Source organism: Sitophilus oryzae, unplaced genomic scaffold (genome assembly GCF_002938485.1).
Source record: "Sitophilus oryzae breed Bouriz unplaced genomic scaffold, Soryzae_2.0 scaffold_1398_pilon_pilon, whole genome shotgun sequence".
In the NCBI taxonomy this organism is placed as follows: Eukaryota; Metazoa; Arthropoda; class Insecta; order Coleoptera; family Curculionidae; genus Sitophilus; species Sitophilus oryzae.
Genome location: NW_022146057.1, coordinates 511,920 through 656,098, shown reverse-complemented (window position 1 = coordinate 656,098; position 144,179 = coordinate 511,920).

Genomic DNA, 144,179 nt, shown 5'->3' with positions numbered 1-144,179 from the left:
GACGAGCATTTTAGATTAGGATCTGAAGATTTATTTGGGATATTCTACGGAGAAATATGTGAAAATGTGATACATAAACTATACATAATTTTGTTTTATATTGTACCTAACGAAAATTGATTTTAATTAGCATAAAGTCGTATATATTTGATGTCAATTAAACTTTTAGTTACGTAATCGAGGGCGCGATTTTTAAATTCATTGTTGCCAACCATTAACTTATTTGGTGCCTGGCTGAACTGGAATTTAAATTTTGCGCTGGGGTTCAGTTGGTAGTTCTGCTATAAAAAATGTTAAGTTGCCACATTTATTTATTTATTTCCTGACCTTGTCATTCGTTTTGACACTTTAGTATTATGTGTTTTTGGTTTAAATAAATAGTGTTGTGGTACTTTAAGCTTAAAAATGTTTACTAGCAGACCTTGCAGTCGAACATTGTTTTTTTAGAACCTCTTTTAGTGCAAAGTGTACCAGATAGCTTAACAGCCGTAAAAAAACTCATCGCAACTTTATTAGAATATTTTGAACGGGAAAGCGATAGTAATGGTCCTTTATGTCCCTTAAGTGCTGTTAAAAAGGTGAGTTTTGTTGATGTAGGTAACTGTTTATATATTTATAATTAATTTACTTTTGTTTCCTAAAATATTTTGATTAGAAGAAAATATATAAAAGTAGGCAACGCTGTGCCGGTCATGTTTAATCACGTGACTAGAAGTTTATTTGATATGAACTATATAATAATATGAACTATACATACAGGGTGGTCCGAACTGTATACCGGAAACTTCGACAGCATATTCTGCAGATAAAAATATGTAAAAAAGTTCGTATATATGTCCCAATGACTAAAGAATACAAGGACATGTAACGGCAATATACGGACTGCAGCAGAATGTGTGACCTTAGACGCCATTTTTTTGGACATAACGAATGAGTCATCAGCTGGTCATCAGCGACAATTTTAGCGATTTACAATAGTTGGTTGTGTGTAAGGAACTTTGTATAAACTTTATTACAATGGTAATTTGTTCAGCTCACAGGTTTAAAAGGCGCAATGATAAGAAAGAGCGAGGAGTTACGTTTTATAGGGAAATAAACAGTCCACTACACCTTTTTAGCGTTTTTTTATTGAACTCGATAATTATTTTTCTGATACTATATGTACTTGATATGTGCTATACGTCGATACTAGTTTTGTACCTTTTGTTAACATTTTAATACGTTTTTTTCGTAATTAATTAGTATGATACCACATGACACACCATAAGCGTAGTGAAAACATTTACCAAAAATATAAATATCGCTTTAAGCGGCCATGTTAAGAAAAATTATGTGCCACGGCACTGTTTGGAAGAATGGTCACAGTTTGGTCTCGGTTGTTATTTGTCCTTGTATTCTTTAGTCATTGGTATGTCCTAAAATGCTTAGTTCCGTAGATACAGGGTGTAGAAGTTTCATTTTTATTTTGATTTTTTCCAAATAATTTCTGAAGTAACGTCAATATTTGGATGAAAATTGGTGTCTGGGAGTTTTTTGACATAAGAAATTTTGGATTTTGATGTCAATATGGCTCCAATTTGTAGGGGGCTCCACCTACATGTATTTTAACTGTTTTGCGAAGAGTATTAACTTTCCGTTCGTACCTGTATAAAACCACTGAGTGAAAAAATATACATTTCCGTGATGTTTTACGTAAAAAATGTTTCTTAGTAAAAATAGAAAAAAAAAGAATTGAAAAAAAAATTCTTCGAAAAAATGATAATAAAACAGTGTCGATTCAGACACTATACACACTTACGATTTCAGTCTAATAACTATTTAGTCAAAATGTTTAATTTATGTCAATGATGACAGGTATTTATAATTTCGATTCCAAATATCTTGAGAACTATTACTCGTAGCGATTTTTACCTAGAGACTTTTTTTACGCAAAAAACGTCGTAAATGTTTGTTTTTTACTCAGTAGTTTTATACAGGTACGGACGAAAAGTTATTACTCTTCAAACCAGTTAAAAAATATGTAGGTGGTGCCCTCTATAAGTAGGAGTCATATTGACATCAAAATCAAATTTCTTATGTCAAAAAACTCCCAGACACCAATTTTCATCCAAATATTGACGTTACTTCAGAAATTATTTGGAAAAAATCGAAATAAAAATTAAACTTCAACGTATCTCCAAAACAAACCGTTTATACGAACTTTTTTACTTATTTTTATCTGCAGAATATGCTGCCGAAGTTTTCGGAATACAGTTCGGACCACCCTGTACAATAAATTGTGCGGTATAAGTTAATTATACCGGGGTAAGTTGTTGAACTGAGCTGATCAATTCAGTTCAACCCAAAAACGCAAAACCAAAGCTGCGTAGGTTTTCCTACCTGCCCTTACCGTACAACAGGTGACACTATAAAGAGGGGCATTGAAACACATTGTGTTTATCGTTTTTATGATTTTTAGGACGGCAACAGGTTAAGATAAGAATTGTTGACTTGGGGTATTTATTCATAGAGATATCAATGCTATATTGTGGTGTGAACTCTACGAGTTTAGTGTACAACCTTAAATCCTATAAATTTCGGGGATAAAGCTATGCCATAAACCATAACACACAACATTGTTTTTATGAGTAGACAAGCCATTAATATTTTTCTACTATCTCTTTCTAGAACAAGATAAACGTATAACACTATGTTTCTCTTCGTGTGGCGTATAGTCTGTCCAACGACAAGATCCTTGACAGTGATAGATGTGTCTGTCATTTTAATTTCAAAGTAGTTTATTTTATTTTACAAAGAAATAAGTGGGTAGAACTGAAATGCATAGCAGAAAATCTTCAGAAAATAAATATATTTAAAATTTGACTGACAAGCAGGGTTCGGTTTCTACCGACTTATGTATGTAGCTTTCAAATATCAAAGGGTGAGGTTTTTTTAAGTTGATGCTTTAAAAACACATAATGTATTTAAGAAAACAGAAGAAATATGGCTTTAGATATAATATTTACATCATATTATCTGTATTACACCTCATACAAAGGAAAATTATTCATAATATCAATACATAGTTTATTAACGTAGTTTTCATGTAGATAATGAACGGGAAAAGACGTAGTTTTTGAAGAAAAACTGCATGTAGTTAATCAGGTAAATTACGTCTTAATTAACTACTTCCAAACCCTGCTGACAAGTGATTACTTCAAAATATTGTGAAAAAACTGTATAAAACTGAAAAGATGTAATCGAGTTATTTTATTTAACAAAAAACGGTATGTAATAATACAAAACAAACAAGAACAAGATACCACATACCAAAAAAAATATAAAAAGAAGTATTTCTTACTTTCAAGCTTCATGAAACTTCCCGCATTTATGATTATATTTATCAATATAACTTATGTACATATACAAATTTGTAATATTCGACAGGAATAAATAAAACAACATAAATAAAACAAACTATTGTATTAATAATAACACTTACCAAATTTTATACCTTAAAGATTGATTAATTAACTTTAATCTTAATTTTTAAACCAGTACCCTTTGACATTACTTTTCTGCAGTACTAAAATCCATTATTTACCTATCGTGTGATGTCGATATTTTACAGCTGCTCCAGTTTTTAGTATGATCAGGTATGATCCTTCTACCATATACGAGATGCACTTTTCTACGACGAGATGGTATACAAACTTTATCCATGGTAACTTCATTGGTGTATTAGACTTTCTGCCTGGGCAGCGAGTATTAACCATAAACTGTGCTCTGGGTCTACAGTTAATTTTCACTCGATTTTTCCTCCACTTGACTTCAAAAGACACAATATACACGTAATAATACGAATCAAAATGCCTCATCTTCCAAAACGCAGGGCATTTGACAAAAGTTGACACAAAATTATAACCTTTAATTTGGCAAGACTTTGACAAGCGTCAAAAAATGACAAAAATCTAAAGGCGAGTTCATACGCATCGGCGTCCGTTTGTCGTTCATCGTTCCGTGAAACCAATAAAACTGAAATACGATCTGTTATTTTTTAAATAAACCAATAAAACTGGTTAAAAACAACAAGACACGACGCATGACGGATTTATATTTAAACCCATCCATAGTTAACTTAAAAATTATTAGAAACTTTTTTTAGTTAAATAAATAGATTGGTATGGGACGTCATCTGCTTTTTTTCTGTCATCGTCTGTCGAAATCTTACCTGAGAAAAAAAAACAGAGTATATTTGAGATTGGATATTAAACATGAGGGCAGTTATAAGGGTTTTTTGCTGCGTTGTGAGACTTAGGGCCAGCGTCAACAGTGCCATATTGTGACAAAAGTTGCAGATTGGTTCAGTTTGCAACTACTTTGCAACCTCGGTAACGTATAGTATATCGATATAGTGTGAAGCCGCACACGAATCGATTTGAATGGAACTAGTTTGCAATCAGTCACAAATCTGTTGCTCGCGACCTTTTCCGCGGTCGCAGTTGCGTTGCAATTTTGAAGTTGCTCGTATTCAACTGATTTCCATGCGGGGAGAGGGGGGGGTTAACACTGCGACCTTAAAGATCTATTGTGCTCTTCCATGTGGTTATTTTATATATTTCTATTATAAAAAAACAGCAGGTTTAGTCGTGACTGACTAAGTTAAGAAAAAAACTCAAAATTTAATTGAGGGTGCAGTCAATAATCACCACACAGGCTAATAAAACTACTTTTTCAAATTTGCCAAGCTGTCGAGAATTTTATTACCATCATCAGGACAGTTTTAATAATAATAATAGCTTCCGTATATAGCGTTTAACGCCTTGGGAGTAGCAAGGTACAGCTTGCCATACTAGAGCCGTTCGGTATACAAGGAATAAGGTAATGTGGCTAGCACTACGCTTCAACCGCCTATTATTACCTCAGGATTGTGAATCCCAAGTACTCATTTAAGGCTGAGTCGACCTAGGTACCCAAACTAGAGAGGTTGAGAAATACGAAGAACTCTATAATTTTAAACTTTCTGGGGTACTCCAAGAAAGACGTGATAGAGAAAGCATATGTATGGATGGACCCAGTACTCTCTATGAGTCCTGCTTCCAAAATTGTGACTCTAAATTGCTGTCTTTTTTAGACAGATATGTCACTTGGCTTGTCATTATTCAATTCATTATTCGAATTCTCAGGATGTTGTTGACAAAAGTTTCTTCTTAAAATATAATTTTAATAAATCACAATTGTTTATCGCCATCCTTTACCGGATTAATAATACAGAAATTACAGCTCAATTACAAACAATTCATTATTTATAGTGATTTACAGTAATTTTATTAAATTATACGAATATTCTCGTTGATTATTGGTTTGAAATAAATATGACATGTGTCCTCCAATGAAAATGCGAGTTACTAACTCTAAATTCTAATTCTTAGCTGGCAAATGAGCTAGAACCTTTACCTAGACCGTTATTCAGAAGCTACAAACCTATCAATGAAAATATGCATGAAATCACGGTTGGTACAGTTTGTTTCAAGTTTATTATAGTTTCTTAGCCGCGTATGGTACAGATCGTTACCCAGTGTTGGCACAAGCTTATTTTTCATCGAGGTAGATTATCAGGAGATAACGGGGTTAAATTGTTTTACAAAAGAGTAAATCTTCCCCGAGTGGGGTAGCTGTGGCAACACTGCCGCTATCACCTTCCCTCTCACGCGTCACGGCCGTCACGCGGGTGTCACGGCCTTGAATTTTTAGTCCCAACGTGCGTAAAAGAGTTTCACTTCAATATTCAATAAGTCCGATACTGGAACTACTACAGGGTCCGGCAATAGTGCGTCGGGCATCTATAGCTCCTAGAATAAAAAACTTGAGAATTTTGTTTAAGTGCAAACCTAAAGTATGTACCAGGATGTATTTCAGGAAAATATTTTAACTTCTATAGGGTGGCTCAAAAAAGTGTGATTGGACCTGAATTATTTTTTTTAAATGGAACACCCTGTATATTATTGTATTTTTGGCTTCCTTTCAGATCACTTTACATAACCCTAAGATATGAATAAATATATTTCGATAGTTTCAGAGATATTAAAAAATAAATCAAAAATATATATTTTTCAGCCCTTCTTAAAAAAATTATTAAAAATACAGGAACTGTTCTGAAATCAAAACTATATTAGGTATTTACTTTAGATAGTCTGCACTTACTTTGCTACAAATATGAAAATCGTAAATTATACAGGATGTTCAAAATTCTACACCAAACTTTCTAAAATATAAAACAATTTTTCTTCGTTTTTTTTCATTGGAACACCCTGTATATTATTTTATCAGTAGACGGAGAATTAAAAAATGAACATTTTTTGTATTTCAAAATTTTTAACGGTTTCGCAGATATTTGCAGTTTTATATTTCATATGGCATTTTCCACTGTAAATTTTTATCAAAGCCACCCAATGATTTTTCTCTCGTATTTTACCATTGAAAGCGCCATATGAAATAGTACTGCGTGTATCTGCGAAACCATTAAAAATTTTGAAATACTCTAAATACAAAAAATGTTAATTTTTTAATTCTCCGTCTAATAAAAAAATAATATACAGGGTGTTCCATTTAAAAAAAACAAAGAAAAAATATTTTATATTTTAGAAAGTTTGGCGTAGAATATTGAACATCCTGTATGATTTACGATTACCATATTTATAGCAAAGTAAGAACAGACCATCTAAAGTAAATACCTAATATAGTTTTGATTTCAAAACAGTTCTTGAATTTTTAAGAAGGGCTGAAAAATATACATTTTTGATTTATTTTTTAACATCTCTGATACTATCGAAATATATTTATTCATATCTTAGGGTTATGTAAACTGATCTGAAAGGAAGCCAAAAATGCAATAATATACAGGGTGTTCCATTTAAAAAAAATCATCGAGGTCCACTCACACTTTTTTGAGCCACCCTATAGAAGTTAAAATATTTTCCTGAAATACATCCTGGTACATACTTTAGGTTTGCACTTAAACAAAATTCTCAAGTTTTTTATTCTAGGAGCTACAGATGCCCGACGCACTATAGCCGGACCCTGTATAAAAAACTAATTGTCTATACTGTATAGTCACAGAATATCTAGCTACGTATAGTTCATATTTTGTGTCCTCGAAGAAAAATTCTACTTCTACAATCAGGGGCAGTACAAAAATTTGAAGAAGTATTTAAAGCTAGTTATTTTGATGGATCCGAGAATAATCTAAAAAATCCAACCAATACTACCAGGAACAACACCGAGTCTTGAAAAAGATGATAATAACGAATTCGATAATAGAATTATATTTAAGATAAACTAAAAATGATAATTCTAGCAAAGCCTATTTAAAATATTTAATTTTTACATCTATACTAATATGTAAAATCCTTAAGTGACTGACTGACTGATTAATCACGATGCTGCTCAAAACACTCAGCGTAAGAAGCTCAATTTTGGCATACAGGTTGATTCTAGGGTGTGGAGGTTCGATAAGAAGGGATTTTTCGAAATTCCAGTTCCAATATTACAATATTTTTTATTTAAAAAACGGTCAAGTTTCCGAAAAAAACGCTTAAATACGTATATTTTATTTTGGTTTTTTACATATTTTAAGATTTTTTAAAGATGTATACAGGGGGTTTCGAAAAGTCTGGTCATTGATTAATCACGATCTTGCTTTAAGCGCTTGACTTAAAAAGCTGATTTTTGGAAAACGGATTGACTTTAGGGTGTAGAGGTTCGATAAGGGGGGATTTTTCGAATCTCGAATTCTAAGGGGGTGAAACCACCCCTCAAATATTAGAATATTTTTTATTTAAAAGCCGGTGAGTTTTTCGGAAACACTCTTAAACACATATATTTTATTTTGTTGTGTTACATATTTCAAGATTTTTAAAAAATTTATACAGGGTGTTTTATAAAACATGACCATTGAGTAATCAAGATCCTGCTTAAATTGCTTGACGTTTAAAGCTGATTTTTGGCAAACGGATTCACTGTGAGGTGTAGAGGTTTGATAAGGAGGGGTTTCTCGAATCTCAAATTCCAAGAGGGTGAAAACGCCCCTCAAATATTACAATATTTGTTATTTAAAAACGGTTAGTCTTTTGAGAAAACGCTTGGACACGCATAATTTATTTTGTTTTTTACATATTTTGAAATTTTTAAAAAAATCATACAGGGTGTTCCAAAAAGTTGGGTAATTGATTAACCACGATTCTGCTTGAACTGCTTGACGTAAAAAGCTTATTTTTGGCAAACGGATTTTTCGAAAGTCAAGTTTCAACGAGATGAAACTACCCCTCAAATATTACCAAGTTATATAATAATATCGCCAAATTGTTTTTTGTCCTGCTGACATAAATGTGAGAAAATTTTATCCAGTTTGTATGTTAATGGAAATTCTTTCTTTGCTTTATCATCGCCATTACAATACAAATGATTAATTCGACGCGAACGAAGTCGCGGGTACACGCTAGTATTTTTATATTATTATAGATTTTTCTGTTTTACTTTAAATTACAAGTATTACGTAACAAAACTTGGTATTGACTTAAAATGTCTTGTCTTGAAATTTAAAATTATTTCTTGTGTTTACCTTCTCTTAAAATCAAGACAAGATCTTGAAATTTTCAAGAATCTGGCAAAGCCTACTCAAAATAGTCGCACCGTGGTCGCTTGGCCTTAGCGTTTTTTTTTATAATTTATATTTTGTTAGGATGGTTATTTTTACTCAATTAATAATTTCTCACTCGATATGATATTTCATTTGTCAGTCGTATTTTTCATTTCAAGTCAAAGATTCTTTTAATCTTGCTGCCTGCCCCCTGCCAAACATATTTCAGTAATTCGAAACTGGTGCGCGATGCTTACTCAATAATTTATACGAAGCAAACGTTCTTTATAAATTTTCCCTCTTCCTTTTTATCTCATTTTTAAATACTCATAAGACGACCAGCTGTTGTTGGACCAACGAATGAGCCGATTTGATGCATTTCCTCTAGCGTGCGGTAGAGCTGTGTAGTTCACTACCGAACTAGTTCAAAAGACTGAAGATCGTGTGGGAACTAAACGATTCGAAATCTGGAAATGCTTATGACTACTGCAGCATCTGTTTTATTTACCTTAAATCTTCTATATTTAAGATTCGTTCTTCCATACGGTTTTGCCAATTTATTATTTAGTATTAGTTCTTAGAAGGCATAAACAAGGGAATATGCAGGGTGCTACAAATTTGAGGTACGAACATTGGTATCTCGGTAAACGTAATAGATACGAATATAGTTAAATTAAGTTCACCAAGATGCCATCAAAAACGTTTTAAAAACTTCAAGGATTGCTGAGTTTTTTTGGAAAAAACGGATTTTTTAAATCAATTTTATTTTTTCCTGTCGTTACTTTTTCGAAAATCAAAAAACTAATTGCGCATTCTCATAGCCAATTTATTAGGGCGATTTGATAGTATTTTTAGATTTTCAAACTAGGTGATAATTTTGTGAGATAGAGAGACAACCGAGGAGACAACTTACTTTTTTTAAATACGGACCTGCATTTCTTTTTTTAGGTTTTGAAAGAACTCGGTCTCTTGAGTACAATGATATGTCACACTTAATTTTTTTTTTGTTTCGGACATTTTTCAAGTCCGGCTCTGTTTTTTTAAAATATTTAATCTATTTATCTTTACAATATAAATTTAAATAATAATTAAAGAATTTTGTTGTTGTTAAGGTACCCAAAACAAAAAAAAAGTAGTAAAGGGTGGCATATCATTGTACTCAGGAGATCGAGTTTCTTACAAAACCTTATATGCATGGCGGTATTTGAAAAAATTCTCCTCTGTATCTCAGAAATTAACAGTTAATTTGAAAATCTAAAAATATTATCAGATAGCCCTAATAAATTGACTATGAGAATGTGTAATTATTTTTTTGATTTTCGAAAAAGTAACGACAGGAAAAAATAAAATCGATTTTCAAAAAAATCCGTTTTTTCCAAAAAACTCAACAATCCTTGAAATTTTTAATACTTTTTTGAAGGCATTTTGGTGAACATCCCAAAGCGCAACTTTGTCCTAATTTAACTCTGTTCGTATCTATTACGGTTACCGAGATACCAACGCTCGTAGGTACCCCGAATTTGGAGCACCTTGTATATAGTTCTTACCAATTAAATTTTAAGTCACGTGATTAAGCTTGACCGGCACAATGTTGCCCACTTTCATATATTTTCTTTTAATTAAAATATTTAGGAAGAATGCAAAAAAAACGCAACGAAGAAATTTTTGATCAAATTGTTTTTACCTCAACTTAAAAACACCCTGTGCAATAATTTGGTGTGTAAATTTTCGTAAACTATAATTTTATGGTCAGAACCATGTTTCCTGAGCATTTTGTTTTTTGGATCATGTCAATACATATACATATATAAATTCGGGTCAGAACGTCCTACGACGTTGTCCGATGCCTAACTTCCACCCTGTGCGATTTTCCCATTGATCTTCGGTCAGATTTTTCTCGCTCATCGACCTTCTTATTCCTTCCATCCATGTTTTCTTGAGACGTCCTCTCTTTCGTTTATCAGGTGGTATCCAATGAATGCCTTGTTTTGGAATTCTTTCATTGTGCATTCTCTGAACGTGGTCGTACCATATTAATTGTTTTTGTTCTATATCATTTACTATTGTTCCCTCTATTCCCATCTGTTGTCTAATGTCTTCATTTCTGATCTTATCCCTCCGTGAAATTCTCATTGCTCTTCTAATCGAGTCCATTTCTGTTGTCTCTAATTTAATTTATTATTAAACATATAATTTTTTATTAAACTCTTTATTCCTTTCGGTGAGTCGCCATGTTTCACATCCATAGAGTAATATGCTTTTAACTAGTGTCTCGTATATATTATATTTCCTGTTTTTTGTAATTTCAGTGCTCCATAGAATGCCATTTATGCATCTGATAACTCTTCGTGCCTGTATTACTCTGTTGTTTATTTCTCTATCGTCCGTTCCATCTCCTGTAAATATCGATCCCAGGTACCTGTAATCTTCACATGCCCAAATTTCCATATTATTGTCTAAAATAAGATTTTCTGTATTAGCTCCAATTGGAAGGTATTTTGTTTTTTCTGTATTTACTGTGAGACCCCATTTAGCATATTCTTCAATTATTTTCCGCACCATATATTCCATGTCATCTTTGTCGTTTGCAATTATGGCCTGGTCATCTGCAAATTGCAAGGTGTATAGGCATATGTCATTTAGTTCTATACCCATTCCGTTACATTTTCTTTTCCATAGATGTAAGGCCTTGGCAATATAAATTTTAAATAGTGTTAGGGATATACAGCAACCCTGTCGGAGCCCTTTAGTGATAGAAATTTCCTCTGAGAGACCGTTGACCGTTTTTATTTGTGATTTTCCTCCATGGTAAAGATTTTGTACAGCTTTTATCAGAGCTGCGTTAATTCTTGATTCGTGCAATACTTCCCATAATTTTATTATTGGCACTGTATCATATGCTTTTTGTAGATCGATGAATGTTATATGAACTTCCTGTTTCATTGCAGATTTCTTCTCGATGATCTGTTTCAATGCAAAGATATTATCTGTACATGATCTTCCGCTTCTGAAACCATTCTGCTCTTCTTCTTCGTAGCTGGAGTATTCCTCTTCAATTAAGTTAATCAATATCCTTCCATAGAGGCGACTCATAGTGCTGGTGACCGAAATTCCTCTGTAGTTATTGGGATCCTTCCTTGAGCCCTTTTTATATATAGAGGAGATATATCCTTTTTTTCACTATTCAGGTACTGGATGACCATTTAAGCACTGGTTAACTATGTTTGTTAACATTCTAAACAGTTTTTTGCTTCCAGATTTTATGAGTTCCGCATATACTCCCTCTGGGCCACATGCTCTTCCATTCTTTAAAGACATTATAAGGTCTTTATTTTGTTGGTATCCACGTAGATTTCCTCTCCTTCAATGTTTATTTCTGGCTGTGGCGGTTCTTGATACTCAGGTCTGTTCTCTGACAACAATTTGGAATAATATCATGTCAATACATGCCTTTGTTAATTTTTAAGAGCGAAATAAACTTGCCCCCCACAATTTGCAATTTTTTACTCAGAAGACTTTTTTGGAGAAAAGATATTTTATCTAAAGATTGTTGAATTAAAGGACTATCTTTCAAACTATTTACAGGATGAAATATTTTTTAGTCGTCTGCAAATAATTAAAACTGTTCCTTCCAATACATAAACTTCACTCAAAAACTGCAATTTTGTGAATTAAATGAACTAAACGAACTAATCTTTTGTATGTACATTGTACTATTCAGTTTCATGAACGAGATCGAAAAATGGAAATAAGCGAACTAAACTTCCCAGCTCTAACTGCGTGGCTGGCCGAGCGACGTTTACCTGAATTATAGCCGTGATCCGGAATTCTTGCGAGCAAGAAGGGCCATCGTGAGTTATAGACTCAATGCTGAAGCCAGTTACTTCGTTATTAATAATGTACGAAGCCGCTACTAGGAGGCGCAGTCTCTCCTCAAACAGCACGAAGTAATTTATTTTTAAACCTATCTGGGGAATTTACACCTATATAGAATTATTGTGAAACTATTTCCAAGTTCAATTCCGATATATACGGGTACATATTTTAAAGGTAAACGAATGTAAATTCTGCTTCGATGCAGTGTCGTATTGATTGAATTTTAATAATTAATAATAACGCTGATGTGTTAGGTAGTAATTCGAGTTGTTCAATTTTAGTTCACACCTTAGATCCTATAGATTTCGTGGATAAAACTGTTATGTCTTAATTTATTACACAAAACTTTGGCTGTGTTCCGTTTTTTTTACTTCTTCTTCTTCCTTCTTCATACTAGGCGAATTGCCTGTTTGGTTTCGTCGTCTCTACTGGTTAGACTGACAAGATGTCGCTTCATCGTTTACGTGGACGTCCTAAGCTTCTGCGACCCAGCGGTGATTTGTCGCGTGCAACTCTCACTATCCTTCTGTTGTCCATTCTGCTGATATGCTCGTTCTATTCTTCCTTTCTGCTGAGTACCCACTCATTTACATTTTCTACCTTGGATGCTCTTCTAATGCTTTCATTTCTTTCCCTGTCCAGAAGCGTCTTTCCAGCTATTCTGCGTAGTACTCTCCTTTCGGTTGTCTCTAATATTTGTTTAGTGTTCGCTGTATCAGGTCCAGTTTCTGCAGTGTATGACATTATTTGTCGTACGTTGCCTTGTAATTGAGTGTATTTCGCCATATTCTGTCATCCTGCTATTCTGGTTGTCTTCGTTGTCCGTTCTCGCACCTCCGCCTCTACATCACCATATCCTGAGATTTCTATGCCTAGATACTTGAACTTCATTTCTTGCTGGATAACATTGCCCTCGACTTCCAGTTTACATCTTAGTGATACTTTTGATGTCGTCATGCATTTAGATAGTTTTCTGGGTCGATATTATCATATTAAGTGATTTGGCAGTGCAGTTAGATCGATTTAATAAACGCTGTAGATCGTCCTCATTTGCTGCTACCAATACGGCGTCGTCGGTATAGCACAGAATAGTCGCCCATTCTCTATCCCTTCAGTAAACGTACATTTCCTATTATTTCGTCCATAATTATGTTGAAAAGAAGAGGGCTTAGGGAGTCACCTTGTCGGATACCACGGCCTACATTTATTGGTTCGGTCAGGTCCCCGTTAATTTTGGCTTGAATTTGATTTGATTCATATATGTTTTCTATGGTTTTACCGAGGATGTGTGGGACTTGCCTATTGCAAAGAAGGTGTACAACGTCTCTCAGCTGCACACGGTCGATTGATTTTCTTACCTTGATTATAATTTTCTGTTTCGTTATTGTTTAAACAAAGAGAGATTCGAGTGCGAATACATTTCTCAGAACTTACGACCGAGAAAAATCAAAAAATTTCCTTGATTAAATAAGAACAATCTTCGAATTGTCACGGGATTTTTAACAGGACACTGACTCCTCAATGGAAACTCAGAGTATATTAATGCTAAGGAACAAAACGGCGAATGCAGATTCTGTGGGGAAAATGGGGAAACACCAGAACACCTCATCACTGAGTGCGCCGAGACGATAACATTTCGTGCCATAAACTTTGGTACGACTGGTAGCGAAGACGGAAAACTACCTTCTGTAGTCCCGTCTCAGATAATGGCTTTTGTCAAAACCCTGGGACTGTATGATGAATAGTCCTCAAGAAAGGGGGAAACAATCAAGGGCGGTTTTAGAAAAAAAATCTAAGGGAGGGGTAATTTTAAATAAAAAATAAATAGGAAAATTTGCATGCTAATATAGTATTTCTATCAAGTATAAAACATTAATATAGAAATAATAATATCAATAATAGATGTTTTTTCTTATGCCGGGTCCAGACCAAGGCGACAGAAAGTGAACACGATTTTGAGACAAAAACAAGACAAACCTGCGACAAGAATGAGAAAATTAAACAAGACAAATTTGAGACAAAGTGTCTATACCGCGAGGACAAAAGTACAACAAAGTAATGCATATGCGAATCAGTTTGGTTTGGTTTGGTTTTTATAAAGATGGAGCACTCCACCATATACTAATGTCAGATATTAGCAGTACCAGCACTCCACAGTTCCTACTCTTGGCAACGCACGACATCCACACTGCACCGACAACTTGTAAAATACACGACAAAACAGAGACTCTTTGAACTTTACCGACTCGAGACGGGATATTCGACAGTCTCCGAATTTGGAAACAAAACAAAAATGAGACAAAAATGTCGCAGAAATTTATTGGATTTATAACAACTTTGTCTTAAAACGTGAATATTTCTGTCTTATCACTGTTTTGTCTGCTTGGTCTGGACCCGGCTTTACATTTACTTTTCTTAAACCTGCTGGCCTTAAATCTGACTGAGGGATTCTTAATGGTATGCCATGTTGGTGTAATAAATACTTTTGTATACGGCATGCGGCAGTCAGTTTACTGACTTGAAATATTGGTGATAGAATAGAAATACATCGAGCTGATTGTCGAGGTGTGCATGCCCCTAAATTACAGTTTCCAGAGAGGTACACCGATTTAAAATTTTGAATAATATTTATTAGTTCTAACAAATCGTCCTTATTCTAACAAAAATATAATATATAATAAGACTTTTTATAATAGAAACACCAGAACACTTCATCACTGTGTGCGCCGAAACGACAATAATTCGTGACTGAAATCGGAGATGGAGAACTAACCTTTATACAACCGTCTCAGATATACTGGCTTTTTGTCAAAGCCCTGAGACTGTATGATGAGTTATAACTCAAGAAATGGTGACACAGTAGATTAACCTATACATTCTACGAAAACTACTAAAAAAAATCAACTTAAAATGTTTAGTACCCCGAATCACGCATATACACTCACCGGCACGAAAAATAGGCATCTTAAAATTTTGATTTATTTTATAGTTTTATATATTGTGTTCCAGCGGACCGATTTTGATGATTTCTTAAGTAATTTGTAGCTACATTATTTGACTTTTTAGTATTTCTTTCTAAAATAAAAATGAAAGATGCCATCTGTCAATTATACGAGGGAAAACAAATTGTTGATATTTTGATGAAAATTTGAAACACCCTGTGGAGTACGTTAACAAAGCAAGAAATTTAAAAACTGTTTTATCATCTAGATGTATCTTTTCTCATTTTGTTTTTTGATTCATCTCAATAGCATTATTTTTTTTGGAGATATTAGCTTTTGAAGAAAACTAACATTTTTTTCGTATTTTTCACGTTAAAAGTTAAATGCCTTTGCTTTTGGTTCTCGTTAATAGACCTATAAAATAGTGTTTTTGATTCATGTAATGTCATTGTCTTTGAAAAAACATATTATTATTGTCTGTTAGGCAATTTCTCTACTAGATATAGTTTTAAGTCCAAAAGTTGATTTCTACAATGCTCAATTCAGTGCCTTCTATTAAAAGATCAGCCCATGGGCGAGATTTATGACGTCACGCTAGTTAGATATAACGGATTAATAAATATGTTGTAGAATACATGGAAAACATAATTATTCTTCAGATTTTTGGTTTGTATTTTAAAAATGATATAGTTTACATGAAATATACATACTATACAGTTAATAACTACAACATAATATATACCTATTTATAGTAATAAATACTTTGGCAAATAAACTATGAACCATACAAATGCAGCAAATGTTTTACATGTACAAATAATGTATAGGTACATAAGATAATGGGTAAAATGTAAATATATTTTAAATTTTGGGGTTTGAAAATCGATCTAATTTAACAAAAAACATTCAATATCTACTAATAGTGATGTATTATTATTTGCATTCACAAAATTTATATGTATATTTTGCAAGTATCAATGTTCGAAAAATTATATTTACAAATCATACAATATTATCTAAAAAAAGGCGTCAGCGATGGCTATGAAATGAAGATCGCTTGCAATTTATAATATAAAATTAAATAATTAATAATTAATTATCTTGTTCGATTTTAGAATAATTTTACATATTATGTAAAATTATTCTAAAATTTTTGATTTTCTTGGGACTTTTAGGTTCGGGAAAAACGCTGATTTAAGTTTTCATTTGGGGTTTCATTATTTTTATTTGGTTTAAAAAAACGTTTCGGCTAACTATAGCCTTCATCAGTGTTGTGTCATATAAGAAAATACTGTCGAATATAATCCAAAAAATTACATTTACAATATAATTCACACCTCATAATGTTTACTGCAATTAATAAACTAATATAAACTTATCAAAAGATGACCACATATTTTTTAAAATTATTATTCTTAACACTAAAATTATCTACATTGACTATGGAGTACGCAGTAAACATTATGTGTGTGGTGTGAATATTTTATATGTAATTTTTGGATTATATCGACACTATTTTTTCATATGACACAACACTGATGAAGGCTATAATGTTAGCCGAAACGTTTTTTTTAAACCAAATAAAAATAATGAAAACCCAAATGAAAACTTAATCAGCGTTTTTCCCGAACCTAAATCCCAAGAAAATCAAAAAATTTAGAATATTTAGTAACAAGGTTCAAGAATATCAAATTTTCCAAGATTGTAAAATTCTAGTTAATTATTTTATGTGTACAGTTATTTAGGGAATGTCATCGATGTTCATTTCCAAGCCAACTAGACGCCGATTTTTTCGATGATACGGTATAATTCTTACGTAAAATGTAAATAACATTAGACCAATTAAAACAAAAGAAATATGAATTTCTTAGTATTTTTAGTAACACCTTTATTCTTAAAACTTAATTTTGTATTATGCAAATATACCAATTTTATTGTTATTTTATTCATATTGTATTCAGCCATCACTTAAATATTTGATATTAATTTGGTATTATAAATAATCAACACTATTCATTAAAAATTACTGAACAAATATATGTTATGCTTGACAACTTGACATACATTATATATTATCAAACAAAAACACATTCTTCTTTTAAACTGTATCAGTCTTGTCTCTACAAAAATCTTTTTTAAAATTTGAACTCAAAATAATAATCTTTTTCATGATCTTTAATACACATATTCTTTATTTTTCCCTAGATCATAATACCTACTTACGTGTTTGAATCGATCGAAGCTGAACCAATAACACTTTGAGTGGAGATTCCACAATATGAATAAAATAAACATAATTGTCCAGTTTTCATTAATACCATCATGGGAGAATATTATTTTTAAATTTATTAAAGATATTTTCAATAGAATTCTCTTGATTTATAACTCGTACCCACTTTTTTTGCTCTTCCGGACACTTTAGGCTGCCTAGTATAACTATCCTTTCCACCAGGAACACAATAAAGATGAGGCATAGCACCAAAAACACACTCCACTTAAGCTTTATTGATGAATTGTTATTAGAGTCTTAAAAAACACACACAAAAATCACGATGAGTAAAAAATGTATGGGCACTTTTAGGTAAAACCACTTACACAACGTGTAATTTTTCAATTTTTCTATTTTTTTATGCGAAACCGAGAGTGACCATATATGTGGTAGTAGTTTATGTCACTTAAACACCAAAATAATTAGTTTTTTGTACTACTATAATAAATAATACCAAAAATCATAGAGTTAAAACCAAAAATCAACCGACAAAATATGAAACGGAATCTAACCCAATATCTAAGTATGTACAGCTGATGAAGTAAACAAAAGTCCGCCCCCAGGCTGATCTTTTAAAGAACGGCAGTGCTCAATTAAAGCAGCAATAGCCGATAATTCAGAGCTTAAAACCATCTCTACTAGAGTAAACATCAATAAACAACAGTAATATAAGTTTTTAATAACAGCGACATTACAAAAACAATAAATAGTAAACACTATTTTATAAGTGTGTTGATCAAAATCTTTTTGTTGATCAAAATATTGATCAAAATCAATGCTAAAAAAGCTCTAAATCGTTACCGTCTTATTCAAAAGCGAATATATCCAATAAAAATAAAGCTATTGAATTGAGTGAAAAAAACAAACTTTGGAGAAAAAACGTACCTAGATGATAAAATAATTTTTAAATATCTTGCTTTGTTAATATATTCCACAGAGTGTTTCAAATTTTTACTCAAATATCAACATTTTATTTTCCCTCGTATAATTGACAGATGGAAACTTTTATTTTTAATTTAGAAAGAGACACTAAAAAGTCAAATAATAAAACTACAAATTGCTTAAAAAATCATCCAAATCCGCAGACCCGAACAAAATATATTAAACTTTAAAATACATGAAAATTTTAAGGTGCCAGTTTTTCGTGCCGGTGAGTGTATATTCCAGGCAAAAGAAATTCAAACAGAAACAGAACTCTATAGAATCCTATAACGAGGAAATATCCCTAAGTGTGTATTTTGCATCTTTGATTTGTACAACGATTAAGATAGAAATCTTTCGGTTGAAATCTAAGTACTGCGAATATTTCCATAGTTGATTACCCCGAACGTCCAAACGACCATTATATTGTTGCCAGACACGAAGCAAATAAACTTTCGATATAAACGACATTCCTCTCTGCCTGTAATGACGACTATAGCGCATTGAAGGAAATTTTATACAAATCACCTTGCCAATTGCGTCAATGAAATACCGACCGATGGAACAAATAAAATGACAAGTAATATCTGTATTCGAGCCTTAAAGCTCGGGTTTCGATAAACCCACTACTTTGTTTCGTGATACAGTGTGATTCTTGATGTTTTAGTGTCAAAGTTTCAAAATAAACTAATGGATGTTTACACAAAACCCACCAATACAGAACAGATAATTAAATTTCACATCTAATTACAGTAGAAGTGTAGAAAAGGTGTTATAAAACGTTTATATGATAGGGCAAAAATAATATGTTCAGACGACAATTCACTAAACAGAGATATAAAGCTCATAAAAAATACATTAATAAGAAACGATTATCCACCATCTTTTATTGACAAAACATTAAACGAAATACAAACCCCAAATCATAGACAGAATACACACAATATACAGGGTGGTCCGAACTGTATTCCGGAAACTTCGGCAGCATATTCTGCCGATAAAAATAAGTAAAAAATTTCGTATAAATGTATGTCCTAAAATGTTTAGTTTCGGAGATACAGGGTGTGGAAGTTTTATTTTTATTTCAAATTTTTTCCCAAACATTTCTGAAGTAACGTCAATATTTGGATGAAAATTGGAGTTTTCTGACGTGAGAAATTTGATTTTGATGTCTATATTACTCCTATTTGTAGAGAGCGCCACCTACATGTGTTTTAACTGTTTTGAAGAGTAATAACTTTTCGTCCGTACCTGTATAAAATACTGAGTAAAAAAATATACATTTACGTCGGTTTCTACGTAAAAAAGGTCTCTTGATAAAAATCGCTACGAGTAATGGTTCTCGAGATATTTGGAATCGAAATTATCAGTACCGGTCATCATTGACATGCTTATTTAATATTAAATTAAACATGCTCACTAAATAGTTATTAGACTGAAATCATAAATTTCAAATGTTTTCGTGCCAAAATTTCATTATCATTTTTTCGCAGAAAAATTTATGATTAATTTAAAAAACTTAAAATTTCCCAAATTTATTATTTCAGTCAAATAACTATCTACCCAACGTGCTTATTTTTTGTCAGTAATGACATGTAATGACAATTTCCATTCTAAATATCTTGAAAACGGTTGCTCGTAGCGATTTTTACCAAGAGACATTTTTTACGTAAAAAGTCACGGAAATGTATATTTTTTCAGTCAGTAGTTTTATACAGGTACGGACAAAAAGTGATTACCCTTCAAAACAGTTAAAACACATGTAGGTGGCGCCCCCTACAAACAGGGGTCATATTGATATCAAAATCTAATTTCTCACGTCGAAAAACTACCAGATACCAATTTTCATCCAAATATTGACGTTACTTCAGAAATTATTTGGAAAAAATTGATATAAAAATGAAACTTCCACACCCTGTATCTCCGAAACTAAACATTTTAGGACATACATTTACACGAACTTTTTTACTTATTTTTATCGGCAGAATATCCTGCCGAAGTTTCCGGAATACAGTTCGGACCACCCTGTATACAACTTACAATTTTATACATTCGAGGCGTTTCGGAAAACATAAGGATAGGAAAACAATATAACATACGAATATCCTTCAAAACACAAAATACACTTAGATCCATTTTAACACAGACTAAACCAATGAACACTGGACACCAAACAATATAATATACAAAATACCTTGTGAATAAGATAAATTTTATATTGGTGAAACATCTAGACCCTTAAATGTTCGAATTAAAGAACATAAAGATTATTTAAGAAAGGGCTTTTTTTCTTTTTTTTTAAGAAAAAAACTTTCACAAATCAGATTTGTCAGCATTCATGGGACACAGGGCCCAAAGTAGATTTTAACAATGCAATTATAATGAAAGAAACGATATAGCCTCTAAAAGAAAAACTAAAAGAGTTTTTTTAACACAATCTAATAAAAAATAAAAGTATTGCTCATGCATCTATAGATGTTAGTAATATATGACAATCGCTTGTTTGATTTTAAAGAACATTACATAAATAAACATAACACACTTAAAATTAAAAAAAAAAAATAATCGTACAGAAAGTTTGAAGCTTTTTGGTTTTACCTTATTAACTAATTGTTATCAGGTAGTAAATGTTAATTTTGAAGTTTAACTTGATATAACGTCATTTTAACAGAACGTCAACGGTTTTTGTAGACGTATCTGGTTAAAAAAAAACTAAAGTGTTCTCGAATAGTTGCATTTAGATATTTTAAATAGTTTTTTCTTTGTTCTGTGTGTTTTTTTGCTTTTACAAATTTATTTATTAGTAAGCCACTACTGACAATTAGTCTCCGTTGGATTAAAGCAGCAGTGTTTACAAAAAAAACTAATTTTATTTTGTAGATTTTCTTCCAATAGCGAGATACCCATAGGACTTGTTTTGGATACAGTGTGATTGTATTGCAATTTAATTTTCTAGCAGTATATCGGAAAAGTAAATAGTGAAAAATTGAAATGTCCGTGTTTTTAGGGTTCCGCAGCTCAAAAGGAAAAAAATGGAAATAGTTTATTAGTTCCTTCAAACATTCATCTATCTGCAAGAGTATTATTATGATCTAAAAAACATATATTATATTTAGTCGTAGATTATAGCGGTCAATATTTTATATTAGTATACCCTGGAGTCTGGAGTTCGAAACGCACCTTTAAAATCCCATTAAACTGCGTGTTAATGTTCAATATATATTCACGCATTCATCAGCTATCTGATAAAGCGCTTTTGTCGATTTACTGCCTATTTCTGGAAATATAGGCCATATACTATTAAAATTTAACAACAGGTAAGATATTAAACGATAACGTGTGTATATTTTTATATACCTATAATTTTATATTGTCTATACTACAAATTTTTAAATCAAATGAACTACACTCACCAGCAGGAAAAACAGCATCTTTAAATTTTGATGTATTTTAAAGTTTAATATATTTCATTCTAGTTTACCGATTTTGATTATTTTTAAGCAATTTGTAGTTAAATTATTTGACTTTTTAGTATCTCTTTCTAAATTAAAAATATAAGTTCCCATCTGTCAATTACGACAGAGACAACGAGGAGTAACAAAATGTTGATATTTTGGTGAAAGTTTGAATCTATAATATAGTATTAATCTAACACTTTGTAGAGTACGTTAACAAAGCAAGGAATTTAAAAATCACTCTATCGTCTAGATATATCTTTTTTTGATAGTTTGCTTTTTGATTCATCTCATTAGCTTTATTTTTTTTGGAGATATTCGCTTTTGAAGAAGACACTAACAATTTTTCGTATTTTTTTTACATTAAAACCATATTTGTTTTTGGTCCTAGTCAACATACCTAATAATAGTTTTATGATTTATGTAATGTGATTGTCCTTGAAAAATCATATTATTATTTTCTGTTGGGCTAAATATAATTGTCTGTTGGGTAAAGCAGTTACTCCAGGAGATATGGTTTTAAGTACAAAAGTTAATCTCTACCATGACCAATTAAAGCCACAATAGCCGATACTTCAGAACTTAAAACCATCTGTACTAGAGTAAACCTTGATGAACAATAATAATATGACTTTTCTAGGACAGTGACATTACAAAAACAATAATAGTTATTTATGGTATCTACTAGTGTGTTATCTTACATACAGGTTGTCAACTGGACAGTTACTTATAGGGGAACAGAATGGCAACACAGCCTATTGAGAACGCATGCACTTATAGGGTTTTCTGCCGACTCGTCCCGTCCCGTCGCGTCGCGTCGTCTATCGACGAGCGGGCCGAGGTTGCCATATTTCAACTATGAAGCTCTTGTCGCGAGTAATAAACAAATTAACAACCTGTATAAGTCACGCTGGTAAATGTTTAGCCCTCGAGACCGTAGGTTGAGAGGGCTAATTTTCTCAAGTGAGTTATATGTTAGGTATAACATGGCGAGTGCCATACAAAATTTTATCCAACAGTAGAACTGTTTCATGTCCAATCGCTAAAGAATAATTGATTTAAAAGGATTTACCAGTTCTACTTTCATTGTTGCGTATTAATAAATTATCAGAGTGCGTTTATGTTACTATGCAATATAGATGTGCGTTTTTTGTTTTTTTTTTGTAAATAATAAATAGCACTGACATTAAGATGTCATTTAGATAAATCGCGATTTTTTAACGATAAAATTGTAAATTATCAACCAGCAAGTCAGATTTTAATGAAAAATAATTCAGAAAGATCTTCCGCAAGAAATTATTAACCAGGCAGAGGCGGCTACAGCACAAATACTGCCAGAAAATCATCGTGGCGTATATGATAGGGAATTCAAGGCGTTTGAAGAGTGGATGAAAGTAAAAAATGTCAAAGGTATAAACGAACTTGCTTGCTTACTTCTTTGAACTACAGAAGAAATTTGTTCATCAAAATTGTGAAAATTATCCTTATGGACTATTGTAAGTATTCAATGCTCAACTCAACTCTACAGATTTATAAAAGTATTTATATTTCCGAATTTCCAAAACTTATAAATTTTCTCAAAATCAATGAAAATGATCATAAGCCAAGGAAATAAAAAACCCTGGAACGTAACGATATCAACAACCCCATGGAAGAATCCCCGGACGGTGAGTTTTTGTTTATTAAAACGGCACTTATTATGGGAATTGCGGGAGCATATGAAGGTGTGATGAGTTGACGAATTTTGAATAAAGCTTAATAATTTCTATAAAATGGTGTGGCTTTGAAGTTATAACACTAGTTTGTTATAACTTGAAAAACTCACGCGTGTATTATTATTTATTTTATATGCAGGTATACAGGGTGCTACAAATTCGAGGTGCGAGCATTGGTAACTCAGTAACCCTAATAGATACAAACATGGTTAAATTGGGGTAAAGTTGCGCTTTAGGATGTTCACCAAGATGCCATCAAAATTTTTTTAAAAAATTCAAGGATTGCTGAGTTTTTTGGAAAAAATGGATATTTTTGAAAATCAATTTTATTTTTTCCTGTCTATACTTTTTAGAAAATCAAAAAAATTAATTGCACATTTTCATAGCCACTCTATTAGGACTATCTAATAGTATTTTTAGATTTTCAAATCAGCTGATACATTGTGAGATACAGAGGCCAACTTAATTTTTTTAAATACGGACCTGCATTTTTTATTTCAGATTTTGAAAGAACTCGCTCTCCTGAGTACAATGATATGCCACAGTTAATATATTTTTTTTTGTTTTGGAAATTTGGACATAATTTATTTAAACTAATTTCAAGTCCGGCTCTGTTTTTTTTTAATATTTAATATATTCATCGTTACAATATTGATAAACTTTCAAACTTAACAGTAACGTGGGTTGAATACGGAAAATCAAATGCAATAAAATAATAAAAAATAATATAAATAAAATGTAATATAAACAATCAAATCATTTTCCTGGAAGATGGATTGGAAATGGTAGAGCAGTATAATGGCCAGCGAGCTACCTCTACGTCAAGTAATTCGATAGGTCCAAATTTTACAAATATGTGAAATCAACACATGTCGGCAGTTGAGTACAAAAAGCATTCGAAAGTATAAGAAGATCTATTCAAAAGCTATAAATAAAATTGAAGGAAAAATAAATTTGTGTAATAGGGAGGGTGGTAACCCTTTCAAACATGTAGATTATGTAAAGCATTAGAAATTAGTTTATAGAAGTTAATTTATTCATAATAACTACGATTAATATTACGCAAATTATTTATTAGATCGTACACTGAGAATTTCAAATTCACAATAAGAAAAGTTAAAAATAATATCTTTGAATTGTTGATCTATAGATATTATTTATTTGAATCTTTCAATTGGCTCAATTTTCCTTATTCAATGTTAATTAGCACTGATCAATATTGTTGCGATGAATATAATCAGATTAAATAATTTAAAAAACAGAGTCGTACTTGAAATTTTTTTAAATAATAATTAAATAGTTTTGTTGCTGTTAAGGTACTCAAAACAAAAAAAGTATAAAGTGTGGCATATCATTGTACTCAGGAGATTGACTTCTTTCAAAGTCTGAAAAAAAAATAAGTTGGCCTCTGTATCTCACAAATTATCAGCTAATTTGAAAATCTAAAAATACTACCAGATAGCCCTAATAAAGTAGCTATATGAATGTGCAATTAGTTTTTTGATTTTCTAAAAAGTAACGACAGGAAAAAATAAAATTAGTTTTCAAAAAAATCCGTTTTTTCCAAAAAACTCAGTAATCCTTGAAATTTTTAAAGCTTTTTTGATGGCATCTTGGTGAACAGCCCAAGGCGCAACTTTGCCCCAATTTAACCATCTTTGTATCTATTACGGTTTCCGAGATATCAATGCTCGTACCTCGAATTTGTAGCACCCTGTATACATGTGATTAATGTCTGTATAAGTAGTGGCTGTTGGATAAACACTATTTTATAAATGTCTTGATGAGGATTCAGCTTCTCTAAGCTTTCTTTAACTAACTTCGAATTGATGGTTACTGATCGCTTTTAATGCTACTTGACTTTCGAATAAGATATATCTAAAGAAGAAAACATTCGACCAATTTGTACTACCAGTCATAGCCTATGCATGCTAAACCTGGACACTTAAAACGGACATCATAAAGAAACTGCAGGTCGAACAACGCCCAATGGAACGAAATATGCAGGGAATAACCAAGAGAGACCGTAAAAGAATAGAATTGATACCACAAAAGACCCAGGTAATAGATGTCATCCACAGAGTCAAATCCCTCAAATGGCAATGGACCACAAAAATTACAATCCACGAGGAATTAACCCTCAACTGGCGTGGTGAATTTTTGTAACGCATATGGCGTGCTGGGGTCCGACGGACCCCAATTTTTTTAAAATTTAAAATATATGATGAAGAGATTTTATAAAAAGCTTACTATTTTAACACTGTTTACAATATACTCAAACTGGCAAACAAACAATTTCATTAATTTTCAACAAATTAATAAGAACAGACACAAATAAAGTAAAACGCATTTTTTTAAGAATTTTTGACAACAGAAATACCGTATGATCGAGAAAAAATGGCGTCAGCGTTGGCTATGAAATGAAGATCGCTGTCATTTTATATGTAAATTTATATGGGAAATGTCATCGATCGTCATTTCCCAGCCAACTGGACGCCGTTTTTTTTCGATCATACGGTATAACTTACAAACCCATAAAAATTAAAAACATATATATTTTATGATTTTACCGTATTATTAAAAGTACAAACAACTCAAATGTGAAGCTAAAGTAATAAAAATAAATTATTTTCAACAAAACTGCAAACCTTGAATGTACAGGGTGGGTCAAATTCTACGCTTTTAAATGGAAACACCCTTTTCTATAGGAGATAGACAAAAACTAATATCGGTGTCTGGAGCTTAATTTTTGTCAAAAACATGATGGTGAAAACCGCATATCGATATCTGTTACCGTTTCGGAGTTACGGGGTGTTTTTCAAAAATATGTATTTTTAACAAATCGCTGTAACTTTTTGCTATGGAAAATTTTGTTTTTTTATGAAAACATTTCCAAAGCACCTTTTTACGTAGAATTTAATGGTTTAAGTATAATTTTTTTAAAATTAATAATTTAAGAATTATCAACAGAAAATTTGATTTTTTATACGGGACACCCTGTATATTTTTAATTTATTGAAAATAATTTAAAATTAGCTTTCCAAAAATATAATACACTGCATATTTTGCTCAATTCCTCTTCGAGATATAGAATATATAAAAATTCGCCCTCTTTAAATAAGTAGGCTTTGAACGGCACTGGCTGTAATGCAAAAAAATTCTAGCTGTGAGCACCAATTAAAACGAAAATAATATTTGCTATGAGAGATGCAGAATTTTATAACAATTTAAAATATATTTAATCAACATCAACACATTTAAACTATATCTAATAACAATAAAAATAAATAGCAAACCAAGACATGAGATTTTGCTACAGGTGTTCGACATATCGACCGTCTTCTGTTATGGACAGACGGGTTAGTTTTTGAACATTTTTCGCGGAATTCATTAACTCGGTGGGGGTGAAAGATACCCCCTCATAACTTCTAAGTATTTTTAATTCTTGTATAGATTATATGGAAGAATAAGGAACCTTCATTCTTCCGCAAATATATGCATAGGATTAGATCCATGGGCACTAAGTTAGGCGGCCTCGACGGCCAATGGCTGGGATCTTGATTAGCTATTCAATTATTCTTGAAATTGGCTGCAAAAATTTGCTGATAACTTCAGCGTTCAGAGGCGCTGCGTCGTCTTGCTGGAAATATAATGTTTTCGAGTTCCATTAAGGGTATATCATCAATAAGGGGTCCAAAGCCTACTAGTAAAAATTCTGTATTTTGAAGGGGATTATAACAAAATATCAAGTGTGCTATATTTTTGGAAAGGTAATTTTAAATTCTTTTCAGTTAATTAAAAATATATAGGGTGTCCCAAATAAAAAATCAATTTTTCTGTTGATAACTCTTAAATTATTAATTTTAAAAAAATTATACCTACTTAAACCATTAAATTCTACGTAAAAAGGTGCTTTGGAAATGTTTTCATAGAAATACAAAATTTTTCATAGCAAAAAAGTTACAGCGATTTGTTAAAAATGCACATTCTTGAAAAACACCCCGTAACTCCGAAACGGTAACAGATATCGATGTGCGGCTTTCACCATCATGTTTTTGATGAAAATTAAGCTCCAGACACCGATATTAGTTTTCGTCTATCTCCTATAGAAAAGGGTGTTTCCATTTAAAAGCGTCGAATTTGACCCACCCTGTACATAACTTTTTCAAATACAGTTCATGCTAATATAGGATCTGCATTTGCCGCACATGGATCGTGCACATTTGATTCATGAGATTTTTGTTTTTTGTCATTTCTTCATCGACATATGGGTTGCCATATAACACATCTCTTTCTTTTCTGGTATTGATTATTCAATTTTCTCTCTTCTATAAGTAAGATATTCAGAATCGGAGTTATGGTTACTCTTCGGAGAAAAATCAATGTCTCGATGGTCTTCATCTCACTTAAGCTTCTTTAAATTCATCAAACCACTCAATTAATGCTTCCTCAAAATTGGTGTCCTATAGTGACGCTCACTTTTTAAACTACCCACCATCCTAATAATGAAACATTCTTAGCGTGGTTGTGCCACACAGACCCCAATGAAACTTTAGCCCCCGCTGGTAGAAACAATACTTGATAAAATCAAGTGCGTCTTTAACTGTTGCATATTGGTACTCTAACTTAAAAGTAAATGGCGCGGCGAGGCCTAATTCTTAAATGTAAAGATTTTACAGAGGTTTAAATAGTGCTTGGGGTCCGCTGGACCCCACCGCGACAGTTGAGGGTTAAGAGACCTAGAGGATATTAGGAAATTAGCAGGGATAACTTGGGCCCGCTAGCCAAAAGTAGACAACAATGGACCCAACTACAAAGAGAGTAACTAAATATGTAAGAGAGCCTACACCATAATTGGAAATGGTTGAATAAGCTGAAAATGATGATGATGACGATGACTTGAGATCCGATATCGTTTAGGAAAATTAAACAAGAAAATTAGAATATTGTTGAAACTTGAAATTTAATGAATTATAATTTAAATGAGTTTATTAAGAATCTAATGACTGTGGATTTTAAAATAAAATGCTATGATATTTTAAATATTTAATTGCAAGGGATTTAATAATTGGGAAAATACCATTTTATCCTAAATACGGTTTACCCGTGTCTAACACCTTCCCAACAAACACCGATTAAACAATACATATATCTATTGAATTTTCTAAACAACTGAAATTACCGTTTCCCATTCCATCGATTCCCTATTTCTCTCTAGTCTGGGGTCCCTGGGGGAAGTTCTGCATACTTTTTGATGTCGGCGAGGTGGTGCTCTAATTGTTTGCGGGATAATTACGCATACAAAACTGTTTGGAGTATCCTCAATAAGGAATCAAAAGGCGCGAGTAACAAATTTACACAGGGTTTGGAACGGTAGCTGCGGGGAACAAGGGGTTTACAAATGAATACGCTGGAGGGTTGAGCCTACTATGGCGATAATGGCCGGATGTACAGGGACATAATTTTAACTGACTTACTCAATTTCCAATTTACATATTTTGTATTTGAAAATAGTAAAAGGGTTTTTCAATATCTGTACCCCAGAAGCAAACTACACTCAGATGCAAAAAAACGCAACGGATTAATTTTTGGTCAAATTTAAAGTGTTATATTTTTGTTATTTTTAGCCCTATTTTCATGAATTTTTAAACTTTAATTCGTAAACTCAGTTTTTTATAAACTTTAGTATTTGGCGTATTATACAGGGTTAATCGAGGGGTTGTTTTTTACCCTAACCCTGTGCAATCATTTCGTGTGTAAATTTTCCTAAAATATAATTTTACGGTCAGAACCATGTCTCTATCGCATTTTGATTCTAAGAGCAAAATGAACTTGTCACCAACAATTTGCAATTTTTGCAATAACATTTCTTTTTGAAGTTATTTTTCAAGATGACAAGGCGGCTTTGGTGGTTATGGTGAACAATAACTACTATGAACTGCCCATCATGTTCGACGTTTGGGAAATGCTTGGCAGGAGGAGGGTTAGAGATCGCGAAGCCGTACCAGCTTCATTAAATGAACTTCTCTTGGTCCTTAAAAAAGAATGGGAAAACATAAAGCAATATGCTATATGCAGCTTCAAGTATAAACGCAAATATACAGTCAAGGGAGGCAATACAAAGTATTAAGGTACTTTTACATTTTTTTTTCTGCTTATATACTTGAGTATTATAGATGTTCTCTTTAATATCCTTAGTTCTGTTATTGTTATTAATATTTATTAAAACCCGGGCTGTATATCGTTAGTCTTTAATGTTTTTTTTTTTAATTTAGTATAGATTATCAAATGCAGCGTATTATGACGTTACGACAATAGTCCTCAAAACCATCTTGTTATATTAAAAAATTACATGGAAAAATTTCATATTGATCGTGATCGTGATTTTAAAAATTCACCAAAACATGTATTGATATAAATCAAAAATCGATATGCTGAAGAATTTTCAGTTCATTTCAATTTACAGTTCTAACTGTAAAAATATATTATAGAAAAATTTACCCACAAAATTATTGCACAGGATGTTTTAAAGTTAAGGTAAAAAGAAAATCTCTCGATTAAACCTGTATAATATGCCAAATACTAAAGTTTATAAAAAACTGATTTTATGAATTAAAGTTGATATAATTATGTACAGCTTGCTAAAAAAATCATAAAAATGAAGCTAAAAATAACAAAAATATAACACTTTAAATTTGAGCAAAAATTTCTCTCTTGTGTTTTTTTGCATCTGAGTGTAGGCAGTAGGAAAATATTAATTCTGGAATATTTCATTTTTTATCTCCCTGTAATATCGAACTTTACACATTACATATTATACTATTTTTACACATTTATATTAAATTTTAATAAAACCACTAACGAGAAAGATTATAGAAAACCGCGACTTTAGAGATATTTGTGTCCCCCTTTCTTCAGTTATAACTCATCTTACAGTCTCAGGGGTTTGACAAAAGCCAGTATCTGAGACTGAAAGTTTATGGCATCAGTGATGAGGTGTTCTGGTGTTTCCCCGTTTTTCCCACAGAATCTGCATTAGCCGTTGTTTATTAGCATCCATCTAGCAAGGTGTCCATTGAGGAAACGTTAAAAACCCCGTGACAATCTGTGATTACCCTTAAATCAAATAAAATCTTTTTTTTAGGATTTTTTTCGGTCGTAAGTCTTGAGAAACTCCTTCGTGTGTCTTAGACCGTTGAAGTTGATTCCTATTCTGGTTCTGGCTCAGTTAGTGGAGTGTTAGCTCCTTTTCTAGCTAGATCGTTTGCTCTTTCATTACTTTCTATCAGTCAGAGTAGGAGGATCAGAGGCACCCAGAGAGGACTTTATTTTCTTTGCCTAATTTGTTCAGCTTCTCTAGGCATTTTTTAAATATTCCTTTAGATTTCTATATTATAATGTCTAGTATTTCACTGATTTTGCGGTGGACATAAATTTCAATTACAAATAAAATATAAGCGTGCGTGACATGAGCTGCCAATTGCGGAAGATGACGGAGTTTTAAACGATCATCACCCCATAGTGTGCCATACTCCTTATCTCAAACCCTTATCGACATAGTAGGTCTCTATCTGGCACTGCTCTCAGCAGCCCTGTTTCCCATAATAAGCCTAGAGTTCTCCGGGCTGCACCTTTGACCCCCACGTCAAATTTCCTGGCCTTTGCCAGTGGCCTTTGTAGTCTTGTCCAACGGTTTGGCCCTCGGCGCCCAACCTTCTGATTTTCGGCTAATTATTAACTCTTGGCGCTGCCGGTTTATAGCTTCTCGAACATATTTTTCGACAATGGTTATATCCCATTGTACGTATCGTGTGTGAATATGGAAGTGTATTTTGTTTACTTACACTTTGTAATTGTTTTACACACAAAAATAATATTAACTATCCTGAACTCACCCCTCATACGGTATGTACCGGGTGGCCAACTAGGAATGGACGCCGGCTATATCTCAGAAACTATACTGATAGTGTAACTTGGGAAAAAAATCGGCCAAGAGGAATCAGTACATGTATATTATTTCGTATATTTTTCATTTTATTGGCTTTATGGAAAGCACTGTTCATTAAAATGTTGTATCCTGTGTTATACGGCTTGTTTCTCTCTACAATTTCCTGTCTCACAATGTATCGTTTGTGTCCGGGAAGTGTTCATAGTTTCATAGTTGTCAATTTTCGAAACAAATCAGTACATGTATATTATTTCGTATATTTTTCACTTTATTGATTTTATGGAAAGCACTGTTCATTAAAATGTTGTATCCTATGTTATAGGGCTTGTTTCTCTCTACAATTTCCTGTCTCACAATGTATCGTTTATGTCCGGGAAGGGTTCATAGATTCATAGTTGTCGATTTTCGAAAGAAATCAGTACATGTATATTATTTCGTATATTTTTCATTTTATTGATTTTATGGAAAGCACTGTTCATTATATTAGTTTCAGAAAAGGTCCGCTAGAGTACGCATCTTGATGGCCAATCAGAAAATGGAATATTTCTCTAACATATACAAAAACACGTGAAGATATACAGGGTGGTCTGAACTGTATTCGGAAGTATATTCTGCAGGTAAAAATAAATAAAAAAGTTCTTATAAATGTATGGAGATACAAGTTGTAGAAGTTTTATTTTTATTTCGATTTTTTCCAAATAATTTCTGAAGCAACGTCAATATTCGGATAAAAATTAGTGTCTGGGAGTTTTTTGACATAAGAAATTTGATTTTGATGTCAATATAACTCCTACTTGCAGAGAGCCTACCTACGTATATTTTAACTGTAATAATTTTTCGTCCGTACCTGTATAAAACTAGTGAGTAAAAAATGTCTCTGGGTAAAAATCGCTACGAGTAATGGTTCTCGAGATATTTGGAATCGAAATTATCAATACCTGTCATCATTGACATAAATTAAACATGTTGACTAAATATTTATTAAGGTACATTCAGGCTGAGAGCGTCGCGTTGCGTTTGCTTTGCGTCCGCCCCATTGAACTTGAATCCCGACGCTCAGCGGACGCTAGCTCAACGCCAGACGCGACACTGTCTGCCTGAACGGTCTAATTTAACATTTATTATTTATTATTAAGTGAATTGATTCCATTTCGAAACGCAAACGCAACGCGACGCTCGATACTCTCAGCCTGAATGTACATTTATACTGAAATCATAAATTTGAAATATTTTTGTGCCAAAAGTTCAACAGAAACTGTCTTTGGTTTGTTAGTAATTTAAAAAAATAAAAAGTTAATTTATATTATTTCAGTTAAATAACTATCTACTCAACCATGTTTATTTTTTATAAATAATGAGATATATATTGACTATTTCAATTTTAAATATCTTGAGAACGGTTGCTCGTAGCGATTTTTAACTATAGACATTTTTTACGTAAAAAACCACGGAAATTTATATTTTTCCACCCAGTAGTTTTATACAGGTACAGACGAAAAGTTATTACTTTTCAAAACGGTTAAAATACATGTAGGTGGAGCCCCCTACAAAAAGGAGTCATATTGACATCAAAATCAATTTTTTCATGTCTAAAAACTCGCAGACACCAATTTTCATCCAAATATTGACGTTACTTCAGAAATGATTTGGAAAAAATCGAAATAAAAATGAAACTTTTACATCCTGTGTCTCCGAAACAAAGCATTTATATGAACTTTTTTAATTATTTTTACCTGCAGAATATGCCGCCAGAATTTTCCGGAATACAGTTCGGACCACCCTGTATTTTAAATATATCAATATCATAAAATAAAGTAGCGGGGAAAGGCTAAACTTGCTTTTATTAAAATAAGGATATCTAAGTGTTTTTTTTATTTTGTAGATTTTCTTCCAGTGACAAAAATCCTAGAATTTATTTCAAGAACCTAATTAGTATTTGTTAATATCTTATTTATAATCATTTAATTCTTTTTAGCTAACTTTAATCCAATTAAATCATTAAATTTTGTTTTGGTTTCCTAAAATTGTCTTTTTGTACATAAATTTATTTACGTTCTTTTTCTCAAAAGCTATATAGTTGGCTCAATTCTAATAAAATAGAATTTTCCACATTCTCCTCCATTCAGGATTAATCCCTTAAACGTCTGATTGATTCCCGTTTGTGTGTCCGCCCTAGCCCGAGGGAAATACTTCTGTGGAAATTATCTAGCTCAAGATTAAGTATTTGTGGCTTTAATTAAGATGGTTGTCCGTATCGCTTTCTTTTCAGGTCGGTTAATTTTATTACAGGCTGTTTCTTTTATTTAGTAATGCATTTGTCCGGAATTGATTAATTTTTTCCCGGTTTTACATGAAATTATATTAAAATTTTTAAATATAATGGTGGCTACAGGGTGCTACAAATTCGAGGTACGAGTAATAGATACGAACATGGTTAAATTGAGGCAAAGTTGCGCTTTAGGATGTTCACCAAGATGCCATCAAAAAAGTTTTAAAACTTTCAAGGATTGCTGAGTTTTTTGAAAAAAAAAACGGATTTTTTGAAAATAAATTTTATTTTTTCCTGTCGTAACTTTTTAGAAAATCAAAAAACCAATTGCACATTCTCCTAGCCACTTTATTAGAGCTTTCTGATAGTATTTTTAGATTTTCAAATTACCTGATAATTTGTGAGATACAGAGGCTAACTTTTTTTAAATACGGACCTGCATTTTTTATTTCAGGTTCTGAAAGAATTTGGTCTCCTGAGTGCAATGATATGCAACACTTATTTTTTTTTGTTTCGGACAAATGAACACAATTTATTTAAACTAGCTTCAAGTCCGGCTCTGTCTTTTTTTAAATATTTAATCTAATCATTACAATATGGATAAGACTTCAAACTTTACAATCGGGGGCGGATACAGGAATTTATTTTAGGGGGGACCCAAATCAAAAATAATGTAAAATATGCCTTTTAGGGCGTCATTTTTAACCCAAAAGGCTAATATTTAACCAAACTTACAGATTTCAGGGGGGGGGCCGGGCCCCATGGACCCCCCCTCTGTTTCCGCCACTGTTTACAATGACCCGGGATAAAACAATGAATACGGAAAATCAAATGCAATAAAATAATACAAAATAATATAAATATAATATAAAATAAAGATTCAAATCATTTCTCCGAAAGATGGATTGGAAATGGTAGAGCAGTATAATGACCAGCGAGGTTCCTGGACCTGTCGCCAAGGGGAGGGGGGGCATTACTTACGGCCTACGCCATTTGTAAATCGAAATCAATACATTTCAACATTTACAATAACCATTACAAAATACATTCGCAAGTGTAAGAAGAAGATATGTTCAAAGAGCTATAAATAAGATTGAACGAAAAATAAATTTGTGCATTAGGGAGGGTGTTAACCCTTTCGAACGCGTAGAGCATTAGAAACTAGTTTGTAGAAGTTGATTTATTTCTAATAACTACGACTATTATTATTATTATTAGATCGTACAATGAAATTTCAAATTCACAAAAAAAAGTTAAAAATAATATCTTTAAATTGCTAACCTGGATATGATTTATTTGAATCTTTCAATTGGCTCGATTTTCCTTATTAAATATTAATTAGCGCTGATCAATATTCTTGCGATGGATATAATCAGATTAAATAATTTAAAAAACCAGAGTCGTACTTCAAATTATTTTAAACAATAATTAAATAGTTTTGTTATTGTTAAAGTACCCAAAACAAAAAAAAAGTGTGGCATATCATTGTACTCAAGAGACCGAGTTCTGTAAAAAAATTCAGGTCAAAAATGCAGGTCCGTATTTAAAAAAATTAAGTTGGCCTCTGTATCTCACAAACTATGAGCTAATTTAAAAATCTAAATATAATATAAGATAGACCCCTAATAAAGTGGCTATGAGAATGTGCAATTAGTTTTTTGATTTTATAAAAAATAACGAAAGAAGAAAATAAAATTGATTTTCAAAAATCCGTTTTTTCAAAAAAACTCAACTGAAATTTTTTGAAACCTTTTTAATGGCATCTTGGTGAACATCTCAAGGAGCAACTTTGTCCCAATTTACTCCATTCTCGTACCTCGAATTTGTAGCAATCTGGGATATAATTTATTTATAATAAACTCTTCGGCTCGTGGGTATTATACCATATAAAACCTAGCACTTTATAATCTATATTTACCAAGAAGGACAAAATACAAACTAGAACCTTCTAATTTTCTCCAAACAAATCTCCGGCCGCTTATAATTTTATAATTTATGTGGCACGCAAGAACTGACAAAAATAAACATGAAAAATTCGTGTTTCAGGGCGACTTCACGCATCCAGAAATAAATATTTATAATTAGGCTTTCGTCTGGTTTTATTAATTTATTGCGTTTCAGATAACGGCAACTTAGTGTTAGTTATGGTGGTTTTATAGAATTTTACCTTATCGCTGCTCGCGCGGTTTATTACGTGTGGTTATTACCGGAGCGCTCGCACAGACCTTGAGTAAATTCAAGTTTAAAAGGCTCAATTTAGGGCCGATTTACACTATAGGCTGGGTGCATTCTCCGCCAGTGCTGCCGCCATCGGAGAATATCGTAAACAACCGGCAGATACAAATACAGGGATTTAAATAGCGAGTATACGAGAAATGTTTTTTCTACAAACGTCAGTGAAAATGTAATTTTTAACGCATGCTGTCAGTGCCTAAAATGTGACATGATGGTCACTGATGGTAGAAGTCATTTACTTTTAGCACTGGTGCTAAAAGGAAGTCACGTGATTTACTTTTAACACTAAAGCGATAATTCAAAAAAAAAATAAGAAATATCAAGTCAATGTAAAATAATTATTTACTCAAATTAAATGTACAGGGTGGGTCAAATTCGACGCTTTTAAATGGAAACACCCTTTTCTATAGCAGATAGAGGAAAACTAATATCGGTGTCTGGAGCTCAATTTTCATCAAAAACATGATGGTGAAAACCGCACATCAATATCTGTTACCGTTTAGGAGTTACAGGGTGTTTTTCAAAAATGTGTATTTTTAACAAATCGGTGTAACTTTTTTCCTATGGAAAATTTTGTATTTTTATGAAAATATTTCCAAAGCACCTTTTTACGTTGAATTTAATGGTATAAGTATATTTTTTTTAAAATTAATAATTTAAGAGTTATCAACAGAAAAATTGATTTTTTATTTGGGACACCCTGTATATTTTTAATTAACCGAAAAGAATTTAAAATTACCTTTCCAAAAATATAGCACACTTGATATTTTGTTATATTCCCCTTCGAAATACAGAATTTTTAAAAGTTCGCCACTTTTAACTAGTAGGCTTTGGACCCCTTATTGATGATATGCCCTTAATGGCACTCGAAAACATATTTTTCCAGCAAGAAGAGTCACCGCCTCAGAACGCTAAAGTTATCAGCAAATTTTTGCAGCCAATTTCAAGAATAATTGAATAGCGAACCAAGATCCCAGCCGTCGGCCGTCGAGGCCACCTGACTTAGTGCCCATGGATCTAATCCTATTGATATATTTGCCGAAGAATAAAGGTTCCTTATTCTTCCGTATAATCTAGACAAGAATTAGAAATACTTAGCAGTTATGAGAGGGTATCTTTCACCCCCACTGAGTTAATGAATTCCGCGAGAAATGTTCAGAAACGGCCCCGTCTGTCCATAACAGAAGATGGTCGATATAACAGAAGACGGTCGAACACCTGCAGCAAAATCTCATGTCTTGGTTTGCTATTTATTTTTATTGTTATCAGATATAGTTTAAATGTGTTGATGTTGGTTAAATATATTTTAAATTGTTATAAAATTCTACATCTCTCATAGCAAATATTATTTTCGTTTTAATTGATGCTCACAGCTAGAATTTTTTTGCATTACAGCCGGTGCCATTCAAAGCCTACTTATTTAAAGCGGGCGAATTTTTGTATACTCTATCTCTCGAAGAGGAATCGAGCAAAATATGTGTGCAAAAACAAAGTGTGTTATATTTTTGGAAAGGTAATTTTAAATTCTTTTCAATAAATTAAAGATATACAGGGTGTCTCATATAAAAAATCAAATTTTCTGTTGATAATTCTTAAATTATTAATTTAAAAAAAAATTATACTTAAACCATTAAATTCTATTTAAAAAGGTGTTTTGGAAATGTTATCATAAAAATGCAAAATTTTCCATAGCAAAAAAGTTACAGCGATTTGTTAAAAATACATATTTTTGAAAAACACCCCGTAACTCCGAAACGGTAACAGATATCGATATGCGGTTTTCACCATCATGTTTTTGACAAGAATTGAGCTCCAGACACCGATATTAGTTTTTGCCTATCTCCTATAGAAAAGGGTGTTTCCATTTAAAAGCGTCGAATTTGACCCATCCTGTACAATTAGTGAAATTACAATTGGAATAAGTTATTCCATGGCCAATTTCATTTATAGTTGTAGTACAAGTAGAAGTTATTTCTGACGTGAATCTTGTACCAAGATTAGAAGCAATGGTAGTATCCGCTGAGGTTCTGGATAAAATTTGACCTGCAATACTCGTTTTATTTTGTAAAGAGTCTTCTATATAACCCTCCGCTACGGTACTGAACTTCCATCCACCGTGTCGCTTAATTGTATTAAGATTAGCCCCAGAATCTGCCAGCAAACTAGTCGAGGATCTTCGGAAGCAAAGCCCAGTATAAAGATGAGAATCGGGCAAATTTAGAAATTTAGCAATATTGGCAGGCATCTTACCAAATGTGTTGATTCCAACTGGAGTCGTGCATGGCACATTTATTCTTAATATATTTTATAAATATTCTTGAATGGTTGATGGTCGCTGGACGGAGATCTATGTACTTTTTGTAATAATTCAAATATGATGTACCAGTAATAACAAATGTACGTTCCATATTAGTTTTTGTATCTGGAATATGCACGATTAATGAAGTTCCTACATCCTCGATAATATTTAATGTCAAGTCGCATAGTTCTTCACGACGGCACGCTCCAAATATGCCGAAAATTACGGCAACTTTTTTCTTAAGGTATATTTCATCCGACGCCTCTGCAAGAAATTTGTCGATCTCTGCTCAATATTTTCGACTTCTTTGGACGATATCCCCCACCTTTTCGCTTCAAAAAAGCAATAAGCCTCTAATATTTGCTTATGTCCTGATTGTTAATCTTTATCATCGCCTTGACCATGGAATAATTTGACCAAAGCGTTGACGATTTCCATATTTTGAACTTTTCTTCGAAGTATGCCAATGACATTAGTTGACAACAAATGACCGAATGTTTGGAATCTTTCCCTAGCAACCATTGACTTCATAATTAATTTGATTTCAGAATGACATATTATGAATTATTCATTAACGTAAAAACTAATAATACCTTGATATATTATACGAGCATGAACTTGTTTGTAGAAAAAATAGTGTATGATATGTGTGCTAAAAGTGATTTTATTTTGTTCGAAGGTATGGGACACTCCGTCTTCGGCGTCGTGTCCCAAGCTTCCCTTCTCACAAAATAAAATACCACTTTTAGCACTTATATCATAAATAACTATTATACATGATACAAAGAATACAAGGTATGATATTGCGCAGGTTGGTCACTACGTCACAGGTGATAAACGCAGAGATATGGAAGTGGGAGAATGAGTTTCGACGAGTGCGCATCCAAATTTTTGTCGACGGCAAGATGGCAGACATCTTCCAGGTCTCGCTGTCACTTCCCCTCTTTAATTGACATCTGTTTGTTTTGTTTTTTTTTTTCGTTTGTGTTGTTATCTAGTTAAAATTTATTATTATCTCAATTATTCTAAACACTAATTCAAAAAGGCTTGTTGTATATTGTCATAGTCATTCTAAGAAAGCTAATACGCCGGGAAAAATGATTAGTTTTCATGTGTAAGTTTACACAACATAATCGTGTTTACAGATGATCCAAAACTGTTTATTTTTAGTTTTCCTAAAGGCGATTCGTAAAAATTGTGATTGTAATTGGGAATGGTCAAAAACCAAGTGTGACGTGGCCATTTGAAGAGGATGTTTTTATTACATGTGGAGGAAGAAGATACTTGGAATCAATGTTCGTGCTTCTGTAAAACAGTGCACTCTTATAGTGTCCATGAAAGCACAAGTTCAAGTGTACCAGAAATATGTCAAATATTGTATCACTCAGGCAAACAGATTGGTTCTTACTTGACAAGAAGATTATTTGGAGGAAAAGAAAACATAAGATAGGGTATTTTAATCGAACAGCGAAAATTTAACATTTTTATTGAAAAGTTTGTTGTAGGTAGTTGTAGTTTTGTGCTAAATATTTCTAACATTAGCAGCAGCAGTGTTCAGAGTGTCAAGAGGAGAAGAATTCAGTTAATTAGATTTATGCACAGATACAGGTATGAAGGCTTTTTCAAACATAGTATCGAGTTCTATAGTCAACATTTTTAGTATTCCTACAACTGTAAAAACAAGGAACATTGGACTGAAAAAATGGCAAGATTTATATAGGAAGAAAGGGTATTATGCCAATAAGAAAATTAAATCTGTAGGCAGAAGTTTCTTATTTAAAAACTGTTACGGGGCATATATTAATTCGTATCTGTGCCACAAATCACTGAGAAAAATCATATGATATTCATAATTGTTAACGAGATGATATTTAAAGAGTGTTAAAAATGAGACTATTAGTCATGAAGCTTACCCTTGTACTTTAAGAGTGTTTGTTTCAATATTACACTTCCATTCTTGTAAAATCTATGATGAAGTTCAAAAGCATTTTGCAATGGCCTTAAATTGTGAGCCAGGATTTATAGCAAAGGTATTTGATGCAATGAAACTTAATCAGTACCTTCCAGTATGTATTTTAGTAAGGAGATTGTCAATCCCATGTTTTTAAATAGATAAAATACAGGCCAAAGTATTACAGTTGAGAAGAAACTATTTTATCTTAAAAAAATTCTTAAAATTCTGAGATCATATAATCTAATTTTCTTAATAATAAATTAGGTATATGTATGTTGTACATACAGAATTTTGTTATGGACAAATAAGGATCGGCAAGCTTCTTTTGTGCAAAAAATAAATGATTTTTTCTAGTATTGAGACAAACCATAATGTGTTTTACAAACTTACCGGTAACAGTTTTTTTTATAATAAAATATTTAGGAATAATTTGGGTTGTTTATCAATATATTAATGACTTGAATTTTGACAAATTGAATTTGTATCAAAATAATTTTACGAAATATAAAATTGATGTTCTATTACAAGATTGAGTTTTTATTGTCGACAAAAACCAGGATAAATATTAATAATATCCTTAATAAAATCACTGATGTTTATGTATTATGAAAATATTTGTTAGAGGACATGTTATATGTAACAGTTTTTGTAACACAATTTGAAGGGACGAATAAAAAAAATAAAACAAAAACATATTTTCTCTAGGTTTATATTAAAAATACAAGGTAATCATCAAAAATAATTATGAACCAAATGTTTTATGAATATACAACTTAAACAAAAAGTTGTTTAGAACAATTTTTACCAAATTTGCAAAAATTTTAAATTGAAACGCGTAATTCAGTACAAGTAAACATGAAATAATTGTAAATATTTATTTAATGGCATTTCGAGTGTTTAACGACTAAGAAAAGGGCATCTGTCCGTAGCGTCTTTTGTCAGAATATTCGTATATTTAGTGTATTATATACCAATATTGTACGCAGTTTTGAAACTGATGATAATTAAATAAATCATATTAATGTTAACTAACCATAATAAATTATAGAATTTCACTAAATTTAAATTGCTGAAATGGTTGAAAACAGCAAATTGATATTTGATTACTTATAGATTACCACCTATATACAAAATGACACGGAGATCTGGAATATGGCGCCCAACTTGATTAGACCTTCTGCGCATGTTGACGCTCATTCTCTATCCCTTCTATTTCTCTGGATAAACGGCACCATTGGTCGGCAAGCTCCGCGCGCCAATTTCAAATTATCAAACAGATGACACAATAAACGTGAAAATAATTTTTCAAATGTGAAGCTGGATGATTTGACATAACTTTTGGGGTTATGTCCTAATTCTTCTCTATTTTAGGTCTTTTTTTATTAGTGGCAATTGAACAACATGGATATTTTTTTGTATGGCGTATGACGTCACAGGTGGTATGCGCAAACTTAGCGAAATTGGAGCCGCTATCGATCATACCATGTTTTCTTTGTACCATGACTATTATATAATTATACTCTGTTTTTTTCTCAGGTAGGATTTCGACACACGATGACAGAAAAAAGCAGATGACGGCCATACCGATCCATTTATTTCTGTAAAAAAAGTTTCTAATATTTTTAAGATAACTATGGATGGGTTTAAAAATACAATCCCTCATGGCGTGGTGTCTTTTTGTTTTTAACGAGTTTTATTGGTTAATTTCAAAAATGACAGATTATATTTCAATATTATTGGTTTGACGGAACGATAATAACGACAAGCGGACGCCGCGCGCCGATATAAACTCTAGTTTAAATTTTTGCGAGTTGTCAAACTCTTGCCAAATTATAGGTTACAATTTTGTGTCAAATTAGGTCAAATAGAAATGATAAATATTTTGCATTTTGGACTGTGTTATTGATTAGATATTGTGTTCCAATAATAAAAATTATACTACCTTATACAATCCAAAAATTTACATTAAATAATTACTAGCTTTAAACGGCAATAACTTGTTTAATATAAAACGAACACCCTGTATATGTTAAGTGAATCAGATGCACAATTTAATTGTTTATCAAATGATATTATACCATTTTATACCTATCTCTTTAAGTTTTCGTAGAAACTACATTTTCTTATAATTTAGACATCATTTATCACTATATACATATACCGGGTGAGTCTCAAAAGTGGCTCACCCCTATAACTTTTTTATTTTTTTACTTAAAAAAGCGAGATTTGGTATGTTAGTATATGACATAAATTAGGATTGATTGACGTATTCAATTGTTTTCGGTCACTTCCGGTTTTACCGGAAATGACTACAATTTTTGATTTTAAATGACACCCCCGGTATTTTTTTACTTTATTCGATACAAAATGTCACTCTGAATAGAATGACATATCATATGTCAACTTTTGACATTTTCGCGTATGGTTTATTTGAAATTATAACTTACGGTTCGTAACGAAAATTTGACTCAAAATACCAAGTGTGTGGTATCAAATTATTCGTAAAAAAATGCTTTTTCCAAATATGCTAATGAGCCACCTCTGTTCTGAAAAATTGAGATATGATTGTACGATTTGAGCATTTTCTAACTGGCCAGGACAAGACACTAAAAACATTAGACGATCAAATATATTTTTCCAAGGCTCCTTGATGAAGAATTATTGTTTTTAGCATAGCTATGGCACTCTAGATTGAATTTTAAAATACAATTTTTTATTAAGCGAGAATGTCAAAAGTTGACATATGATATGTCATTCTAGTCAGAATGTCATTTTCTATCGAATAAAGTAAAAAATATTGAGGATGACATTTAAAAATCAAAAGTTGTAGTCATTTCCGGTGAAACAGGAAGTGACCAAAAACAATTGAAACCATCAATCGGTCCTAATTTATGTCATATACTAACATAACAAATCTCGATTTTGTATCTGAAAAAATAAAAAAGTTATAGGGGGTGAGCCACTTTTGAGACGCACCCGGTATACCCATGGAATATTGACATTTTAGATTTTTTTAAAGCAACATATGTACAAAATGTACAGGTGGTAAAAATAATAATATTGCAAGCCCAAAAGAAAACTATTTAAATTTTTGTAAAAGTGTATACCAATAATTAAATATTCCACCATTATTTCCGTTCAAAAATTAGTTAATTAAATACGTTTTTTTAGTATTTGGAGCAATAATTATTAATCAACATGAACAGTTAATTAATGTAGTTTGAATAGCGGAATCATATTAATTGGTCCTCTTTAACAAAGAATATTTAAACCTTTTTTTAATTTTTTTAATGAAATAAGGGAACTATATCGACAATATTAGTATCTGTACTCTTTGGAAATTTGTTACATCTTTAAAAATAATCTAAAATGTCAATATTCCATTGGTATAGGATAAATGAGGTCTAAATTATAAGAAAATGCATTTTCTACGAAAACTTGAAAAGATAGGTAGAAGATGGTATAATACAATTTCATAGACAATTAAATTGTGCGTCTGATTCTAATAAAATATACAGGGTGTTCAATTTAAATTAAATAAGTGATTGTCGTTTAAAGCTAGTAATTATTTAAAATACATTTTTAGACACTCTGTATCAGGTAGTATTTGGTTTACTATTGCAATACAATATCTGATCAATAAATAAACTTCAGTAAATATTTAGTATTAAAAACTTTCATACCCTTGGAGAAATGAAGCCTTAAAATTTTTAGTGCAATTTCATAAATTTGAAAATATTTCAAAAACGGTAAGGTTTAAGTGTGATAAACCTTTCAATTTTACCTTTATTTCAAATGTAGAATCTAAATATAGAATAATATACAGGGTCACATTAAAAAAAATTAAATTATAATATTTTTTACTTATTTGGCACACTCTGTATTTTGTAAAAATATTTTTAAATTGTAGCTTTAATAGTCCCTTAACGAATCCAAAACTTACAATTTGTAAAAATATAATCGTTTAGCTACAATACTCCGTGTCGTATAGTGAACAACCCTGTAGAGGAGATTAAACTAAATATTCATAATAATCGCAACCACTTAGTACAAAAATTTGGTAAATGTTTTAACTTTTATGCTAAACATTAAGGTTACGCCACTTTCTTCTAACTATATATATAGATATATTATTTATTAAAATCGATTATACCATACTAAAATAATGTTATACATCAGGAGAAGGTGGTACATCAAGAACACAGCGACAAGAATAATTATGATCAATATTAATTTTAGACAGGTATCTCGAGTACCTACATTAATATATTACACGTGCACAGTTTGAAAGAAACAATGACTGGACGCGTATATATTTTTTATTAATGCCGTGGGCGTATCAAGTTCACATCACCCTGTGTGGGTTCATTTAAATGTCTCTTCATATCTCTTTTTATGTTTGAACCAAAATTTCGAGTCGATATAATGCGAGCGTGATATAGATCAGTGAAATTACTATATCAAAAGGTACCGCTACCGAACTTTGAAATTAGGTTGCAGGATAGACAGTTTTGGCGTACGGTGTGGGTGTTGGACTTTATTTTCCAAGAATATGGTATATACATTTTTAAGTTTTTTACATATAATAGATTTAAACTCAAATATAGCAGCTTTCTCACTTTGAATTTATGTAAAATAGCATTGTATTAGATTTGTATATCATGGTCTACAGAGATACATAGAGGATTAATGTATGTACAGTGTGTCCCATTTTGGTTGAAATCATAGGGTATCTCCGTTATTAGTGAAGATAGAAGGGTGTGGTTTGCACAAACCTGTCCAACTTTTTCGTCAAACGGAAGATGCTGCTAACCAAATTTTTATAGCCCTCTTCATTTCTGAGCTACAGGGTCTTTTCAAAAATTTTGCAATTTGGGACACCCCCTGTATCTCTGTTATTGTTAAAGGTATCGAGAAGGCGAAAACTGCTTATTGTAGAACTTTTTACGTAGAATACAGTGGCGTAGTCTGTTTTTCTACCAAAAAAATATTTTTGAAAATATGAACTAAAGTTATGTTTTTTTAAATGGAACACCCTGTATATTTATAAATCATATGATCTGTCTTGCTACGAGCTTCTCAAAAATATATATATCACTCTATATTTATTTTCACTATTTACTGCAATATTTAAAATATATCATTTTCTTATTAGTAGGCCGTGATAAATAACAAAAAATCAAAATGGTATTTACTAAAATAGTCATACACATATTAAAATTTATTTGGGATTGATATATTTTACTTTTGAAATAACTGTTACCACTGAAACTGTGAATATATTTTTCTTTTTTTTATAACGGGATGGGTTTGCAAATATCTAAATCTTGAATTATTAAAGCATTTTTCAGGTGTTCGACATTGTTGTAGTGCCCACGATATATTTCGTATTTCAAAAATCCCCAAAATCAGAAATCGAGAACGGCGAAATCCGGGAATCGAGGAGGCTATCAATATGCGTTCATTGGTTCCAATTCATTGATTTGAAAAATAATAATTTAACAGTATTCTAATATTTCCATAGTTATGAGGGGGAATGTTCCCCATCTTGCTGAAAGTATATTTCACGTAAATTAGCTAAAGGAATATCTAAAATTTCCGATACGATAGATTATTCTTACGTATACACGTATTCCAAGATTTACAAATAGCGGTAGAGAGTTAAGTTTCCCTAATATATAAAGAATTTATTAGCGGCTCCCAAAATAAAACAAGAGACAGATAGCAGTATACTTTTAATAATTCTTTAGTTTCTTTTATTATCAATCATGGCCTACTAATAAATATGATCTTTTAATAAAAACTTTTAAATATTGCAGTAAATAGTGAAAATAAATATAGAGTGATATATATTTTTGAGAAGCTTATGGCAAGACAGATCATATGATTTATAAATATACAGGGTGTTCCATTTAAAAAAACATAACTTTAGTTCATATTTTCAAAAATATTTTTTTGGTAGAAAAACAGACTACGCCACTGTATTCTACGTAAAAAGTTCTACAATAAACAGTTTTCACCTTCTCGATAGCTTTAACAATAACAGAGATACAGGAGGTGTCCCAAATTGCAAAATTTTCAAAAAGACCCTGTAGCTCGGAAACGAAGAGGGCTATGAAAATTTTGTTTACGGCATCTTCCGTTTGACAAAAAAGTGAAACAGGTTTGTGCAAACCGCACCCTTCTATCTTCAGATACGGAGATACCGTATGATTTCAACCAAAATGGGACACCCTGTACATTTTTATGTTATCGATTAAATTGTGCAAATACAGTTACTTGTTTCTTGAAAAAGGTCTGGGTATTTCGCCAGTGAAACAGAAATCTAAAAAATGAAAAAAGGTATTTTTTAAAATATTATTAGTTGCTTTATACTCAGAACGTTTCAAGAGGTACAAGGTGTCCCAGGCTGAGCGTGCATTAGAAGATTCTAGGGCAGTGCAGTTTCTTAACCTGTGGTCCGCGAACCCTGGGGGTTTGCGAGTATATGTATGGGGGTCCGCCGTCTTATCTATGAACATTTGAATTAATAACTAAATGTCAGCAAGTCGAAGACGAAATGATCAAACACCTCCGCAGTTTGAGGTCATCTTTTCGGGAATATTTTTCAGAACCCGACAAAAATAAAAACGGGGTAGCAGACCCTTTCAACGCATATTAACGTCCGTTTCAGACATCAACGGCTTGACAACGGTACAGGAAAATCAATTAATAGAAATATCATGTGATTCAGCTTTAAAACATAATTTCAAAGAAACTTCTTTATCAAATTTTTGGGTGAATTTAAACAAAGTTTATAAAGAAATATCGAAAGAAGCACTGAAACATTTACTGCTTTTCTCATCCACATACCACTGCGAAAAGGCATTCTCTACTCTTGTATACATCAAAAACAAAAACAGGAACAGATTACAATTGGAATCAGATTTGAGATTATAACTAAGTAAAAACATCAACCCGAATATTACTAATTTAGTTGCAAGAAAGCAGGACGAACGTTCACATTAATGCAGTATTTTTAATTTTTATAAAAATGTAATTTTTTTCGTACTAAAATAATTTTTTCTAAAATTTCTGTTTTTGAAATTGTGCTTGATTTTTTAGGGGTCTGCGAACTGAAAAAGGTTAAGAAACGATGTTCTAGAGAACTAAAATATGCAGATCGGATGTTTTTTGCACATCATTGTTTCACAATGAGATCTATCGATTAAAAATATGTTCAATATGGCGGCACTCCCGGAAATACCGGAAGTTGACAGCAACTTCCTTATTTTAAATGGATACCGCCATTTTTATTACTTACTTAAATTATCTGTAAAATTTTATGAATTTTGATAGCAAACACTCTATACCTAACATTAACTGTCTTTGGGAAAAAATATTTAAAATTTTTGGAGGAAAAAGACAAAAAAATTTGTATAGCCTAAACGTCATATTTAGTGATTACCACAGCCACTGGGATATAAAGAGAAGATATCATGGAATTGAGAGATTAAAAACTTATCATAATTCATTTTTTTCAAATGGAAACCCACTTTTTTATTTCCTAGTGAAAACGTTTTTCAATTCGTTACTTTTTAATTATACATCTTCCTATACCTAAAATAAAATCGTTTTTAAGTTATTTATGATTTAGTTTAAAGCTTATTTTTTGCTTGATTTTATCTATTTCTGTTCTATTTTACCTATCCTTTGACATTAAGTGTCAAACCATCAGACAACTTATTTCCTTCTGTCAAAAAACTAATTATTTGATTTTGGTATATTATAAATACTGCTAAAACTTTCTAAAGTGAATTTATAAAAATACATCTCGTATTTTAGTAATTTCTAATGGCAATATGACATGGCCAGAAAATTTATTTCAGATATAGGAACATGTATAATCAGAAAGTAATGAATTAAAAAGCCTTTCCACTAGTGAAATAAAAAAGTAGGTTTCTATTTGAAAAAAAAATGATTGATGATTGTTTTTTAATCTCCCAATTCCATGACAGCTACGGCTGATATTATATGACATTCAAATCATTTAATTTTTGAAATAAATAGCCACATGTCTTCTCTTTATGTCCCAGCGGCTGTGGTAATTACTAAATTTGACGTTTAAGCTGTACAAACTTTTTCGACAGGCAGTTTTTTTCCTCCAAATATTTTAAATATTTTTTTTCAAAAACGGTTAATGTTAGATATAGAGTGCGTTTGATATCAAAATTCATAAAATTTTACAGATAATTTAAGTATGTAATAAAAAATTGGGGTACCCATTTAAAATAAGGAAGTTGCTGTCAACTTCCGGTATTTCCGGAAGTGCCGCCATATTGAAAGTATTTTTAATCGATAGATCTCACTGTGAATCAATGGTCGCGTTTATCAGGACAAGTTGATCAGTGAGCGATGTACCATCGATTGGTTGTCCTGCTGAACGTGTTTTTTAGATTAAAATCATAAGTAATGCATATTAAATGGGCTGTTTCACTATATTTTGGAATTAGCATAATTGAATAAAGCAATTAATTCTAGAATTTTCTGCTATCTCACTTTCGAAAAATTTGAAGTTGTTCTTAAGAAAAAAAATAAAAACAAAAAAGCTCAGAATAAAAATCCACATATATATATACCAGTATAAAAGTCACACATGGCATGCTGAAAAGCGGCAACACGGCCGGGCCACCATGCTGACTGCTGACCCGCCACCACCTCCACACAAGGCAATTCAACCTTTTCCAATATGGAGGAGATAGAAGTGCTTTATTTGGCGCGTATTTTAAAACCTGTTTTATTTCCAAATAGACATTTTTCACACAAATATCGGGTTAGATTACATAATATTTTACTAATTTTTTAATATACAGGGAGTCTAAAGCTCTCCACATAAGTATGGAATTTTTTGTATTATTACTTTTATGAAAACATCAGTTAGTTACTTTTTATAAAAAGGTCTGATTTCTCAGAAAATAAGTAGGTAGTGTACTAGTGTGTAAATATTCAAACTTGAGGTAGCATATATAAGGTGTTCAAAATCATCGGAAAAAGAAATAACCAGAAATATATGACCGAAAATAGCAATATAAACTAAATATTCAATTGCAATATTCAATTGCAAACACTTATATTCAATTGCAAACACTTACCTCCTTACCTACCATAGTTTAGAATTTACTGCACGTTTGATAAATATATATATATACTATTATGGACAGTATAGGAAGTTACTTGTCTTAGTAAAAGCCTTGGTAAATACTCTTGGCGTAAACTACATTGGCTTGGGTTAAAAAACATGGAATATTTTTCCTATGTTTTGCAGCATTACACAAATGGGAATAAATTTAAACTATAATAGGTGAGGATAACTAAAAAATATAATATGTGTTTCAAGATTTTATATAGACAAAAACCAAATACCTTTTTATAAAAAAAAATATTGGATATTCTGAACAAGATGGATTTATTAATAAATTCTGACGTATGTGAGGGTCAATTGTGACCTGAAAAAAGACTTACATCCATATTATATTTTCAAATGTGAATGTTGTCAATATCTTGTGAGGTAAGTGTAAGCAGTAGCCATAACTACATCCTCACTAGGGTAACAGAGGCTTTGGCCTTTAGCCTTTTGCAAGCATATTTAATGTACTTCTTACTCGAGAACTACTAGTAGGAGTGAAATTATCTCTTTTAATAGCTGTCAACCATTTTTTACAAAGTTCGTCATTTTTGGTGAATATAAAAGCAGAAACCTTGGGACCCCCTCTATAATTCTCGTAACAATTTGGAACAGAGCATGTAAAAGGTATGCTACAATAAAATGTTAATACCTACCCTTTAATACCTATCTTTTGATTATTGTAAGTAACCATTATAAAGTACTATGCAGACCGGCGGTGAAGGCTTTTTACTCATTTAGGTGTAATATCTTGATAAATACTTCTAGTTCTTACCTTAAAATAATTAATAATAGAGGAGTACGACAAGCACAAAAATTTGAAGTTCCCTATGTGGAATGTCTGGTTTGGATTTGTATTACACTGTTATTTTATCACAATTTTCTGATCACACCATGCACTGAACACTAAGAACTAAACAAACGTGTTGCAGAAGCACAACAAACTAGAGATAATTAATTATTTCTGGCATGAAATCGGAACGAGAAACCACTACCGGCTTTTCAGTTTAAAGGTAAACAATTTGATAATGCGCTTCCTTCGCCGCCATATTTGCCTTGCCCATATCATGTTGATTAGCCTTGAGTGGAGGTGGTGCTGGTCAAATCAAATCGCAATGTTGCCAGTTGTTGGCTGGCGCACGAGCACGGTTCTGCAATGTGATTGGGCGTATTTTTCATACGTCATCAATTGGCGCTTTAAAATTATTTCAAATTAAAGCAATTTTGAGGGCCTATAAAAAAATTATTCAATGTCATGGAACTATTTTTTTTGGATAAATATACTGAAAATAGTCTTCTATTTCAGATTTTGTCCTTGAATTGGGTATTTTATTTTTTGTGAAAGAGCCCATTGTTTTCACCTATTTTTGGCACAAATCGAGGGGATTAGTCAACCGAGAACAATAAACAAAATGCTTTGTTTTCGATTTCCAAAACATTTTGTGACATTTGGCGTATTTGACGTTTAATCCATCATGCATCGTTAGCGTAGCGTATTTTAAATCTGATGGAAAAAGTGGCGACTGATCCCAGAGCGCTCACAACTAATCGGCGCGTTCAGCAGAAAATTAGTGATTGCTGCGGTAGCGCTACGTCCTGATGAACGCGACCAATGATGTGCAAAAAATCTCCGATCAAGATATTGTAGTTCTCTAGAAACGTCTAATGCACGCTCAGCCTAGGACACCTTGTATATCTCAGGACAGGTTAGCTTCAATCTACTGCACAAAACATCCCCCTTTAGAACTTCGTCTGTCATGTTAAGAAATGAAAGTAAATAATAAAGCGCCTCTCGTGTTTGTTCGCACACTAAAAATTTCAATTAGTGCCTGTATTTTTAATATATTTTTTAAATTTACATTTTTTTAATGGTAAAGTAATATATTACATTTAAATGGAATATGTTACATAACAATTATGTCAATTACAGGATTACAAGCTTGTTTTCAAACATTTTTTAAATAAAACGAATTATAAAATTTCAATATATGTATATTTGTCGTAGATATGAAAAAAGTAAAATATAAAATGGACAAACGCTTACTTACATTGCAATAAAACTTCCATTTTTAGTTTTGCAATCCAAACGCAATATTTCTATTTCACAAATAAAAATATCCGACAACACTAAAATCACTGAAACTTCCGCGGCTGACAATGAAAACTGAAAAATATAGTCGCACTTTTTGTTTTGGACCTGCATCAGCATTACGCTGTACTATTATGTGTTTGTTGTCGAAATAATATAAAATATCTAATTATAACTTGTAAATTTTAACAGTTTAACATAATTTTAACTACTTTTGACAATAACCATAGATAAATGAAACAAGTTTAGATTGGAAAGTGCCCATAAGGACAATGTAAACACTATTTGGCGCTATTCTTGCAACGGTCGCGACCCAAAACTTTTGAAAATTTCGGAGCGGTTCGGCTTTTTCCGGAATTATATCGCTAATTGTTTATTCAAATTTATTATTATTTTCGTTTAATTTTATAAATAAAATACAGTGTGTTGCATACAAGAAACTTTATTTTATATAAGGACGCGTATATGAAATACCTATGAAACATTGGAAACCGACGTTATGCCACGATCCACGATGGTTTTTGCAGTTCACAGTTCACAGCACAGCTTTTTAAGTTTTGAATGCCACTTTTTCACAATTATTACCGGTTGGAGTAAATAAAACTTGTTACTAACAAGAATTAAACTCACAAGATAGCAATAATTACTTTGAAAATGGACGCTATATAAACACTTTTCGGAATTTCTTTAATGAGAGCGGTTTAGATTTTGAAAGATTATTATGATTTTTGAAGATTCTGACTTTGACAAGAGAAAATTATTTCTGTTTTTGTTTGCCGTTGTTCTTAGCGATCGCTATAGCAGCGCCAGATCGCGTATAACGGTCGCGACCCAAAATAATTTCGCGACCTAAAATTTTTACGGGCTTTCCAATCTAAACTTGTTGCATTTATCTATGACAATAACTAACTTTTTGTTATCAAGATGACATTTTAGACGGCAACTGACATGTCATAATATTTGAATCTTAAATATGTATGTAATATAATTTAAATTACTATATAATGCAACTTTATACTAAGAAAACATTTATACATTCACAAAATACAACAAAGTCTAATAATATAGTTTGAAAACAATGAATATTGAATTCAAATTGAAAAAGTTAAGCGCGACCCCTTGTGTCAAAATTAGATGATTAAATTTTCGCAATTTTTACACCATTTGATGACCGGTGGCGCCTCTAGTGTTTGTTCGGGCGGTTGGGCTTTTACTCCCGCTTATGGCCATTAAAGAAAAAGTTCTAAAGGGGGATGTTTTGTGATCTACTGAGTTGTTCATTGAGTTGGAGACAGTCTCCGACCGTGACAATCCGAAGGTAAGTCTTGAGAAATTTCTCCGAGTGTCACCGTTTTAGGATTCGTATTCCAGATTTTTGAGTTCCGCTTTAAGCTAGTTTTCACATAAAAGCAGAACGGTTCTGGTTCAGTTAGTAGAGTGTTTGCTCCTTTTTACCTAGATCGTTTATATGTACATCATGCTATATGTATTTGTACAACTTAATAATATTTGTAAAAAACATACATTTTAATTTTAAATCCTACAACCATAGCGACCTTTTTGCTACCCTCTCTTAAAAACAATACCCTCTTTCATAAACGATATATTATTTTTAAGCACCTCCTGTGCATTTGTATACTTTTCGGTGTGCAGTAAATCACCAGGCAAGATTTCGAGGGCAAATTACGACGACGACTGGAGGGTTTCATGGTTCAAACCCATACAACTTAATTTTATTTTTAATTCAAATAATATGCAAACAAGGAAAGGGACAGAGATTGCGTGTTGCGTTACTCTGTTGTAAAGTCGGATGAAAATCGGTATTATATAAATTTGTTCGACAATCTTAGACTTATAATTAAATATTTTTAATTATAGCGCAATTTACTTGGAAAAAATAGCGGTTCGTTTATGAAAAATGTATATGGTCAACTTCCCTTTTATTTAAGAAACCAAGTACATCTATTTCTAGAAGGTTTTTATGACTTGAGAATTGCAGAGTATCATATTCTACTAATTAAAATACTTTATTCTTAAGTGCACTGTTTACATTTACTTAATAATCGAAATAGTAGATTATTTTTTATAATTTTGACGTTCAAGTCATTATAATTATTACGGAAATAAAGAAGGATGTTTAATATTGATGCGGTCATTATAAATGTTGATGTAGAAGAATGTACAACTTTAAGAAACTCATTGTTGTATTAAGCAATCAAAAGAAATGGAAGAGAGAAACGTTTGCTCAGCAGGTAAAAAACCATACCATGACGTAGTATATTGATGTTTCTAAAACCAAAGCAGGATTAAGGATAGGAGTATTTGGGCCGAAAACTAAATACCCCGGATATTGGACATCCTACTCCAGCATCCTTCAGGCAGAAATCTACGTTATTCAAAGAAGCGTACAACTTATCTTTGATAAGAAATTAGCATGCTATCCAATAGCCAAGCAGCATTAAAAGCGATGTAGAATGTAGAATGTTTAGGAGGGGAGTTAGTCACAGCGACCTTACAGATCTCTATTGTGTGTTCCCTTTTCTTGAGTTATAACGAGTTATAACTCATCATACAGTTTTTAGGGCTTTAACAAAAGCCAGTATCTGAGACGGCTCCACAGAGGCCAGCTCTTCCTCCTCGATATCAACCGTACCAAAGTTCATGGCACGAATGGTCGTTCTGGCGTTTCCCCCCACATAATCTGCATTCGCCGTTGTTTCTCAGCTTCAGCCTACTGAGGTGTTCGTTGAGGAGACAGTGTCCTGTTAGAAACCCCGTGACATTCCGAAGATTGATTTTACTTAAATCAAGGAAAACCTTTGATTTTTCTCGGTCGTAAGTTCTGAGGAACTTTTTCGAGTGTCTTATTAGACCGCTGGAGAACACCCATTTCAGGTTAAGGATGATTCATTACGGCAGTTACTTCCAGATTCTTCAGTTCCGCTCTCAGTTGGTTCCCGCTTGGAAAACAGAACGGTTTTGGTCCAGTTAGTGGAGTGTTCGCTCCTTTTCTAGCTAGATCATTTGCTTTTTCGTTGCCTTCTATCACTTGATGAGCAGGCACCCAGAGTAGGAGGACTTTATTTTTTTTGCCTAATTTGTTGAGCTTCTCTAGGCATTCTTTGACTAAGTTCGAATTGATGGCTACTGAGTTGATCGCGTTTAGTGCTGCTTGACTATCGGATAGGATGACAATCTTCGAAATATCAGGTTTTTTTTTAAAAGGACACTCTGTCTCCTCAATGAACACCTCAGTAGATTTAAGGCGCGTTTACATTAGTCAAATGAGTTGATCAAGTGACTTAAATTCAACTGACTTGAAAGTCAAAAAAAAATTGATGTCAAAAAAATGTCAAAAAGCTTCTGTTAGTTGATTTAAAATGGCGACATAGAGTTGTACTTCAAACAACGGAAAGCTTAAATGCCTCCATCATCAAACTACCAAAATTATGAAAATTACCAGAAAGTTTATTACGTAAGAAACCAACACGTAAAAGAAATATGTGTCAAAATAAGGGGATTAGCTATATACTATGGTCCATCTAATGGTTTAATACCTGAGCTATAGTTAGGAAATCCTAGAGATTGCAAAAAATAAGTGTGGATGCAAACCAATTTATTTTAAATTATTTTTGAAGTGAAACTTCTTCACGCCCGATGGTAGGAAAAATTGAAGGCCGCGACACACGAGATCGCGAGAGGAAAAGTGGTAACGATCGTCGAGCGTCGTAACTCGGGCCGTATGTGAGCCAGAGGGCTGAAACTCGGAATGAAGATGGAGCTCGAAGAGCCTCATCTTTTCATGATATTTTGACGACGTTTCGTGCACTACGAAACCCCATCATGAATGAATCAAATAAAAAATTGTCCGATTTAAATCAAATTTGGTATGTCAATAGATTGGAGCAAAGCCAACTTGACCGTGGAAGACACATGTCACTGTGAGAGTTAGTTTCGACGTAAGAAACGGGGGTAGGCTATATGAGGGACAGTGCACACGGTCCCGCCCTGCAAAGTTGGATACGACGTTTCGTTTACATCTCATCAGTGTGGGACTATATAAGGATTTGATATTGAAGAAAAATGTGGGTCGATTTCGGCATGATTGGGGACGGGCTACAGGATGACGCCCTCGACGTTTCGAACCGATGCCTCTAAATGGACGAAATCATAAGGATTTTTCTCTCTCTTAATTATGTATCGATTGGGACCAAACTCGGCACGTGGATAGAGGTACCTGAATTGAGTCCTCAAACGGACAGACAGACAGACGGAAGTAAAAATAAATTTCACTTCAAATATGCGCACATAGTGCATACACAATTTTTTTGTTCGAAAAAGCTGTACCTAGAATTAAAAAAAAATTGGCGCCGGGAGTTGTTGCAATTTTCCAAATTTTGTTGCAAATATTATTCCTAATCCGCGTTTCGCTAGCTACCGCGTTTCGCTAGCTACTGCAATTTTGGAGTTACTATTTTTTTAAATTTTTAACCCCCTCCCATACCCCCTTACAAACCCCCCACCCTCACCAAAATCTAATGGCCAGATTCTCGGTGCCACAGTATTTTTGTGCCAAATTTGGTTAAAATCGGTTTAGCGGTTTTTGAGTTATCGTGTTACAGACGGACAGACAGACAGACAGACACCATGAAAATATTTTGTATCTAGGTCATTTATGATCCTGTAGTGTAACAACCTAAATTCGTCAACAAAGTTGAAGAGGTAATATTTTGGCCAACTGTATAACAAGAAATTTAAATGGAAGAAAGGAACTTACGTTGTGTGTTAAATATTTTTGTTTATTGTGATTACCTCGGATGCGCCTCGACAGAAGCAATATTTTGGGAAATTTGAGGAGAATAGGTTATGTAAATAAAACGCTAAATTTGTAAATAGCCCTACTTATTTTATTAAATGAAATGAAAAGAGTGCCGTACTCTGCCTGGAATTCACATGTAAAAGAGCACGGCAGAGAAAACCATGATCACTATTCCAGAGAGTCTAACTATGCTGTCCTTAACTTTAATAAAAGAGAAATAATAATAATATAGAAGCTGTTCTCACACCAAGGTTTGCAGTTTTACATTCAAAACATGCCACATTTATATCATTCAAAACGGAAGAGTGTTTGGTTAGTTAGCTGGTCGCCGCCTGCAGGTACTAAGGTACTAAGATAATTCTCAAATGAAATAAATAAGGAAAAACTTTAATACAGAATATTAGAACAGAAAAATAAAATATATGCTTTAGTTAACATTAGTTAAATAATGAGAAAATATTTACTTTACCTTTACTAACATTCTTTGTCACAAAACTCAGGAACCAAAATAAATCAATGCGTCTCGAATAGTAGTCTAAAAACTAATAATCTTACAACTATTATCTCTGGTCGTCGCCTGATTTCTCTCTCTCTACTTTTGCGAATCATATTTTAAAAATCAATAATTTTATTTATGTATACAGATTGTCTTAAAAATGAATGTTTTGAATTTAAAGAAATATGTCTATTTTTTAAATAGGCCGTTCATCTCAACCCAAATAACTCATTTTGAGTGAAATTAAAAAAACTTTTTTTTTGCCGATCTTAATAGCCTACCATACCTGTCGGTATGGTCGGCTAACAAGTCACATTAATTCGTAATCCTATTTGTACTTGACTTAAGGTAGAAATTACTCTTTTTTAATTAATTTTGTATTTCGGATTCTGTGTGTTCCATATACACTCATATTTTTTATATCAATAATTACTAGTAGATTAACAAATTTTACAGAATTTTCTACTGACCACCTACTGCCAATATTTTAAAAACACCACTTGAACGTCAAAAAGTTAAACAATAGTTAAGTGAAACTTGAATCAACTCACTTGATCAATGGACATGATTTTTCGAGTTTAGAATCGCTTTCATGTAAATTGAATTCAAATGACTTGATGAACTCATTTGAGTTGTGCACTTTAAAGCTAATAAACAACGGCAGATTCAGATTTTGTGACGAAAATGAGAAAACATCGAGCACCTCATTACAGAGTGCACCGAGACAACAACCATTCGTGCCATAATCTTTGGATCTGCTGATATTGGAGATGGAGGACTACGCACCTCTATAGCAGCGGATATTCAGCAGCTCTAACTAGAACTCAAAGTTTACCCAAAAATTCTCTATGCCATCAAACAAGAGAGACAAAAACCAAAACAAATGACAAAAAACACGGCATCGAATCAATTGTCAGGCGACTGGCATTATAGTTCACGATCTCTTCCCCGAAACGCATGTACAAACATTAAGCGAACATCAGTCCTGTTTTTGCTCGGTGGTGGCTCTTAAGAGGCATCGTCCATAAAATTCGCTCATTTTTCTCCACTCTTAAGACGTCACTATTAACGACTTTCGACGTCATTAGAGCACGCCCCGACGCGCCACTCGCTTCAATTCGGATTGATGATAGATTTTCGGTCGTTTCCTTGTTTAAGCAGGCGCCATTTTTTCCCGTTCGCTCGCGATTTATCCAGATACATTAGGCATAAAGGGGAAATGACAACGTTGACGATGTTTCTTCCGAAGGGCCGTGTATACAGGGTTATTCAACTTATTCGACACGCCAAATGATTAGATTTTTAGAAATCGTGAGTGATGGGATGGGTTGTAGGCAGAGCTGTTAGCTCATAGAAAACTTAAGTCTTTTTTTGATTTAAACCATTTTAATGTTTTAAGTAAATTTCATTCATTTGATTTTAAGTCATTTTTCGAAAGCTGACTTAAGACTTAAAATTAAGTCTTTTTCAAAATGACTACGGGACAGGGCCGGATCTACCTACGGGCTGTTTGGGCTGCAGCCCAGGGCCCCGAGGTTACAAGGGGCCCCCAGGCCCCGCGAAAAACAATAGACCCATAGGTGGGAACTGTTGAATCGTGAAATAACATTAAAATTCAGGTTAAAAGTTTAAGCCAGACAAGATGGCCTTGCCACTATGATGCTGTCAAAGCCTTAAAAAATAATTATGATGACATTATGAAAATTTTCAAAAGTTTCAGCGAAAATGAGGTTGAGAAAGTTGATTTCCGGAAAGAGGCACGAAATTTATTCAATAAAATGGCGAAACTCGAGAAGAAGTTTTGGAGAGATTTCATTTAGTTAATAAAAAAATACAGAGCCCTGGTTTAGACATTTGTGAAGGCAACAAGTTAATTGTGTCTTTAAAAGACCTTGTGAGCAACATACGACACCAATCAGATCAAATGTTACAGGAATACGACGAGAAAGCTAAAAAATTAAGTACTAGTGTAGTAATAGACTACAATTACATAAACAAGAGACGCATTATCCCAAAATTTTCAGATAAGTCTACAGGTGAATTCTCAGTATACGGCGCAGAAAGATTTAAAGAGACACGTTAAAAGTTGCGTTGGATAAGCTGATTATGGATTTAAATAAAAGGAGACAAGTCTATGAGACATATAGCAAAAAATTCAAATTTTTAATGGATTTGCAAGACAAAAATATCGAAAACATAGATTTGGAAATTGCACGTCATATTATTGATTACTATCCCGATGACGTAGACGAGCATTTAGTGAATGAGTGCATTCAATTAAAATCGTACTTACTCCAATCTATGTCTGAGTTTACACCTCTTGCAGTGACATTTTTATGCTCATGTATGAAAATAAACTTATTAACATGTTCCCTAACTGCTATACCATTTTAAAGATTTTTTTAACATTGCCAATCACTAGCTGTGAAGCAGAACGCTCCTTCTTCAAGATGTCCTATGTAGAAAATAAATATAGGACAACAATGTCGAGCCATCGACTAAATAATTTATCACTTCTTTCCATAAATTGTGATCTAACAAAAGACCATTAAAAGACTTGGAATGTGATTACCAAATAACTGTCAATTTCTGTGACTACAACCTATCAATTTCTTTTACTAATTCATAATAAGTAAATAAATAAAATTGTTTTATTGTTTTTTTTTATATTCTTATTAAATATCACTATTTCGGTTTCTCTCTCACCCAAAGTTTGCCTGGAAGAGATTGCTACCACAGCAATAAGGTCGCCTTTTGTACAACTAATACTTGCGTAGATTTAAGTAACATTTATGTTACTTAAATCCACATATCACAAATACCGAAGTCTACAGCAGAATAGGCAGAAAAAGAGAATTGCTCAATATAATAAAAATAAGAAAAACATCATACTTAGGGCATATATTGAGAAATGAAAAATACCACGTCTTACAATTGATAGTTAAGGGTAAGATTGAAGGAAAGAGAGGTCTCGGCAGGAAGAAACTATCTTGGTTGAGAAACATCAGAAACTGGACTCACCTAACTTTTGAAGAACTTATAAGGAAAGCCGAGAATCGTGAAGATTTTGCCAATGTGATCGCCAACCTCCACGAAAGAGACGGCACGTAAAGAAGAAGAATAATAATATATCATTATAGAAACAGTTTTTTGATATGGCTATTAGTTGAGTACTTATGTAGGCCCCTAAGTAGTTTCAGCCCAGGGCCCCACAAATTCACGATCCGCCCCTGCTACGGGACTTAATGGAAGGGTGAAAACTAAGAAAAAACTCAAATAAATTTTAGTATAAATATTTTCCATCGACGCGACGGCCGATTTTTTTTCGTATAATGGCTCCTCTAGTATTTACTACATTTTTTGTCTTTTGCAAAAAAAACGGCACCGTATACTTTTGAAGAAAAAAATTATTTTTCCAAAGCTGACTTTCAAAAAAATGGTTTTTGTCACATATGAATATTATTATGCTCTAATGCTCTAATAATCTAGTTGAGGAAATTATGGAATTTTATATTAGTACTAGCCTGTAGCCGCGACTTAATTTTCCGCTTTCGAATTAATCATTTGTAATGGCGATGATAAAGCAAAGCAAGAATTTCCATTAACATATAAACTGGATAAAATTTTCTCACATTTATGTCAGCATGAGAAAAAACAATATGGCGATATTATTATATAACTTGGTAATATTTGAGGGGTAGTTCCATCTCGTTGGAATTTGACTTTCGAAAAATCTGTTTGCCAAAAATAAGCTTTTTACGTCAAGCAGTTTAAGCAGAATCGTGGTTAATCATTACCCAACTTTTTGGAACACTCTGTATAATTTTTTAAAAAATATGTAAAAAAACAAAATAAATTATGCGTGTCCAAGTGTTTTCCCGAAAGACTAACCGTTTTTTAAATAACAAACATTGTAATATTAGAGGGGCGTTTTCACCCTCTTGGAATTTGAGATTCGAGAAACCCCTCCTTATCGAACCTCTACACCCTAAGTTAATCCGTTTGCCAAAAATCAGCTTTAAACGTCAAGCAGTTTAAGCAGAATCGTGATTACACAATGGTCATATTTTATGAAACACCCTGTATAAATTTTTAAAAAAATCTTAAAATATGTAAAACAGCAAAATAAATATACGTGTTTCAATGACCAGATTTTTCAAAACACCCTGTATACATTCAAATCTTAAAACACTGAGCAAAACATAGAGACTAGGGATGTCAATCCCGAAAGGTATTCAAAATCCCGGGATTTTCGAGATTTGAACGAGAAATCCCGGGTTTAAAATTATCAATGAAATACCTAATATCATAAAAAAATCATTTTATATAACAAAACACGAAAATTAACAAAAAACTCTTTAAAAAAAATCATATAAACCAAACACATTTTAACAAACAAATTATAGCTACAAATTTTAAAAAAAATAGCGCAAAAATATTAATGCGTCCAAAGTTTCATCCCCCAGTCTTGAACGTACCTTATTACACAAGATCCCAACCAAAAAAAAACATCTTTCAGATTCCATGCTGGTGGCCTGAATGGTTGATAAAAAATCAAAAGCTTTTTGGAGATTACGTCCCCGACTACCACCATTTGAAAATAATTCAATTTCTTGGGTAATAATGTCGGACAATCCAGTCTTATTACTTCTTTTGGTTTTTATCGGCTTTGAAGATTGTTGTAATGCTTTCTGCAGTTTAACCTTTAAAGGTTCATTATCTTCTCTTCTCAGAAGTTCGGCAATGGAAAGCTCATCCTCTTCGCTGTCGTTGCTGGTTCCTCTTCTAGAAGTATCTGATGAATTGTCGAGCTCTAGTCTGATTAAAAGCTTTTCTATCTCTGATTTAATTAGGGAAATATTGAATTATCTGGTTCAGAGTTTACAGGTCGCTCTGTTTTCAGGTCGCAACGTTGTCGGATTTTACGTAAATTACTTTAGTTCCGAAATTAAGCAATTTACTCTATGGCATCAAAAATCGGTATTTATATAATCCAATCCCGGGATTTTTCAAGGCAAGTTTTCTTCCGGGATCCCGGGATTGACATCCCTAATAGAGACCCATAGTCTCATTCAAATCGGACTAACTATTCTTAAAATATCTGAAAAATGTGTTTACGTTTTTAAAGTTTGATGCCCTCTAGCGGACAAACGAAGCACTTTTGTATAGAGGTAAATTGAGTCCAGTGAACTTAATTTGATTCCAAAAATACGTTGTGGTTCTTTGTCCATGGAATATTGGGACACCTTGTATAAGCTCAGTCTAAGTTATAAGTCATTAGATCACACTTGGTAACGGTGAGTGATACTTGTGACCGAAACGTTGTGTAAGCAAAATAAATAAAGACTATGTAAATCTAAAATTCTTTTAGTTTCAATACTGAATCATTGTCTACAACATTCAAAGTAACATTCAGACATATCACTGTAATATCAATAGCCTTCTATATTGTAGGCTACCTTTCTGGTCTGATATTAATTTGCTCGTTTGTAAAACAATATTGTACGGTCGTATAAGATAAATGTGCTCGATATGACTTTCTTAAGTTCCCTTTTGAATCCGAGAGACGAATTTTTTAAGGTACTATCTCTCCAATCAAAACGTAACTTACGGTCAAACTCAAACCAACCGATTTTTTTTTGAAACAATAACCACGTCAACACAAATCTTCAACTTTTTAACATCTTCATCAGCACGAATTTAATGTTTATTTTTATTACAATTCTCCCTTGTCATAAAGCATGTCGAGAATGGTGCGTTCCAGAATCCATCTTCTTGGTGCTGTTTTAAGCAATTTGTAGATAAGTTATTTGACTTTTAAGTCTCTTTAAAGTAAAATTTAAACAGACTGAAAATTATGATTTTTCGGCGAAACTTTAAATCATCCCGTTGAGTTCTAGACGAGGCTCAATGATACCTTTGGGCTCATCAGCGTCTGAAAAGTATCGCCTGACTGTTCATAATATGCAAATGATTTGCGGGAAAGAGATGAGGCTGCTCTCCTAACATATTGATTACTTAAGGATCTCAGTACACAAAACTAGAGTAACAAAGAGCAGGGTAACAAAACCTGTGCCAAATGTAGAGCCTGGCATGCATCTGCATCATAGAAGCCATGGAAGCTGCCCAAAAGCAGCCATGGAAGTAGACCTAACACCACTGCACTTTGTCATCCATAGACGAAAATCATAAACATAGATTGGACGAAAACAGTACTGGGAGAATTGTCTGCTCAGGAACACAAAAAGCAGCTGACCCATTTGTAGATCGTTGTGTTGCAATCCGGTCGCCACCATGTCGCCACTATTTCGTCCGGTATCGTCTCTTCTAGAGCCGTTTGCTGGTCAGTGGTCAGTGCTAGCCCTGGGTAATTCTTTGGCTGCACCGACATTTTCACTTGTCCAGCAATAGGAGCAAGGCTGGTGATACGTCCTTGCTTGCCTCCAGGTGTTGGACGGGTTTCGATCCTGGCTTTTTTCTCTCCTTGTCGGAGCAGAGGTGAAAGGTTCTCGCTACCTCTCTTGCCCTTTGGTGGAAACGTAGCAGACTGTTTTTGGTTCCTTTACTCTCCCCTTTTCCAAAGAGTGTTTTTGCTTTTGCTTCCTCTGGAGCAAGTCTTTCGTAGAGCAGGCGGAGCTATTTCCGTGCTTCTGCTCCACTAAGACCTACTCTCAGAGGATCATCTAGCCCGCCTGGTTGACCCAGGTCGGGTAGACGAAACGGTAGCTTTTGTCGCTTATTGGGTCTAGATGTAGGCTCCAACACTTGTTGGAGGAGGTGGTAGCTTGTGTGACACTTGTGGAAAATGATCTCGGCCAAGTGTCAGCCGCCTCTCCTGTTGGTCCCTTTGGGTTTGGTACCTTGGAACTTTCATTGTTAGGGTTCCCAGTGTCGCTAGGGGGTTTCTCCACAGCTTTATCGGTGGTGTTTTTAGTACTAGATCTCATAGTGTTCCCATGAGTCGCTAGGGATAATCGATCCATTTCAGAGCCCCGCATGTAGTAGTAAGGGGTAAATACAATGGCTTGCCCTCTGGTGTCCTAAGGATGAAAATAGTAAATTCTAGTTTTCTATCTAGCTACACATCCCTTTGACCTGGGTCCGCCATCGAAGGATTTAGGTTTTTGGTGAGGTTATCTCCTCTTGGTCATAAACGTCCGGCATCGTTATATATCTTGGTGCAATTCCCTAGCCACGACACTACAGCCAGGGACAAGACAATGAGATGCTTCTTAGACCGAGTCAAAGTGCTAGAGGAGATTTTCCCAGCACCTGACTATATAAGAGCTTCCCCACCAACGATAAGGTCTTGCATATCCTAGATAGTAGTCTACTGATGCTTCCAAAACCAAAGCAGGAAGAGGAATGGGAATATTTGGACCGAAAACTAAATACTCCGAACCAATGGGCACCTACCCCAGTATGTTATGTTTATTTATGTTATGTTCATAAAATAAAAGAACTGACTTTTTTAAATTGCCAATCACGTCGCAAAAATTAATACTTTTGTGACGTTTAAAAAAAAAATTGCGGGACTATATGACAAACAAACAAACAAAAAAAAAGAGACGATGAATAGGATCTTGGAACGCACTACCCGAACTAATAAACAATTCTATTCAGGTAGCAAAAGGACACAAAACCAAAGTTCTTACACTCTGTACCGCTCTGGTCCTAACTCACGCGCATAATTGCCTCCGACCAAGAAGTGCGAGATCCCATCTCCGCCCATAAATATGAAAAATAAATACCTGAGTAAGAGGTTATAATGTTATTCCCTGTGTTTTATGGTATTTCTTTATTTCTCCTATAGTTCGTTTACGTGCAGCCATGCAAGAGATCTGTGGTCGCGATTCGCGTCAGGTACATCAGGTCTCCGACCGTTATTTATATAGTTTAGGTAGTACCGGGAATGAAAAAGGAAAGAGAAACGGGTCGGGTTGGTTCGTGTATTGATTTATTGGGCTCGATAAGTACGGTCGTCTAAAATATTAACTTGAATATTTTAGGCGATTGTAGCCAATTTTAACATGAATGTATTGGTATTTGATCAAATACGCATTATAGATCTATTGTGCCCCCTTTCATCATTATCGTTTTCAACCATTTCGAATTATGGTGTAACCTCCCTCACATATTTAGATACTCTCTTTGTAGTTGGGCCCATTTGTTGTCTATTGTTGGCTATGCGGGCACAAGTTATCCCTGCTAATTGCCTAATATCATGGTCCCATCTCAGGTTCGGTCTTCTTCTAGGTCTCTTAATTCCTTGTGCTTACCATGCTACTATTTCCAGTGTTGTGTTATTTATTATGTAGTAATGTCTTTTCTTTCCACTAGTTCATTGTACATTACCTTAGTTTTTTCTAAATTAATTTTGAGACCCACTGTATTGCTGGCTGAATTTAGTTCATTAATTTGTGCTTGTAATTCTTCAGGACTATTGGCTATTAGGACTATGTCATCAGCGGATCTTAGATGGTTGCAGTATAATGCATGATAATTCCCCATTTATTTTTAATCCTTTGTAGGTCCTGTCCAGCTGACGCAAGATTTCTTCGAGTGTTCCTGTAAACAGCTTTGGGGATATCGCCTCTCCCTGTCGTACTCCTTTGCCAGTTGAGAACTTTGGGGTTATTTTATATCATTACTCTTGCTTTGGCTTCTTTGTATATATTTTCGAGAGTTTCTGTATAACCCTTAAGTGTCCCCCTTTATTAATTAGTCTCAGGTCTTTGACAAAAGCCAGTAGTATCTAAGATTGTTTTACAGATGATAGTTTCCCATCTCCGATATTAATCTTACCAAAGCTTATGGCATGAATGGTTATCGTCTCGGCGCACTCAATGGTTAGGTGTTCTGGTGTTTTTCCATTTCCCCCACAGAATCTGCATTCGCTGTTGTTTCTTAGCTTCAATCTTCTGAGGTGTTCATTGAGGAAACAGTGTCTTTCCCATCAAAAAACCCTGTGATATTTCGAATATTGTTCCTATTTAAATCTAGGAATATCTTTGATTTTTCTCGGTCGTAAGTTCTGAGAAATTTCTTCAAATGTCTTAGACCGTTGGGGGATTCCTATTCCAGGTTATGGATGGAGTCTTCCAGATTCTGGAGTTCCGCTTTAAGTTGGTTTCCTCTTAGAAAGCAGAACGTTTCTGGTACAGAGGAATATTCGTTACTTTTCTATCTAGATCGTTTGCTTTTCCATTACCGTCTATCCCCTGGTAGGTTGGCATCCATAGTACAAGCACTTTATTTTCTTTGCCTAATTTTATTTTATTTGCCTACATTTTATTTCTTTTGCCTAATTTTTTCAGCTTTTTTAGGCATTATTTGTCGAACCTCGAATTGATGCTTACTGAGCTGATCGTTTTTAGTGCTGCTTGACTATCGAATAAGATGGCTATTTCCTGTTTCCGATAGTTCCTATCTAAAATAAGTTATACGCATCTTTCGATAGCGTAGATTTCTGCCTGAAGGAGGCTGGCGTTAGGTACCCAATGGTTTGGATTGAGTATTTAGTTTTCGGCCAAAATACTCCTATCCCTGTCCCTGCTTTGATTTTGGAAGCATCAGTATACCACGTTATGGTATCGCCTTTTACTTGCTGAGCAAACGTTTCTCTCTTCCAATCCTTTTTATTGCTCAACACTAATGTGAGGTGTTTCTGAATATTCTAGATTCTTGGTAGGTTAGATTCTTAAGTAGACCTAGAATTTCCTTTGAGGGTGTTCCAAGCCCTGGAGCTGAAAATTCACTGACCCAGTACTGTTTCCGTCAATGACCATTCTAATCGTTGTCGCATTAACATATTTACCGACGACAATGTGCAGTAGTGTTAGGTCTATAATGACCTTAATGGAACCTATGATGCAGGTGCATGGCAGTTACTGTACTATGTACAGGTTTTGCCTTGCTGTATATTGCTCTAGATTTGTGTACCAAGTGCTCCATAGGTAAAATCATGGGTATCTTTGGGTATGGTCGCGTGATAATGTTTTTATAGTAAGTTAAGATAAATAAGTTGGGCCCGCATAGCCAACAATTGACTACAAAAAGAGTATCTAAATATGTGAGGAAGGCTACACCATAATTGGAAAGAGTTGGATAAGTTGAGAATGATGATGATTTAGAATTTAGAATAAGTGGGAGGGGGGTTAATCTCTACGACCTTAGAGATCTATTGTGTCCCCCTTTCTTGAGTTATAACTCATCATACAGTCCCAGGACTTCCTACGGAGACCCGTGTCCCTCACAGTCGAGGAGCTACGACCCAGGCCGGGTAGACGAAACGGTAGCTTGTGTCGCCTGTTGGGATAAGACGTAGGAGGTAGGCTCCCGACCCTTGGAGGAGGTGGTAGCTTGTATGCCACTTGCGGTGGATGGTCTCACGCAAGTGTCAGCCACCTCTCCTGTAGTTCTCTTGGGGTTTGGCCCCTTCGAACTTTCATTGTTACTGTTCCCAGTGTCGCTAGGGGGTTTCCCCACAGCTTCACCGGTCATGTTTTTATTACTATTATTACCAGATCTCATAGTATTCCTATGAGTCGCTAGGGACAGTCGGTCCACTTCTACAGAACCCCGCATGTAGAAGTAAGGGTTAAAATACAATGGGGTGCCCCCCGGTGCCCCAAGTTTGAGGCTGTCCGTAGCCCCGCCCGGTATCGTTATATGTCTTGGTGCAATTCCCTGGCCACGACACTACAGTCAGGGACAAGACGATGAGTGAGATGCTTCTTAGACCAAGCCAAGTGCTAGGGGGGATTCTTCCCAGCACCTGACCAGGAGCTTCCCCACCAACGACAAGGTCTTGCATCTCCTAGGGGAAGATGATGATGATGACCATAAAATAATTGTAAAACTTTTTTATTTTTTTTTTATAGAAACGCAAGATCCGCCACTGGATATGTCGGTGTTCCACACTAGATCGCATAGAAATGCAAAAATATAAAAATTCAATGCAAAAAAAGACTTATTTTATTTTTATCATATTCGGTGTATGGCGAAATAAATTTCAAAGGATTTGCCTTTATATTTGTTCGCCGATGCTGCACCCGTGAGCGCGCGTATATACCGTATATACCTCTTAAAATATAACTTTCAAATGCTAATATTTCGTTTTTATACGTTCCGTTTAGACCAATAAAAATAGATATGCATTTCAGTTGTGTCTCTGGAATAAAATAAATACACGATATAGAGTATCGTTTTATATTTTTGTTTTGTGTAAATATATGGAACGGTATATAAAGTGTCTTATTTTAAAAATAACTCGTATATTCACAACGTATTATAGAAGAGATTGTATATAATAGGTAGAAAAGGTGAAAATCGAATTTTAATATTTAAATTTTCCGATTATTGCTTTAATATTCTCATTTTTTTTGCTTGGGGATATTCTCTCAAACGCTAAGGATATCTTGTTGAATAGGCAAATTTGTTTTACCAGTAAAAAAACACTGATAAGCTTGTTACATTTTGGTTTGGTTTATTTTGTGCTATCGAAAGTTTGTGCCATCGAAATTTAATTTTGCTTTGCAGTTTTGTTTTAAGTTAAATATTAGTTTTTTTTCTGAATCTCCTTTATCGAAGGTTTCAATAATTATTTAAGTTCTGGAACGATATAATGAGAGGCATAAAATTTATCTGTTATCCATATATTATCAATTAAGGTGTTTTCCTCTGGTAGGCTTAAACGGATTCTGGTCTCATTTTCATCGCGATAAGGTTATTATACAGACCCTTACAATAACCTTATCTCACAAAGTTGTTCTTAATGGATAAACCATTATTAACAGCTTCAATGGTTTTAAGCATGTTATCTGCCGAATATGTATTTAAGTTTTCTAACCATATTATCTGATAATACCAGAAATCGTCACCCCATGTCCCGGTATTCGTCATCTTTAATTAACATATATTTTCTTTAAAATCCCGACAAAATGGTATGATGGACACTGGTACGCATATTCTTACTGCTTAAAATAACACCATTAAAGGTAAGGTCTAGACATACTAACAAAACTAATTAATTTATACGCAATTATAATTTTTACATCCATGCACCAGTAACAGTCATATATGTGCCGATTATTTGGACACTATTATTAGACCTAGTAATCGGCACACGAAAATAAACTAAAAATATTCTTTAAATCTTGTATAATCGTCTAAAGACAGGAAGTTTAATATCAATACAGGTTATTTTTTAATATAAAACATGCATGATTAAACTTAATTAAGTACACTTCTAATCTATCTTAAAAGTTTGGATGTCTTAACATACACGTTAAAGAAGTTGCACAGAACCAACATCGTCCCAATCACGTACCAAAAAGTAATGCAGAATTGAATATGATGCAGAAACGAATTATGACAGCTATCATAAAATGCACATGTTGCGAAATCGATCAAATAATATCAAATCTGTGAAATACATTTAATTTATTATTGTGCTATATAAAAATTTCTTAATATTTGACAAAAACTGTGATGTGACAAAGAAAGTGACGAACACTGGTACAGTGCCGATTACTGGTACACTTACCTTAGCTAGATAAGGAGCGAACACTTCACTAACTGGACCACTAACTATACTGTTCTTTTTTCTCATGTAAGATTTCGACAGACGATGACAGAAGAAAAGCAGATGACGTCCATACCAATCTATTTATTTTACTAAAAAGAGTTTCTAATATTTTTTAAGTCAACTATGGATGGGTTTAAATATAAATCCGTCATACGTCGTCTCTTGTTGTTTTTAACTAATTTTATTGGTTTATTTCAAAAATGACAGATCATATTTCAATTTTATTGGTTTGACGGAACTATGAACAACAAACGCGTCGGGAGGTCGATGCGTATGAATTCATCTTTAGATTTTTGATTCTTGTCAGAGTCTTGAAAAATTATAGGTTATAATTTTGTATCAACTTATATCAAATACCCTGCGTTTTGGAAGGTGATGCATTTTGATTCTTGTTATTACGTGCGTGTTTTGTGGCTTTTGAAGTCAAGTGAAGGAAAAAAGGATCGTACTAAACATATACTAAAAACTGGAGTAGCTGTAAAATAACGACATCACACGATAGGTAAATAATGGATTTTAGTACTGCAGAAAAAAAATGTCAAAAGGTACTGGTTTAAAAAAATTAAGATTAAAGTTAATTAATCAACCTTTAAATATAAAATAAAATAAATATTAATAAAATTCGGTAGGTGTTATTATTAATAAAATAGTTTGTTTCATTTATGTTGTTTTATTTATTCCTGTGGAATATTACATATTTGTATTTGTACATAAGTTATATTAATAAGTATAATAATAAATGAGGGAAATTTCTTGAAGCTTGAAAGTAAGAAATAGTTCTTTTATATGTTTTTGGTATATGGTGTTTTGTTCTTGTTTGTTTTGTATTAACACATACTGTTTTTTTTAATAAAATAACTTGATTAGATTTTCTAAAGTTTATACAATTTTTTTTCACAATATTTTGAAGTAATCACTTGTTACTCAAATTTTAAATATGTATATTAATTTCCTGCTATGCCTTCTAATTGTACCAATTTATTTCCACTACTTTCTAACTACTTTGAAATTAAAATGACAGACACATCTATCACTGTCAAGGAGCTTGTCGTTGGACAGACTATAACATAACTGCCTTATTGGTTTTGCGTTAGATCTTACAACTTTTTGAGTCGAAGTCGTTTTCCAGACTTTTCTACATTTTATGTTTTCAATGGAATCTACATTTTTTTAAAGAGAAAAACTTATTTCAATACCGATTTCACTCCTGTCAAGTCGAATTCTTCAGGATTCGCGTAATAATACAAAAAAGTAAATACCCAACTTTAATATTAAGGGAAAGAAACGATCCATGTCAAAGCGATTCCTTGTCGTTTAAATGACACATGTCATACGTTTTCTGGAGGAGGAGGAGAGGACTTGAGATCCGGCCGGTCTTTTGTGTCGCTTCGAATACAATTTAATCCACGGAGCCTTAAGTTCTCAATGTCACATCTGCGGATTCGGATCCTTGTTCCTGGAAAGGCTTTATTTTCCAGATATAGTCTAGTGTGGATCAAACTGACTATCATCTATAAACTACAAGCAATTTCACGGTATTTGTATTATTAATTAAACAGTTAGCGGGACAGGCTTGTTATGATTTTTAAACAAGAACAATAGTCAATAGTATATGGTTTTATTAGGAGTAAAAATGACACTTTTTGTGGGGAGGCACAAAAAGTCATTTCAAAACGTCTCAAAAGTTAATATTTTTGTGAAGTTTGAACAAAAACCTTATTAATTTTGCGAACACTAGTTTCTTTTCTGTGATATTTTTATAGATTCGAATTTTTGTTCTTTTATACAGGTTGTCTCAATTCTAAGATGCACTATACCAAGTCTGTACAACGATTTAGGGAAGATTTCGAGAGACGATGACAGCCAAACCGTTCCACGTTTTTTTTTCTTAATCTTAAAACACTGAATTATATTTTACATTTTAGATGATGTATTAAATTAATTGAACTTAAATATATACAGGGTGCGCACCTCATTCGCCTCGGTTGATTATACGAAAACGGAAAGATTTAGAAACAAAATATTTTATGGGTATATGTGGGGATGCAATATGCACAATTTAAATTATTTTAAAACATACAGGGTGTTTCAGAACTAATATTCATACCAAAATTATATTTTTTCACGGAACACCCGGTATTTTATTTTATTTTTGGATTCTTGAGCCCAAAAAAGGCGTTTATTGTAAGGGTTAAATATGTTTAAAATCTTTGGTTTTTGAGATATTTAAAGAGATTTAAATATGAATGCTACAATAGAAGAGTATCAACACCCTATACATTACTTGTTAGAATTAATTCTTGTGCTGAGGTTAAACGTAGAGAAATAAACTTTACTGAAAAATTCTATTGCTTCCTTAAATTTATACAGGAGTAACCAAAAATTGCTGAGCTATTTTAAATATTTATTTTACATAAAACTTCGTTATTTGAAATGCAACACCCTATAGTTTTTAAAATAAATCGAAGCAGATTTAAGTGCTTTTTCGAACTATATTAGAGTTTCTTATACCTATCTATCGATTTTGAATAAAAAGCGATTTTTTTAATAAAATGGCAATCAAGATAGCTGGTGTCGATATGTTACTACTTAGTGATTTTATTTTGTGAGAAAAATTGCTTCTTGGCCAAATATATCCAAATAGGTATCTTCTTGATAAGCGTTCCTTTGAAAAATTACTTGTCATATTTCGCAGAGTCGTTCTTCAAGAGCAAAATTCAATCATACTTTCATGTTTTTTTTTTAATTTTCTCTAAAACAGTATCGAAATTTGGAAAGGTATAAACGGGATTAACCATTTTAGAAAAAGCAAAATTTTTTATGAAGAATGCATTTTTCTCAAAATGTCAATAATAAAAAAGTTTTTCCTCTTGTAAAGACAATCCGGGGACATCCTGTAGAAACTCCAGATGCCCGAGGCACTGTTTCTGGACCTTGTATATATTTTATGGTATTTTTGCTTTTATTTACAACCTGTCAACCATAATTAGGATACGTAAATTTGACTTTGCCGTTTCTCTGGTATTCTTGTTATTAAATAAATTATAACTTTTGCATTATTATAAGAAAAATATTTTTTATGATTTTAATAACTGATACAATTATATATTAATAAAAAAGGTAATAGAAATGTTTAGAATTTTATTGACAATCATCGTCAAATAATACTGCTTAAAATTCTACACTACATTATCTAGTATAAGATAACTTTAAAGTAGTATAATAAACCCTCAAAAATTATTCAGGGAAAGTTTTAGCGGCCCAGACTTGTTAGAAATTAAAGATAATGTAAGTCAAAGATGTATACATCATGAATATTCAATAGAAGAGCTCGAAGCCTATCCCGTGCCTTTTAATTATATTTGGAATATTGCAAAATCTCTAACGAAAATATATTTAATGTTGTATGCATGCAAAATAGATTGGGGTAAAATAATATCGGTAAAGTTGGGGGTGAAAAAGGAAAATATTCAGTGTACAGGGTATTTCTGAGTGAATTTGCATTAGAAGTTTTCAGAGAACTATAATATAATATTTTAAATATTGCAGTAAATAAATAGTGAAAATAAATATTGAGTGATATATATATATATATATATATATATATATATATATATATATATATATATATATATATATATATATATATATATATAGAAAATCTGGGATTACCAGGGTCGGCAGGGTTTGACAAAGCATTAATACACTTTGTTAATTGTTTTTTTCGGAATTTATTTTTCCTTCCTCAGGACATTAACGTGGTACAAGAAAATACCTTCATAAAAACTACATTAAACATGGTTTGTGTTGATAACTCCACCGTGAAAGCATCGCTGACCAGTCAACCACAAGGACTCTTATAAGGCGGTTAAGCCGCCAAATATAAGTTAGAACATTAGAATAATTAGGAGATGTTAGAAATTTTAAATTAAAGAATTTTTGCGTCTCAATCGAAGCGTGGAGGCGTGAAAAAAAAAAAAAAAAAAAAGGTTTTTTTTTTTTTATAAGAGTCCTTGTGGTTGTAAGCTATAAGAGTCCTTGTGGTTGACTGGTCAGCGATGCTTTCACGGTGGAGTTATCAACACAAACCATGTTTAATGTAGTTTTATGAAAGGTATTTTCTGTACCACGTTAATGTCCTGAGGAAAAAAAATAAATTCCGAAAGCTTGACAATTAACAAAGTGTATTAATTCTTTGTCAAACCCTTCCGACTGCAACCCCACTTAAATCCCAGATTTTCTTTTCTCACTAGTCAGTCGAGACTACTTTCTGCTATATATATATATATATATATATATATATATATATATATATATATATATATATATATATATATATATATATATATATATATATATATATATTTGAAAAGCTCGTAGCAAGATGGATCGTATGATTTATGACCAAATAGCTCAGAAACTTAGAGGGATATGAAAATTTCGTTTACAGCATCTTCCGTTTGACAAAAAAGTTGGGATAGGTTTGCGCAAACCGCATCTTCCTATCTTTACTAATAACGGAGATTCCGTATGCTTTTAACCAAAATGGGATACCCTGTACACTGTACATACACTGAGAATACACTATCGTATCTACAAAGATAATAACATTAGGCCAAAGATACACTACTTTCTCCATTCCTCGACTAGATAACAGTGTTTTAATCAATTGTATCATGTGCCTTAAGGAATATACCTACACTATCACTGTCTCAACTAGAGGAATTCACATTGGTTTACAATACATAATTTATATAACGATGGCATTAATTGGATTTCAATGGGAAATTGAATCTTTTGTTGCAAATATTATGTGCGATTGAATGAACTTAACCTTGTTTGAAGCAATTTGACTATGTATTGAAATTAACCTTTTATTGTTCTTGAAGGGATTTTACTTTCATGTTTAATTTAATATATCACTATATTTCATTTCATACATGTTTCTTATTGTTTAAATAAAGTGTTACATTTGATATAATAATAATTAACCTGATATTTTCTTCTTCCTTCTTATTAAACGAAAGTTGCCCAAGGCCACCTAGGCATTAAACAACCATAAAAAATATAACACTTTCGACTACTACAGTTGCTAGTTTATTTTTTTCTTTTTTCAGTGTGTTTTTCCCACTCTTGTTCGACCTCTGGGTGGTGCAAGTCTTGGCAAAACAGTAATTTGCAATGTAAATTTACTGTCTAAAATAGCGAAATTAGAATAAGTGGGAGGGGGGTTAATCTCTGCGACCTTAGAGATCTATTGTGTCCTCCTTTCTTGAGTTATAACTCATCATACAGTCCCAGGACTTCCTACGGAGACCCGTGTCCCTCACAGTCGAGGAGCTACGACCCAGGCCGGGTAGACGAAACGGTAGCTTGTGTCGCCTGTTGGGTTTAGAGGTAGGAGGTAGGCTCCCGACCCTTGGAGGAGGTGGTAGCTTGTATGCCACTTGCGGAGGATGGTTTCACGCAAGTGTCAGCCACCTCTCCTGTAGTTCTCTTTGGGTTTGGCCCCTTGGAACTTTCATTGTTACTGTGCCCAGTGTCGCTAGGGGGTTTCCCCACAGCTTCACCGGTGATGTTTTTATTACTATTATTATCAGATCAAATAGTGTTCCTATGAGTCGCTAGGGACAGTCGGTCCACTTCTACAGAGCCCCGCATGTAGAAGTAAGGGGTAAAATACAATGGGGTGACCCCCGGTGCCCCAAGGTTGAGGCTGTCCGTAGTCCGCCCGGTATCGTTATATGTCTTGGTGCAATTCCCTGGCCACGACACTACAGTCAGGGACAAGACGATGAGTGAGATGCTTCTTAGACCAAGCCAAGTGCTAGAGGGGATTCCCCCCAGCACCTGACCAGGAGCTTCCCCACCAACGACAAGGTCTTGCATCTCCTAGGGGAAGAGAAGAATAAAGATAGTGTGATTTAATAAATACACAAATAATTTTTAAATATATTAATACTGTAAGGTGTACTTTATGTATTTTCTAACTTTACATACCTAAATAAATTCATACTTTACATTTTCACTTGTCCGGAATTTTCAAAAACTTGTATTAAAATTCTAGTAATAAGATTAGTTTTCAATACAATGTGCTGTGGTATAATAATATACCCTGCTGGCAAGCGAAATCTTGGGTGGGCGTTTACATGTATAGGAGTGAATCGCTATGGCAATCTAGTAAGTCGGAGAGAACAAAAATAACGAAGTATTTATTACATAACCACTTAATCAGACTCTAGATTCCATGCGCTTGGGAAAATACTTGCCTTCTGTTTTTATTCAGTACATCTTATTTTGCTTAGCGTGTTGACCGTACTCTTCACACTCGAAAATGAGCACCCAAAACCAGAAATGCCAGCCCTAGTATATCAATTTAGCATAATAAGAATTTAGAGATATGATGATGCATGCTCGAGATATCATGAAATTAATAGGCTTGGTGCATTTCAGTTGAATTTTAAAATTCCGACCCCAGCGCTTGATACGGCGGAAATCAGAAGTTTTGACTCTGTATTTCACGCAGTTCCGATGTTGATCGCATTGAAACAATATTAAAATCGTGACTTTGTCATAACATTTAAATACATATTTCAGTTTTTTAATTGTGCAGTTATTGAAACTATCAAACTCTCAGGTACGAGGTTTGTGTGATGTAACGTTGTTTCGGGTAGTAAAAATTAAGTGAAGAAGAACCCGAACTGGGCGTCGCTTTGTGTTGTGACAATTTCAAATGTAAATAAAATTGTCGAAAAAATATTAACACGTAAAGGAGGGCGTAATTACGTGGTTGTCGGGTACATTCAATAACTCAACTTTCCCGGTTATTAAACTCTCCCGAAACAACATTTTATAGCTTCACAACTACTTCTCACACCGATTTGATCAAAAGCAAAAATAGATTCAAGCAACTCGACGAAACAAGTGAGTAAACAAAGTGCCAATTACATAATGAAAAAATTAAATAGGCATATATGTATCATAGAGTTAAAAATAAATGCATATATACTGTGAGAGGATAAAATACAATTTGCAATATTAATGGTACCCTTCTTTTAATCAATCAGTGCTTAAACTTTTTCCAAAATTATAATTATGTAACTATCTGTACCTAAAATTATAATTATGTACCGTCACAATTAAACACGAGATTAAAATACTCCACTGTGCAGCTCTTTGAGACGCAAATCAATCCATGATGCACCTTGACTGATTGCTTTATTCCATACGGGAGTAGCAACGATTAAGAGAAATAACCAATAAGTAAAATCGCGGACAGGCACAATAATAGCGCAATTGTTTCCCGTCCTGTAATTTGAGAATGCCGCCGAGTAAACATGGCGGTCACGTGTTGCCTGGCATTTGTCATTATCTTTCAGGGAGCACTCTCTTTCCGTATAATGATTTTTATGAGTGAAATACGGAGGTAACTGTCGGTGTTCATTAAAAGAAAATCGAGATGTTGGTGGACATTTATTCTTTGCCTGCTTATAGGTGTTTCTCGAGTTGCGAATTTTTATAGGTGCAAATATTTTCAGGGCTGGTAGATCTCGATAAAAGATATACATATTTTCTCTTTACTGTTTTTCAAATAAGTCTAAAATAACTGAGTTATTTTAGTTAGATTTTCCAAAAAAACATATTTTTTGCTTAAATTTTGAGAATCAACTAAAAAAAATCCAAAAATGTTTTCAAAAATTTCACTATTTTCAAAACCTCATACACTGAAAAAAATATTATTCATAATATTAATGAACATTGATTATTAACTGTTGTTTCATTGGGACAATGATTTTATTCATTAATATAATGATTTGTTAATCATAGATCGATGTCCGATTTATTTCTTTATTTTTATGATTTCATTAATATAATGAACGCGCTCATTGTCCCAATGAACGCGTTCTTTATTTTAGTGAAACTTTAATAGACACATATTCATTATATTAATGTACTAAATCATTGATTAATGAGTTGTACATTGTGACAATGAACAATGATATTAATACAACGAACACAGTACATTATATTAATGTACGCGGTTATTAATATCATGAATAAAATATTAGGGCTTAAATGTCCGCCATGTTGATTGGTTACTTTGGCACTTTAATAACGTCTGTGTGGTTGAGTTATTCAGTGAGGCTTCAGTTTCATTAGAGCGGTAAGTGTTCTCTTCAATATTTTAAATATTTTAAATAAAAGTCTTATCGTATTGTAGTTAAGGCTGTTGAAATCAAATTCCGCTGTGTGAGATCTCTGGTGTGGGTATTCATTAAAACAGCGGTTTCCAAATATGTTTCAGAAGATAAAAAACAAAATGAAGAAAAACATAGTAACATAAAACATAGTAAGTCGAGGCATGGAACTGATTATGGTAAATTCGAATGTTCTTTTAAAATTTGGCATTTTAATTATTTTGATATACCTACGTCTTTTAGAACCGGAAGAAGATGTTGAGACCTGCCTTCAAGCCATCTTCAAGCCCTCAAATTCGACAATTTAACATCTGACCCACTTGATGCGACTTGGAAAGCCTGTTGCAAATTCAGGATACAGCTAATATAATGAAGAAATGGTCTTTTTATAGAAATCCCTCAGGATATCGACTGGTAAATTAATTTTCTCATTATAATTTACCCTAAAATTAATAACATTACTATTCTCTTCGTAGATTCGATTTTTTTAATTTTTAATTTGTATATGCTATATCGAGTTTAATAAATTATTATTAGTTTATTGCACTTGTTTTTTTATTAATAATCCCTAATGGAAAAATTTACTGTGCTTGTAAGTTAGTCGGCACTATTAGTAATTTTGTTACCTTTGTAGCTAAGGGCTTGTTCAATTGGAAATCTATTTATAGTAGAATTATTTCAGGTAGTTGGCTGGGAAATGACTATCAACGACATTTCATATCAATGACAGCGGTCTTCATCATCGATTATACGGTGTAACAAGAGTTACTAATAGTGTCGTCTTTCAAATTTATAACTAAAGAGGTTATGAAATTATTTCATTGTATTAATGATAACGGTTCATTAATATAAGGATTTAGGTACATTATATTAATGAAATCTGTTCATTGTACCAATGAATGTATTCTTCAAATTAATAAACACTTTTCATTGATTTAATGAACTTAAAGTTCATAGAGTTAATGAATTACTTTTCATTGTGCCAATGATATCGTTCATCGGCTCAAAATTAATGATTTAATTCATTATATTAATGAACTTTTTCATTATAGTTATGTCGACTTTTGGTTCAGTGTAAACCTGTTAAATAATTAATAATTATATAAAATAAAAAAAAATATTATCAAAAATACAATTAGTCCACCAAGATTGTGAAATAGAAAGTAATTTGTCACTCTAATTTGAAAGTTGTTTGATTAATTTTAAATGATTAACATCTATATAGCCAATATTGACTATCCAAGCGAAGAAACTAGAGCAATAGGAACAGAGAAGTGGAAAGAATTGGATCATTATCTCTGTCTCTGTTCATATAATCACATCTTATATTTTATCAAGAAATAAAGGAGAATATGCATTAGACTCAGCTACATGTTCTAATGTAATTTGTTTTTATAGTTCATATCAAATAAACTTTTAGTCACGTGATTAAGCTTGACCGGCACAGCGTTGCCCACTTTTACATATTTTCTTTTAATCAAAATATTTTAGGAAATAAAAATAAATTAATTATAAATATATAAACGGTTATTGTTTATATACATAAAAAAACTCACCTTTTTAACAGCATGCACTTAAGGGACATAAAGGGTCATTACTACCGCTTTCCCGTTCAAAATATTCTAATAAAGTTGCGATGAAATTTTATTAAGCTGTCTTGTACACTTCGCAGTAAAAGAGGTTCTTAAAAGAGGTTCTTCGACTGCAAGGTCTGCTAGTGAACATTTTTTATTACAACACTATTTATTTAAACCAAAAACTCGTAATACAAAACTAAAGTGTCAAAACGAATGACAATGTCAGGAAATAAATAAATAAATGTGGCAACTTGACATTTTTTTACAGCAGTGAGCTACCATCTGAATCCCCAGCGGGAAATTTAAATTCCTATTAGTCAGCACGGCACCGAATATGTCCGTGGTTGGCAACAAAGACATCTAAATGGGTAGACAGAACACTCCATTCATAAAACTCAAATTTTTAGAATCATACATGGTTTGACACTTTTATGAGAGTTAAAGAGATGGATACATAAATATGACAACACGGTTGAGTTTCGTCTATCTTTCTATCATTTGGCTCTATCAGTGGCGTGATGTTTTTTTATTAAAAATTTATGAATTTTGTCAAAAATTAATTGGGATTGCCTCCGACCAATTTTCCATTATAACTAGTTTTGTCTGAGGCCTAACTGAGGGTAACTCTAATTTCACGATCGAAGGCGCCAAGAAATAAGAAAATATACTTATTTTTGTAATAATCTACTTATAACTAAAAGTATCTAAATACGCTACTGTATAAGCATGGCTAAAGGTAAAAAAACGTAATGACACTTACCGTCGAAATATCAATTCACGGGGTAGAATAGTCCACCTTTTTACAAAATACGCACTGACGAATCATCGTAGATAGTTAAAAACTACTTTAAATAGTTTTCTTTGCAATAAATACTTACTAATAATTATTAAAAAGTTGTTCAAAAGCTACAAAAACTTTCAACCACGCGCTGTCAAATATAAGTTGAATGAAAACAAATGAATACGTCAAATGTCAGCGTAATTCCTACAGATTTCGACAATTTCGTAGTAAAGATGAATCCACAGCGATGCCGCTAGTTGTCATTGTAATTTCCCTAATATAATTTAATTAGAAAACTAAAAATAATTTCAAAGGTATAATCCTGGCACAATCTATGTATATTAATTAAAGTTATGTAACTATACAGATATTTAGTTTAATGTTTGTATAGGTACCCAAAAAACATTAATAACAATACATACAGCCATTACTCGCTGACGAGTATTCGCCACACATCAGAAGATGGTCACGGAAGGCGTTTTCTTTCATGAGTTTTTCTGTGACTGAAAAGCCCGATACGTGATGTTATCTGCCTACCGAACTCCGGACATTAAAAATCTCATTGCTTTGTTGCCTCTTTACTTTTTGGTTGTCGCTGTTAACTGAGTTTACAACTCTTCTCCATTAAGTTCTATTGTGAGCTGCTTCTTCCCACTCATTCTGCAAGTTAATTCCCTTTAAGTTTTCGTGGAAAATGTCCTCGTACATTTTCAGTTGTCCACCCGGCCTCCTCTTACCGTCTACAAGCTCACCGTAAAGCAGATATGTTGGTATGCGGTTTTCTTGAATTCTGCGTACGTGACCAGCCCATCTTAAGCGGGATTTTGTAACCATGACTTTGACCGATACGTTTGAGACATAATGGAACCACCGGATTCTTAAGAGTTGTCTAAGGTGTCTGTGTTGCAACTTGTTTAATGCGTTCATGTGTCGGCGGTACGGCACCCAGATTTCACTCCCATATAACATGGTGGGTTAATACCCACCATGTGTAATTGCCTCGTTACACTGCAAGTTTAGTTTTTGTACACAAGTCATGATTGTAGAAAACCCTGTCTTTTAATTTCCAGAATGCTCTTGAGGCGCTGCTAATCCTGTGCTGAATTTCAGAGTCAATATTGGCCTTTTCCGAAATCAAACTGCCGAGGTAATTGAATTCCGCCACATATTCCAATAGTTCTTTTCCGATTTTTATAGCATTGTTGTAATCTTCCTGGAGAGTGCACATGATTTTAGTTTTGTCGATGTTTAGCTTAAGGCCCAAAGCCTCGTATGCCCAGGTATATGTGTTCAACATTTCTTGTAATTATTGTACTGTGTTTGCAACTAGAGCGCAGTCATCAGCGTATTGAAGTTCTGTGATGAATTTTGTACGTGAGTCTTATTAGAGTTTTATGTTGAACAGACCGCCGTCGTATCTGTATCTAATGCCCAATCCTCTCTCCTGCAGTTTGCTGTCCACTATAAAGGAGAGCGCTGCAAGTAATAACAATATAACATATGGAACTCGAACCGTATTCTATCACATACCGCGTAAACCTGCCATCATCGATTTTTGACCCTTTATTTAGATGTCTTTGGTTGGCAACAATGAATTTAACAATGGCGCTCTCGATTACGTAACTAAAAGTTCAGTTGATATCAAATATATTTCATATTTTTAGTTATTACGTGGAAAACTAAGCAGTCCATAAACTAAGAAATTTAAGCTAACCATCTTATATTGAACACTATGAACTTAAACGAAATTCCTAAGTTTTGTTTTACGGGAGATAAAAATACATGCTTAACGCACTATTACAGGACCCTGTATAATTAGACCGATTTCTAATTTCCACTAATTGGAAACGAGAAAACCTTTTTTCCCTCGGAAAAGATCAATAAAATAAAAAGGAAAACGTACGTTTGTTCGCAGAGAACAATCCGCCACAATCACTTATATACTCTCTCTCTCCCCCGTCTCTCTTAAAAACACGGAGAGGATAAAAGAACAGAAGAGGAGGGTGTCGATCCACCCCTGTGCGAGTTGTGCGGTGTTTTTTTGCGATTACGAACTACCCCATTGACCAGTATCGGGGTTACTTTTATAGCCACAACAACCGATAAAGGGGATTCTTTTTACAGACTAAAAGTGGATATTTTTGGTTTGGTTCGGATTGGGTTAAATGGTCCCTGTCGAAGAAAAAAGGAAATTGCGGACAAATAGATTTAGATTTTCGACGAAAACTTTTGATGAAATAATAGAAAAATGCTAATTACAGCATTTTTCTGTTAGTTACTTTCGATTTTTACTTTAAACGTTATCAATTTTCTTTTTTCATCATTAATAATCAAATGAGTGTTCTTAATGTGTAAGAATATAGTTATTTTTTATACGATGGTATTTTATCGTCGACCGAAAAAAATAATTAATTTCGGGACACGATAATGCAATTTTATCGTATATAAAACAATATTTTTTTCCATAGTGAGTTACGTTTCAGTCAGAAATTATTATTTCAAGGAATTTATTACGAGTAGAAAAAATATTGGCGTTGGTTTCTATGTAATTTGACAAATAAATAAAGCTGATGTCTCTTTAGTTGTCAGTTTTGAGTCAATATTTGTTAATTCTCTTTCGTGTCGATTGCTGATTGAATTGGAGCCAGAAAACGAAAATGGCTCAAAACGAAATAAGTAAATTACCAACAGATATTCAGGCTGAGGCGACAAACGCCATATCCAAACTACTTCTATTTAAATCCCGAATAACTTATGAAAAGAAATACAAAAATTTTCAAAATTGGAAGCAATTAAAAAACGTGCGAGAAGAAATAAATAAAATATAACAATAAATTGGAAAAATATATTATGAGTACCTTTTCATTTCCATAGTGTATATTTTTTTTTCGGTGCACCGTTTTTCATACTTATAGAGTATGTATATTAATACTTCTGTTTCGATCTTGCTGGAATCAATCCAGAAATGGCTCTGAATGCCTCTTCTTCAATGTCAGAGGGAATACTTTCCGAATCGCTCATTTTTTAAACTAGTGACATCAATATTATTTACTGTCATATTGACATTGCCAAGCATGGTGTTATTTGAACAAAGATATTAAGGTCATTGATTTTTAGGATAGGTATATACAATAATTTTTTAAAATTCATTGTGTGTTTTTATAGTTAGACGTAGATAAAATATTGTACAATACACGCGAGTTAACTCCATTAAGATATTTGTGTGGTTACACAAGTCGTGCTACGCACTCGTTGTGCAACTTTGACACGCGTATCTCAATGATGCTGTTAACTCACTTGTATCGTAAATATCTATTATATGCATGTGTACAGGGACATCATTTTAAGTGTCTCACTCGATTTATAATTTTCCTGTTTGGTATTTAAAGATAGTAGAAAGATTTTCCAATGTAATTTTTCGGGAAGAAGCCGATTCTCTACACCAAAGTTTTTTAAAACGTCAATTTTGACAGATACGACGTCATCTTGATTTTTTTTAAATGGAAACCCCCACATATTTTAGCACGGTCCGGTAGACATATTATAGCTAATTTCAAAAATATATAGTTTAGTATACTTTGCACTTACCGTTTTCGATATACAGTGCATTTAAAAATGAATTGTTCCAGAATCATTTTAAGTGTCTCACCCAATTTAAAATTATCTTCTTTTCTATTTTAAGATAGTAAAAAGATATTTTAATGTAATTTTTCGCGGGGATGCCGATTTTCTACATTAAAATTTTTTAAAACGTCTGTTTTGACAGATACGACGCCATCTTGATTTTTTTTAAACTTTGCACTTACAGTTCGTCTGCTGGATCTGTGTCTATGAAAGGAATGCGGACAAAAAACATTTAAATAAACAACAATATATTTTATACGTCGACTTGACGAGTACGTCACCGCAAATCGCTCCGCCCACTCATTTTATTGGTTACTTGCAAATTTGTCGAATTTTTATTGATGGGACGCGTCGTCTAATTTTTTACGAAAAACATGGAGAGAATACCGTTTCCTCTCACGGATACCCCGTAGCTACAGAACGGACAGACGTACTGTACTTTGCACTTACCGTTTTCGATATACAGTGCATTTAAAAATGAAATCTTCAGAATTATTTTAAGCGACTCATCCAGTTTAAAATTTTCGAATTTTAAAATTCTTGAATATGTCAAATTTGACAATTACGACGCTTAATTTTTTTATTTATTTATACTTTGATTCTTCTTAAATATGACCTTTACATACGGGGTGGTCCGAACTGTATTCCGGAAACTTTGGCAGCATATTTTGCAGATAAAAGTAAAAAAAGTAAAAAAGTTTGTATAAATATATGTCCTAACATGGCTTCGTTTCGGAGATACAGGGTGTAGAAGTATCATTATTATTTCGATTTTTTTCAAATAATTTGTGAAGTAACGTTAATACTTTGATGACACATTTTTATAACATTTACAGTTTTATTTTATTTTTCGATTTATTATAAAGTTTCATGAATTAAATCATGCCAACTCTGATATTTGGATACCTATTCCATCCTGTGTGTTTGAAAAAAAAAGTTATACTTTAAATTAATATATTATGTAACAGACAACAGTTGTTAAGTTATGTGCAACTGTATGACTTATAATAACTAAGAATAACATTTTTTGATTTATTCTTATAAATAATAAATAAGGTTTTTTCAGAATAAAAAAATAAAAATACCCTTCAAGTATTTTCATCTATTTTTGAAACAACATTTGGAAAAGATCCATTCTTTCTTCCCTTCTCAAAATCAATAGCCACGTCAGAGCAGCAGCCACAAAAGAAAAGGGGTAGGTATGTATCCTTATTAATATATATTGGAGGCTATTGTCGATCCCTTACCCCCTCCTGCTGCAATATTGATGACAATCCCGCCGAAAGCTTAAGAGCTTTTTCACGGGACGCGCGGCCATATCGGGATCCTGCAGGACGAAAACGATCATCGTTAGGGTTATTTCTTCCTGTCGGGATAATAGCGACGGCATAATGGATCATTATTGTGTGTTTGCTTTTCAATGTTTTCTTGTTAATTTTCAATGAATGGATCGGAAAATCAATATCTGGAGCCCATGCCGCTGCGGCCCAGATCAATAATGCAGATATAATTTAGAAGGGTCCAAGAAGAAACAAGGATTTTATAATAATAAATAATAAAACGGACCTGAAATTACCGCCGGCGGTATAGACAATTTACGAAAGAAAGACCGCCGTAGACATACGTTACATATTTATTAACATCAATACCGCCGGAACACAAGGTAAAATTTTCAAGCACGGCGGCTGTTGCTAAATATATACCGCCGTTTGGCGGTATACTTTTTAAAAAACAGAAATACCGCCTTTTTTACTAAATTTTATGTGGTATTGTTTTTACCAACGTAAAATAAATAATCTGACTAAATTACCGCCGGCGGTATAGACAATTTACGAAAGAAGGACCGCCGTAGACATATGTTACATACTTATTAACTTGTACGGCGGTTGTTGCTAAATATATACTGCCGTTTGTTATTAACATAAATACCGCCAACAAACTAGGTAAATTTTTAAAAATATGTACCGCTGTTCGGCGATATACTTTTTAAAAGCAAAAATGCCGCCCTTATTTTACCAAATTTTATGTGATATTGTTTTTACCAACGTAAAATAAATAAAAATGCTGACTAAATTACCGCCGGCGGTATAGGCAATTTACGAAAGAAAGACCGCCGTTAGACATACGTTACATATTTATTAACATGAATACCGCCGAAAAATTAAAAAAGTACAGCCGTTCGGCGGTATACTTTTTTAAAAACAGAAATAACGCACTTATTTTGCCAAATTTTATGTGGTATTGTTTTTACCAATGTAAAATAAATAATCTGACTAAATTACCGCCGGCGCGGCGCCGGCGGTATAGACAATTTACGAAAGAGGGACCGCCGTAGACATATGTTACATACTTATTAAGGTGAATACCGCCGAAAAACGAAGTAAATTTTTCAAATACGGCGGTTGTTGCTAAATATATACCGCCGTTCGGCGGTATAACTTTTTAAAAATAGAAATACCGCCGTTATTTTACCAGATTTTATGTAGTATTGTTTTTACCAACGTAAATCAATAATAAAGCTACTACTAAATTACCGCCGGCGCGGCGGTATAAATAATTTACGCAAGGAAGACCTCCGTTAGACATACGTTACATATTTATTAACACAAATACCGCCAACAAACGAAGTAAATTTTTAAAAATATGTACCGCCGTTCGGCTGTATACTTTTTAAAAGCAAAAATGCCACCCTTATTTTACCAAATGTTGTTTGTTTTTACCTTTGTTAATTTTATGTTGTATTATTGTTTTTTCCAACATAAATTCCGGTTGTTGTGAAAATAAAACTATAAACATTTTATTGCATAAAAAATGAACATTTTTGACATGCACAATACATTTTTATCACATAATCGAAATGCAAAATTAAAGGTTATGTTATCTTTCTGTCAAAAAAAGTTCGACAGAATTGAGGGACTCAACAGTAATAATTTGGCGATCTGTGGACTTTAAAGTTAGGTTAATAATATCTAACTATAGCTCTAGCAATCGAATAATGATTAAAAATTTAAAACAAATCAAATGACCTAAGTCATTAAAAAGATTTAACTCAAAAAAAGATTTAAGTTTTCTGTGAGCTTGCAGCTCTGGTTATGTCATAATTTCGGCGGTATTTGATGTTTAAAATACAATATACCGCCTTTGGACGGCTTTTATCTGCCAGGTTAGGTGCATACCGCCGGCAAGGACAAATTAATTTAATTTTCCACCGGCGTTTATAGATCCATTTTCCACCGGTGTTATACCGCCGGTATATACGTAATACGTAATTACAAATAACCGGTCCGAAAAATTCGGAAATATTTTTTAACTTTTCTGCACAGCGATTTAGGCTACTTTCCCCTAATTTCCAGCATATTCGATTATGCTGATGCAGCTTCTGCCCCGCTATACCTAACGTCCGCGCTGATACATATAAGTGAAAAATGACTGGTTTAAGTCATTCGGTAACATGGCGCGCGGTCCATAAAAGTTAATGGATTTTTTATGCGGCCTGATTATGCATATTAATGTCCTTTGAGTAGTCCTTTGCAAAGGATAATTTCTGCTGAAAAGCCCTTTTTAACTGCCGTTTAATAATTATATGGCGGACGGCTTTTACGACCGTAAAAATGCTAAATAATTATATAGTTTTTTTTATTTTTCTTTTCTAATACTTGCCTGATTAATGATTTAGGTTTCAAGTGGTTCAGTATAGACTTTATAATGCAAAAAAGTTTTATGGGTATTTCATCACTGTAAGAAAATCTAGAAAATAAAATAGTGATTTTTTGTAAACACTGATGCTGCGTTAATCCACGGAGACTAAATTGTCAGCAGTGATTTACTAATAAACAAATTTGCCTAACGGACAAAAAAATGCTTAACGTTTCGGGAGTCGTCGGAAGCAAAAAAATACAAAGAAAGTAAAAATTATAAACAAATTAAAAAATAAACATACAGAAAATTTGAAGCTTTTTGGTTTTGTTTATGTTATGTTTATTTATGTTATGTTCTTTAAAATAAGTTGATATTTGGTAAATTGGGAATTGATATGGAACATAACATAAATAACTCTCTCCTTCTCTTCTGCTTTTTCTTCTTCAACTTCTTTCTTCAATTTTCAAAGATCATGAGCTGTGTAAGATATTTGTGTAGAGTTTACACTGTTAATTCCTTGTAGTGCCAGGATTACATCTTTATTATTTAGTTTTAATCTTAAGCTCCGATTTCTGTTTTTTTTAGTGAGTTCAATAATCAATCTAATGACAGGAATCATTGACCGGGAAATCCTTCCCCAGTTAACGACCTTTCTGATACCAAATACCTTCACGTGGGACAATTTCTATACATAAGTGGACAATATCTGGATATGATATCGTTTCTTATCGTTTGTTACCATTTAATACCATCCCAGCATCATTCAGGCAGAAATCTATGCTATCGAAAGATGAGTCTAATTTATCTTAGACAGGAACTATCGGAAGCAAGAAATAACCATCTTATCCGAAAGTCAAGCAGCAATAAAAGCGATCAACTCAGTAACCATCAATCCGAAGTTGGTCAAAGAATGCCTAGAGAAGCGAAGGTAAAAAAACTAGGCAAAGAAAATAAAGTCCTCCTACGCTGGGTGCCCGCTCAGCAAGGGAAAGGAGGCAATAAAAAGCAAACGATGTAGCTAGAAAAGGAGCGAACACTCCACTAACTGGGCCAGAATCGTTCTGCTTTCCAAGCGGAAACCAGCTTAAAGCGGAACTCAAGAACCTGGAAGCCTCCATCTGTAACCTGGAATGGGAATCCTCCAACGGTCTAAGACGCTCAAAAAAACTTCTCAGAATTTACGACCGAGAAAAATCAAAGATTTTCTTGATTTAAGTAAGAACGATCTTCGGATTATCACGGCATTTCTTACAGGACACTGTCTCCTCTACGAACCCCTCAGTAGATTGAAGCTGATAAACAACGGCGAATGCTGACTCTGTGTGGCAAATGGGGACACACTAGAAGGTCTTTTCACTGGGTGCACCGAGACGAAAACCGTTCGTGCCATAAACTTGATACTGTTGATGTGGTAGATGAAGATCTGGCCTCTGGTAGATACTGGTTTTTATCAAAGCCCTAAAACTGTATGTATGATGAGTTATAACTCAAGAAAGGGGATGAAACAATAGATCTGTAACTCTGGATCCGAATCTTTTAAAATGCCGGATCTACTCTAGTGTTGCCAACCATCCTCTATTCCAGAGGACAGTCCTCTTTTTGATCTCACTGTTCTCTTTTCTCTCACGCATTGAAAGTCTTCTTTTTTAAAAACTTCTTTTTCTTCTTTTTGTAACAGTCAAATTTCCTCGCAACGACCTCTGTGTGCTAGCTCATAAATTAACGCAAATAGCTATTATTTTTGTATCATGTTTACTATAATTTTATTGTTAAATATTATTTTATTTAAATTTGACGATTATGCAACCCGATATACACCGCGATATTATACATATATTGTCACTGATGCCGACCAGCAGTAGGCTTTTTGTCCATCTCTCTATATCTTTGATCATCACCTCCGTCACTTGTCACTGTCAGATCAAATCATGTTTTTGGATTTATTTATCCTTTGTTTTGGTTATTGAAATTTTATAATTATCAGATAAAATTTCGTAGTTAAATTGGTTATTTTTGTTGTGGATCGCAGTGTGCAATTCGTTCTTTTAATTGTGGAATTTCTGAGTTTAGTTTGTTCATTGATCGGATATGGAATATGGCTGAGGAGAAAACATCATTTTTTATTTATGCCTTTTTGTGAGTTGGACTAGTCAAGATATATAGTTCTCTATCTATATCCTGGAGGGAGATTTCCGGTTGAAATCTGATTTTGTGAAGGAAATCGAATCCTTGCATCACTTCTTGTGTACTCCCTGACCGAGAATATCGTCGTGAAGAACTGGCTGCCGTTTCGGGAAGCATTCCCTGTTGGTGAATAGCAGGTCTTCGTAAAGAAGGATTAAGACTTCCGAAACATATTTGGTCAGAGACGTGGTTGGATTTTGATGATTTTTATGGACCGCCGACCAATTTCCGCAATGGGATTAAAATAACCAAATTTTCCGACCGATACACACTGGTCGAAATCGCTACTTTACAGTGCAAATATTAGGAAACCCTAAAGATGCGTAGTTGGCTGTGACCTATGAAATGCGAAAAAGGAAGGTCTAAAGATGGCGCAGGTCACATATTTTTTTGCGAAATAGCTGTCTTTGTTGTATTTTATTAATTAGATAACAGGTAGTAATTGTATGAAGTCATACACGAAAAATTGAAATAATATTTAATCATTAATATTGACTGCAATCTAGTAACGTCTGCAAACGTGAATCAACGTGTTTGTTGTTTTGCTGGGAATTTGTAATAGTTAGGACCAAATTTTGGTGAGCAAATAATTTTTTGTCTATTATTTTTTCAACAAAACTAAACTGGTGATTAAAACAAAAAATTATATTTCTTTTCTTCAGGTTTCGCAAAGGTAAACCATACCTTGTCCGGTCGTGTTCGATACAATTTTTTTTTCAAGATTTAGAAGGCTTTTTGGTAAGACATTTTCTTATATAATTAACTGCTACTAGGTACACGGTTCGGAGTAACACACATTTATCTAATAGATATGTCGTTGACAAGAAGGGAAATTTTTATGAAGTTTGGCGACGGAAAAGTGGTCTTAAATAAAAAAAATTCGGCGGTCCTTTCATATGCTATTCGCCGACTTGGTATACCCGAAGACAAAGAGACAACAACCAAACCAAAAGTATCTTGTAGTGAAGCGCACAGCAAATAGTTTCACTAGGAAACTGCAATAAAAGTGGGAAAGAGTCTTATAGAATTCTAAGTCGATTCGAAACAAATAATTCAGATTGGTTAAATGACAACATAGTTTTTGATCCAGATGAACAAACCAAATTTTGTTAATCTAGTATTCTCTTTCTGTTATCTAGGTTTTTTCAATAATTATATTTGCAAGAGAAAAACTTATTAATTTTTAACCCTTGTGTCTAACTTCCCTGGAACCGGGGGGGTATATGTTATCGTTAAAATCTTAATTGGGAATGGGGACAAGAAGCACATCATTTTAAAAATCTGATCGAGTACTTTAGCCTTCCAGATTATGTTCCTAGTAGCCTGTCATGTCATTTTTTTACAGTATGTCACCATTTTTTTGACGATAATAGGAAGTACGATTTTAGAATTGTAAAGTACTCGATGAGACCTTCAAAATGATGTGCATCTTGCACCTCTTTTCATTTAATATTCTCAGGGTAACATTCACCCCTCCTAAGGGGTTGAAACATGAAGGCTAACATTTTTATTTGTATTTTTAGATTTATCTTGTCATTTTATGGTATATTCAATATAAACTAGTTTAAAATTTTCGTCTTACTAATATCGAACATTTTTTGCATCGTAAAGTAGCGATTGCGACCAGTGTGCGATAGTCCGATTCCACGTGCCCAAGAAGTCCCCGAATAGTTCCAAGGTATGCTAATTCTTCTGCCTATTCTAAGTCAATGCTCAACTGATTTTTATTCGTATTGTTGACTGGTTTTCGATTTTTCCACGCCCACGTGGAGTAGAAAGATTAGTTGAGTGTTATCTTTCTTAAGTCTTATTTGGTTGTTCGTAATTATAGAGCAAGAAGACCGATCCAGGCCGTACAGCACAGAACAGTCCAGAATTCCATCCGTTCCTGTTGCCCGTGTGTAGAGTTACCCATTGGGCATCATAAACCCTCGTTGAGGTAAAATTCAGATTTGATTAGTCCTTCTTTATTACCTTTATTAACTCCTACACGTTGTGCTAGTACTTGTTCTATAATTGAGGCTCTTTTCTAAGACAACCAATGTTATTTAGGGTTTTTATGTCACCTGTTGAAGTCCTACACCTGCCTGGTATCTGTACGTTTGCTGACGGGCTCTAGTGACAGTACATCGAGCTGCTGTAGCCTGCTGTAGCTACCCCATTGCTATACACCGATGCTCAGCCGGAGGAACTTCCGAGTAGTTTTCAAGTTCTTGTCAAGACATTACACTGTAGAGTAAGATCGTTTAGATATTAGTTAGATTTAGTTTGATATTTGTATTCTGCCCTTAGAGCATACTTAGTTTAAGTTAAGGGGGATTATGACGTCATACTTTTAGTTAGTTTATTTGATTTAAATTTTATTCTACTTTTCAACGTTTATTCATTTCCATTTCTTTAAATATTAACTTTTAATATTTTAATAAATTGTTTAAACATTTTTTTAGTAGTATTATTTACAGTCTAGTTTCATAGTTAAGTTAGAGTCACTTAAGTACAAATGTTATAGAATATTTGAAGTTCATGATAGTTGCACTCAACAGTTCGAGGTTAGTGTTGAAGTCTACTTAATAGTAACATCTTTTATGCCGAGTTCATAGAGTATAATCTCGTGGCGCCCTTTTATTAATATCTTTGAACCCCGACCACCCGGCTGTTAAAATTAAAAAGCTAGTGGCCTCTATGTAACTCATTCTGCATTAAGTAAACTTGTGTTTTATTGAACTTCAAATTAGAAAGGGCGTGGCATTTTTTACATACCAAAATCAAAATCTAAAAAATATTCGTCTATCACCATAATGCCTTAAAAAATTGTTAATAGTAGTAGTCTTACGCTACTCCCACTCGTTTGTACAGAAAGAAAATGAATAACTATGTATGTACAAGAAATATTTGTGGAAGCGATAAACATATTCAACTATTTTATGTTTACTTACTGTTAGCTTGTTTTGAAAAAAAGTTTTGTTGAATATGGTTTGTTTTATTTTAACAAGTTTTGAGTATAGGTAACTATTTTTAAGAAAGTAAGAAAGACCATCAATCGTATAACGTTTGCATAACTTTTTGGTAAATTCCAGACATTTGGGCAAGGTTTCAAAAAATGTTTCGCCTGTGCCTCTTTTACCCTCTCGTCCTCTATTTTTTATTTTGAAAGTTGGCAAGCATAATCTACCCATCTCTAGATCAGACGAGACGTTTCGATAGAAATTATTTTCACGCTTAAGAAATCGCTACGGTTTTCCTAAATCTTCCGTCTCACTACGAGGTTAAAAAAGAATAAACGTAGCAACCGTTCACCCTTTTTTTCACCAAAAAAAGAGCCGGGCCAATCCGCCCTTGGCGGTATTCCTTCCAGTCGAACGCCCCCGATCTCGACCCTCTTCAATCGTTTCTTTTAAAATTGCCTGACCGCCCTTAAAATACTTAAAATACTCCCGTCGAGTGCCCTCTCGCCCGATCGGTTTCACCAACAAGTAAGTTCTTGTTAAAATTCTGAAAGAGGAGAGTTTTTTATTAAGTCGTCTGTACAGTAGCGGCTCGATGATTGAAATAAAATTTTGTCTCAAATCTGTTGAAAAAATTTGGGATTTTCGCTACTGGAAGAAAAATTTACCAAAAATTCTTCTCCATCTTACTCTATGAGAGTATGGAATATGTGGCGAAATTCAATTACCTCGGCAGTTTGATTTCGGAAAAGGCCAATATTGACTCTGAAATTCAGCACAGGATTAGCAGCGCCTCAAGAGCATTCTGGAAACTAAAAGACAGGGTTTTCTACAATCATGACTTTTCTGACTCATTGACGGCAATTATAATCCCCACCATGTTATATGGGAGCGAAACCTGGGTGCCGTACCGCCGACACATGAACGCATTAAACAAGTTGCAACAGAGACACCTTAGACAACTTGTTACGGGATTTATATTCTCATAGATTTCTTTTCTAATTTTATTTATTTTGGGCTCAATATTGTAATTTTAGGACATTTCTTGAATTTAGTTTATTGTTTTATCAAACCTGGAACATTCGCCATTTCTTTAAAATCTAAAAACAAATTGGTAAATAATATAATTTCTAGGCTAAAATATGTTTATTTACTGTTGCATTACACTTTTTCTTTTAACAACATAAAAAAAGGATCTAATTTCACTGTAAATTTCTCTGTCTCGTACTGCTTTATAGTTCTTCGAAGCTAAATACGATGCCTTCTATTTCAACAAGTTAAATTTGGTTTATATTATCATATTTTACACAAATTCCTTGGAATGTACCATTATTATAAAAATGCTATAGCTTTTTCCATGATTATAGTATGAATTTCACTCTATTTTGAATCGAACAAGTGTTGATATCAGTGTAGCACATTCAATTGTTGAACATCATAAACTAAAAGCAAATAAAAAGTTTAGTAATTATTAATAGATACTTTTAAATAGATTACTTACGATGTGTGGTTGATATTTAGTCTCTTAAAGGCTTGCAAAATCGTAATTTTATTGAAATTAGCTTGAGTAATGTTTTGACAGTGATGTGTTTACAGCGAAACTATATTTGAGGTTACTTTGTAATTTCTTATTCTGCGGCAACGTAAATATCGAGCATATTAGCATTAGTTACCGAATTATAGGGTTTGATTGACAGTTATATATGACATTTACATATGATGGTGACTTTTTGATTGTTTACATTGTATATTGGTTGCGTAATATTATTTTCCTGTAGTACTTTCGATTTCTTCTTCGATTTCCGTTTACTTTCAATACTTTCGATTTATTGGTTTTTTATATTTTACGTATTTCATGTTTTGCTCTTAGGGAGTATGTTATTTGGTTTATTGGCAACATTGATTTGTTGTGTTTTTTTACTGCCCTTTTTGTCCGGTGTTCATCCATGATTCTTTCTTCTAGAACGATCCGTCTTTGTGTGCAGACACGCTTTTGGGATCAAGCCTTGTGCTGATATAAGTTCTAGCAAATTCGGTTAAGTAATTTATTAGTGAATAGTTTGCCGTTTTGCACTATTCAAGTGGAGTTTTCCGATTTTTCTAATTACTTTAACCTCATGAATTTGAGAGAAGAGTTAAAGAATGGCCACATGACATCTCAGGCCATTTAATTTAGTTGGATTTAATTGGGATTTACATTTAATTTAGTTGGATTTAAATTAATTTAATTCCTATTTATTCCTATATTCATTTTGGATTTTGGTTTTGACCATTTTGTAACATTTGGTTACGTTATATTTGGTATGCTGCCGTTTTCTTGCCAGCCAGTATCCAGTTTCTTCACCATGTGGTTCTGAGCTAACCATCACCTCATCACCTAGCTCATTTGATCCAGAAGACTTTCTGAGACCGACCAGACCGACCACTATGGGGTATTGAAGCCAGCTCACCGTCCGCCGTTTTCCATAATCAAAAGTCAGCAACCATCCGAGTCACCGACCACCGAGATTCTGGAATGTCCTGATAAGTACCCATTTCATTTAATTTTACTGTTTTGATTACTACAGTCGAACTGTTGTATTAATCGTTTATTGAGTTTAATTATTTTTGCGTATTTAAGATAGTTGTAGTTTAACTTCTTTAGACTTTTTACTTGCGGCTCGATCTGTGAACTTACTAGTAAGTGTCGCGAGTACGTATTTCCGTTTTAGTAATTTATAGCGTTTGTATATATATATATATATATATATATATATATATATATATATATATATATATATATATATATATATATATATATATATATATATATATTTATATATATATATATATATATATATATATATATATATATATATATATATATATATATATATATATATATATATATATATATATATAACTATTTTGAGATTTATGATATCGATTTAATCGTTTTGAGTTTAGACACTTTTGTTCAAGTTACCACTGCTGTACTGCTGATACCTTTTGAGCTGTATCGTTTTGTAACTTGCTTTTCATTAATTTTTAATTACTTTAATTAGTATGAATGGACAGCATTACTAAGTCTATTTGAGTATAAGATTTGAATATTTTATTTGATATATTGGTATATTTCTATAATTTAAATTGATATATTGACAACTGATTTTCTCGTCTTAAGCCATGCATACAATATTTAGAGTTTACGTTTTTATCATTATTGCGTTTTTATTATTGCTGATGAACCTTCTTCATTAAATGAGTTAAGTGATTTTCCTATTGTTTTATTTAGTATCTTGTTTCCCACTTTCTTTCAGAAACATCACTCTTAGAGTCCAGAAAGTGGGTGGCGCTTATTTATATTTAATTTAGACACGTTTAGTTATAACCCCCCCTACTCTCTAGAGTTAAATAATTAAATAATAACTATTAGTTTGTTGCTGTCTCTTTTCCTTTATCTTTTGTTTCATATTATCTCACCGTAACATAGTTTTATTTAATTTAACACAGCTATAATATAAATTATAGTTTTTCTGTTGTCATATGAGAAAAAAAGGTTTTAGATATTTTGACACCCTTTTATAGTTTTTTTTGAATCAGTAAATAACTTTTATAATATTTTAAGTTATCTTTCTCTCTTTCTATTCTTATTATTTTTATCTTAATATTTTATTTTCTTTTTATTTATTTTTTTTTTCTTATGACAAACTCTTAAGAATCCGGTGGTTCCATCATGTCTCAAACGTATCGGTCCTTGAAAAAGCTAGCTGCGAGAGTATTGAAGTCATGGTTACAAAATCCCGCTTAAGATGGGCTGGTCACATATGCAGAATGCAAGAAAACCGCATACCAAAATCTCTGCTTTACGGTGAGCTTGTAGACGGTAAGAGGAGGCCGGGGGGACAACTCAAAAGGTACAAGGACATTTTCCACAAAAACTTAAAGGGGATTAACATGCAGAATGAGTGGGAAGAAGCAGGTCACAATAGAACTCAATGGAGAAGAGTTGTAAACTCAGTTAACAGCGACAACCAAAAAGTAAAGAGGCAACAAAGCAATGAGATTTTTGAATGTCCGGAGTGCGGTAGGCAGATAACATCACGTATCGGGCTTTTCACATATACGTATTATTTACAAATATACTCAGGGTTCCCTATTTAACCCCGTGTGCAATTTCTGTGCCGTAAGAAAAAGGCAACATAACCCAGCTCCATATTAAAACTGCATAAGTCTATTTCACCCGGATATGGATTGAACTGCGACTCCGATTGATTGTTGTTTTAGTTCTGTTTGGATTACTTTTTATTTGTGCGCGTAAAAGAGTGATTTTGTTTAGTTTATTGTTTCCAACTATTTTTTGATATTTTTCCAACTCCATGATAATGTGTTATAAATAATAAAAATATAAATAAAATTGAAGGTTAGGTGAAATGTCAGTCAACCACTTCCCTTTACAAACATCGACCAAAGAAAACTTCTTCAGGTGAGGCATGCGCAGTTAAATGAATATCCGGGTGAAATAGACTTATGCAGAATTCCATATTGTTCTTTCACTGTTTGGGCTTCACTTTTTGGAGATTAGGCTGAGTATATTTGTAAATAATACGTATATGGCTTTTCAGTCACAGAAAAGCTCATGAAAGAAAACGCCTTGCGTGACCATCTTCTGATGTGTGTCGAATACTCGTCAGCGAGTAATGGCTGTATGTATATGTATGAGAGTATGTTTATATTGTGGAGTAATCGCATTTACTGTGTCTCTCTATGTTGTTCTGTCTTAGTACTGGCAGACTGTAAACTATCATTGGTATTCATTTCGTCCGCCTAATGGTTTGGAGACTCCTTCTGGGACGTTTCACGTTTACTTTTCTTTTACGATTAGTTTTCCTAGGCTATTCACTGAAAAAAAATAATTTGTAAATTTAATAACAATACACTTATTGATGGTTATTTCTTGCCACAGATTACTGTAGTAAATTTACTATCCGTTCTTTAGTTTTACAACTCGTTTGTAAAATTGCTGTATGGCTAATTTGTGGCATGTATGTAAATATGTTATAATATATCTTTATATTCACCAATATTTGTGAATTTATGTAAAAAATGTGTTTCTCATAGTAAATTTACTTATTCATCGTAAATTTATCTTTTAAAATCGCAACAACAGACAACAGTAACAACAAATTTAAACATTTTATTATGGTGAATTTACAATTACTTTTGCAAATTCACAAAGCGTTAGAAAATATTAATAAATTTAATAAAACACGTGTTTATAATTATAATATTTATTATAAAGGTTAATAAAAAGTCACAAAACAGAACTTATGTATGTAAGATTCTCGAATGTAATACCACAAGATGTTTCGGGATTACCGAATAATACTTTTACCTGACACGAAATTTTACCCGCTACGGAGTTGTTTGTAGTGTTGCCGGTATCGCATTGAGTGTCAGGCAAAAGTATTAGGTAATCCCGAAACATCGAGTTGTGTTCAAAAGATTATACAACGAAATAAAGTACATATTCATTGACATATAACGTTCCTTCTTATCTTAAATCTTTCTTTTGTCATTTTGTAATAAGAATTGACGAGAGATTTTGTGGAACTGACAGAAATGACTTTTGAATTAATATTTCAAAAAATGACAATTACAATATGGCCACCAAGCGATAATCACTTAAATGATTATCACTTATTAATCACATCCTTCAATATAGGAAAATATACATAGAGTTGTATAATCTATATGTAAGATACCATCTCTTCTTGTCTAGAAGAACCTTGGGAATGGAATTCTGCGCCGAACCAAAATAGGAAGAAAATTACCATTAGATACAAAATAAAATAAACACATGCAAGAAAAAGGTATTTAATCAAAACAGTCAACTCACCAACTTAGAGACTATGGATGTATAGAGTCCTCTACTCCGGTCCTATAGAGAGATCATGGAACAATTATGTTTACATAAAAAAATTGCTAAAATTAAAATGCAAATAATTATAATAAATGTAATTGGAAAAAAGAAACATGTTTCGCTCTATGTTTACCTTCAGAAATGACTACGAGCCGCCACTGGTCCAATAAGATGAACGAAAAGACGTACTTCTAATTTTTATCTCAACCACAAAAGCTTTTAACTGTGTGATATTAAAAATTTGGGCTAATTTTTAGGGCGAGGTTTTAATAGAAAACCTCGCCCTAAAGTTAATTAATTAATTTTTCATTATCAAGTTGAATTTTCAGTTTTACCCCGTATCGAAATTTATTGGTCCATACATAATGGTTTTAAATATTTGTATTTACTTTACGGATATTAGCAATCGATATTAATATTTTTTTTTATAAATAATGTATCTATAATGTCTCTATCTTTGTTGCTTATTCATATCTTGAAAAAGCAAGTGAGCATTTGATTATTTTGTCATTGAAATTCCAATCGACCCATTATTAAGAAAAATCCTGATGCTTTCCTCAATTTAGAGGCATCGGTTCGAAACGTCGAGGGCGTCATCCTATAGTCTGTCACCAATTATGCCGAAATCAAAAATAAATTAAAAACATTGTTTAAATCTTGTATTATCGCCTAAAAACAGGAAGTTTAATATCAATACAGGTTATTTAATATAAAACATGCATAATTAAACTTAATTTTGTACACTTCTAATCTACCTTAAAAGTTTGGGTGTCTTAACATACACGTTAAAGAACTTGCACAGGACCAACATCGTCCCAAACACGTACCAAAAAGTAATGCAGAAACGAATTATGACAGCTGTTATAAAATGCACATGTTGCGAAATCGATCAAATAATATCACATCTACAAATTAGGCAAAGAAAATAAAGTCCTTCTACTCTGGGTGCCTGCTCACCAAGGGATAGAAGGCAATGAAAAAGCAAATAAATGATCTAGCTAGGAAAGGAGCGAACACTCCCACTAACTGGACCAGAACAGTTCTCTTTTCCAAACGGGACCCAACTGAAAGCGGAAATAAAGAATCTGGAAGACTCTATCCGTAACTTGGAATGGGTGTCCTTCAACGGTCTAAGACACTCGAAAAAGTTCCTCTGAACTTACGACCGAGAAAAATCAAAGGTTTTTCTTGATTTAAGTAAAAACAATCTTTTGTCACGGGGTTTCTAACAGGACACTGTCTCCTCAACGAACAACTCAGTAGGCTGAAGCTGAGAAAAAACGGCGAATCCAGATTCTGTGGGGAAAATGGGGAAACACCAGAATACCTTATCACTGAGTGCGCCGAGACGGCGATCATTTGGCACGAATGGTCATCTCGGCTTTGAACTTTTTTCGTGAACTTTGGTAAGGCTGATGTCGAGGATGGAGAGCTGGCCTCTGTGGACCCGTCTCAGATACTGGCTTTTGTTAAAGCCCTGAGACTGTATGATGAGTTATAACTCGTTATAACTCAAGAAAGGGGAACACACAATAAATCTGCAAGGTCGCGGTGATTAACTCCCCTCTTAAACATTCTAAGTAAGTAAGTATCACAACTGTGAAATACAGTTTAATTTATTATTGTGCTATATAAAAATTCCTTAATACTTGACAAAAACTGTGATGTGACAAAGAAAGTGACAAAGAAAGAGCACTGGTACTAGTGATGGGAATACCGGTTCCACATGAGTCGCGTTACAATAGCGACCGTTCCAGAAAAGTACCGCGGCAAAATACCGCGATTTTGTAATCGAGGTTCCAACTTCCTAAGTGTCGCGGTCCTCGCTTATGTAGTATTTCTAGCATTGGTACCTACTTTTATTTTATACTACCTACCTACCTAGTCCCACAAACCACTGTCAAAAAAAATCTTTATTGGTGACCGGTTTCGGCATTTCCAGCCATCATCAGACCTTAAAAATAGATATAAACAATAAAACTTATATAAATGTATAAAAGCGAATACAATTTTCATTTTATTTGCTTTTACGTTTCATCTTTCAAACAACGCTATTTTATTCCATGCTTAGTACATACCAAAAATCGCTATTTCAAAAGTAACGTAGCGACGGGAGTACCAACGCCAATAGTTAGCCAACCGACCCATTCGCTACAGGCAAAAACGAAACCCTAAAAGCGCTCCAGCGACTGCTGGAACGAAGTAAGCGGCCTCCGAGGTCGAGCGTCGATAGCTAGTTACAGCAGTTACTTCTGTTCGCGACAGGGAACTAAAACTCTAGGAGCGCGACGGCTGGAGCGAAGTAGGCCGGCGCGCCGCCGAGGTTGAGCGTCGATGCCCAGTTACAGCAGTTATGCGACAGGGAACTACAACTCTAGGAGCGCGACGGCTGGAGCGAACACGTTACCGTCGCCATCGAGGTCCCCCGACGCTACGTACAGTTCCAGTAACTATTGTAGGTGACCGACGAAATCGCGACGGCTGGAGCTAAACACGTCGCTATGCGGTTACTACTGTTCAAGCTAACTTCAAGAGCGATTATAAATAATATATTTGCAAATTATAAATAATTTATAATTTTATCGTCATTATGATCGTCGTTCTTCAGTAACAGGTTCCCCATTCGTTGTGGAGCGCGACACGGCGTTACAAAAAAATACCGCTCCAAAATCGCGTTACTCAAATACCGACACATCACTAACTGGTACAGTGCCGATTACTGGTACACTCATCTTATGCCATGCGCGTGATATCTAGCCATTGGTGATTAATTAAAAAAAAATCTCCTTATACCAAGTGACAAAGACATCGTTGTTCTGGGTGTCCCATTTCTTTTTCCTCAGGAAGAAAATCTGTTTTAGAAGATTATCGGAATTATTAAATTAGAGTAATAATTATAAATGTAAAAAATAGAATATCAGTCCTTTATCAAATACAGTATTACTCCATACATGACGTAATACTAAACTGTTTTTTTTTTCTATAAAATATATAGTCAAGATATATTCTATTGTCACTTTCGCTTGTCAAAAATGTAGCAGCAAAACCCATGATAAATTCACCTTATATACGCGTTCATAAATTTTAAAGAAATCGGTATAGGTCCCTTTTCTCTCTCTCGGCCTAATCCAATAGCGGATATTTATTGGAATTTGATTTTTTAAAAAGGCCTCGCAGGGCATCATTCATTCAAGGGTCTCGGGCCCGTATCGGACTTGGGGGAGTCTTTTCTCACGGATCTTTTTCACAGACTTTTTTATATCTGCATTTTATGCTTTCTTATGGGCTTTACGATCGACGTCTATCTTTTGTGCGACATTTATAGATGATTTCAAGGTAGACGACTCGAAAAAAACGTACGATTGATTTTTGATATTTCATTTTTTTCTTCTTAAATCGGCGAATTCGTAAGAGCTCTTACAATTATCACCAATTTACCGGCGTCACACTTACTACACTGAGAAATATTGTGATATTTTCAAATAAAACAACTGAAAAAAAATTAGTTGAGATGAAACGCCTCTATTTAAAAATAAACATATTTCTATTCAAAACAGTCATTTTTAAGGCACTACTTACGTAAATAAAATTATTGATTTTTAACAGTGTTTTCACATGGAGCGGAGCGTCGTCCGCTACTTGGAGCAAGTACCATGAGTTTATATGAACAATTTCATATGGACGCGTATGATCCGTCCGACGGAGTTCGTCCGACGGCTATCTTGAAAAAGCACGACGGACGGTCCGTCGCGGACGGTCCGCTCCATCTAAAAGCGCAGTAAAATGTTATTCGCAAACTAGGGAGAGGGATATCAGGAAAATATCAGCGATAATAGATGTTAAGTACCTAATAGCTTTTTAGACTACGCATTGATGTTATTTTGGTTTGTAAATTTTGATTATTGTGATAAAGAAGGTTATTAAAGGTAAAGTAAATGTTTCCTTGTTATTTAACTAATGTTAACTAAAGCATATATTAAAAGTTTATTTTTCTGCTTTATTATTGTGCTGAAGCTTTTCCTGATTCATTTCATCTGAGAATTATTTTGTATAATATCATATGTCTATGTACAGGACGGGTAAAATTCGACGCTTTTAAATGGAAACACCCTTTTCTATAGGAGATAGACAAAAACTAATATCGGTGTTTGCAGCTCAATTTTTGTCAAAAACATGATGGTGAAAACCGCATATCGATATCTGTTACCGTTTCGGAGTTACGGGGTGTTTTTCAAAAATATGCATTTTTAACAAATCGCTGTAACTTTTTTGCTATGGAAAATTTTGTATTGTTATGAAAACATTTCCAAAGCACCTTTATACGTAGAATTTAATGGTATAAGTATATATTTTTTTAAATTAATAATTTAAGAATTATCAACAGAAAATTTGATTTTTTATATGGGACACCCTGTATATTTTTAATTTATTGAAAAAAAAAAAATATAATACACTTGATATTTTGCTCGATTCCTCTTCAAGATATAGAGTATATAAAAATTCGCCCGCTTTAAATAAGTAGGTTTTGAACGGCACCGGCTGTAATGCAAAAAAATTTTTGCTGTGAGCATCAATTAAAACGAAAATGATATTTGCTATGAGAGATACAGAATTTTATAACAATTTAAAATATATTTAACCAACATCAACACATTTAAACTATGTCTAATAACAATAAAAATAAATAGTAAACCAAGACATGAGATTTTGCTACAAGTTTTCGACATATCGACCGTCTTCTGTTATGGACAGACGGGGCAGTTTTTGAAAATTTCTCGCGGAATTCATTAACTCAGTGGGGTGAAAGATACCCTCTCATAACTGCTAAGTATTTCTAATTCTTGTCTAGATTATACGGAAGAATAAGAAACCTTTATTCTTCCGCAAATATATCCATAGGATTAGATCCATGAGCACTAAGCCAGGCGGCCTCGACGGCCAACGGCTGGGATGTTGGTTAGCTATTCAATTATTCTTGAAATTGGCTGCAAAAATTTGCTGATAACTTCAGCGTTCAGAGGCGGTGTATCGTCTTGCTGGAAAAATATGTTTTCAAGTTCCATTAAGGGCATATCATCAATAAGGGGTCCAAAGCCTACTAGTTTAAAGTGGCGAACTTTTAAAAATTCTGTATTTCGAAGGGCATTATAACAAAATATCAAGTGTGCTATATTTTTGGAAAGGTAATTTTAAATTCCTTTCAGTCAATTAAAAATATAGAGGGTGTCCCAAAAAAAATAAATTTTTGTGTTGATAACTCTTAAATTATTAATTTTAAAAAAATTATACTTAAACCATTAAATTCTACGTAAAAAGGTGCTTTGGAAATGTTTTCAGAGAAATACAAAATTTTCCATAGCAAAAAAGTTACAGCGATTTATTAAAAATGCACATTTTTGAAAAACACCCCGTAAATCCGAAACGGTAACAGATATTGATGTGCGGTTTTCACCATCATGTTTTTGATGAAAATTGATCTCCTATAGAAAAGGGTGTTTCCATTTAAAAGCGTCGAATTTGACCCACCCTGTACTTAATGGATTTGATTTATGCTGTGAATAATTTCTAGTTTAAAATTAAATCTAAATCTTATCGTTTACTGTCCATTCATGCCGATTTTTTTAGTTTGGTATGACAGTGTGACAATAATAAGGGCCTTGTTGAGTATACTAGCATTTTCCAACTGTGCCTGGTTGAATATCTTAGCACACAAATAAGCAGTCAAAAGAATGCTGTAACTAATAACTCATAGTCTAAAGATATTGGCACCAACCATATCAACTCTAGCTGAGTAGCCTCCCGAATCCAGTAACCTCAGTACCAGTAGGTGGGGACCTGCTAACTAACAAAACCTCTTCAGTTATGAATGTTTTAAGTGTGTCAAACCTGAAATCCTGATATGAAGACAGTATTTGTGTTATTATTATTTCTCTTTTATTAAAATTCAGAACAGCCATAGTTGGATTCTTTGGAATCAAGGTTTTCTATGCTGTACGCTTTTACTTGTGAATTCCAGGCGGAGTACGGCACTTTCATTTCATTTAATAAAATAAGTAGAGCTATTTACAAATTTAATATATTAATTTGATTTACATAATCTATTCTCCTCAAATTTCCCAAAATATTGCTTCTGTCGTATCGGGCGCATCCGAGGTAATCACAATAAAAAACATATTTTTAACACAACGTAGGTTCCTTTAAAGGTGCGTATTCATTATCCGAACGAACGAACGAATGTTCGCTAGTGGTATGGACGGGGACCGCACGATAGGACCGCTTAAGGTGCGTATTCATTATCCGAACAAACGAACGAACGAATGAAAGTGCGGTATATTTAGACGGGGACCGAACGCATGCGGCCGTTCGTTCGTTCGTTCGCTCGACCATCCGTTTCGAGTCGGTACATCACAGGCGTTCGCGTCCGATCTTCTCGTGCGGTTTTATCGTGCGGTCCCCGTCCATACCACTAGCGAACATTCGTTCGTTCGTTCGTTCGGATAATGAATACGCACCTTTATTATTTCATTTAAATTGTTTGTTATACAGTTGGCCAAAATATTACCTCTTCGGTTGTTATACTACAAGTTAAAAAATCACTTTTTGAAGTTGCTCATAAAATGATTACAATACAATAGTTAAAATTTAAGCATCTATAATATATTACTCCAAAAACCTCCATATTAAGGAATATTCATACCGTTTGGAAACAATTGTTAAAATAATGAAACTTTTCGATCTATATTATAGCACTGCTTTCTTGAAAATATCATTCAGAAGTCAGGAAAACTTAGGTCAATTTAAATACAGTATTTGCAATAAATAAAAATAAATCAACAAATAAATTACTTTTACGTCATATTTATTTATTTAAATCTTTCAGAAAACATGGGGACCTTAGCAAATACAGGGTGTCCCAGAAATAAGTGCATAAGTATTTTAACTGGTAGTATAGTTCAACCCAGAGACACTCCTATGTGAGAATGACAACAATGACAACCTCCTTGATAGTATGACAACATAGGTAGTAGATTAAATTTATAAGAAAGAAAATCCAGAAAAGATCCAGTGGTTCGCAAAATTTTACCAAAAAATCATTTTTTTTTGGAAATTTTCAAAGTCAAATAACTGTATTATTTCATTATTTTGGACTTATTTAAAAAGCGATAAAGAGAAAATATGTTTCTTTTATCGAGATCTATCACCCCTTAAAATACTTGCACTCATTTCTGGGGCACCCTGTATAATTAACATGAAAACTAATAATTTCCAACAATTATATCGAAATTGGTAAATTGAACCTTCTATGACACGTTCGTCAGATAGTAACAATGTAAAGCCTCTTCAACAAATCAGGCAATGCAAAAAATGACAGAAAATACAATTTGCCTGTGAATTAAAATGACAGACGAAAACTGCCACAGTCAGTTATCCTCTCTTTGGACAGACTATATGAATTATATGAGTATATTAAACTTAAAGGAAAACAAATTGCATGCTTAAATTCTAGAATATTCTTAACTCGTTAGAGTTAACTTTACGACATCGATGAGTGAACATAATTATTCCTTTGTTGCTATATTAATAAAACTTATTAATTAGGCTTTATCAGATCGTTTTAACTGATAAATACCCATTTAAAAGCTAAAAGGATTTACATATAAAAACAACCATATCATAAAGGTTTCTTCATAGTTTTTTTAATGTACCTACAAATACATTAGAATCAACGAACCGTATAAAACAGAGAATTTCATATATTATAAACCTAAGCCTAAGTGATTAGTTTATCCTTATATGCACTAGGGCGATATCTATATTTCCTTATTTACGCACAGTAATACATATTATAATTACGGAGCACAGACCAATCACGGTTATCAGCTAATCTCTGCAACGATACGGGGAAACAATGGCCTCCCTGTTCGACCATAAATTTTCTTGCTAACAGTACCACTGAAGATAGATTGTACGGCTCACACACACGGACAAATAAGTGTTTTTACTGGAGGTTTGATTCTTATTTAAATGGAGAATATTTTTGTGGGATCTTTTAAAGGTTAAGCATACAGTGTTTATCAGAAAGATTAATAGTTCTCCATATCTCCTTGATATAGGAGATATGGAGAACTATTAATCCATTGAATTAATTACATTGATAAAGACCTTGCTCCTGTCTGTTTTTTCCTTGATCTAGAGTAGTTTTTGGCAAGCATGTTGCTCAATATGCTCCCTGGTGAGTCTGCCTGCTTAAGATAATGCTAGGATATAACTTGTAAACGTACCTTGTAGTCCTTGCAAAAATGTCGAAAAAATATTATTGCTCGAGATAACAACCGTCTGGATAGGTTGTGAATTTTGAATAGTGCCCATGGTAGTTTGCGGAGACGTAGTACTGTCATTAGCTTGATGGGTTGAAGAGTAATTGTTGATCCTGTTGTCTGAAACGAGAAAAAAACATTCATGTTAACTTTAATGTAATATTGTAGTTGATTATTATTTTAATATACAGAGGATCTTTTGTACCAATCTGTATACAGAGTCACAAAACTGTATTCCTGAAACTTTGGCAGCATATTATGCAGGAAAAAATAAATAATGTAATTAAAATTAATTTAATGGTGCCAAAGTTTATTACACGAATGGTTGTCGTCTCGGCGCACTCAGTGATGAGGTATTCTGGTGTTTTCCCGTTTTCCCACAAAATCTGCATTGTTTCTTAGTTTCAATTTTCTGAGGTGTTCATTGGGGAGACAGTGTCCTGTTAAAAACATGGGTGGGGTCAAAAAAATCGACTATTTTTTTTTCACTTTATACTCTGAAAAAAAGGTTGGTAGACACTTTAAAAAAATTCTCTCCAAGTATGACCTCTTAATTTTAACAGGAAGGTCCTCCGCCTTTCAGTTTTCTATTTTTTCCTTATTATTAGAAAGAAAAGTGCATATCTCGGTATCTGCTATTTGGAAAAATTATCTCAACTGAAACATTTGTAGGGAATTGAATTCTCTACAAAAAAGGTCTCCTACAATTTTTTGTAAACCTCACCATTCGAAAGTTATTAAAGGTTGAAATTTGATTATTTTATGGCAGATTTTTTCTTACGAATTTTATAACTCGTTAACAAAAAATCATTATGATATGTACAACTCACGGTTTTGTAGGAAATTCACTACTATATAAAAATGGTTTCTTATGACTAGTCGATTAAATTAACCATTTAAAAGATATTCATCGTCAAACTTCAAAGCACAATAATTTTAACAGTTTTTGATTAATTCGAACAATTCCAATTTATTTTATGAGTTTCGGGAAAATTTGTACACATTTGAGTTTCTATGAACAAAGAAATGTTTTAAACATTTTTTTTTAGTCCTAAGCAGGGTTGGCATGATTTAAATCAAGTGATTTTTTAAATTTTAATCATGTGATTTAAATAAAAAAAATATTTTTATTGAAACTTGATAGTAAATCAAAAAATAACTGTAAAATTTATAAAAATGTGTCCTAGAAAACTAGAAAAAAAATTTTTATAACAGATATAACAGATAATAATTCGAAAAATAATTGTAAATGTTATAAAACTAGAGAGAGGTAAAACGTTAGAGGTAAAAGTTCGGGAAGGCCAAAAGTTGTATCTCAGAGAGATTTACGAAATTTAGTAAAAATTTGCAAGTCTGCGAGAAGTACTTTTCGCGCAGTAACAGTTAAATGGAATACTGTGACTGGTTTAAATATATCAAGAGAATGTTGCCGAAAATGTATCCATAAATGCGGTCTGGGGTTTTACAAGGTAAACTTTATTTTGTGTGGATAATCAATTACCTGAAGATTATTGATACAAATTCTTATTTAGGCCAAAGAAAAACCGCTACTGACAGAATTTCAAATTCAGTTTAGTTACAATTGGGCAAAATCTAAATTATCGTGAACACAAAATGATTGGAATAAGGTCATATTTAGCGATGAGTCTAAATTTGATGTTTGTGTTGGAGATCGTCGAAAACGAATAATACGAAATAAAGTAGAAGCCTTTCATAAAGATTGCTTAAAGAGGGTTGTTAAATTTCCTAAGGGGATTATGGTTTAGGGTTGCATGTCAGCAAGAGGTTTGGGCAAATTACATTTTATAGATGGCACTGTTAACGCCCAAAAATATCAACATATACTTGAGACCTCACTTTTGCCTAGTGCTCAAGAATTGTTTCCAAACCAAGACTATATTTTCCAACAAGATGGAACATCGTGCCATTCAGCAAAATCAACTAAAAATTGGTTCGGTAATAATAATATAAAAGTTCTATCTCATCCTGCAAGTAGTCCGGACCTCAATGTTATAGAAACTGTGTGGCTTAAGATGAAGCAATATTTAAGAAACCACCTTCAACGAACGATTTTTGATTTGCGGACAAAACTGCAGGAAATTTGGGATAATTTTTCTCCTCAAATGTGCCAATCTTTGGTAAATACAATGCCATTAAGGGTTCAGGCAGTTGTTAAGGCGAAAGGTGATGTATTAAACAAATTTCTTGTTATGTTGTCCCAATATATAGTTGTCAGCAAATTTGGCTTGATTTTGGCAAAATAAGCTATTATCAAAAGTGATTTGTCTGCAAAGTTATAAAAATATAGTAAAATTGTCTAGATTCTAGATCATATTGTAATATTTGAATTTAGAATAATAAACAAAATAAATTGAGTCGTTTTAACAAAAATTACTACTTTTATTGCAAAAAAGGCCTTGTTCCAACATATAGTTGTTAGGGCTCGTATATTGTTTTATTAGGAGTAAAAATTATACTTTTTTTGACGATGCTGTACCTTTGAAGGATTATCCTAAAGCTTTTCGGACGTTACAGGAAGACACAAAAAGTACATTTTTACTCGGAATAGAACATACTATTTCTTTTAAAACATTACAAATAATTTTTTAATCAATTTCAAACATTGCAAATAATATGAACAGTAATCGAACAACAATTTGTACACTCGTTGAATTTGACACTTAATATCACTTTAATAATATATTTTTGTACTTTTGTGCTTAGGCGTAACAGACTTTACTTTTATGCCTAGGCGTTAAAATGACAAAAGTTAATATTTTTGAGACGTTTGAAAAAAAATCTTTTTGATCTGAAGCGAGCGATTTTTTTTGCGGAATATATTGGTGACCGATGTGGAAAAATGACACGCGCCGTAGATTTGTTAATGTTATCGGTATCGGGCAGAGTTATAAAGGTTTAGTTATTTAGGATGCGACTTTAATTGGAAATAAGTCCTAGTCATTTGGAAATCCGATTTAAATATTGTTTTGAATTAAAATCAAAAAAATCTGATTTGAATCAAAAAAATCTGATTTAAATAAAAAAACTGATTTTTTAAAAAAAATCATGATTTTTTTCAACCCTGGTCCTAAGCATGTTTGGGTACATTGAAACAAAAAATTATTGCATTTTTTCTAACTTAGAGTCAATGATTCATTAAATTTTGAGTAAATAGCGACTAAAAAAACTAGAAAAAAAGTTTAAAACATTCATTTCTTTATAGAAACTCAAATGTGTACAAATGTTCCCGAAACTCATAAAATAAATTGGAATTGTTCGAATTATTAATCAAAATCTGTTAAAATTATTGTGCATTGAAGTTTGACAATAGTCGAAAAAGTTATTACTCTTCAAACCAGTTAAAAAATATGTAGGTGGCGCCTCATACAAGTAGGAGTCATATTGACATGAAAATCAAATTTCTCATATTAAAAAACTCCCAGACACCAATTTTCATCCAAATATTGATGTTACTTCAGAAATTATTTGGAAAAAATCGAAATAATAATGAATTCTACATCCTGTATCTCTGAAACTAAACATTTTAGGACATACATTTATACGAACTTTTTTACTTATTTCTATCTGCAAAATATCCTTTAAGTTTCCGGAATACAATTCGGACCAACCTGTATAATAGTATGGGTATATTCGTTTTGTGATTGGTTAGTTCACAACTTTTGTTCAATTCCTCAATAGCATACTACAAAGATTATTCAATATAAATTCATGAAAATTTACTTTCGTGTATATAATCGACAAATTATTGGGCCATATAGATAGATCTGCTCACACTTTATTTTCTCCATTCATCAATTTAAACGTACTGCACTGATAATGTATGAAAGCAGCTCCTAATGAGATCCTGATGTATTCGAAATGTGACTGACTCTCTCTGGCTTTTATTTTCTTTCCAATATTGAAGGATTTAGATATGAAGGGAATAAAATGATATATGACACAATTTATTATTAATATACTCGTAGTTCCTACGACGCATACACGGTGTGCCAGGCTAAACGTCCATTAGAAGTTTCTAGGGAACTACGCAATATCTAGATCGGAGAATTTTTGCACATCATTGTTTCACAATGAGATCTATCGATAAAAAATATTTTCAATATAACGACACTGCCGGAAATACCGAGAGTTGACAGCAACTTTCTTATTTTAAATGGGTACCCCCCATTTTTTATTACATACTTAAATTATCTGTAAAATTTTATGAATTTTGATATCAAATAATACTCTATACCTAACGTTAACCGTTTTTAAGAAAAAGAAATATTTAAAATTTTTGAAGAAAAAACTGCCTGTCAAAAAAAAATTGTATAGCCTAAACGTCAAATTTAGTGATTGACGCAGCCACTGGGACATAAAGAGAAGAGCTGTGCCTACCTATTTCAAAAATTAAATTGTTTGAATGTCATAAAATATTGGCCGTAGCTGTCATGGAATTGAGCGATTTAAACATTATCATAAATATTTTTTTTCAAATAGAAACCTACTTTCTAGCCGACCATACCATATCTCGCTATTAGTTTTTAGTGGTGATGGGGGTTGGTAAGGGGGTATGGGAGGGGATTAAACATTTTAAAAAATCGTAACTCCAAAATTACAGTAGCTAGCGAAACGCGGTTTTCAATTTAAGATTAGGAATAATATTTGCAACAAAATTTGTAACAACATCAAAATCAGTCAAAGTCGCAGTTTTCGATATAAAAAAAATATCAAGTATGGGCGGCGATACGTGCCTCCCGGCGCCAATTTTTTTATCCAAAAAATAAAAAAAAGTTATGGGGTTGAGCCACTTTTGAAACGCACCCGGTATATTTGAACAATTTAAGCATTTCTGCATATCAACATATGCTCAAATTAAAATTAATAACATTAAGCGAAGTATTTTTTAGCAAAAGAAAAAAGCGCGTTCTAAATTTCAAACGAACTTATATTCGTTAGAAACTTAATTTTGTAATAGTTTCGTCATCTTCGATGACGACAACGGCAGGTTTTATTGATTCCTCTCTAGAATTTCCACTCCACCATCAAATATATCGAATCGTTTGACCGTGTCAACCATATTACACAGCGGATACCACCGTTGCGTCGCCTCTATTAATAACCAAACCGATATGTTTGCCCCGCGGATATTCCAAATCCGAAAGAGCCAATTTGTCATCGGACGGATTAATTCTGGCCCGTCGCCGCGGAATTCTGTCATTAATTCGGCTTCGGATCGATTTGTTTTGATTCCGACCGGCGACCACCCACCGCGCGCGCTCGCTCCTATTGACACTGAAATTAATTTCGTTTTTTATAGAGAGATGCGGATGGTGATAGTATCATATAAGAATTTTAGAGAAACTTTGTAGTAAATCAATTAATAGTTGTCAATGAGAAGGATTCAATAAAAGTGTGATATTAGAAAGAATGATCAATATTTAATAAACACTAATTTTATAAAAACAAATTGTTTTAATCATCAACATCATCATCATTTTCAGCTTTTTCAGCCATTTCCAATTATGGTGTGTGTAGTTTCCCTCACATATTATTTATATAGTCTCTTTGTAGTTGGGCCCATTGTTTGTCTATAACTCTATTTTTTTCCCAGGTAATATTTCGACAGACGATGACAGAAAAAAAGCGGATGACGATGACGTCCATACCAATCCATTTATTTAACTCTTTGAATAAGAAGACTAAGGTAGGAGCATAATGCTATCCATGTATTCATGCATGGTGGGCGGAAAAAGCTCTCTAGGGTGGGGATCCTGACAGTTCTGTTTGACGATTCATTTGACACATTTGAATTTGATTTGAAATTTTGTGGATTTGTCAGTCTTTACGGAGCTTATTTTATGTTATTTATTATTTATTCTACTACTGATAGTTGTATAAAGTTAGTAAATCTAGATGGAAATTGTGGCAGAACTTAAATTAACAGCGACATTATCGCGATTTATCGAAAAAGACTCTAAAATAGTTGGTTGTGTAGCGTGCGGTAGATCTCGGCAAAAATTGAGTGAAATAATGGAACAACTTTTCGCTAGTAAGTGACTATATAACATACATACGTGTAGTAAACCGATCATTTATGAAATTCACTTAAATTAAATAAATTATATATTTTTTTGCATTTTAGCTTTTATTTACTACTTGTCAAAGATCAGATGTCAAAGAATTTTGATACGTTAATTTGACTTACCTGCTTCAGTAGCGTATCGGATGTTTGTGTTAATAAATACTTATTATAACTTATCTATTTTTATTAGAATTATATATTTTTATAACAATTTTAATAACTACCAACATTTATTAACAACGTAAAATAAAATAACAAATTATTGATTCTACACCACGTCTACCCTACATCATAGTTTTACATTTTTTAAATAAAATTAGAACGGCACTGATAAACCGGAATTTAAGTCGGCCATATTTGAGGCCCATCGCGGTGTACCTAAGATTTTTGATATGCTCCTTCCTAAAGATTTAACTAAAAAATGTTTTATATTTTTAAGATGGGTTTACATATAAATCCGCCATGCGTCATCTCTTGTTAGTTTTAAAACGGTTTTAACCAGTGTTATTGGTTTATTTCAGAAATGACAGATCATATTTCAATATTATTGGTTTGACGGAACGATAAACGACAAACTGACGCCAATGCGTATAAATTCTACTTAAGCAGAGACATAAGATTTTTGAGAGTTGTCAAACTCTTGCCAAATTATAGGTTATAATTTTGTGTCAAATTATGTTAAATAGAAATGATAAATATTTTGCATTTTGCATTTGGACTGTGTTATTACGTGTATTTCGTGTTTTTTAAAATTAAGTGGCGGAAAACCCGAGGAAAAATTAAGTGTTGATCCAGACCATAGTTTACCGTTAATATTCGGTGCCCATAGACCGCCAGAGACAGTTTGCCAGAGATTATGGCCAGAGAGTTGTATTAGTCACAAATAAAATTTGTATACCATCTCGTATATGGTACTTATACCAAAAACTGGGGTATCTGTAAAATAGTAGCACACGATAGGTAAATAATAAATTTTAGTACTGCAGAGAGATGTCAATGTCAAATGATACTGGTTTACAAAAATTAAAATTAATTAACTAACATTTAAAGTATAAAATTCAGTAAGTGTTATTATTAATAAAATATTCTGTTTTATTTATATTGTATTTTATTCATTCCTTTGCAATATATATTTTTTTATTTTTACATAAGTTATATTGATAAATGTAAGAATAAATGCAGGAAGTTGCTTGAACTTGAAACACGGCTTGAAAGCAAGAAATCTTTTTTATATATTTTTTTGGTATGTGGTGTTTTTTTTTAAATACACCCTTGCTTGTTTTGTACATACTGTAATTGTTTAATACATACTGTAATGGTTTTTAATAAAATAACTCAATTAGATTTTTTTTTAATTTTATATAGTTTTTTCGCAATATTTTGAAGTAGCCACTTGTCACTAAAGTTTTAAATATTTTAATTTTCTGCTATGCCTTCCAATTGTACCAACTTATTTTTTTTGTAAAATAAAATAACTACTTTGAAAATAAAATGACAGACACATCTATCACTGTCAAGGATCTTGTCGTTGGACAGACTATATTGTTGGCAATGCGGACCTAAGTAATCTAATTCCTAATTTCCTAATATCATGGTCCAATCTCAGGTCCGGTCTTCTTGTACGTCTCTTAATTCCTCGTGAGTCCCATACTGTATTTTCTGGTCCATCTGTTGGTTTGGCCATTGCCATTTGAGGGATTTGACTCTGTAGATGACATCTATTACCTGTTTTTTTTTTGTCGTATCCACTTTATTCTTTTACGGTCTCTCTTGGTTATTCCCAGCAGATTTCGTTCCATTGAGCGTTGTGCGACCTGCAATTTTCTTATGATGTCCGTTTTAAATGTCTAGGTTTCGCATGCATAGGTTATGACATGACTGGTAGTACACATTGGTAGAATGTTTTCTTCTTTAGATAAAGTGCCATTTTAGAATTGAATATGATTGAGTTTCTTCCATAAGAACTCCATGCTAACTTAATTCTTCTATTGATTTCTGGTAGTAGAGATCCCGACAGTGTATTAGTTGTCCCAAATATATATATTCTTCTACTATTTCCAGTGTTGTGTTATTAGAATGTCTTTTCTTTACGCTAGTTGGTTGTACATTACTTTAGTTTTTGCTAAATTCATTTTGAGACCGACTCTATTGTTGGCTGAATTTAGTTCATTAATTTGTGCCTGTAGTTCTTCAGGACTATTAACAATTAGAACTTGTCGTCAGAAAACCTTACATGGTTAAGATATTCTCCATCTATTTTTAATCCTCTGTTGGTCCAATCCAGTTGACGGAAGATTTCTTCTAGAGTTGCGAGTCTCCCTGTCGTACTCTTTTCCCAGTGGGGAACGCTGGGGTTGTTCTATATTATCATTTTACCTCAGGTCGATAAGCCAATGAGTCAGTTTTATAATTTAATATAATAATTTTGTCTACCACATTCAAAGACCCATACCCATACCCATATTGTTGAATATTGTTATGAATAACATCCTTCAACATGTAAATCAGATAAAAACTGTAGTATTATCCTCTAACTAATGGTTTTACAAAGAACAACAGTTAGTTACTGATATTTTTATAAGACCGTGGACACTGTTTATCAAGAATACGGATACGGAAAAAAGAGGCCTGGTAACGCTATATTTATTATGACGCGTAACGTATAGTTTAGTACGTGATTACAAGTACATGATAGCTGAGAAAAAACTTCGATGACGACGGGTAAACAGCCGTCTTGATGTCCTCGTTACGTTAAAAAGACCCGAACTATAGACGATTCTCACGCTATTAACGGACAACGGGGCTTTTTTCCTATATTAGTGGTACAGAAAATTAAATAATAATAATAATAAGAGGTCATTGTTATCGTTAGATATGTATTTTTAAGTATATTAAAGTGAGTAAATAGAAATATGAGCTAGAATGTTTTATATTAGTATTTAGAAGAATAGAAATATATATATATATATATATATATATATATATATATATATATATATATATATATATATATATATATATATATATATATATATATATATATATATATATATATATATATATATATATATATATATATATATATATATATATATATATATATATATATATATATATATATATATATATATATATATATATATATATATATATATATATATATATATATATATATATATATATATATATATATATATATATATATATATATATATATATATATATATATATATATATATATATATATATAATATATATATATATACAATATATATATATATATATATATATATATATATATATATATATATATATATATATATGCTATATATATATATATATATATATATTTGGGACAACTAATACACAGCTCGGGATTCTACTACCAAAAATCAACAGAAGAATTAAATTAGCATGGAGTACTTATGGAAGTAACTTAATCATATTCAAATCTAGAATGTCACTTTGTCTAAAGGAGAAAACATTCGGCCAATGTGTACCTCCAGTCATGAACTATGCATCCGAAACCTGGCCACTTAAAAAGGAACATTACATTAAATATAATGGCAATAACGAAGAGGGTCGTAAAAGAATAGAGTGGATACGACAAAAGACCCCAACTAGCAAATATAGTTCCCAGTCCTTTTTAAAACGTCACTGCCCCTAGAGTATAGTTCCTAGAACCACTCTGCCACTTAAAATGTTACTCTATAAGGAATAGTCACTTTGAAGTATATTTCGAGAGTGACCGGTTAGTGCCTACCTACCATAAAAGTGGAAAATGTGGTTTTTGTTACTTTAAGTAACAATTTAAGTTACGGGGTAGTCGCGGCCACACCTAGTTACTTCTAATTTATAGTAGCCTTGAAAGTAGCAAAATGATTGCTGCTACCTTCCTAGGTCACTATAAAGTAGCCGTCGCTCATCCATTACCACTAAAAAGTCACGGGGGTCAAAAACGGCTACTTTATACTGTCACTTAATATACCCTAATAAATGTAGTTGCATCAGATTGCATCGTGTGCTGCTCTGTTTTAGTGTTTTCTTTTACTTGCTTTTAAGCTTTATTAAAATTTTGTAAAATCCCTAAGGTGAATAAGAATTGAACAAAAGGAATCATGCGAGCTGATGCATTAGCATCAGAAACAAAAACTACATCTTTCTATAATCCTGCTGAGGAACATCATAAATCAGGTAGTGACTGAGACATTTTTGAAGCTGTTACTGTAGATGAGTGTAGTGTTAGTTCATCTGAAACTGAATCTCAGAGGGGAACTAATTTGAAAACCAACAACAATATAAAACAAGAGCTAAAAGAGTGGGCATTAAAAGACTCTACACCTCATGTAGCTCTGAATAATATAGAAACACTATAATAATAGAAAATGCACAACAAGTAAAAAATAACTTCAAAGGAGAAGACGGAACGTTATAGTGGCACCAATGGAATGTATAGTCGCCATCGCCGCGATCGGTGTAGCATAACGCTCCAATTAAGTGGCAATTTGGGGGCGCAGGGAACTTTCTTGGAAAAAATCACTTTATGGTTCCAAAGAATCGTTGACCATGTAGTTCCAAAAAAGTTATTGTTTCTATAAATTCGCCTTTGGATAGCTACAATTGTCATTTTATCAATCTGAAGATTTTAAAGGACCAAACGGGTAGGGTTGGTTCTCGGTACTTTGTGGAAGAATATGGAACTATAAAATATTTTTCGGATTAAACGGCCATATTTTTTCATGAATTTTTAGACGAACAGCCAAATGGCTTAAACATTATACGTTTTTAAGGTAAATATACCTATATTAAAGCTTTTTTCCTTAGTTATTTTGTTATTTCTGACGGTGGACTAATATTTTAAAGTTTGACCCCGGTTTCAAGCAAATTATTATTATTTTTTAATTACAAACATGAGTTTCTATTGCAAATAATGTAATAATTTGAAATATTTTGAGAGGCGCTCGAAAATTTTGTTATATAAACCCACTATTTTATTCAGTAAAGTTGATTGCTAATTTACCTAAAAAAGGCGTCAAAATCGCACGGTAAATAACAAATAACGAAAAGATAATAATTGCTTCCATAAGTATTTTCCATCATGACATTTATTCTTATGAAATGTGAAATTGCATGAAGAGGTCGCTGCGAGCAAAGTTCGACAGTTTAACGAAAGTTCCACATGTCGGTAGATAACACTTGGCTGCCACGAAGCCGCGACTCTGCAGCTTCGTAGCGGATAAGTCGCATTCACCAGAATGCTACTTTATAGTAACACATCATAGTATCTCTTTTAGTGGCAAAAACTACTCAAGACACTACCCGGCTACTCAAAATCTTTCCTCATTTTGGTCGCAGTTACTTAGCAGCTACGAATATACGACGTAGCCGCCGATGGTCACCGCCCACTTTGTAGTGGCTTTGATAGTAGCAGTTACGTATCTGCTACTATAAATGCTAGTTGGGACCCAGGTAATCGAAGTCATCCACAGGGTCAAATCTCTCAAGTGGCAATGGGCGGGACACTAAGGCAAGAAGAAGGAACAACAGATGGACCACAAAATTTACAGCATGGTACCCACGAGGGAATAAAGAGATCTAGAAAATGACCGAAGCTGAGATGGAACCATGATATTAGCAAATTAGTAGAGATAACTTGGGCACATAGCCAACAACAGGCAACCAATGGATCAACTACAAAGAGAGTATCTAAATATGTGAGGGAGGCTACACCATAATTGGAAATGGTTGAATAAGCTGAAAATTATGATGATGATAATGATGATAAATGTAATAGGTTATTAAAGATTAAATTAAGTATAGGTAGTTAGCTTCATTATAATCAGATTTTAAGCCATTTATTAAAAATATCCAAAGTATTTTCATATTTTCACTTACTAATTTTTGCAACAAAACATACATTTTCATTAAGCTCTGCGGAGGAAAGACTACAAGGAAAATGAAAAATAGGAATCTAAAATTCTAATTTAAATAAATGTTATTTTGGAACTGAAATACGTAAAAATGTACGGTTTTTCAATGACTAACAGTTGGCGTGGACAGGCGGGACAATTTTCTTTCTTATTGAATAATTTTTGCAGCGAAAGCAACTAATAGAACTAATTGGATACGTGCTATAGAGTATTAAAAAAAATGTGAAGAGCATAAGTGCAGAAATAAGTGCAGAAAGCAGTAGATATTAATAATAGGAATACTGTTGAATCTTTTTATATTTGTTCTGATTACACAACCGAAATCTCTTCACTGTTGAATGGGCTGAAAATTTAGTTAATAATTATTAATTTTCTAAAAATGCTATTTGGGTATTGCCGAGCTAAGATGGCGTAAAATGCTTTTTCTGTCGAGTAACAAAAACTAGCTCACTAATTTTTAATTCTGAATATAAGTAAATTTCCTGCTCTTTCGAAACTGTGCAGCCCTGAACATAACATGCCTCTGTAACGAACGAGCGTTAACGAATTCCGTATTATTACAAATCTAAATCTGCATTTCTATTAGACATCGACTTTTTCTTATTTGAGTTGAAAATGTAATCAGATTCGGAAGCTTCTTCCAGGCCACGGACCTTTTGGCGTGCTCTCTCTCTCTCTCCGGCAAGTTTTTGCCATCAAAATAACGAAGAATTTTGCATTTCATTTAATCGAATATTTAAAATTTCCTCTTGCTCTTATTAAAGTTTACGGTAATTTTTCGAAAGTAAATAAAGTAATAAGGCATTATTGCAATCAAACATTAGATATTATGTTTACTGTTAAGTTCTGGAAAATTCAAATTTAGGCTTATTATACGGGATGTTTCAGATCAGCAACATCATCATCATTTTCAGCTTATTCAACCATTTTCAGTTATAGTGTAGCCTCACTCACATATTTAGATACTCTCTTGATATGCCAGCAGTGGCGCAACCAGGGGGGGGCTAGGGGGGGCTTAGTCCCCCTAGACCTAAAATTAGCCCTCCCAGATGTTTGGTGCGGTTCAATAAAACCACGTGATATAGTGTGATTCTACGAGCAAAGCTGAGTAACAAGCGTCAGGTTCTCATGGTTGATCACCAAAGTTTATTGATATTTATTAGTTTTAAGTTTTTGATAATATTTTATTATCGGTGCCTGAAAAAGTGTGAGTAGATCAGGATAATTTTTTTAACGGAACACCCTGTATATTATTACATTTTTGGCTTCCTTTCTGATCACTTTACATAATCTTAAGATATTTTTAAATAAGTTTTGATAGTTTCAGAGATATTAATAAATAAATTAAAAAAAAATTTCAGCCTTTTTTAAAAAAAAATATTAAAAATACAAGAACTGTCCTGAAATCAAAACTATTTTAGGTATTTACTTTAGATGGTCTGTACTTACTTTGCTATAAATATCGTAATCTTAAATTATACAGGGTGGTCAACATTCTACGCCAAACTGTCTAAAATATAAAATAATTTTTTGATAATTGTATATTAATATTTTAATAGATGGAGATCTATAAGGTTGCGGTGGTAAAATTTTCCCCTCCCATATTCAATCTACTAACCAATCTACAGCTAAACAGTAAGTCTAAATTTTCAGCCCATTCAACAGTGAAGAGATTTCGGTTGTGTAATCAGAACAAATATAAAAAGATTCAACCGTATTCCTATTATTAATATCTACTGCTTTCTGCACTTATTTCTGCACTTATGCTCTTCACATTTTTTTTAATACTCTATAGCACGTATCCAATTAGTTCTATTAGTTGCTTTCGCTGCAAAAATTATTCAATAAGAAAGAAAATTGTCCCGCCTGTCCACGCCAACTGTTAGTCATTGAAAAACCGTACATTTTTACGTATTTCAGTTCCAAAATAACATTTATTTAAATTAGAATTTTAGATTCCTATTTTTCATTTTCCTTTTAGTCTTTCCTCCGCAGAGCTTAATGAAAATGTATGTTTTGTTGCAAAAATTAGTAAGTGAAAATATGAAAATACTTTGGATATGTTTAATAAATGGCTTAAAATCTGATTATAATGAAGCTAACTACCTATACTTAATTTAATCTTTAATAACCTATTACATTTATCATCATTATCATCATCATAATTTTCAGCTTATTCAACCATTTCCAATTATGGTGTAGCCTCCCTCACATATTTAGATACTCTCTTTGTAGTTGGATCCATTGGTTGCCTGTTGTTGGCTATGCGGGCCCAAGTTATCTCTACTAATTTCCTAATATCATGGTTCCATCTCAGCTTCGGTCATTTTCTAGATCTCTTTATTCCCCGTGGGTACCATGCTGTAAATTTTGTGGTCCATCTGTTGTTCCTTCTTCTTGCCTTAGTGTCCCGCCCATTGCCACTTGAGAGATTTGACCCTGTGGATGACTTCGATTACCTGGGTCCCAACTAGCATTTATAGTAGCAGATACGTAACTGCTACTATCAAAGCCACTACAAAGTGGGCGGTGACCATCGGCGGCTACGTCGTATATTCGTAGCTGCTAAGTAACTGCGACCAAAATGGGGAAAGATTTTGAGTAGCCGGGTAGTGTCTTGAGTAGTTTTTGCCACTAAAAGAGTTACTATGATGTGTTACTATAAAGTAGCCTTCTGGTGAATGCGACTTATCCGCTACGAAGCTGCATAGTCGCGGCTTCGTGGCAGCCAAGTGTTATCCACCGACATGTGGAACTTTCATTAAACTGTCGAACTTTACTCGCAGCGACCTCTTCATGCAATTTCACATTTCATAAGAATAAATGTCATGATGGAAAATACTAATGGAAGCAATTATTATTTTTTCGTTATTTGTTATTTACCGTGCGATTTTAACGCCTTTTTTAGGTAAATTAGCAATCAACTTTACTGAATAAAATAGTGGGTTTATACGAGCGCCTCTCAAAATATTTCAAATTATTACATTATTTGCAATAGAAACTCATGTTTGTAATTAAAAAATAATAATAATTTGCTTGAAACCGGGGTCAAACTTTAAAATATTAGTCCACCGTCAGAAATAACAAAATAACTAAGGAAAAAAGCTTTGATATAGGTATATTTACCTTAAAAACGTATAATGTTTAAGCCATTTGGCTGTTCGTCTAAAAATTCATGAAAAAATATGGCCGTTTAATCCGATTTTTTGCGTATTTTTTTTTAAATTAATAATTTAAGAGTTATCAACAGAAAATTTGATTATTTATATGGGACACCCTGTATATTTTATATACAATTATATATATATATATATATATATATATATATATATATATATATATATATATATATATATATATATATATATATATATATATATATATATATATTATTATATATTATTATATATAGATAATATATTATTATATATTATATATATATATATATATATATATATATATATATATATAATTTATTGAAAATAATTTAAAATTACCTTTCCAAAAATATAGCACACTTGATATTTTGCCTGTGATAGAAAAAAATTCTAGCTGTGAACAGCAGTTAAAACGAAAATAATATTTGCAATGAGAGATGCAGAGATTAAACTATATCTAATAACAATAAAAATAAATAACAAACCAAGAGATTTTGCTAAAGGTGTTTGACATGTCGACCGTATTCTATTATGGACACACGGGACCGTTTTTAAACATTTCTCGAGGAATTTATTAACTCAGTGGCGGTGAAAGATACCCTCGCATAACCGCTAATTACTTCTAATTCTTGTCTAGATTATACAGGCAATTTGAAAATAAAAACCTTTATTCTTTCGCAAATAGAAAAATCCATACGCGCTAAGTCCAGCGGCCTCGACGGCCAACGGCTGGAACCTTGGTTAGCTATTAATTATTCTCGAATTGGCTGCAAAAATTTGCTGATAACTTCAGTGTTCTGGGGCGGTGCTTCGTTTTGCTGAAAAAATATGTTTTCGAGTTTCTTTAGGGGCAGATCGTCAAATAAGGGGTCCAAAGCCTACTAGTTAAAAGTGGCGAACTTTTAAAAATTCTGTATTTGGAAAGGGACTATAACAAAATATTAAGTATGCTGTATTTTTGGAAAGGTAATTTTAAATTCCTTGCAGTTAATTAAAAATATACAGGGCGTTCCAAACAAAAAAATTAGTTTTTCTGTTAATAACTCTTAAATTATTAATTTTAAAAAAATTATACTTAAACCATTAAAATGGTACTTTGGAAATGTTTTCATAAAAATACAAAATTTTCCATAGCAAAAAAGTTATAGAGATTTGGTAAAAACGCACATTTTTGAATAAAAAACCCGTAACTTCGAAACAGTAACAGATATCGATATGCGGTTTTCACTATCATCTTTTTGATAAAAAATTGAGCTCCAGAAACCGATCGTAGTTTTCGTGTATCTCCTATAGAAAAGGGTGTTTCCCTTTAAAAGCGTCCAATTTGACCCACCCTGTACATAATAAAGATTGGTTAAGATTAAGATAGCATTAATTTCATGGTATTATTAAATAAAAAATGAAAAAATATTATGAACAAAAGATCACTGTTTCTTTAAAATTGTTATTATCCTCAAACCAATATTACCTTAAAAGTCCCGGGGCTTGAGCCCCCCCAACAGTCGGTGTCTAGTTGCGCCCCTGTATGCCAGCTCAAGTTATCCCTGCTTATTTCCTAATATCATAGTGTGTTCGGTCTTCTTCTAGGTCTCTTAATTCCTCGTGAGTACCATGCTGTACTTTTTTTGGTCCATTAGTTGTCCGTTCTTCCTGCCAGGTGTCCTGCCCATTGCCATTTGAAAGATTTGACCCTGTGGATGACATTTATTACCTGGGTCTTTTGTCGTATCCACTCTATTCTTTTACGGTCTTTTTTGGTAATTCCCAGCATATTTTGTTTCATTGAGCGTTGTGCGAGCTGCAGTTTCCTTCTAATGTTCGTTTTAAGTGTCCAGGTTTTGCATGCATATATTATGACATGTACACATTGGTCGAATGTTTTCTTGTGTAGATAGAGTGACATTCTAAATTTGAATATGATTGAGTTTCTTCCATAAGTAATGTTAACCTAATTCTTCTGTTGATTTCTGGCAGTAGAGATCCCGAGCTGTGTGTTAGTTGTCCTAAATATTTATATTCTACTATTTCCAGTGTTCTGTTATTTATTAGAATGTCTTTCCTTTCTTTACTTGTTGTTAACAGGAATGTTTCTTTATTGTTAAGTAACTTTATTGTTAAACAGGAATGTTTCAAATATGTGCAAATACTTTTAGGGGTAGTATATTTCGATCCCGGCTATATTTCAAAAAGGTCTATGAGTATTTTAGCCATGTTTTGTTAAATTTGGTATTTTTCGATAAAATATTTTGAAAACTTTTTTTCAAATTTTCTGTTAAAAACATAATACCTTGATAATATGGCAACATAGGTAGTAGCAGAAGCAAAATAAAACACTAATTTATCATAATACATCAATACACTTTTGTTTTGCACTGGACGCGCGTGTCGCTAACCGTATGTTAGCATCATCAGCAGATGATTAAAAGGAGTTTTAACCATCTGCTGAGGATGCTGACATAGTTGTATGTATTATTATATTTATAAATATAACTTTAAAAAAGGTTTTAATATTCAAAAACATGAATTAATAAGAAACAAAATAAATAATGCATACCTAATATTTTATTAATAATAATTTCAATAATTTACAAACACTGAATTTTATACCATGAAAGTTGGTTAACAGAACTAACTTTAATCTTAATTTTTTTAAACATCTACCTTTTTGACCTTGTCTCTGTACAGTACTGAAAGTTATTATTATTGACTTATCGGGTGATGTCTTTATTTTACAGCTACTTCAGTTTTTAATGTCATATACGGGATGGTATCAAATTTTATATTCTAATTTAGAATGCCACTTTGTCTAAAGAAGAAAACATTCGACCAATGTATACTACCATGTATACTACCAGTCCTGACCTATGCGAAAGCTGGACACTTAAAACAGACATCATAAGAAAACTGCAGGTGTAACAACGCTCACAGGAACGAAATATGCTGGGAATAACAAAGAGAGACCGTAAAAGAATAGGGTGGATACAACAAAAGACACAGGTAATAGATGTCATCCACAGAGTCAAATCCCTCAAATGGCAATGGACAGGACACCTTGCAAGAAGAACGGACAGCAGATGAACCACAAAAATTACAGCATGGTACCCACGAGGAATTAAGAGACCTAGAAGAAGACCAAACCTGAGATGGAACCATTCTATTAGGAAATTAGCGTCAGGGATAACTTGGGCACGCATAGCTAACAATAGACAACAACGGACCCAACTACAAAGAGAGTATGTGAAGGAGGCTACACCATAATTGGAAATGGTTGAATAAGCTGAGAACGATGATGATGAATAATAATATTTTAATAACTACCAACATTGACAACCTACAATAAAACAACAAATTATTGAGTCTACCCTACATCATACAGGGTGGTCCGAACTGTTATTCCGGAAAATTCAGCAGCATATTCTCTAGATAAAAATAAGTAAAAAAGTTCTTATAAATGTATGTTCTAAAATGCTTAGTTTCGGAGATACAGGGTTTAGAAGTTTCATTTTTATTTCGATTTTTTCCAAATAATTGCTGAAGTAACATCAATATTTGGATGAAATTTCGCGTCTGGGAGTTTTTTAATATGAGAAATTCGATTTTGATGTCAATACGACTCCTACTTGTAGAGGGCGCCACCTACATATTTTTAATTGGTTTGAAGATTAATAACTTTTCGTCCGTACCTGTATAAAACTACTAAGTAAAAAAATATACATTTACGACGTTTTTAACGTAAAAAAGATCTCTTAATAAAAATCGGTACGAGTAATAGTTCTCGAGATATTTGAAATCGAAATTATCAATGCCTGTCATCATTGACATAAATTAAACATGGTTGACTAAATAGTTAGTAGAAGGAAATCATAAATTTGAAATGTTTTTGTGCCAAATCATCACCAATCATCATTTTTTCGAAGAAAATTTTATGATTAATTTAAAAAAATAAAAATTTCCCAAATTTATTATTTCAGTGAAATAACATCTACTCAACGTGTTTATTTTTGTCAATAATGACATGTATTGACTATTCCCATTCTAAATATCTCGAGAAGAGTTGCTCGTAACGATTTTTACCAAGAGACATTTTTTAGGTAAAAAAACACGAAAATGTATATTTTTTAACTCAGCAGCTCTATACGGGTACGCACAAAAAGTTATTACTCTTCAAAACAGTTAAATCACATGTAGGTGGCGCCCTCTACAAGTAGGAGTCATAATGACATCAAAATCAAATTTCTCATGTCAAAAAACTATCAGACACCAATTTTCATCCAAATATTTACTTTACTTCAGAAATTATTAGGAAAAAATCGAAATAAAAATGAAACTTCTACACCCTATATCTCCGAAACCGAGAGGTGTCTCACTATTGGAATTACATGTATATTTTCTTGACAGTTGCTGGCAGTCATTGGCAGTCTTACGGCAATCATCTATATAATTACATGGCAGTCATAGACAGTCTTCTTCGCAACCATTGGCAGTCGCTTGCCAGTAACATGATATTTTGGCAGTACATGTACATTTTTCACCCAAGTGAGACACCCCTTGTCCGAAACTAAGCATTTTAGGACATATATTTATAAGAAGTTTTTTACTTCTTTTTATCTGCGGAATATGCTCCCGAAGTTTCCGGAATACAGTTCGGACCACCCTGTATAAAGGGTGTAATTGAAATGGTGTAAAAAAAATCAGGGGGTGATAGTACTCCTAAAAATAGTAAAAAAAGGTCCTATAAGTATAGGGCGGAAAATGCATATTAAGGGAGTTAGGGGCACTGAAAGGGCGAATTTAAAAAACGGTTGTTTTGAAATTGTAGGCTTAAAAAACGAGATAAAATTTCGAATAAAAATGCTTTGCCATAAATTTTGACCCTAAATCAAATGGTGATACTGAAAAATTATTTGGAAAAGCGGAAAGGGTAGGGAGTTGTTTCGTGAATAACTTCTTAGAGGTTCTCTTTTTTGCAACGTGGGTTCATTTTCTGAAAACTACATACTTTTTCCTACAAAAAAGGTACTCTTGTTGCACATCGCCCAGAGCAATGGTTTTCGAGAAAATTGAAGGCAAAGAGTTTGCTCTGATGGGTTGGTATCAACATAAACTTATGAAAGTTATGGCGGTTCAAAAGTAACCAAGTAGTTATCAAATAATTAATTGAACAATCAAAATTTTATGATTTTTAAAATATCTTATTGCTTTAAAAAACGAAATAATCCATTAGATTTCAACTTCTGGGGCCACTTTGAAAGGTTTGGTTTACTCAGTGCCGCTTAATACTGAAGAGCAACTACGGCAACGCATTATTGACTGTTCCAATCAAATTCGGACAAACACCAAGGATATTCCACAGGGTACGCAGATCTTGGAGAAGAAGAGCAGATGTCTGCATTGAAATGAATGGTGTGGTCACTTTAAACATTTACTATGAATGAATTAAGGAATGCATTATTTTAATACGGAATTTTGGTAATTGGTTTATTTCGTTTTTAAAGCAATAAGATGTTTTAAAAATCATGAAATTTTGATTTTCCAATTAATTATTTAATAACTACTTGGTTACTTTTGAACCGCCATAAGTTTCATACGTTTGTTGAGTTAGGTTAGGTTAGCAACCCATCAGAGCAAACTCTTTGCCTTCAATTTTGGGCGATGTGCAACAAGAGTACCTTTTTTGTAGGAAAAAGTATGTAGTTTTCAAAAAATGAACCCACGTTGTAAAAAAAATGACCTCAAAAAAGTTATTTACAAAACAACCCCCTACCTTTGCAAAAACTACCCTTTCCGCTTTTCCAAATAATTTTTCAGTAACACCATTTGATTTAGGGTCAAAATTTATGGCAGAGCATTTTTTTCGAAATTTTATCTCGTTTTTTAAGCCTACAATTTCAAAACAACCGTTTTTTAAATTCACCCTTTCAGTGCCCCTAACTCCCTTAATATGCATTTTCCGCCCTATACTTATAGGAACTTTTTTTACTATTTTTAGGAGTACTATCACCCCCTGATTTTTTTACACCATTTCAATGACATCCTGTATAAATAACATTATACAAATAATAAACCGGAATTTAAGTCGGCCATTATAGGACCCCGTCGCGTTCGATCTAAGATTTTTGATATGATCCTTCCTTAATCTTTTTATTCGAAGCGTAAAACAGAGTATAATCTACTTAAATAATAGATGAGATTTTTTACCTGATGCTGTATATATCCGTCGAATTTACAGTTTACACCGTTTTATTTAACAGCTACCGAACAGTAATCTTCTAAAAGAATCATTAAAAATATTTTAAACTAACTAGAATTCAGAGCTAGTTGATTTATATTTTCCAAACGCATTGTATGGTAATCGCTCGGTCCGGAATCAGATCAGATTAATTATTGCTCGAGCAGCCTGAAAACATTTTAAGCACAAAATAAGTGTAAAATCGCTGAACCATGGCAGCTCGGCTGATTTGAATTTCCCGGGAGGAAGTGAGCTGCTTCGGCATTTTTATTTCGATTTTATCGCTTCGAGAAATTAAAAGAGGAAGCTCTGAGAGGGTTTCAGAGTGATTAGAAATTATAAGGTAATAAATAATTAATAAGTTTTCGGATATACAGTGATCGCAAAAAGAGCTTCAAATATGATTACTTTTATTATAAGAGACAGGTAAAATTAATGATATAAAGAGTAATATTACCGCGGTAATATTACTCTATGTGTGATGACTAGGAGTCGTGTGGTGTGACAATTTCAAATGTTAATAAAATTGCCGAAAAAATGTTAACGATTAAAGGAGAGCGTAATTAGAGCGCTGTTGGGTGCAATAACATTCAATAACTCAAATTTCCCGGATATTCAACTCTCCCGAAACAACATTTTATAGTTTCATAGTTCTTCACACCGATTTGATCAAAGCAAAAATGGATTCAAGCAGTTCGAGGAAACAAGTGAGTAAAAAAAGTGCTCGTTACAAAATCAAAAAATTAAATAGACATACACTATGAGAGGATAAAATAGAATTTGCAATATTAATGGTATACTTTTTTTAATCAACTAGTGATTAAATGTTTTATGAACATCTTCTCAAATTATAATTATTTACCTTTAAAAAATTTCGTTATAGCCAAAATAGCCCAATTATGACCTCACTATAGCAAAACCGGTGCGTAAAACTATGTTCGCTACCATAGTTGAACTCATCTAAAATGTTTATAAATTATAATACAAGTTAGACTTTCTGAAGATATTAAAATATTTACTTTTTTATTTTTATTTTTATCTTTTTTATTACACTTCCATTACTTTTAGAATAATTATACAAGAGTTCCAGAATAAGTGCAAGTATAGTTCAACCCCAGAAACACGCTTATGAGGTTTTTTTCGCAATTTTTTTTTTGAAAATTCGTAATTTTTTGCAAAATTTTTTGATTTTTTTTTAGTTTTTAGTTAAAAACATATTTTTTTGATAACATAGGTAGTAGATTAAATTTACAAGAAAGAAAATCCAGAAAAGATCGAGTGGTTTTCAAAATTTGAACAAAAACAGAAAAATCATTTTTTTTGGAAATCTTCAAAGTAAAATAACTCCGTTATTTTGGACTTATTTGAAAAACGATAAGAGAAAGTATGTTTCTTTTATCGAGATCTACCACCCCTTAAAGTACTTGCACGTATTTCTGGGACACCCTCTATAACACATTTTTGGTATACTCGCTATTTAAGCTCGTGTATTTGTACATAAAACTGTTTTTTAAGCCTATAGCCCCCCATACACAAAAACATCCGGCCTGCGGACCCGGGCTTCGAATGAAATTATTTGGCTTTTGTGGGCCAGACCAACTCTTTGGCAGGCCAAACCTTTGGCGGATTAAGCCTGTCACAGGCCAACATCAGCAGAAGTTTTTTGAGTAGGGCATTTTTTTAAAATTTACAGTTAATACTATCATCTAATCTTTATATAATAAAATTTACATAAATATAGTAGACATTCATGTAGTTATATGAATGATTCTTTCCATCCAAGCAATCCCCAAGCAAGAGTAAATAAATAAAACGGAGAAATTCTGTATCTCATTAAGCATACATCTTATTCCTAATTTAATTTCAGAATCTGCCTTTAGCAGAAAAATGTATTCCATCAAGACCGAAACGAATTTTTCTATTTTTACTTCAACAACAAAAAGATCGTTCGTTAAGGAAAGTAATGAGCAGTGGCGTACATATTTTTAGAAAAGGAATTTTCCTTGAATTATTAAACCTGTCCTTACACATACCGGATGGTCCATTATCGTTGGAAACATAGGAAATCGCATGCAAATTTCGAAACGTAAATAGTTTTTTTGAAGTACCTATACATTTCTGAGACAAAATTAAAATACAAAACATTCCCTATGATTTAACAATGTCAAAACTAAATATTTTTTTTAATATTGATATTTTTGAGCCTTTTTTTAATTCATTTAGTTAGGAAAAATTACGTGTAACTCAATTTTAAACTGGGAGGCTTAATGACAAGAAGAAGTATGGCGTATCTTAAACTCATAAAAAGGGATATTTTTCTTTTAGTATTACGGCCTACTTTGATGTAAAATTTTAATGAGCAAACGATAATTGGGTTAGTTAAAAAAAATAAATAAGATGTAGAAATTAGAATATTTATTGATGTATAAAGTATCAAAAAATACCGTTCTTTAGACAATTTTTCCTACAACCAAAGTTTTAATAAAATAAAAAAAAGCTAGAATAAATAAATAAGTTGTAGTGTAACAATCCAAATTCGTTCAACAAAGTAGAAGAGATAATATTTTGGTAAACTGTATAACAAACAATTTAAATGAAATAAAGAAACTTGTGTTAAAAATATTTTTTTATTGTGATTACCTCGGATGCGCCCGACAGAAGCAATATTTTAGGAAATTTGAGGAGAATACGGTAAATTTGTAAATAGCCCTACTTATTTTACTAAATGAAATGAAATGAGTGCGGTACTCTGCCTGGAATTCACAAGTAAAAGAGCACGGCAGAGGAACCTCTGATCACTATTCCAGAGAATGTAACCATGCTGTCCTGAACTTTCATAAAAGGGGAATAGTAATAATATAGAAAATGTCCTCATATTAAGGTTTGGAAACATTCAGAACTGAAGAGTTTTTACTCTAAGATACTAAGACCCTGGTTGCGGAGCTCGAAGCTAAAGTTGAAGGTTTGGTGCAAATCTTTAAATTATATGTTATTAGTGATGGGTTATTATTTAACTATCTGTTATTTTATAACAATTATTTACAAATAACATAACGCAACCGTTACTACTTTTAAAAAATAACAGATATAAAATAACGACACGCAGAGATCGACCATTCGTGAAACGAAGTCGGCGCTCTGCACCGCCACGAAATTAGTAAAACAACTAGTATGGATGGAAAACATGTTATTTCGACAACCATCGATACAGGCGGCGAGATACAACGGACAACGGAGTGGGGTATGCGCTACAGCGAACGTAGCTGCATCGGTTAATGCCGTCGATGGTCGTGTTGGGCTTGCAACAGCTTAAAAATAATAGGATATAAAAGAAGCAGCTTTTTTGAAACAGTTGCGGGCATAACGACTGGCGGTCGAGGTAACAGGAGTGGGAAAGGAACGCTGCTGCATCGGTCGATTGTCGATGGAGGCTCGCAACGGGTTGGAGAATAACGTATAGAAAATAAGCAGTCATTTTAGATATGTTGTTTTTTAACCTGTTACGAGCATAACAGAGCGGTGGTAGAGATAATCGGAGTGGGAAAGTAACGCTGCTGCATCGGTCGATTGTCGATGGAGGTTCGAAACAGGTTGGAGAATAACGCATTAGTTGTTTTAGATACATTGTTTTTTAACCTGTTACAAGCATAACGGGCGGAGGTCGAGATATTATGGCGTTGTATGTTTCAGTACGTTGTTAAGTTCCAATATTTAGGTATTTATTTATTCTGAAAATTTTTCTATTTAGATATTTTAAAAACGTATACAGGGTGTTTTGAAAAATCTGGTCATTGATTAATCACGATCCTGCTTCAAGCCCTTGACGTAAAAAGCTGATTTTTGGAAAACGGATTGACTTTAAGGTGTAGAGGTTCGATAAGAAGGGATTTTTCGAAACTCGAATTCTAAGGAGGTGAAACCACCCTCAAATATTAGAATATTTTTTATTTAAAAACCTGTGAGTTTTTTGGAAAAACTCTTAAACACGTATATTTTATTTTGTTGTTTTACATATTTTAAGATTTTTAAAAATATATACAGGGTTTTTCATAAAATATGATCATTGAGTAATCACGATTCTTGGAATAGGTGTCCTCCAACGGTCTAAGACACTCGAAAAAGTTCCTCACAACCTACGACCGAGAAAAATCAAAGGTTTTCTTTGATTTAAGTAAAAACAATCTTCGGATTGTCACGGGGTTCCTAACAGGACACTGTCTCCTCAACGAACACCTCAGTAGGCTGAAGCTGAGAAACAACGGCGAATGCAGATTCTGTGGAGAATATGGGGAAACACCAGAACACCTCATCACTGAGTGCGCCGAGACGACGACCATTCGTGCCATGAACTTTGGTACGGCTGATGTCAAGGATGGAGAGCTGGCCTCTATGGAGCCGTCTCAGATACTGGCTTTTGTTAAAGCCTTGAGACTGTATGATGAGTTATAACTGGTTATAGCTCAAGAAAGGGGAACACACAATAGATCTTTAAGGTCGCGGTGACTAACTCCCCTCCTAAACATTCTACATTCTACAATCACGATTCTGCTTAAACTGCTTGACGTTTAAAGGTGATTTTTGGCAAACGGATTGACTATGGGGTGTAGAGGTTCGATAAGGAAGGGTTTCTTGAATCTTAAATTCCAAGAGGGTGAAAACGTCCCTCAAATATTACAATATTTGTTATTTAAAAAACGGTTAGTCTTTCGGGAAAACGCTTGGACAAGCATAATTTATTTTGTTTTTTTACATATTTTGAAATTTTTTAAAAAATCATACAGGGTGTTCCAAAAAGTTGAGTAATTGATTAACCACGATTCTGCTTAAACTGCTCGACGTTTAAAGCTTATTTTTGGCAAATGTGAGAAAATTTTATCCAGTTTGTATATTAATTGAAATTCTTGCTTTGCTTTATCATCACCAAGTCGCGGGTATACGCTAGTTTAAGTGGAAAATTAATTCGAACTCTAATGTGTAGTTGGTTTACTTATGAAGAATATATTACACATTTTCTTGTATTGCTATTTTTTGACCGCAAATGGTAAAATCATAACTAAGTGCTTCTCGCCGACAGTTCTGGCGTGTTGAGTGAGATGTACTTTGTATAGTGCTATGCAATTCAGGATCTACGCGGATCGAGGGGCAGGGCGTAGGTAGATCGGAATGTATAGGTATAGACGAGTGGCGGCATTTTGGCTTTTTTTATATCGCAATTTGTAAACAGCGCTTATTTGTAAACAACCACCGTTTTTAGAGAGGTATTTTAGATAACAATCGATATTTAGAAATGTTTTGACACCCTGGAAATACTACCACCGAGCACGTCATTGTTGCAACTTGCAACTGCGTTAATGCCTGGCGGTGACCGCCCTAATACTGTTTCAGATATTTAGCAATAAAATAAAGAAACCTGATAATTTTTAAGCTGTTATTTTAAGCTGGTTTTTATAAATAACTATAACAGTTTCAACTCTTATCTAAAAATAACAGTTTTGCCCATCACTATATGTTATTATATTTATTGTTTCTGGTTGTGCTTTTGCGAGCTAAGATATTCGCCCATGCACGGTCGAAAAATGTTAGTACACCCAACAAGACCTTCATTCTCACACTGAACCACAAACATCGGCACGAATGGACAGTAAACGATTATATTAAATTACTTTTAAACTGAAATTGTACACAGCATGATCGATTTTATTAAATACATACACTTGTTATACCTATCTATGATATAATTCTCAGATGAAATAAATAAGGAAAAATTTTAGCACAGAATATTACAACAGACAAATAAGCTAATATGCTTTAACACTAGTTAAATAATAAGACACCATTTATTTTACCTTTAATAACATTCTTTGTCACAGAACTTATGAACCAAAATAACATCAATTCGTCTCGAATGGTAGTCTCAAAGCTATTACTTCGCAATTATCAATATAGCAGTCGTATCAGACGGTTGTGTTTTCATTCGTGCGTTTTGTCTGCCGGTTATTGAACGTTTGTTTTGTTTTGATTTAACTTGTTTTTGATTTGATTTTTTTTCCCGACCCGAAATCAACTCAAAGTTCACAACTACTAAATATTTTTGAATCTTATTTATACTTTTTTATTCTTTGACATTGTAAATATTTATTAGTGTTTATTTAAAACAATAAGACTGACAATGTAATTTGTATACTTGTTTTGTATTCTCTTTTGTTTGTTTGTTTGATTACTTTGTTCGTTCACTTTACCTTTGTCTACAAATTGTAAAATTTTTTGACAATAAAGGCATTTATTTATTTATTTAACAACTATTATCTCTAGTCGTCGCTTGATTTTCCTCTCTCTGGTTTTGCGAATAATATTTTTGGAAAATCAATAATTTTATTTATGTATACAGAGTGTTTTAAAACTAAATGTTTCGAATTTAAAGAAATATGCAGGGAAGTATGTCTATTTTTAAATAGGCGGTTCATCTCAAAATATAAAATAAAAACGCTCCTTCAGCCAAAACAAAGTACGCCACTGACGGCCAACAATTACCCTACTGTCTCTTGCATTGACATTGCAATAATTGGGAAACAACTTTTATATTTCGCCGAATGTTTAATTTAAATTTAATTCTTGATGTTCCGGGACATTTTCCGGCGTACAGCGCTCCGGAGGGGTAGACAGGGGGGAGGGGGAGATGGCAGAAAAAGAATTGAAAAGAATATAATGCGAAGGAGATCGGAACGAGATGGACGGATTGTCTTGTTAGGGAAATCGAGAGATATTTTCGAATGTAATTTGGCATGAAAATTAAGAAAAACAGAAACGGTACGGATAGGGAAAATAAGCAATTAGCCTTTTCTCCGGGAGATGGCGGGGATTAGAAGACGGTTTTTTCGATATTCTCTGGGAAATTGTCGAGCGCGGGGCCCGTTGGTTATTTGATTATATATAAATAAATTAGGAAAACAAAAAATAAGGGTGCATTTTGTTAAACTGCCTTTTTTTATGTTCTAAAATGATGGTTCATTTTAAACTTGAGTTAATAAGAAAGTAGTTTATTAGGAACGATAATTACGCTGACCGCTACACTGAAAAAAATAATTTTTGAAGTTAATAAGAATAGTTATTTTTGCCACAGATTACTGTACTAAACTTTATTCTTTATCCATATATAATTTGGGATGGGCCACTTTTGAGACGCACCCGGTATAGGTGACATACAAATAAAATATATAATTTTTTATTTAGAGTAAAGTTGAATTTAAAATCGTTTTTCAGCTGTTCTCCTTTATAAACAGCTAACTTTTAATGTAATTTTATTAAAAAGGGTTGGCATGTACAAAAATTAAATCTCTTAAATCCTTACATATTATATATGACAGTCGCATTTATTCTTTTTGATGTCTTTTACTTTTTTAATACATAGTTTTATAATATGTAAGCAGTAAAGAAAAACTTGAAATATAAAACAGCACAGTCTCTTCTGAAAATGACAGAGTTTTTCAGCGAGTTTTCCAAGCAAAAAACGTACCATCAACTTTTAGGTAATGTTAAAATATTTTGTTAAATTTTTCCTCCAAATAACAGAAATATTTATGAATATTTTAGTATAAATAGAGATATAAAGCTTTAAATATGAATTGCTGTCTCTATCATAGAACTATAGCATATCTGTATAGCTTTAAATTGAGAAGGTATAAAATGAGACATGGAAAACATTATTTTTTGTTATGAATTTACAGTAAGAATACATAGAAATAAAAGTCGCGGTATAATCAGAAACTATCGAGACTTCTGTAAATTTTTAAAATAACCGAAATACACATTACACATTATGCGGGCTTTACCAATAAAAATGTAATTAATACAATGTACGCTGATGTTGAGCTACGTCATTACTGAAACGTCGATCAGGAATTATTAATACTGATGAATTTTCAATTGAGTATTACGGCTGTTTCATCTTCTAGAAAACTGACAGAATGACGAATGATTTTGCTGCTTCATGCACAGGGTGTCAAAAAAAAACAGTGTATCAAACTTCAGTCGGTGATTTTAGAGTTACATTTCAATGTAAACATTTAGAACGTCAAAATTGATGTTAGTACTTGTCAATTTGTAGAAAAAGTTAACAGACATAACTTTTCCTATTAATAATAATTTAAACACTAAAGCTTCATTCAGAACCTCGCAATTAGTGGAATATACAGGGGAATATATTATTGGTTTCAATTACATTTTATACTTTTTAGTTTACGATCTGTAATCGGGAGATTAATATATATTTAACAGAAATTAATATTTTAAAATATAATTCTAACCAGCTTCACAAACAATGCCTTCTCCCGGCCGAAATCAACAACCTCCGACGTTCCACTGTTTTCAAAGCCTACCACTCCGCTACTCCCAAACATCAGCGGACACGGGGTGCAGGCACGGCGTGAAAATGACTGCCTATCATAAGGATCATAGGCGTCGATAACAGATCATTCACAATTTTTAAAAAACACAATTAAAATTTATAGAATATCCTAGCAACAGTTTACGGTAATCAGTTGTATCCATATAGAGAAAGCCTCAGGCGCGTGGCAAACGCACCCGCGGATTCATAGGAGGCCCCGTGTAGATTGGGGGCTCCCGCACCTCATCCTTCAAAAACAATTATCAAACAAACCGAAAACTGAAATTACATTTAGGCACTCAATCCTTTTTTCAGCAATAATTAGGCTGATATAAAACAATTATTTTACACTACATTATTCTCTATAGGTATAATAATAATAATTATTGTACGGGTTAATTTGGAATTTGGTTTAGTTGTGATTGTGTTTAGGCGATACAACACACAGCGATTATCATGTTTTCACGGCGTTCTTGATTAAAAGTATCATATCGGTAGACTTTTTCCATAAGTACACTTATTACAAATGAGCAATATTAGCGAAATAAGAAGTTTATTTGCACGGTTCAAAGTCTTTATATATTTTTCAGTGAAAATCTACCCCGTTGGCAAAGCCTAAACTGCGAAATAAAAAATAGTAAAACTGTTGGTTTAACTTTAAAAAAATTATGCCCAACTAGATGGTCGTCAAGACCCGAAGGCATACTATCGATAAAAACTATTTTTTTGTCCGTCGTCAAGTGTCTAATCAAATAACAATCAAATTTAACGTTAATACTGAAAAAACGTACTGACAGAGATGAAGCCAAGATGTTACAAGATAAAATAGAAAATTTCGAATTTATTTTCTTACTAAATTTCCAAGGTACAATATTGGAAAATACTAACTTGCTTTCAAAATGCTTACAGAAAATAATATTGACATAGAACTGGCCACAGATCTAATATCAGGAGTTCTTGTTAAAATAGAAAATCTTAGGGACAATTTTGAAAGTGTGTATGAGCTATCAATTTCAATTGCGAAATCTTGGAATATTGAACCTCAGTTAAAAAACAAAAGAGTTCGTAGAGTCAAAACTTTTTTTTGATGAAATAGCAGTTGATGAGCCCATTGAAAATCCTAAAAATCGTTTAAAAGTCACAGTTTTTTATGCTTGTTTGGATATAATAATAACTCAGTTAACGCATTTCAAAATATTTATTCAAAATTTGAAATTTCAAACCCACAAACATTGTTAAAATCCCAGGAATTTGATATCTTAGCTAATGCCAAAGTATTAGCAGGCAAATATCCTAAAGACCTAATACAAAATCTAGCATCGGAGCTAATTCAAGCAAAAAATTTAGTTTATGAAAAAATCAAAGATATTCACAGTATTGGAGAGTTTTCTGATTTTATTTTTGAAAAAAAAAAACAATTACTGATTAGCAGTATACCTGAGATTTGCACTGTATTCCAGTTGTTTCTGGTTCTCCCTATAACATCCGCTGAACCAGAAAGAACTTTTTCTAAGCTGAAAATAATAAAAAGTTTTGCGAGATCTACTATGTCCCAAAATCGCCTAAGCTCACTGGCCATAATATCAGTTGAGAATGATCGAGCAAAAGAGGTAGATTTGGACAGCCTCGTAAACAAGTTCCTTTTGTACTATACTAATATAAATAAATGTTGAAACAATTATCAAAATATAAAAAAATATCACATTGTGGCTCTTGTTAAAAAATATGTTTCAAGCAGATATCACAATATTGATGTATTTGAAGGAATTTTTGAGTATACTCAGGGGGGCCCTCTAACAAAGTTTGCGGGGGGGCCCCGCGGGAATTTGCCACGCTACTGGAAAGCCTAATACCGTATAATCGAATAAAAGCGGCGTCAGCGATGGCTATGAAATGAAGATCGCTGTCATTTTAAATGTAAAATTATATGGGAAATGTCATCGATCGTCATTTCCAAGCCAACTGGACGCCGTTTTTTTTTTCGATCATACGGTATTTAGCTTATAAAACAATCAACTTTTGATTTCTGACCACAATTTCTCTTGACGGAAGAGAATCAAAGGCCAAAATGACATTCCTCGCAAACCTTGAAGTATAATTAGTGGAAAAGTTAAAAGTTTGATAACTTTTTCTACTAATTGAAAATGTTTACCACTAATTTTGACTGCTTACATTGAAATGGAACAAACTTCTACGCTAATTGAAACCCCTAATTTATTCCACTAAGTGCAAGGTTCTGAATGAAGCTTAAGGTGCATGTGGGAGTATTGTAATTTTGGCATTTGATCATCATCTGTCAAGAGAAATTGTGCTTAGAATTAAAAAGAATATTGTTGTATTAGCTAATTATTATTAGGCTTTCTCTATACAGTAGATATGTCCCCGGATTGTCCTTACAAAAGGAAAATCTTTTTTATTATTGACATTTTGAGAAAAATGCATTCTTTATAAAAATGTTTGTTTGTTCTAAAATGGTAAATCCCGTTTATACTTTTCCAAATTTTCATACAGATTTAAAGAAAAATTAAAAAAAAACATGAAAATATGGTTGAATTTTCTAAAAAGGGTTTAGTCCTAAAAATCAAAAGGCGTTTCTATGGTAATATTTCGATTTTTTTTCTTTGATAAATGGCACAGTGCCTTCTATTAAAAGATCAGCCTACGGGCGAGATTTATGACATCACGCTAGTTAGATATAACGGATTAATAAATATGTTGTAGAATACATGGAAAACATAATTATTCCTCAGATTTTTGGTTTGTATTTTAAAAATGATATAGTTTACATGAAATATACATAATATGCAGTTAATAACTACAACATATATTTATAGTAATAAATACTTTGGCAAATAAACTATGAACCATACAAATGCAGCAAATGTTTTACAATGTACAAATAATGTATAGGTACATAAGATAATGGGTAAAATGTAAATATATTTTAAATTTTGGGGTTTGAAAATCGATCTAATTTAACAAAAAACATTCAATATCTACTAATAGTGATGTATTATTATTTGCATTCACAAAATTTATATGTATATTTTGCAAGTATCAATGTTCGAAAAATTATATTTACAAATAATACAATATTATCTAAAAAAAGGCGTCAGCGATGGCTATGAAATGAAGATCGCTGGCATTTTATATGTAAAATTATTCTAAAATTTTTGATTTTCTTGGGATTTTTAGATTCGGGAAAACGCTGATTTAAGTTTTCATTTGGGTTTTCATTATTTTTATTTGGTTTAAAAAAACGTTTCGGCTAACTATAGCCTTCATCAGTGTTGTGTCATATGAGAAAAATAGTGTCGAATATAATGCAATAAATTACATATACAATATAATTCACACCTCATAATGTTTACTGCAATTAGTAAACTAATATAAACTGATCAAAAGATGATCACATATTTTTTAAAATTATTATTCTTAACACTAAAATTATCTACATTGACTATGGAGTACGCAGTAAACATTATGTGTGTGGTGTGAATATTTTATATGTAATTTTTTGGATTATATTCGACACTATTTTTTTCATATGATACAACACTGATGAAGGCTATAATGCTAGCCGAAACGTTTTTTTTTTAAACCAAATAAAAATAATGGAAAACCAAATAAAAACTTAATCAGCGTTTTTCCCGAACCTAAATCCCAAGAAAATCAAAAAATTTAGAATATTTAGAAACAAGGTTCAAGAATATCAAATTTTCCAAGATTGTAAAATTCTAGTTAATTATTTTATGTGTACAGTTATTTAGGGAATGTCAACGATGTTCATTTCCAAGCCAACTAGACGCCGATTTTTTTCGATGATACGGTATAATTCTTACGTAAAATGTAAATAACATTAGACCAATTAAAACAAAGAAATATGAATTTCTTAGTATTTTTAGTAACACCTTTATTCTTAAAACTTAATTTTGTATTATACAAATATACCAATTTTATTGTTATTTTATTCATATTGTATTCAGCCATCACTTAAATATTTGATATTAATTTGGTATTATAAATAATCAACACTATTCATTAAAAATTACTGAACAAATATATGTTATGCTTGACAACTTGACATACATTATATATTATCAAACAAAAACACATTCTTCTTTTAAACTGTATCAGTCTTGTCTTTACAAAAATCTTTTTTAAAATTTGAACTCAAAATAATAATCTTTTTCATGATCTTTAATACACATATTCTTTATTTTTCCCTAGATCATAATACCTACTTACGTGTTTGAATCTATCGAAGCTGAACCAACAACACTTGGAGTGGAAATTCCACAATATGAACAAAATAAACATAATTGTCCAGTTTTCATTAATACCATCATGGGAGAATATTATTTTTAGATTTATTAAAGGTATTTTCAATAGAATTCTCTTGATTTATAACTCGTACCCACTTTTCTTGCTCTTCCGGACACTTTAGGCTGCCTAGTATAACTATCCTTTCCACCAGGAACACAACAAAGATGAGGCATAGCACCAAAAACACACTCCACTTAAGCTTTATTGATGAATTGTTAGAGTCTTAAAAAACACACACAAAAATCACGATGAGTAAAAAATGTATGGGCACTTTTAGGTTAAATCACTTACACAACGTGCAATTTTTCTATTTTTTTATGCGAAACCGAGAGTGACCATATATCTGGTAGTAGTTTATGTCACTTAAACACCAAAATAATTAGTTTTTTGCACTACAATAATAAATAATACCAAAAATCATAGAGTTAAAACCAAAAATCAACCGACAAAATATGAAACGGAATCTAACCCAATATCTAAGTATGTACAGCTGATGAAGTAAACAAAAGTCCGCCCCCAGGCTGATCTTTTAAAGAACGGCAGTGAATGGCAATTATTAATTTTGATTAACGTCATATTTTTGCTGTTGTTAATGCATGCATCACATTTTCCGATAACTATTATCACTCCTTCCGTAGCATTGAACTAAATAAATTTTGTGCTTCCTTAACATTTTAAAACAGTAAAAAATATGACGTTAATTAAAATTCTATCAATAACAATGAACGTTTCATGTTTTTTTTCCTCTAAAATGGTATGGAAAATTGGAAAACTATACGGGATCAACCAGTTTAGAATAAGCAAAATTTATTTTGAAGAATGCATTTTTCTCAAAATGCCAATAATAAAAAAGTTTTTCCTCTTGTAAAGAAAGCAACGTGGAGACATACTGTAGATACAATTGTCTTCCGCACGTTGCTACTTTCTTCTTTAAATTTTAATTGTATTTTTTTAGAATGCGAATGATCGAAAACTCCGTATAAATTATTTTTGTATACGAGGTCTGGCAATAGTGCGTCGGGCATCTTTAGCTCCTAAAATAAAAAACTTGCTAATTTTGTTTAAGTGCAGACCTAAAGTGTGTACGAGGATGTATTTCAGGAAAATATTTTAACTTCTATAGGGTGGCTCAAAAAGGGTCAGAGGATCGGGGTGATTTTTTTTAATGGAACACCCTGTATATTATTGCATTTTTGGCTTCATTTCAGATTGCTTTACATAATCCTAAGATATGTTTAAATACTTTTCGATAATTTCAGAGATATTAATAAATAAATAGAAAAAGAATACTAAAAGGAGAAAAATTATTGGGTAGCTTTGATAAAAATTTACTGTGGAAAATGCCATATGAAATATAAAACCGCGAATATCTGCGAAACAGTTAAACATTTTGAAATACTTCAAATACAGAAAATGTTTATTTTTTAATTCTCCATCTATTGGAAAAATAATATACAGGGTGTTCCATTTAAAAAAACCGAAGAAAAATTATTTTATATTTTAGAAAGCTTGGCATAGAATTTTGAGCATTCTGTATGATTTACGATTACCATATTTATAGCAAAGTAAGTGCAGACTATCTAAAGTAATTGCCTAATATAGTTTTGATTTCAGGACAGTTCTTGTATTTTTAATAAATTGTTTAAGAAAGGCTAAAAAATATTTTTTTTTATTTATTTATTAATAGGTATCCCTTAAACTATCGAAAAATATTTAAGCATATCTTAGGATTATGTAAAGTGATCTGAAAGGAAGTCAAAAATGCAATATCATACAGGGCGATTCTTAAAAAAAAATCATCCCCATCCACTCACACTTTTTAAGCCACCCTGTAAAAGTTAATCCACTCACACTTTTTAAGCCACCCTGTAAAAGTTAAAGTATTTTCCTGAAATACATCCTAGTACATACTTTAGGTTTGCAATTGGACAAAATTCCCAAGTTTTTTGTTCTAGGAGCTACAGATTGCTATTGTATATTTAAATATGCAAAATCAAATATATACAGTTTTTTGAAAATGCAACACCTTTTTGTTTCTAAAAATAATAAACTCCTCTGACGGTCATCAAAGGAGACGAATGAAAAATTTTGATTGATGTCGTAAGAAATTATCAATATTTTCAGTCTATCATTATAATCGAATTAGGACGAAGAGAGATTATTGATAGCCTATAGCCCGGCCCATAGGTTCGAATGACGGATGGGGGTTATGAGAAAAATGACGGCAAGGTGTGCGTGAACAGATCACGACGGCTGTTTTTTTTAATGTAGTAGTAGGTAATTACAGATATTTGAGTTAGATTTCTTTTGTCGGCTTTAGTGTTTAAAATGTATTGTATCTTTTATTATATTATATAAATAATGTATTTGAACACACACAAATTTGGAAAAAGATTGTGTCAAGACTTGAATTAGTGAGACTATTACTGTACAATCTCAATAGCTTTATTACTGTTCATCTCAATAGCTTTAATTTTTTGAAGATATTCGCTTTTGAAGAAGATACCCACATTTTTCGTAATTTTTACATTAAAAGCATACCTTTGCCTTTTGGTAATAGTCAACAAACCTATAAAATAGTTTTTATGATTTATATGATATCACTGTCATTGAAAAATTATATTATTATTGTCTGGCTGGGCAGTTACTCTAGCAGAAACGGTTTTAAGTCTCGAAGTTGTATCCGCCAAGTTGCTTTGATTGAACATCGTACAGATCAAAATTATGTCGCTAACAGATTTATGTGTTATGTGTGATTGAAGCTCTGGAAGGTAATGTAATATCAGGGGCGCATATACGGGAGGGGTAATTGGGGTAATTACTTCTCCCAGAAAGAAATTAATTAATAAGATAAAATTTGGTATGAAATAAAATTGCTACAAAAAAGTTAATAACACAAATTAAAACAGAATATCCAAACCAATCCAAGTAGATTTTTTTCCACAGTTACAATACCTTCCAAAAATTTAATTCAAATTTAGTACTTTTTTGAATATTCACACTACCCCTCCCAGATTCAATCTCTAGATGCACCACTGGTCCAATAACATAGAATACAACATTTTAATGAACAGTGCTTTCCATAAAATCAATAAAGTGAAAAATATACGAAATAATATACATGTACTGATTTCTTTCGAAAAGCGACAACTATGAAACTATGATCCCTTCCCCGTCACAAAAGGTACATTGTGAAACAGGAAATTGTAGAGAGAAACAAGCCCTATAACATAGGATACAACAT